The 141283-nt window shown below is 55.3% G+C and overlaps 1 protein-coding gene across 10 annotated transcripts; it reads right to left on the minus strand.

Annotated features, from left to right (window-relative positions):
- Nucleotides 1–14702: 14702 nt before the first annotated feature.
- Nucleotides 14703–98026, minus strand: BCOR (BCL6 corepressor). 10 transcript variants are annotated; one of them, XM_063343904.1, is made up of 15 exons: nucleotides 97821–98026; nucleotides 53796–53925; nucleotides 52179–52257; nucleotides 48434–51265; nucleotides 47650–47703; nucleotides 46983–47166; nucleotides 38592–38873; nucleotides 37840–38193; nucleotides 31977–32305; nucleotides 31346–31615; nucleotides 25472–25638; nucleotides 18606–18751; nucleotides 17332–17409; nucleotides 16970–17120; nucleotides 14703–15792 (listed from the first exon to the last, which is right to left on the minus strand). In XM_063343904.1, exons 2-15 carry the CDS (start codon nucleotides 53879–53881, stop codon nucleotides 15498–15500), a joined length of 5307 nt encoding a protein of 1768 aa, XP_063199974.1. In that variant the 5' UTR covers nucleotides 53882–53925; nucleotides 97821–98026; the 3' UTR covers nucleotides 14703–15497. The 10 variants fall into 10 exon arrangements, with proteins under 10 accessions (XP_063199974.1, XP_063199953.1, XP_063199997.1 ...); XM_063343883.1 differs by lacking the exon at nucleotides 97821–98026 and adding an exon at nucleotides 73786–73892; XM_063343927.1 differs by lacking the exon at nucleotides 97821–98026 and adding an exon at nucleotides 73145–73725 and having other exon boundaries at nucleotides 37840–38091.
- Between the last annotated feature and the right edge of the window lie 43257 nt (nucleotides 98027–141283).

Raw genomic sequence — 141283 nt, forward strand, 5'->3', positions numbered from 1 at the left:
CTTTTGTCAGAGCTTCGAGACGCCTTCCTCTGGACCGGGTCACAGCTCTGAGCTGCAGCAACGTCATCGCGTGTCTTTGTGCATTTCAGTAAAACAAGCAAAAGTTCACATCTTGGTCAAGAAAAGACGGTAGCCATTACACTAAATCAACACGAGCAAATTGCTTCTGTTGCATTGAGAACGGTGTGGCCAGCGTCACTGTTACGCACATGAGTGAAATGTTCAACCACAGGCAGGAAAAATAAAAGTTCAAAAGGAAATGCGAGACATAGGCAGAGCAGGGTCCTCTCTCTCCCTTCCTGTGCAGAAGTGGACAATCAAAGATGGACAGCAGGTGAGGAGCAGGGATGAATCTGTGGGAAGTCCAAGAGCGCGCCGGGTTTAACGTCTCTTTCACTGCAATTGTAATTTGCTTGTGTGACAGATCCCCTGGAGAAGGAGGGGGAAGTGACATTCATTTTCATACGTTGGGGCACTGAAGGGCAGAATCCAAATTTGCAGAGTAGTTGCTGTCTTGCGGTATTTCACAGGGTAGGGGAACCAGTAGGAATTTTTACTCTTTACCATCTCCAACATTAGGCAGACTCACCAGAAAATACTGGGAGTAACATCAGAGGTGGACAAAGTGGTTGCATTTTAGAAAACAGGTCTTCTTTGTGCTGCCGTGTACCTTGTCTGTAATCAATCAGAGAGTTTGAGACGCAGAGATGTACACGAATACCCTTGGCTAGAGGATTGGTTCTGGACATAGACTTCTGTCCGTGTTTGTGACACAGGCTCACCGCTCCGCCTACGAGCAAGCTCTGCATGCCTCCTGCCGGGTCAGTCTCACACTGGGCAACTGAACACTGACAGGTGAATTTTGGTCCTCAGACAGGGCAAGTTCCTAAATCACTGGCCTGTCTTCAAGACCTCTCTTACCAAGACCCACATTTCAGGCAGCAAGCGAAGCAAAATGTTTTGACACAGAGTGCACGTACAGTTCAGCTTTGCTTGTCGGACGATTGTGGCTATCTTAAACAATGCAATCACAGTCCCACTAGCAGCATTAATGGGAAAACATTCTTGCAATCAGCTTTCTGAAGCTTACACTGGTAATTTTCCATCTTCTACACAGCCTTAGGTAAGCCATGAGAGGGTGGGGGTCTATGTGCGCTGTGTGTATCCGCACACAGGGACAGGGCTTTGCTTTAGCTTTTCTTCCCCAAGTATCGCCATTCGGACATGAAGAATGTAACCTGCAGTAACAATTTTTCCAGAGAAAAATTGTACTTATTTTTGGTGTCATAATAAAGTCAGGAGGGAAAGTGTCTTCACCCCCACCTTGTAGCACAGACAACACTCACAGATTACTAGAAATAGCAATCCCTCCAATAAACCCTGCTGTTAAAATGTTACATAAAGCACAATGATTGCCGGGATCCTCTCTTTGTCTTCCCCTTCTGCCTTTTCTTCCTGGTCTTCAGTTTCAGCTCTATCTCCGTAGTGCTGCTCCAGCCCTTTCTGATTTTATTTTATCCTCTTTGCACAAAGACTGTTTTCTTTTAGGACTTGTCCCTGTTCCCCAAACTATTTTTACCAGTTCCACCTCCGTCTCTTCCCCCTCTGACTCACTGCTGGGAATCCTCTCTTGGATCATTCCTCCTTGCCTCATCCCCACAGTGTGACTCCTCCTCTGCTAGAGGTCAGAGCACACTTCTCGATTCCTGGCTGTAAAAAAAGGGACATCTTGGAAATCCAATGCCTGGGGGAGTGGGTCGGCAGCTGCTCCTTCCAAAATCAGAGCAAACAGGCTTCCCTGCCTTTCACAGGGCTTAGTCAAAGTTCCCATCACTTGTGAGGTGTCTACATTGAAAGGGGAAGTGTCCTCAATGTTTCTGCTTGGTCCCTCTGCTTTGTCCTTTGGACGGTAGGCATCTGCCAAAGGGGGCTGGGCACTGGGTGGGAGCTGGCGTGCTATTGACCCCCTGCATGGTCAGAGACAGCTTCTCCCTGGAGCCGACCACCTTCAAAGACAAAACTCTGTTTCTCGCCCCTGCCTCCTGACATTGCTCACGCAGAGTTGTTCTCCTTGTCCTGTTAATAAATCTTTTAAAGGCAATAAATCTCCACTCCTTTTAATAATTCATTTTCATGCGACCAGATTCCAGGTAGGTGTTTAGGCTCGCACTTTTCTCCTGGGACTTTGTGGATGGCAAGGAGCCTGTAAACCGCACCATTTAAAAATACCCGTGCTCACACACCTGCCCTCAGCCTCCCTCACTGCCCCAGAATTGCTCCAGCGTCTCGGTGAAGCTGTGTCTTTAAGAGCTGCATCCTTTCCCAATGCCATGCCTTTGGGGTTGTGCTCTCCCTCCCCCAGACCTTAGATTCCCTCTCTGCAGGATGTCAGCTGTCCTCCTTGTCTCCTCCCTTCAGTGGGATGGCTTCCTCTGCTCTTACTGCGATAAGAGTTTGTTTTCTTCTCCAACATACCCTGGGCTACTGCCGCTCTCTGCATTTTTCTGCTTTGATACCTGCATTTATGTTCTGATTTCTCTCCCTCTCCTGGGGCCATACTGCTTTTCTTTTCTCACCCAAAGCCGCTCTGCCGTAAAGACAGGTATAACTAATAGGACTGGGCTCCGTCAATGAAGCAGAGTTCAATTTACCCTTTGCAGAGATCATACGGAATTGGGCACAGACAAGAAACGTCGAGCTAAGATTTATGTGGGACTGTTTGTCTAAATGGGTTCCCTACTTCCTTATTTCCATGGAGCGAGGAAGCTGCCAGCATCTGCTCTGTGCCTGATACCGCCTCCGATTCCACCAGTAGAAACTTTTCCCAAGAGACAGGAGCAGGTAATTTCCCAGGCTGGCGGGCGTTTTTGTATCAAGGGCTCCGTTTCCACCAGGGAGATAGATAGGTGCAGGGTGTGGGTTTGCTCTGCAGCTCCTGGCTGTGCGCAGCCTACGTGAGCAGTGGAAATCCTTTGCTCCGGGCAGCTTGTGCGCCACTTGGGAAGGGGAGGCACAGAGCCTCAAGTCAGCCCTCTCAGAGGCTGCTCGTGGTGGGCACAAGGACAGAGGAGCTCTTGCTTTGCTCAGACGCCATGCGTTTCAGCATCCCCCCATCCTCTCCAGAGTGAAACCTCACTGTTGTTCCCGTTGCTTCTGCTGTGCGGGTCTGATGTGAGATCTGATGCTTCTCCTGCCCGAGCTGCGGCAGCCCTGTCTCCTGCGGGACAGCGTGCAGCTACTGGAGAGCAGGCAGCAGGTCCAGGGCAGGCTGCCCACCACTGGGCGCTCCCTGGATTTGGGGCTGAAGGAAGACTCCGGCGAGCCACAGAGACTCTTCTATACCCAGGCTTCAACTAGAGAGAAATTCTTTTTTTATGCCTAAAAGTTATGTGGTTTATGGCTTTTTTGAAATGTGCACTAAAGCTCTTGCTTGTCACATGCGGCCCCCTGCATGGCTGTGCAAGCATCCCGGGATTTTACTGTGCAGATACTCCTGCCTTCAGATGGAAGGGAGCGTTGAAACTAACGAAAAATAGGCTGACTTTATACTAGCCCTGTAACAAAATAAATTGAGGGGAATGTGTTAACTTTTGTTTTATTTAACGTCGCCAACTTTCAAGTCAGCTCTCAAGCACCCAGAAGGTTTTAGAAAATGTTTAATCTAGCTCAGACAATTTCCTGAACTCCCTAACTGGACCACCCCATTTTCTGAAACACTGCCAGAAGGCCTCAGTTACTCGCAGGCTCCGGCGTGCTGCTCTTTCACAACTTCTTGCTGTCCTCTCACCCCCCCACCCTCAAGCCGTTGTGCGCGCCTTAATATAGTCCAGAAAGAGGAACCTCCTAGACCTCGCTGCCAGTGCCTGATGAAGCAAGCCCTGCTGATAGCCACCGACATGACTGGCAAACGGTTGCCCTAGCACGCTTCGAGGCACGAGCACGAGCACGAGCACGCAGCCTGCCTGCACTAGCCTGCCTGCTCCAGGTGTGCCTTGCCCACCCTCCCAGCTCCCCCTGCCCACAGCCTGAGCATCTGAGCTCCGTGTCTGCCCCTAGAGAGCCCGGGGATGCTCCCTGTCACTGGAGTATGGTACAGTGGTGTAGTCTTTCTTCACCCTGGCTCATACGACAGGTTTGCTGTGCTGGCACCCCTGATGCCCCGTCCTGCATTCGGCACAAAGGAGCAGGGGCTGTATCTCAGGGTCATGGGACAGATAAGATGGTGAGCATCACCTCTCTCCTGTCACCTCCCTCACCACTGCATTCTGTCTATGCAGCTGTCGCAGGGCAGGGAGCATCCATCACACACGAGGGTGCTATGCTGACGCCAGACCCCTCAAAGATGCAGCTTTCAGACCTTAAAAATTATTTCTTTTTGCACCACAGCATAGCACAGTTGTAACAGAGTCTGCAGCTCACTGGGGTTTTAGACATTCCCCCACGGAGCGATGCTTGATGTTTGGGGGCTTATCACCATGTGATAAAAGTTTCCTCCTGAAACTTAGTTTCCTGCTCTTCTCCTGTGCTTCCCTCTGTTGTCCACCCACGCCATTGGCTCCAAATAAGGGCAGCGAGCTCCCTAGAGCTCTCCACCACCTACTCATCACCCTGCTGTCCTTCCTCCCCTGCCCGCTTGCCCTGTCCCCTCTTGGTCACAGAGGAAGCAGGAGGACAGAAAAAACTGGCTGGGCTTTTCCAGGGATTTCTGGAGGGATTTGCTCTCTTTCTCTCCCCAGACCCTACTGGCCCCATCTTTAGGATTTTTACTGGAAGAGATGTCATTCAGCCACAAACACAAATGAAATAAGAAGTCTGGGGGAAGAGGATAAAGGCAGCAGCAAGAAAAGTGATGAATTAAACTGCTAGGATCACGCGTCTGTCTGCAGCTTCTTGCTGGCTAAAACTGACAGAGCTCATCAGAAGTCATCCAAAGCCCATGGGGTCAGAGCTAGCCCCACAGCACAGCCCCTGCTGTGGGATGCTCAGTCCCAGCATGTGCAGGAAGGGGGGTGGCATTCCCAGCTCCCCAGCCAAGGTTGGGGGGAACGCTGAAACATCCAGGGCGCTGGGCTTTCCTCCCCTCTCCCCGAGGGAAGCAGCTCTGCAGCAGGGGGGACACTGCCAGTAGGGAACAGCAATTTTCTCGAGGTAAACTTTTGCCAGGGGCAAGGGCTTTCCTGGGGGTAGAGCCATTCGGGACTGGCAGGGCTGGGTTTCACCTACTCAAGATGGCTGGCTTTCCTTGGGTCCCGTAGGTGTCATGCAGCTCTTAGGAGGCTAAGCCTCCTACTTCCACGTGCTGGAAGTCGCTGCTCTGAGCGCGATGGCACACAGGGTCTTCCACAGCTTCAGAGTCATAGAGTTATTGCTCAGATATAATTTCCCTGTCCTTCACAGAATTATTGCAGGAGGGAGAGGATTAGCAGGTATGCAAATCACAGTGGGTGGGGGAGGGAGAGAGGGCTATACTAAAAAATTAATAAATGCCACGGCGGTTTTGCTGTTCAAGCTCTCTGGTGCCTTTTTAGGAAAACTAATTTGTTTGCAGGGTGACTGCAGCTCTGATGGGAAGAGGGAGCCAACCTTCCCCCTCCTGGCTCCTGCACTGCGTCAGGTAACAGGATGTCCCCCACAGCTGGGGCTAGGGACAAGCAGCCAGCACCCCCCTACACACACACACACACACACACACACAGTGCAGAACTGCAGCATCGGATGCTCAGGGCTGCTGCACGCTGAGGAGAGGAGATGGCAGATGATGGCAGGAGCACAGCAAAGGCTCTGAGGGAGGGAAGGGACTCCCCAGTGTCTCCATCCCCGCTGGGGTCGACTGCGGTCCCTGACACGCTGGGCTGCGTTGAGACCTCATGGCATGCTGCAGCCGCACCGCACGCCTGCTCCTCTTCTCTGGTTGTCATCTGTCAGTGGCCAGCGCCAGGCAGCAGCCCGGGAGAGCTGGGCAGCTGAGTCCTTCCTTCACCCTGGGTACTTCCCCAGTCTCCCTGTCCCAGCTCCCAGCTCCTTGCCCCAGTCTGATTTAGACATGAGGCAGCGCATCTGCACCCCCACCTCACCTAACCCAAGAGAGTACGCACTGCTGCAGGGGGGCTAATGGCAAGCTAGAGTGACTTGAGTAAGCCCCTTAGTGCCCGATCTCCATTTCTAAATAAATCTGCTTTAAATTACATTGATTTACGATTCACGTATTTTTATGTGATCAGTCAGCAGTGCTGCAAAACCTTCAGGCGCTTAAGGTGTTTCTAATCTCCCCATCCTGTCGGATGGAGGCACCACTTGCAAAAGGCTTGGGTTTAACCCCTGAATCCACCAGCCACTCAGCCAGACTGTCAGACCGGCCAGAAGCCTGTCTCCTCTCCTATTACTGGGGCTGACTCTTTTCCCGGCTCTTGTACATCATGGTGGCCCGGTGTGATCATTGTGTAGATTATCCGGCATCTCTGGGGTCCCCTGCTGTCACCCCGGGACACTTAACGTGAAACTGGGGTGAGGATATTTTGGACACTGGCTGTGACAGTACACATCTCTGGGAGTTTACATTTTAACATTTGTACCAGGAAATCAGCTCTCTCGGTGTCACAGGGTTAGACAAATACCTGATAAAGAAATAAACCTGTCAAATAAATTTACTTTACAAAAAGACCGCTCCGTGCAGAAGTCTCCATTGTGTATTTTAAAAAAAATGCCTTACGCCTTCACAAACAGACTGCCTGGGATACCACATTCCTCCGTGCTCGGGAGCCGCCGGCAGCGGGAGAGAGACCGTCGTCCTTGGGGCTATTTTGCTGCGATTCAGCACCAGCTGCCGAGCAGACCCGCTCTCCTCCTCCTCCTCCGCCTCCTCCTCCTCCTCCTCCTCCTCCTCCAGCGAGGGACAGGGCTGGCTCACCTTGCTCTGCCTCCAAAGCCACACCGAGGGTCCCACTGAGCGCTGAGCATTACCACTCAGTGAAGTTAAGCCAAACACTGCGCAGGAAAGACTGTAACGTTGTTAGAAAGTTAGCCGGATGTTTGAAGCCCTGGCAAGTCAAAGATGGGCTGAGCACAAGGCTGGTTTTCCAAGATAGTATGTAGCCATAGAAATAAGCCTGGGAAGGGGCTTTCTGGATTTCTCCAGCCTGCGCTGCCCCTGCCACCGCTCCCACTGCGCTCACAAAATAGCCCAAGGCTGAGCGCTGGGGCAGCAGTTGGGTGCTTTCCTCCTGACGGCACTTGTTTACTATTAAATAACCTTGAAGACAGAGACGCTGCTTTGTGTCCACAGAGCCCTGAGCTGGTCTGAGCCACTGGTTTCTCCAGAATAACACACCCTCCCTTCTCTAATGTTTCCCAACAGCAGGAGCTGTTGCTTGCCGCTACCCAGGGCATTGCCTCCCAGACTAACAAGGCACCTTTCTACTGCAGTGTATTTGCATCTCTTTGTTGACTTTGCTAATCAAGCTCACTCCAGAGCCTTTGAAAACAGTGGTAATCAAAGGCACGGTTGGCTCTTGGGGCATGGCAGCCATTTCAGGAGAGGTAACCCCTTGGGGACCAGGTACTTTTGGTCACTGGACTGTTAACAGCTGCTTGGGGAGATGGTGGATGGGCTGAGCATCCAGGCTCCCGAGGCTCAACCATCTTTCTGAGCCAAGGTAATGCCACACTGCCACCAAAAGGGCAACGCTTCGTTGCCCGTCCCTGACCCCTTGCCCTGCTCCCACAGACAGGCAGCACTGCCTCCTCCCCTTGCATGGAGCTGGGGTGCTCTCCCACCCTATACTCCCCCACCCCGAGGGTCTCCTGGGTCTGGATTTAGCTGAGTCAGTGAGTGCAACCAGCTCATGGGGGTCCCAGCCAGGACCACCCCATCCAGTAATAGTGATCGCTGAGACGGACCCCACACTGTCACGTAGCAGTCACAATCACTGGCCCTGTGGCAAAGCACCCCAAATCCCCAGGTGCTTGCACAGGTAGGGTCCCCAGGCTGGGGAAGCCAAGTCGGCCAGGGCAGCCGGGCAGCTACAAAGCCACCCTCGTGACACGGAGCTACAGGGCAAAAGGATGAACTCCTCACTCTGCGTCTGCTCCCATCCCATGCTTCCCTCTGCAGGGAAACCCAGAGCAGAGCCCAGCTTAACTCTGCCTGTGGGTTGTCCCAATTCAGAAAGGGGATTTTTTTTTTTTTTTTTGTGTAGACTGACGTCTCGCAAAGATACTCAAAACTGATATTTCTCCTAAGGTGCCACGGAGGGGGGAGATAAGATATCCAGCTTCAAACTACTAGTTTCAGTTCCCTCAGTGCTTTATGCTACCGGTTTCAGCATCTCAGCAAGGGAGCCCGAGCCTGGCCCCACCGAGCGGTCAGACACCAAACGCCCATTAGATTCCTGTGGTGGTGGAGGAACTTCTCCTAAACAAGCACCCGCAGACCACTGACCTAACACGTGGCAGTGGCAGCCCAGGTCTCCCCACTCCCAGCGCTGGGCTCTGTCATTAACGGCGGCGGTTTCACAGCAGCCAGGACAGGCTGCTGGAGAAGAGTCCCTTCGGTGCGTCTTGGCTCCAGTGCTAAATTTGCATACTGTATTTGCCAAGGGTTATTAGTGTTGATCAGCTGTTAAATAATCTGCCCTTTTCATTTCAGGAGGCCTGTCAGGACTTGCCTTCGCGTAGGCTTTACTTAAACAGGAGTTTCATGGCATATTGGAAAAGGGGTTTCATTAGAGAGCCTTTTCCTTGAGATTTTGACAGCTACAAATACTAAGCACTGTCTCTGGCATCACGATCGCCTGCCACATGTGTTGCCTAACCCTCTACATCCTCAGCGCACGAAGATGGCTGCAGCCACGGAGCAGTGGACATCAGGCCAGGGCCCCGGCGGGCACCCCTCATTGTGCCAGGCAACGACCTAAGAGAGGAGGTGAAGGACAGATCCCACCATGTCAGAAAATTAAATTATCCCCTGTCGGAGCAGGGCATGGGGAAGTTGCTGTATGCAGGTTTTAAAAACAGCCTCACCCTGCTCTGCACCTGCGGGGATACAGTCTTTGGAGTGGCTTACGGCTGCGTTTCACCATCCTCCGTTTTAGCTGTGTCTCTTCAGGGCCGTACGCCCTTTGCAATCAGCCAGGAACAGGAGCTCCCGAGCCTGGGGAGGCTGGGAGCACGGGCCAGCGGTTCAAAGAAGGGTGGCTTGTGACTCATAAGGAAGCAGCAGGATGGGGTAAGAACCGCATTTGGCCTCATGGTTAGGTAACGCCGTCAAAGGCCTCTGGAAAGTCAAGCCAGGAAAAAAAAATAACTTGAGGACTGAGGGGAACTTTGCAATATCCATCTGGTTCCCACACATGTAATTATGCCCAATACCCTATAAATCGTTAAAAGAGCCAGAAAGGAATGAAAAAATATGGATGCAGCAAGGAGCTGAAGAGGGTTTTGATATGCATGCTGACTAGTCTTGAATAGCCCGGCAGAAAAAAGTTGTGCTGCTTTGTGGGCAAAGGACCTTCGCTCTTACCAGCAAGGGAGCTAAAATACCTGCTTGCAGGATGTCAACTGGTGTCAAGGCAGTATCCATGGGGAGCACCAGCTGGTGGAGATAAGGGGGAATGGGGGGGGGCCTGTGGAGCTGTGATGGCCACTTTTCCCCCAGCCGTGCTGGAGAGGTGTCCGTAAGATAAGGGGAGTGTAATGATAGGACGAGGAGTAACCGTTTCAAGCTGAAAGAGGGGAGATTTAGATTAGATATTAGGAAGAAATTCTTTCCTGTGAGGGTGGTGAGGCACTGGAACAGGTTGCCCGGGGAAGCTGTGGATGCCCCATCCCTGGAAGTGTTCAAGGCCAGGCTGGATGGGGCTTTGAGCAGCCTGGTCTAGTGGGAGGTGTCCCTGCCCAGGGCAGGGGGGTTGGGACTAGATGATCTTCCAACCCAAACCATTCTGTGATCCTGTGATTCTATTATTCTAAGATGGCAGCGGGTATCACACCGGGCACAGACTTCACTTTCTCTCCCACCACTCTTCTAAGGGGGGAAGAAATAAAAGCACCCATGAAAACCAAACAATTTGACTGTAACGAACCATAAAACACAGGATCAGCTGTCTGCCCCTCGCTCACCTCGCTGGTGCAGTGACTCGGTTGTGCCTTGCTCGTACTGCCTGAGTTATGGTCATCAGGCGTCAAAGCCAGCAGTTAGAATTGATTAATTGATTTGTCCATTAAATAGGTATTCCTGCTCAATTATTGGCAGGTCTGTTAATGGATTACTATTTAAACGATTCTGATATTTTAAATTACATATTATTTTATAGATGCACATTTACTTAAAAAAAGAGCACCCCTTGCATCTATTAACATATTAAAGAGAAAATAAAACATCCAGGATGATATAATGCACAAGGTGGCATTACTCTGGGTGCTTCCTAAGCTAGGGAAATCTTATTTGTTTAATAATAAGTTGGTCATGAATATGCAAATCTGCATCAATGCAGTACCTCACTGCTGTCACTATTAATGAGTTGCAAATTAATGTGACAACAAAAGGAAAATCTATTTAGTGGCAGAACTGTGGTTCATACCTGGCTCAAGAGAGCAGCCGACTACAGTCACGTCGATCCGCTGGAGCAAAATGTGCACATGGCGTGGACAAGGTTTGCTTCGGGTCTGGCAATCCAGAAATAAGTAACCCACTGCCTGCACCGCCAAGGGTAGAAGGCAGCGTTTCTCCGAATGATCCATCACGCTTAACTTTCAGGAAAATACAATTTCTTCATTCTGCAATCACGGTGAATCTGTGCAAAGCCCACTAACGGGTGAAATGCAAGACTGATGTAGGTGGGAAGACGGCGTGGACATCTAGACGCAGTACTTAAACAGAACTTCTTCAGATCTGTTTGGGGATTTTTTTCCCTCTGCCAATGCTACAAGCTCACAAAGTGAAACTTGTTGGATTCCAGTCACTTTCTTCTCCTGCCCCTCCTTCTAGCAGAAATGCAACGGTGACTAAACACATTGAGAAAAGACCTAATGTATGTCTTCATGAGTGTGGCATTCAACTCTTCTGTCCTGTGTAGTGGCGCCAAGCCCTCTCCTACCAACACTGGACCCACACTGAAATGAAAATACAATGTTCTGCAAACAATTTTAAACAGATACAATACTATTTTTTTCAGTTAGCTTGCATCTGTATAAGTTTAAAGTAGCAATGTGTGCCTTTTTCCTGTACGAACTGAAGAAACGATGCTGAATGTTTACCAGCAGCCCCGCAGAGCCTGGGAATGGCAGCTGGCTGGATTTACCACTCCCTGACACCTTGTTCGTATTAATGCACAAACGATGGGTCTCATCTATAGTTTTGTTATTTAGCACAGAAATGAAGGGAGGAGTCAGCTTCAAACTCTTTTGATTCACGGAGTGAGCTTGGTCCTGGGAGCAGTTCTGAAGACAATTTCCATTCTGCTCCTGTGGTCCTGCAAACTGGAAGCTGGGCTTCCAGCAGGCATCTGGGCTCTCCCTTTAGCATATTGCTCCCCAAAGAGCACAAACAAGGACGAAACGCCTCTGGCCCTTGCTTGCCACTCACCGTATCAGTGTCTTTGGCGCAAGTCTCCAGCTAGGCCACCAAAGGGGGAGACAACAGTAAAGCAGAAGAAACAAGAAGAGTGTCTGGTGTGAGAAATAACCCAAATGGGAAACACCCGGGCCGACCCCACTGTGCAGAACCCAGTCCTCTCGGGTAAGGCAAGAAAGCGAAGGAGGAGTTCAATATTTTATGGTCCTCAGCAGCATGGCTTATCTTGGGGGAAAAACCTCCCAGCACTGCCTGTGCTGCGGTTTCCCCCCCACCTTAGACAGACAGCCTGGAGCCAGGCATTTCCTGGGATTTCCCAGCCAGCACCAAGTAAAAGTTTGACAAAGGGAACTCCCTTCAGTGAGGCTCATCTGCTTCCTCTATTTGGAGATGGGACTTATTGCACCAGGGGTTCTCCAGCACCTCCCTGGGGCAGCACAACTGGGAAATTCGAGGAAAACACCCTGGCTTGGGCACCAACAGCATCAACGCTGCACTTTCACCTTGCAGAAGGCAGGACGCAGGATCGGCAGGGTTTTACCATCCCCAAAGGCTGTGTTTCTCTTTCCTTATTTTTTAATAACCTGGAGTGATGCCAGCGGCATGAAGCGAGTATCTTTGGCCCAAGGAGGATGCACAGAAAGGAGAGCGGCGTCAGCCCAGAAGCTGAAATACTGAACATCAGCCCCCTCCCAGCCCTGCCCTGCCGTGCTGGTTGGAGCTGGCTCAGTCCCCGGCTCTGCCCCGCGCACGATTCAGCCCGTCCCAGAGCTGGCAAGGCAGACAGCATTTCACTCCCCCGCCTAGGCTTGCTGTCACCGAGTTTGTTCCTTGTCGGCATGCTGCCATCCCCAGGGTAACTATCCCCTGGGCCTGCCTCCTGTAAAACCTCGAGGGTTTATCAGGGAGTAGAGCGATAGGACGAGGGGTAACGGCTTCAAACTGAAAGAGGGGAGATTTAGATTAGATATTAGGAAGAAATTCTTTCCTGTGAGGGTGGTGAGGCACTGGAACAGGTTGCCCAGAGAAGCTGTGGATGCCCCATCCCTGGAAGTGTTCAAGGCCAGGCTGGATGGGGCTTTGAGCAGCTTGGTCTAGTGGGAGGTGTCCTTGGCCACGGCATGGGTGTTGGAGCTAGATGGTCTTTAAGATCCCTTCTAACCCAAACCATTCTATGAGACTACGGAACTACATGTGCAGCCAGCCTCTCCTGTGACAATTTCTCCCAAACCGCCCAGAAAATGGTTGGCCAAGCCAGCCGATGCTGCCCTCCTCCTTCGCTGAACCCTGCGTGCTCTCTCTCAAGCACCCTTGCACAGCAAAGTCTCTTTAAAAAAGTACATCCCAGAGATAAAATGGTTGCGTTATGTCAAGGGACAGCACTCCGATCAGGTGTTCCCGCCATGGCCCTATGTTTAGAGCTCAAGCCCCAGGGCAGGCAGACGCTTGCATTACAACAGCATGAGGCTGTTACTGTATTTGAGCACGGGTGCAAGCGCCAGCATGGAGAAGGCCCAACTGTACTCGGTGGAGCCAGTGGAAAGCTGACTAAGCGGAGACGTGTGGAGAGCACATGCTCAAGATCATTTGAGGAGGAGCCGGCCAAAAGAGGAAGCCGCGTCAACCTTCTGCTTGCCTGCAGGGCACGGCAAGAAGCGAGGTGTCTGCCATGCACCCCTGGAGGTGGCACGAAGCTGATTTATGCTCAGCTCAAACCATCCAAGCACATTACGCAGCTGATCAGATAAAGGCGTCTGTAACAATTGCTTTGAATGTTCTCCCTTGCTTTAGTTTTTTGGGCCCACCTCTGTTTTCAGGATAAAACCAGGCGTTAAAAACAGCCGGCACTGGAGAGCAGGGACGTCTGTTTCAGTTCCTTGCAGAGCTGGAGGCTGGCATAAAATGAAACCCAGGGTGTGCATGTAAGCCGCACAGAAGACACCATCATCATCCTTATCCAAAGTCTGGTGAAAGATGTCGGTTGTTGTCTTAAGACTAAAATTTCCCTGTCCAGTGGGGAGACGGGACTTCAGCTGCCAGCAGCAGACAGCTGTCGGAGCTCTCTCTCGTCTCTTGGCTCAGCCACAAAACCACCTTAACCCCCAGAAGCAGTCCCACTGCAAGCCACACACTACAAACATTTGTCAAAAGACTCGATGGCAACACACCACAAGAAGCTCTACGTCTTTCCCTCTGGGACACCTTCAGGAATGTGGCGTCATTCTCTTGCCTTCAGGATGAGGGTAATCTGCGCTGTTTCTTAAGCCCCCCCAAGAGCAAAGATTTAACCTGCAGTACGCTGTTTGTTAATCAAAGCCTCTCAGCCTCACTGCTCCAGATGGAGAAACTTTTTTCCAGATGCTTTTCTCAGATGGACCAGGTGCTCTGCTGGAGACACTTTTGGTGGATGTCCTAGCCCTCATCAGAAGAGCAGCGCGATTTAAACATCTCAGCTGAAGCGTTTGGCGATCACAGGACAAACTAGCGTTAAAAACAGACCCAAAGCAAAACTCAAAGAGTTTTGGTTCCCAGCAAGAACTTCCTTCCACAAGGGGAAGGGCAGAGCCAGACCCTCAAGAGAAGGCTTGCCCAAGCCCAGGGAGCCCAGTCTCTTAGATGCAAGGTCCCAAGCTGTGTAGAAGTGACATTCTGGTCACTGTGTCTTTAGATCCCCCTAAAGCCTGCTTATAGCTTTAATGCTCCAAATTAAAACTAAAGCATTTTCCCTGGTACTATCTTCCTCCCCTCTGCAGACACCACTGAAAAGAGAATTCAGTCGATTCAACTTAAAATGATGACAAAGGAGGGAAAATAATTGAACCTATTCACAATTCTTTAACTAAAAGGCGGCGCAGAAAGAATTGTGAATACCGCTTTTAAACCTCTGTCCCACAAAAGGCACCCGCTCGATGTTTTCTTGTAACCTTGAATTCAGAAAGCCGATGCAGATTCTACCTCAGATTTCATCAGCTGCTCGCCGGCACCTGTGCCAGCTCCGCTCCGCTTCGGGAACCGCACGCGGAGCCTCCTTTCATAAACATTAATGAGTCGGAGCTTATTTCGCAACCAGGCACGGAATTAATGGGAGTCACTTTAGCCTCTTCATTTCTCAACAGTTTTATTGCCTTTAAGAAAATTTTTGTAAAATATAAATACAAAGGCAGGAGATTTACTTACAAAGTTAAAACACAGATCTCAAACATAAACACACAATTCAGAAAATTTAGTTTATGTACAGTTTCAAGCAACTTCAACATATGTTAGTTTTTCAATATTTTACAAGGTACAGAAAAAATAGTTCAAAGTCTTCTTTAAATAAAGAGCATAAAATGTTTAAACATATATAAACAATCCGGTTTGATGTGTGAAAACTAAATTTCACAGCTTTTAAATTAGGATATAAAAGTTCTTACAATTAGTTGATGCGTATGGATATGGTTTAATTTATATTACAAACTATTGAATTATATTCAATAGTGCTTACCTGGCCAAAGCAGGTAATTCTGTAAACAAAAAAACAAAAATAATATCACCAAGTGCCTTACCGAATTCTATCTCCCAAACAAGCCACACGACTTTGATCACATCACCTAGAAAAAGTCTGTTCTGTGTAATCAGTGCTTTGTATGAAACAAAGTCAATGTGTGGGTGTGTTCTTTAAAAAAAAAATGTGTTCCGAGTAATAACAAACTTATCCCAAAGCCTGTGTGCATTTAAAGAAACATTATATAACAATTTTGTAAAAACTGATTGAAGTTAAAAAAAAATTCTTCCAAAATCCATCCAACTGGAATTCAGATCTCTTATATAAAGGAAAGATATTTTCATATTTAATAGTGTCCTTTCTTTACAGAAACAATTGCATTTTGAACACATATACATAAAGAAGTAACTGTATAGAGCACTGTACATTAAATGGCCTGATGGTTCACCAGAGGATGTCGAAGGGAGGGTCCTCGTGCGGATGCAACCAGTGAAGCGAGGAGCCCAGCAAAGTCTTGAGTTCGCTTGTAAACTCTACCAAGTCCAACAGCTCTTTGCTCTCCGGGTTAAAAGCTTCAAGGTCCGTAGCGCAAGAGAACAACTGGCTGAGGGAAGTCTGTTTGTAAAACTCTGCCTCCGTGATGGTGACGACTTCCAGATTGGGGAAGTTGCAGCGGAAGATGCGAGATGACATTTTTAGCCTCTTTACCACGTCCGAGAGCAGAAGCCAGTTTCGTGGTCTGTGGAAGCAAAGGAGAAAGAGGCTCCAGCAACCGACATCAAGTCATGGCCGCCTTGACGCTGTGTGACAAACCCTCCCCGACCATCCCCGCGCAAACAACCCCCCTGAAATCAAGACCCAGGAGGTGGAATATAACAGATGCACAGGCGCGTATGCATTTACTCGTAATACTGCTGCCCGCAGCTTTGGGGAAGGAGGGGGATCAGGCACACAGCGGGCACTGGAGCCTATAAACCCCAGGTTTGTAAGCACGCGTGTGGGTCAGCGGCCATCCCGACCGCTGCTCGCACGGTTAAAGGTTCACCAGGCTGAGCCCAACTCCCATTTAGCAAGTTAGGAGATGGCCTAGAGTTATAATCAGAAATCTCAGCACCGCTGACTTCCAGAGATGCCAGTATTAAATACAAGTCAGCAGAGGGGTTTCTTCGCAGATTAAGAATACAACTTTTTAATGCAATCTTTGCATTTGCCCGCTTCAGAGAACTTAAGTTATACCCATCACCCAAATAATAAGAACACGCTAAAACCCACACTCCTGCATGATTAATATTTAATACTATTTTTCCCACAGCTGTCATCAAAACTGATGCAAATGACAAATGGCAGCTGTTTATGAAGCTAATTTATATCTTGAATAGAACAGATAATAAAATTTTCCAGGTCTTTGTTTATTATTAAGTATCATAGTATCTTCTGCAAGATGTTTATTTCTTTGATATGATTCAGGGCTTTAAACCAGTTTTGCTGCAAATTCTAGAAGAGCAGTAACAGTGTCATTTCGTCATCCACAAAAGCGTGTCCACTCAGCAAAACAAAAAAGCCCGTTAAATAAAGAACACCTAGAAACACGATATCCAAATTTAAGCGCTTGAAGCACTTGTATTTTGGGGTGTTAGACCAAGATGCCTGCCTGGGATGAGGGAAGGAATCTATCTACGTCCAAATATCATTCATTCAGCTCAGGAGTACGGCACTCAAAACACAGCCCTGACACGACAGCTTTTCCCCCTCTTTACCTCCCATGAGCTTATTTCTAAAAAGCCCAACAGTTACAAGTACTGCTCTCTCATTTACGTTAGATAAATGCAAACGCATTTCCCCCTAGACACAAACTGCTGCCACCCCAAGCAGATCGTCTCAGCTATTTTTACCCCAAACCCTGTATTTGTTCTTACCCCTGAGAGAGACACACTTGAATGTTGTAACACGGCAAGGGAGGCTCATCCGAAAATTCAAATTCAAACACATCGCTAAAGCCGTCTTCATCTTCATCACCTGGGCCAGGAGGATTTGCCAAGATGTCAAATCCAGACTCATCTTTCGGATCTAAATAAAATTGAATAAAGGTGCCAAGTCAGCATTGAAGAGAGACTGTTGCAGGTCTTGCTTTTTCTTCCAATAACGTGATCTGTAAATAAAATCAGTTCGCTTCCTTCCTCACTTCCTCCACCATAAAAACAAAACAGCCCCCACCCCCACGTGCCGCATGTTTTGAAAGTCTCCGCATACAAAGAAATAAAGGGTAACATTTGCTCACCGCACACAGAGCTGCCATAGAAATCCCAGTACAAACCAGGGTCATCAACACTTCGACCTTGCAGGTCAGTTAAATACTCTGGAGAGGAAAAAACAACAACAAAAACATACTGATGAGAACAAAAAGCTGGCAAGTTTAGCAGACCGTGTGTCATGCAGTCTCACTATGCATCCTCCATACCTTCCATCAAAAAAACCCACACCGAATTCCTGAGGCACCTGCTACAAACAACAGCATATACACACCACTCTCGCAAATATTCCTGGAATTCACTTTTCTCCTGCATTCTTTCTCCCATCACATCAAATAATGACCCGCCACATCAAATAATCACCCAAGGTCTAACAGGGACACAACCTTAAGCTTCAGAAACCGAGAGGGACGTTTTATTTTTGGGAAAGATAGGATGTACCACACTTTTTGGCCCGCACAGTTATTGTGGACGCCAACTTGGGGGTGAAACAGCGGCCCCAAAGAAACCGATGGAAAGGGTTTTTCCACACAGATAACATTCAGAGGGTGCAATTCTTTTCTACAGATATAATTTGGGAGATTTTCTAGTTGAGTTGACGAAAAGATACCGGGGCTCAGGATGATAAGAAGTCCAAGATACTGGACTTTACTGGAGTCCTGGTACACCTATGCGCTTTCTACACTGCACCATTTAAAGAGGTAAGTGGGTGAGTACTTAAACTCATTGACTGTGAACACTGCAAACGTTTTCAGAGGTAAGTTACTAGGGAATGCAAGGCTCTTTATCCAAAACAAACAGGAAAAAACCTAAAACGCTGTTAGAACATGGACATGTTTTAAGACAAGAGCCTTTAATATAGTTTTACAGCATTTCAGATACAAAATGAGGCAGAACTTGCAAAAAGACAAGTACTAGAAGGACAAAAAGTAAGACCATGGGAAAACATGACTCTGTTTAACAAACAGCTATTCCATTTGGCAACTTTCTTATTTTCATTTCAAGCAGAAAACGGAAGGCACCGAAACAGCCTGCTGACCTCCTACCTACCTACCAAATCTGATAGTGGCATAATCCTTATGACTTATTAAGAGTTTCAATTAGAAGGAGCCCCCATGCATGGCTATGCTTCTCAGCTGCAGCCGCTGGGGTTTTTGCGGGCAGAGAGGGAGCTCCTGCCACCTACCCTAACGCTCCTCGGCATGGAGCCATCCCCGGCAGGCAGGGGGGACTTTGGGGGGGCCAGCGAACCTCCCCCCATTTGCCACAACCAGCAAAGCCCCACGCCAACGTGGCTACGGACCTGTGAGGAAGGTCTCCATGAGCTCACTGTGGGTCATTTTCACGATGGTCCTCCCAGAGTAGGTCGCGAGCGTTGGATCAGCACCGTAAGACAGTAACAGGCGGACAATTTCCAAGTGATCGTTTTCGACCGCGTCATGGATTGGTCTAGGGGGAAATAAGAAAACGATCACAGCGTTACACTTTGACTCAACAGTATTATGCAAATGCGTCTGACAAGAAACTTCTGACTTCAGATCGAAGTTATTTATAGCAAATAACGCTATTAATACAGCTGCCAGTCATCTTATTGTCTGTTTTACTTGCGCATCATCCCCTCCCCTCTTGTCTTTTCACAGTCAGACTGCTCGGGGCAGATATTTCTGCTGCGTCTATTCGTTGCCGTACATATTTCAAGGGCCAGTAAAATAATTACACCGCTGTAACAGAAAGCAGGAGTTTGCGTAAAGCCTCACAAACATAATTTTGCTGCAAGTCACTCTACCGTTCCAAATCTCTGCCAATTTAACAGCGTGTTGTGGAGTAAGGGCTCATTCAGCCTGCCTCTGGGCAAGCACGGAAATCAGTTACCCAAAGCTCCTAAATTATGTACACAGACGTAAGTTATGAAAATTTGCTAGGAATTAAACTTCCGCGCGATATCCTCTTTAAACAGTACTTGCGAATATATTTGCAGCACAATACAACCCTTATACTCGGAGAATAGAAAAACATGTTATTTAAGTTTAGTCCACCCAGAAATTAACACATTTTACGCGGCGTGAGCAATCTATACAAGCTCAGACATAGATTTTGTGAGCCTACAGAAGGATTATTCATTAATACACATGCCTGCAATTCCGGGTTTAGAATTCCTCATCGCTAATTACAAATTGCATTAACTTTTGCCTTTAAAATTGATTATACGTAACGGGGAGTTGTCTGGAAGCAGAACATATTACCCTTCAGACTAATGAAGATGTGTTAAAAATCCCATCTTTTCCTTAGAGAGCGATGAGCAGGGAATTGAAAGGGGAGTCAAATTCGAAGGCCAGCGATGGTGGCACTTCAACTCAACTCCACCTACACTCCTCCTCCTTCAGGCTCTCAACACCGCCGCCCCCCAACAAGACTTTCAAGCTCTCAAACAGATATATTAAAAGGTAAGAGAAGTAAGAAAGGACTTTAGCTGAAACTCCCTCCTGCAAGGAAGCCACATCCCAACACTCCTTCTGCCGCACACGGTGATGTCCCCTCTATGCCACCACCACTTTGGTACGGAATGGCATCCACAGGAGCTCAGGGCAGAGGGGAGGATCAAACCAGCCGGAAGAGGAAAGCACACCACTCTTTTCCCATCCATCACATAGCACTGCCGGTGGGAGGAGGACTCTGGTCCCTCTCAATAAGAAATATGTTCCAGGTATGTTTATTCCAAGTCCTTTCCAGTAGGCTGTGATTTAGGGCGATTAACATCTGTCACAAGTGAAGCCCTGTGGCTTGCCCCCATCTTGCTGGAAAGCTGTATGCGGTTTTGGTTTTGACATATGCATGCTACACTGACATGAGAAGATGCACTTGGAGAGTTTGAGGCTCATTCCCTACGGATAGAGGGCTCATCCCGCCCTGCCTGCCTCCTGCACACCCCAGGCCACCAAGACAGCAGTCAAGGAGGTGATCCTCAAGCTGCTGAGCACAGTCCTCAACCCAGCTCCTGCCACCCCTCAGACCCCCAGGCACCAGAGAGCACAACACCTGCAGACCTTCAAAGCCTGATGTGCTGCTCTTTAGAAAGCCACATGCTGATTTTAAGACTAGAGAGGAACCAGCGCATCCAGGATCCGGCCAGTGCTAAGCATCCCAGGCGATACAACGCAAGAGGTAGCAAATAACAGGGGTGCTGAGGGGGAGGCTGAAGAAGTATAGGGTGTTTCTGGCTGTCAGCAAGCATCCAAGGCCCGAGCTGCCGGGTCATGACACCCCGAGCATCTACAGCGGGAAAGGTCAGCCTTACTGCAAACCCTCCTGGCCCCCACGGGGCACGCCGCATCCCTGGCTGCAAGTCTGGCAACAGGCAGCGGGGACAGATGAGAGTTACGGCTGCCGCCAAATGCTGGGGACGCTATTTCTCCCCCACTCCCTCACTTCACCGGAGTCTTTAATTTCGAACTGTTTTCCATTTTATTTCAGAATTAGCATTTTCTGGTTCAGGGGGGTGGGGGGTGGAAAGAGTTGTGGGTTTATTGGTTTGTGGGTTTTCTCATTTGTTTTTTTTTTTGGTTTGTTTTTTTTTTTTTAAGCTGACTTACCTAAGTGGCTTTTGAAGCAGTAATGAATTCAAGATGATCCCTTAACTTATTAAAAACAGCATCTAAATCACCGCCCAGCGTTTCAATCGATTTAACGACACCCGGCCGAGTTTATTAAAGGGCGCCTGGGCATTCCCCGGGAAGGAAAAAAAATCACAGCGCATGGGCTGTAACCCCGGGATGGGACCCCCTCTCCCTTCCTACAGGTCACCCAGCCCAGCGCGGTGGCGCAGAAAGGGGCAGGGGCAGTGGGGCAGGCAGGGGGGGCAGGCAGACTCGTCTTTGTCGCCTGCCAGAGCACAGAGAGGCTGCCCCGGGCACAAGAGGGGACTTTATAGAGGCATGGGGAAGGAAAGACGCAGTAAAGCCATGCGGAAGGAGGAACAATAAATAGAAGGAAGTGAAGGAACGAAAGAAAACACTGGCGGGGGGGGGGGGGGGGGGCGGAGATTCCCCATAGATAAGGCAGGGGGAAAAAGGCAGTAACAGAGCGCTGACAGACTATTATTGGCTAGCACAGCCTCTTGGCAAGCTCACGAGAGGGACCATGCAAAGGCACAGCTACACGTTTGCTTCGCCCACCAGGGCCGGCAGAGGAGGGAGTATTTTTCAGTCTTGGCAGAGCTTAGCCATCTTCTTTGTAGGATGCAGAAGCGACTAGTGGAGACGGCAACTTTTTCAGATGTGAAAAAAAGATCCCTGGGAGTCCTCTCCCGGGCTGCTTTGCCCATATAATCTTTTCCGCCCTGCGCATCGTGGAAATAAATACTCTCTATCCCTAATGGTACAGTTAACAGTGGTACAGCTCATTTCTAAAACAAACCCTTCGAAAGGCCCCAGAAGGATCCGGGGACATTCGAGAGCTGCAATATCCTACAGGAGACACGCATCTCAACCCTCTCTTGTGTACTGTTGAATTCTTCCTACTATTTTTACCGCTACTAGAGTTAGGAAAACATTTCACTGGGGGTTTATCATTCCACCACCAAAATTATAAACTATTTAGACCAGTCAGGGTTTGCTCTCAGCCTTTCAGGCACCATCAGCATTTCCCTCACGGCAATAAGAGGTCTCGTAACTCGCTGAGCAATGCCGTATCTCGGGGTTTTATTTTTGCTTCCATCTACTCCATTATGCAACGCTGCCCCACGGAAGAGGCCAGGCACAAGTTGCAGGAGGGCAGTGATGCCGGCTGCCTCTTCTTTAACGCAATTAGCTGCCGGAGGGTACCGCTCTGCCAAGACCAGCTGAAAGGCCACAGGAAGAGAGCCATCTTGGCATGGTCCTCCCAGGGAAAAAATAAAAAAAAAGGCTGAGCTCATCAGCCGCCAGCGAGAAGGATAAAGCAAAACTGGCTGCGGAGAGCAGATCGGGCGAGCGAACTCTCTGAAGCAACGGAGAGGCCTCGCTAACAGGCGGGAGATGCCTGTATTTTTAGCATGCGGCTTTGTTTTTAAAGCAGCGCCGGGTTCAGCCAGGGCATGCTGCCGAGGTAAGAGGAGAAGAACAAGGAGATAAGGCCAAAGACACCGGCGACCATCCTTGCCAATGTCAAGCGCAGGTCATCAAATGCCCCTTGTCGAGCTACGCGGGTCCTGTCAGGGAAGAAAAGCCCTCACCTCTTAAGTACAGTCTATTATTATTTATAGGTAAGACGATTAAGAGCCCTTAGTGACTGTGGCACCTCTGAGACAGGTCTTAAAGATCTCGCCCCGTTCTACAATAATCTTTGATTAGCCACTAATTCAGCTGCAGAATGCTGTGTATTCAGGGTCTGCAGGCGCTGCATTTGGAGAGCCATCACCAGCATGGAGTTTCAGGGGAAAAACACAGAAGACAGGCCATATTTAGCCTGGCCAGACAGATGTGCTGCGACTAGGGCAGACAGAGGGACATGGCGCGCTGCTGGCAGCAGTAGGTGTGCAGGCAGGGTGAAGGGAAGGACTGCCCCACACCTACACCCCTAAAACGCCGTCACCTCCTCATCCTGCCCCTGCAGTAGGGCACTTCTGATAGTATCAGAAACCAGAGGCTAAAAGCCTACCTCACCTTATCTACTGAACTCAGGACAGACTGGCTGTGTAGGTACATTAAAGGCAACACCAAAGCAAGTGGCTCAGGTCTTTTGCTTCACTTTCAGAACTTAAACGCACGCATGCAAAACCGCCACATCGATCTGAGCACCTGCACTTCTAACAGGACTGAACAGCGAGACGCACCGACCTGGCAGAACTTTCCGACATCCTTCCCGTTCGGATGGACATGTTGTTCAGACTGAAGCCATACCCTCACACTTGCCACAACTTTTCAGAGAGTGTCCTCCCAAAAAAGCTGACCGCAGAGGCGGCAGGCAGCAAGTAACGCAGACTGAAGTGTCAGGCGGCTGGGATCCAAGTGACACCCCAGGCTGCCACGCTGATGAACGCGGCGTACGCGGTTACATCACAGCCTGTGCAGTTACATCACTCCTCTATGTGGATTTACGTTAACTGGCTGTGCAGAACTAAACACTTCCACTGTTATTGTCTGGAGACTTGAGAGCCTCCAGCACAACCAGAAATGTCTTTGGCTACTGGGCTTGTGAGGTGGCAGAGGGGGCTATACAGTGTAGTTTAAAAAGCAAGGAAGGGGGAGAAGTCTTTGATGGTAGATTTGTTTGGTTTTGGTTTAAGATTTTAATATCTTTCCAAAGGGTGACAACGTTCAGGAATTTTAATTTAAAAAGCAACACAGTTTGAAGAAGACTGACACTTCTTTCCTCCTAAAAGCTAAAGGAGAAAAACTTATTGAAGGTTCAGCAAAGAAACAGGATTTGTCTTGTGAATGTCGTGATTTACTCCACAGCGACCAAGAAGTCTGGCCCCACCAAAAGGCCGGTGATAACACCGATCAGAAGTTTCTTACAGAAACTTCTGCTTTCTGTCCTGCCCAACTCAAGGCAGCCTGACCCTCTTTCATCTGTGTATTAAATGCGTTTTGGATTCACGCTGTCTGTTGGGCAGCTTTTCAAATGAAAAACAAGTCTGCCATCAGAAAAGAAAGGGAAACGCAAGCTGAGTTCTGACATTACTGTCTATGATCAGACCACTATCATTTTCATTTCTAAAATGCGTTTTCCCCAAAACAACTTTTCAGGGTACACAAGCCAAGTTTCATCCCTGAAAATCAGCTCCATCTGGGAATCGATATCAAATGTGGACTCTGAACTGGCGGGTGATTAAGACTGGTCAGAAACTTCCTGGGGTTAATTTTCTATAGAGGTTATTCCAGCAAGTGACACAAAAATAATTTAGGATTCTTTTTATGGCGAGTGGCCGCTGTTGCATAGGTCATCTATTAAAGCTGAAGACAGCAGAAAATGCAGGGCTGTTTGTAAGCCTAGAGAGCTCAGACTTCTTACAAAGAAGTGGGAGATGGAGAAGGAATCTGACAATCCAGCCAGAATTTCAATCTTTCTCCAGAAACGTCTCCTTTGGGCCGTGATGGGCCGGTAACAACTGACCATCATGAACCTCTAATGGACCATCCTAACCGGCCCTCTTGGGACTATTGTTTTCCCCGACTCCTCCCTTCCCAAGTTAATAAATAAAGAGCTCAAAAACAAAAGAGGCAGACTCTTAGTTATGGTAATTTTATCTCCCTGGCTATTTGGATGGTGATAGTGAACGCGATAAACCATTTAAGATAACAAGCTGCAGGAGCCTGGCAGAATACAAAGCGACCCATCCCCAAAACGCATAGACTGGATAACGTTCTGCATATGCTGAGGAAAAGTTATCCCAAGGTCAGCCCCGCAGAGGTGGTCAAAGAGGTACTTTAGGAGATGCATAAGAAGTTTAAAAAGGTGTGGAGCAGCATTTCGGGCTCCACAAAGCGAAAAAAAAAAAAAAAAAAGGAAGAAGAAAAGCTACGGGAACTAACACACACCTACTATTTTGTGAAGGAAACTAAAAAAGCCAAATTCGAGATAAACAAAAGTAACTCCGAAATAATCAAATGAGCGGATAGAATTTAACAGTTCAGCAAAACAACATTTTCACGTAGCGTATACAGGACTCGCACACCCAGTCGCCTTGGATGTGCTCTTCCATTAACCCCGCTAACGAGGCAAAGCCCGCTCCAGTGGCACAACCCAAAGGACCCGGAGCGTCCAAGAGCAGGGCTGCAGCTCAGGTACCGCTCCTTCCTGCCCTGCAGCTGGGAATTCCACAAACTCTTTAATAAAAAACAAAACAAACCAAAACAAACGTATTAAAATTCCCAGAGGAAAAAAAAATAATAATAAAATAACGACGGCTGAACTCGAGTCACACCAAAAGCGTACCCCCACCGCTTCATTAACCGGAGAGCGGAGGAGGAGGTCACCCAGTCCTGCATTCTCCTGCCCAAGGACCAGCAATGAGGAGGCCACCATGCGTCACCCACTTTGGGGGTCTCATGCAGGATGGGGGGGGAGGGGGTGGTCCAAGAGGAGGATAAAGAAGCAAGGGATTGCTTTCTCCCGCCACCGTGGCCAAAGAAACCGCTGCCCAGTGGTGGTGACCGCCCCGATGTCGGGCCGGGGGGGGTTGCTGCTAACCTGGTTCCATCCTGAGCGCTGCAGTTGACGTCAGCCCCGTACTCAAGGAGATGCCGCACGATGCTCAGCCAGCCCCTGGCGCACGCCTCGTGCAGGGCACAGTAACCCGCGTTGTCACGATGATTCACATCACACACCTTGTTTTCCAAACAATACAGAACCACTTCCTGGAAGGAGGAGGAAAAACAGATACACCGAGTTATTTCTTGCTGCGGAGACGCACAGATTTCTTCTTCCTTCTTGAAAAGGAAGGGGGAAAAAAGGCAAAAACACAAAATCCCCACGATATGCCCACATTACTCTCTTCGAAATGGGTCAGTCAAAAGGAAAAGAAAAGGGGGAGCCACTGAAAGTCGTGCTTATTCAGGAGACAGAGCAGAGAGCACGACTTCCCACGAGCAGACTAGCTTAGGCGAAGCAGCACCGAGAGCTCCACGTCCCGCAGGGACCTTCCTGCAGCCCCCAACACGCCAGGAATCGTCGCAGCGGGGGAACATGCAACTTTCGCAGACAAAACTCACTGCTTTCCATTTCTCAAAACTTCCACGTGTACAGCTAGCAGGAAGGTTTTTACTCTTACAGCTGCATCTTTTAGCAGAAAATTCTGCAAACACAACAGCAGCACAGCCAACGTCAGTTTGATTTTAGAAAGAAAAAGCGCATGACCCGAAACAAAACACATTTAAGACACACAAAGGACGGTTTGCTACCAGCAAACAACAACAACAACAACAAAAAGCCTGGCTCCATCAAGATCGGGGAAATCCCATTTTCACCCACCCTGGTTTTCTGCATGCAGAACTAAAGCCAGGCGCCAGGTTCCAGTAACGAGCCCGGTGCCGTGGGAAGCCATGTGAATTTAACACAATTCATCTTGCAGTCAAATATACCACGGTCGAGAGCCTAGGCCAGACTCAGCTCTACGCTGCCGTGCGGCCTTGAAACAATGACTGCTCCATCACTCAACCAAAAATTTAGGATGGTGCGAGTCGTTCTCTATTTGTGTCAGATGCAAAAGAAAAAAGAAAAAGAAAACAACACCCAAACACATTTCTAAGTGATGCTGCATGTATAAAATAGCCCCCACGTTCTCAGATTAGCAGCAAGCCATTAATTTTGCATTTGCTCCTCTCAGAAGGCTTGAGCGACATCCTCACAAAGCGGGATGGAGGTGTGGAGGGGGCGAGTGCTTGCTTTGCCAAAAACAAGAGAATAAAACAACCGCCGGGTGCGATGCATTTATTCTTCCCATTTCAAAATCTACCGGAAAGCCCGCAATAATCTGTGCTCTGGGTATTACCTGACCCGAGAGCTGGTATCCAGGATACAGCATGAAGCTGCTCTTTTAGCAGGCCCTCGCTAACCAGGCTAAAGCGAGGGAGCTAATGAGCTGCCCGTCCCAGGCGCCAGAGCACCCCCATCATCTGCTGCCGGGACGGAGCGGTCCGCCACCTACACCTGATGCGCCCACCGCTTTAACCGGGGATCCCCGCAGTCCCGCCTCTCGCCGAACAGGGCCTCTTCATGTGCCTGCTCATCAGCCCAAAGGCCAAAAATCGCTCCCAAACGGCTGCTCTTTACCCTGCGCTCGGCTCCAGCCCTGTCAGAAAGGGCTGTGCAAAATTATACCCTGGAGGTATGAATTTTCCTTCAAAACCAGACCACCCCGCCAGGCAAATTAGCAGATGGATATAGGCAGCAGAAGCAGCTGCCGTTCTCGGCTCCACTTTTAGCATGCAGTTACCATTTAAAATAGATTCAGCAACTCAAAATAAAGACCTTTCATCTATTTTTGTAAATAGGAAAGGATCGTCCTAGGGTGGAATACCTGCTACTGGACAAAAAGGCTAATTTTGTCGGGCAATTCTGTGTTAAGAGGCTATAAGAAGAATGTCATTAACCACAAAATGTAACCATAAAGACCATAAAACTCTACATTGTTAATTAATTAAATGCCTCATTAACTTTTTTTAACATGATTTATTCAATTTACAAAAAAATTAGCCATCACTGCCGAATACAGGAACACGTGGTGGCACAAACACACTTTTGGTTTCGTAAGCATCTCTCGCTAACGTTAGAGAAAGGCTGCGAAAGTGCCACCAGGCAATTTAATGTCTGTTCAGGTGCTCTATTCAAACCAGCAATCTGAAAATCACTCGCAGTTAATCCAAAGAGTCAAGCGAGCAGGAAAAGTCCACGATCTGTGCCACCGCTGCTTCTGCTGCCTGCAGTTTGTTACCCCAACTGCGAACAGCCAGCGTTAAAAGGTGCGTGCAAACACGCACACTCCATCCTCGTCTACGAAGAGGTGCCCTTCCCTTTCGTCTCTCCCACCCGTGCTCTGCAGCAGCTCCTGCCCCTTTTCCAAGGGACGGGGTCAGCATCCCCCTGGGCATCCCTCATGCCCTGGGTATCCCCCATGCCCTGGGCACGCGTGCTGCCACCAAGAAGCACTACTTCCCTCCATCCAACCCCGAAACACAGCCCGTAGGCAAGCCCAGTTGTAACGCTTCCCCATAACACCCTGCCAAACCCCACAAGTGATGCTCGTCCCCCGGCGGGGTGCGGGAGCCCCAGGGGAACTGCAGAAGGGCACGATGATGCTCAGGAGCTCCTGCTCCCATGCCACCAGGGACACTGGGCCAGACCTTCATGTGAGGCATCCCCAGGGCAAACCCTCTCCCCCTGCCCGGATAAAGCCTGTCTCCATGAGTGTTTGAAGCCCCTGGAAACAAACACCATCTTTCCCCTACCACACACCGCACATTCCTCTGATTTCACTGCCTTCCCAGGCAGGACTTAATCCCAAATTCACCAGAGAACTTTCCACATCCAGACACACACACCAAAAAGCAACAAGCAGCACAAAGACAGCCAGTGTTTCCTCTCCCATCAAATTCATTACGCAAGCCTTCTGTAATTTTTTTCCCCAAAAGACTTTACGCTCCCTATAATTCCCCCTTCACGAAAAGTAAATTACAGTTTTAAGACTACTATTATCTCAAGTCATTTGTTTCAAATGGGGAAAACAGAATGGATTTGAGAGCGCCCGTACACTGGGATGGGTTGCTAACATCCCGACGAAGCACAGCCTGGCGCAAGAAGCCTGGCGAAGGAAAGGCAGAGCTTCCCACCGGCTTCGGCAGGGTCTTCCTCAGACCATATGGATTTCCAGAGCCAAAGACCATTTGCCGCACTGTCTTTAAGTAGCCTTGCTGGTTGCGGCCCTGCAATTTATCTGGCCAGACACAAGCCGCATTTGTCCTTCCAGACACAAGCCGCATTCGTCCTTCAACATTTCACTCTCACGTCAGCTTTTACACACAAAATCCTAACTCTCTGTGTGTGTGTCCCTCCCTGCAACTATCTGAGGTGCATCCATACTGTGCAATTAAGAGTGGGGCAGAGACACCTGAGCGAGCAGCATCTGGGCTCCCCACGGGTCCAAGAGCGATATATACAGCTCGCCAGCATCTCTGCGTGCCAAAGCAGCTCTGGGTTTGGGGTGGGATCTCTGCACAGCCGCAGGGCATCCCTCCTGCACAGGCAGGCAGGCTGCCAAGGGCAGGCACGAACTCAACTGGCCTCAGGGCAGAGATGCTGGTGCTGCTCTGCCCCATACAGCATCCCTGATGCCATCAGGGCTCGCTGCTGCTCTGCCCCATACAGCATCCCTGCCACCATCAGGGCTCGCCGGTGCCTCACGGCTGCCAGCCACTTCCAGCCCCCAGTCCTGCACCAGCACTCGGCGTCCCTTCGCAAGCCACGGCCCCAGTGGCGCAGACTCATTTGCCTCTTCTGCTGTCGGGCTGGCGAGGGGCCACAGGGCTGCTGGCTGTCACCGCAGCAGCGACAAGAAGCCCCCCATGCGCCCATGAGCATCCAGCGCTGCCACTTCAGCATCGGTCCCTGGCTACCGCGCTGCAGCCATCAAAGCAAACAAAAGAGAATTGCAGCGGCCACAGGTCACAAACCAGCAAATTACCTTGACCCACGGAGATTTTTTTTTTCTTTTCTTAAATAGAGGAACTTGTAACTTCTTGATCACTCTAATTTTTCTGGAGGCAGAGGGAATTCAGCTTTCTAAGAAATGCAGTAGTCTGGTCACTAGCAAGAAAAACAACACAGCTACAGAGCTTCCATGGCTGACCAAACTATCACAGCTCACCACAGGCCAAATGAAGCCCCAACCAGGCGTCGTGGCCACCCACCGCCCCAGTCCTTGAAAAACATGTCCGATGCCGGACCCCAGCGCCAGCTGGGGCACGCAGACCAGGCTCTCACCCTGTCTCACTGGGCTCTCCTGCCCTGCTCTCCACCTCAACACCAGCCAAACCATCAAGTCAAAACATCAGAATATTTAACCCTATTAAAAACGTGGTGTTTGCTTGATCTTTTGGGTGCATTCAAGTCAGAAAATCCCTGATCCGCTGATGATTGGAACATAGGGCTACCCCAGGTCCCCGATGTTGGTGGGCCTGGGCATCCATAGCTTTCTGCAACCAGCCTGCTAAGGGTCAGTGCTGCAGACGGCTCCAGAGAGCCCTTGGCCCCTGCTTGAGCAAGACCCTCAGCCCATCACTGTTTCAGGGATGCTCCCATTGAGAGCACGCAGAGAGCCCAAGCATCCCACAGCAGCCAGCTATGTGCCAGCAGCGCTCGCCCCAACAGACACCGCGCACAAGAGGAAAACACAACACCGACAGCTCGGAGCACATGCTACCACACATTTTGATTTTAGATGCGCAGGAAACCTTAGGTGCGTAGGAAATTAAATCACTTAAATTACGGAGATTACCATAGCAACGTTGTAACAACCACTTCTCCTCCTCCTAGCTAGAGCTGGAGTGCCCTGGGGTTAGAAGAAGCCTTTGTCTAGGGTAAACAAAACCTTTCCAACAAACCCCGCCTTCCAGAGCTGGAGAAGGCCTCTCTCCGCACGAGGTTCCTCAGCTATACAAAGGGAATTTCCAGGTTTCTACAAGCTCCTGAGGCTGGCTGGGCAGGCCCCACCTGGGCCTGGGAAGGGCTGATGCCACCTTCCATCACGGGGCTCGAGCCCAGCTCTGAGGTCCAAGAGGTCCTTTCACCACCAAGGCGAACCCTGCAACCACGGCATAGCCAGCCGTCGCTCGCTGCAACGAAAGCACCTCTTCGCCAGATCTGCAGTTGAGCAACGATGACGCTCAATATACCCCCGTGCCCATATTTCCCCCAATAAAAGCGTGCTTCAAAACAGCAGAGCGAGGGGATTCATCGGTTTCTGATTTTTGTAGCAACAGGGGGGCTGTTTCATTAGACAACATTGTTCCAGCTCCGCCGAGCGGCTCCAGACTCCCGAGCATAAAAGCAGGCAGAGTGCTCCTACGATGCATCTGATCATGCAAGAGGACACTCCAAGCGCTACATCCTGTGTCACATACCAGATACTCCTTGGAGAAAAGAACCAAAAATAAAACCCTTCTCCTAAACTACGCGTTCGTCACAAAATAACAAAAAGCAAAAATCGTACAGCTCGTTAAAGATCACCATAAAGACGACGACTTTAAAAAAAGACATTCATTCTGTTTGCAGATGGCTTGTATTTAAACGGAAGCGAGGGTTACCAATAAAACTCTACCCTCTGCTCATTCCGGCAGGATGCTGCGTGCCCAGCATCCCCGCCAGCTGTGGGGACCCGTTCCCGCAGCGACCTGCCCCCAGACCCCCGCGCCCTGGGGGACAGGAATGCAGCATGGGATCGGGGCCGGGGGGACACCCTGCAAATCTCTCAAAAATTTCCATCTATGAAACTGGAAAGCGGGTTTTAACGTTCGGGAGTAAAACCCCAGCCACCGTCCGTCGCGGGGTGAGGAGGGGAGGGACCCTCACCTCGTAGCCCAGGCGTGCCGCCCGCTGCAGCAGCGTTTCCCCCGCGTTCTTGTTGACGATGAGCCTGCGCGCCTCGGGGGGCATGGGCCGGCTGGGGGTGGTCTCCTGAGGGGGGCTTGCCACCGGCAGCTGGGGGGGCTGCGAGACGGGGAGCGAGGTGGGAGTCTGCTGCAGGCGATCGTACGGCTTCTGCTCGTAGGGCTTGGCTGGCGAGGAGTCGCCGTCCGAAGTAGGCTCTGGTCGCTTCCTGACCTTCCTCGTTACCGTCACCTGTCAAAACCATTGTTGTGGGTTGGTTTGGGGTTGTTTTTTTTCCCCATCCTCCTTTTTACAATACAGCGATGGGACTATATTTTGCCAGCAAAGAATTACGCTTTTTCTACTCTTATTTAATTTTTTAAGGAAGACCTGCTAACAGCTTTTAAATGCAAGATGCCTCCCTCCCCCCCGCCCCCCCCAAGAGCACCTTTAACTCGGATTAGGAAAAGCAAATGCGAAATGTGCAAAGCATCCACGGACGAATTTGAATGCAATTCCCCGCTACCCGGCATGCACGACAGCGCGTTGGTTTTAAGCAGGCTGGCTCTGCCTTCCAAGAGGCTGGTGGACAATTAAGTCTAAATAAAGATACCTTATCTTCAGCATTTTCGATATCTGTGGTGTCATCCCCTGTCAGAGATGACCTCCTTCTCCTCTCCTGCAGTGCCAAGTGTTTTGTTTTACACTGACGTTTCCCTGATGGCTTCTCACACTCGCTGTATTTCTGCAGCAGAGATGCATGTTGGAAATCCTCCTCTTCGTCTGTGTACAGCCCATCTGTCTTCCGGCTTTCTTTAATTTTCTGCTGTTTGGCAGCCAACCTCGAGGCTGGAGTACAGCTTGGCTGAGCCTGCCTTTTGCTGTTTGCATTGCTGGATGAAAGGCTCTTCATGTGCGGAGACACTGGGAATACGGGCAAGCCTAAATGGGAAGGAAAGGCATTACACATCGCATGGTGTGTTAAAAGGAAAACACATTGCTAGCACTTAACACAAGCTCCTCGACTGCTTAAGAGACCTACCAATTACGTTTTCAAATCATTAATATTTCAAGCGTTCCACATTCAAATTGTGAATAGCATCGTGCCAGTTAATGTTACGTTAACAGTTATTAACGCTCCGATAAAAAAAATCCCTACATTAAATGCCCCGTGCCGGGTGCCGGGGCAAGGCAAAGGCTGTGCTATGCCATGCCATGCCATGCCGTGCCGGATGGGTGCTGCTACAGACCCGGCCACCTCCGGCAGAGCAGGAAGCCACCACCACACCCACTTCGCCGGGGGGGGGAAAAAAAAACTCGCCTCCTTACCTGGAACTGCTTTATCTGAAGGGGAACCAACTCCTCCGGCAGCCTGGGCCCAGCCGGGCTTGCCCACCGTGGGCTAGTTGTGGTCGCAGGGCAGACAAATGGATGGCGGAGGGAGGAGGGGGAAAGCAAGAGAGGTGGCAGCACGGATGAGGACAGCGGGACAGCACAGGGGGAATGTTGAGCTTAGGCCCAGGATGGCAGTAAGACTGGGAACATCTCCCTGGCAGCATTTTTACTCGAAAAGCAAAGCAAGAGAGGAAAGGCTACTCAAGGAGCCGTCCCTACAGAAGCCCTGTGCAAACTATCAGAAAGCACAGGGATTTTGCAGGAAAAAGCAGTTGGCTGTGTTTTCCCAAGGACTACGTCCAGAAGCGAGTCTTTCTGCGAGACCGAAAAGCCCTGGGACATCGGGTATCTCAGGGCAGTTCTTGGCCACCAGCAGCGGGATGCTGGCAGGGCTGGGTTTTCTCCAGAGGCTGGCTCTAACAAGCCGGATCCCACAATCTGGGCCACATGCAAAAAGCATGGTTACCTTCTTTTTTTTTTAAAGTCAGAGTGCAGGCAGGTTTACAAGAAAACAAGGACAGGAAAGCTGACTTTTTATAGTCTGAATTTCCCTTGGGAAGAGAATTGAGGTGACCTCAGAACCAACTCCTCTGCAGAAAAATTAAAGGTGGCTGGAAAGGAAGGGACACTTCAGCCAAACAATACCACACCACGGAGGGAAGGTGCGGAAAAAAACCCCTGAGCACTTGAAAGAGGCTCCTTTGCTCCAAGAAGTCTCTGAAGTGATGCTACTTTCAGAAAGGAAGAGATGGCAGGAGCAAATAAGGCAGCCGCTCAGAGAAAAGAGACCTTTATTTAAAGAGACTCGATGCAGAGCCAGCCGGTAAAAAAGAAAATAAAATCCAGAATCCTCTTGGTGGGCAACTTCGCACTTTTGTCTTCCTTTAAATAGATCTGTGAAAGCAACTTGCAGAAGGCTTTCTAGATTAAAGATGAAAACAGAAATCCCTCAGTTCTTTCAAGATGCTTTCTAGAAAAAGATGCATACCGCGGCTTGCCAAGCAGATGTCAAGGAATTTACGGGACACACGATGTGCAGATTGTTCAGCAAAAATCCAGTAAGTTTTTTAGGCTTTGCAATCCTGAAGGAAGGCGCCTAGTCATAGGCTGAGCCTACAGATGCAAGGCTCTTTCCAACTCCGCAGACAGCAGAGGAGGAAAGTAAGGAGTGTTTAATTCTCTTGTTCCCAACTAACCTAATTGGAGTAGCACATGTGAAAAGCCCAATTCCGATACAGGAGTTATCATCATTATCTACTTAATCACTTACTAAAAAAAATTGTGAAGATGGAAAGCAGCAGCGATGAGGTCTGGTGAGGGCAAAGGAAAGCAAGAAACTGCTGCACGGAGAAAAACTAGAATAGAAAGAAAGAAACCTCACAGGTCTGGAGAAGAGCAGAAATACGAAAGAATGGAGGGGAAAAAAAAACACAGGAAGAAAAGCCTATCTCAAAGAACTGCAGGCTTTCCCATGCAGGGATGCCAAAGCATTAAAAGCAGAAGTTTAATCACCACAGAAAAAGCCTACTCCAGCCTGCAAGCTCCACGTAAACTCTGTGCTCCGCTTTGACCCTCCACAGTGGTGTGGTGACAGCAGGCGCCAGGCTAAACATGCGCCGCAGCTAAGAGACGGAGAGTGGCAACGCTATGCCCAGGAGCTTTGGGATCAATAACGTTGCAAGAGGCCAGCGCTATCCAGAAAAAGCCAAGCATCAGCTTGGGAAATGCAAGACACACACAGGCAGCGGGGAAAAAAAAAAAAAAAAAAAAAAAAAACAACGAAAAAAGGCAAGCGATTAATCCTGGAATCCCACCCCTTCACTGTATAACTGAAGGGAGAAGAAAAACAAGAATGAGCAGGAATATCCCCAAATATCCATGAAAAAAAAAAAACAACTAAACCAAAATCCCAAAAAAACCCAAGGCCTCCGACTGATGTGGGTTGTGGCGAGTCTGACTCGGAGCAGGACCTGCCTCCCTTCCCGCGGGAGCGGGCTGCAGAGAGGTCCGCAGGGAAAAGCAGCTGCTGCCGCGTCACCTGAACGCTGGCTTCGTCAGCTCCCACCCCAGCAGCTGCCTCCTCCTGCCTGCCAAGCCAGCCGCCGCCACGCTGCCTGCAGCCCGAGGGGCAGGCAGCGGCTTTCCCGGTGGGAGAGAGCCTCCCGGCTCCTCTCCTCAGGGCTTTCATTTCTGCGTTGCCTGGGTTTTCTCCTCTCTGCAATAATCTCCCGGTGCTGCGACTCCCCGGGGAGACCATCGGAAGAGCTGCCTACTGCAGCGCCGGCAGCGCCGGCAGGTTATTACTCAGCTGGGATCCCAGTGGGGACCATGGCTCCCGCGTCGGCCACGGGTCCGGGCAAGCAGCACGATGCCCCAGGGTTGCCAGCATCCCCGTGCTCACGCACCACCCCAGAGAGCCAGCACAGGCAATGTCACCTCGCGAACGGCATGAGGCAGGGACTGAGATTATTTTGGGCAAGCCGCATCCCAGCTCTCGTGGTTTTGACCCGCAAGTGAGGCGACAGCCAGAAAAATCACCAGGGGAACATTTCCAGCAGCCACCGCCTGGTCACCAGCCAGCAGGCACCGACAGGGGACAGAGGGGTGACAGCAGCCCCGTGCTTGCTTGCAATGCCAACGCATGACTTCTCCCACGCTAAAATCCCAGGCTGAACATGACTGGAACAACAAACCCAGAAGTCAGCACCCTCTGTCTTCCCAGAGATTTGCGGGCACAGGCGGCAAATCGTCCTGCTGTTAGACTAAGGCTTCACGGGCGCAGGGGCAGACCCCGATGTCCTGTTACAGCCCGCTTCTGGGGATACGGCCAGCTGCCCAGCAGCAGAGACCACCATGTTCGCAGGCAGTGCTTGGGCACGGGGAACAGCCATTCCCAGCCCCAGAGCAAAAAAAAGCTGCAAGCGACACGGTATATTCTCATATTCACAATATCTGCTTGTTTAAGAAAAGTTTGAGGACTAGTGCCGGGCAAGAAAGACAAGCTGGAAGTCTCTGTCCCCATGCGACTGTCACGCAGAGGATGCTCTGTCGCACAACGGGAAAAAACGTCCTCCTCCTGGTCAACTGCGAAAAAGGGGATTCAAAGGTTTACACTTCAGTGGGGCTGGAGGAGTGTCAGCAAAATGATCTGAATGATCTCCGGTGCCTTGCACAATGAATGGCAAGGCATAATTCAGTCAGGTTTGTGATTTTACAGCGGCTTCCAAAACCAAGAAGTTTTTCATAGCCATAGGGCGACTGAGTCTGAATGCCTTCGGGAACGGTGCATAAATCAGGAGCCACTCTTTTTCTTTCCCGAGGTCACGCGTTAAGAGAAGCCCGTCACTGCCACGGGAGGCATTGCAGGGGAAAGCGAGAGCATCCTTACACAATGCGGCTTCTTGTTAGTGACCCTCGTTTAATCTCTACAAGGTTTCTCTTTCTGAAAGTACAAAGGGGAGCAGGTGATGGGCAGGGATGTTTGAGCCGATACCACGCTCGCCAAGGCAGCACATAAAGCAAGGGAGTAAGAGTCAAAGCTCCTTTTAAAACTAAGTTTTGATCTCCTGCTCCACAAAACCTGTTGGAGAACCTTCCCCATCAATAAGCATCAAAGTTTGGGGTTTTCTGCCCTCAGATAGTCCTACCAAGGGGAAGGATGGGTGAGGAGCTTTAGGACACAAGGGAAGCCGGTATTTTCGCCTGTGACCATTTTGGAGATGCTACCGAGGAAAACTCTCACCGGTGTGGGATGACTTGAACTCGGTCCTCTCCACGGCATGAGACAAGAGGATCCACTCTCCTCATGCTTCTCCCTTTTGAGGTGATCTCAGCTAAACTATAGGACAGGCCAGCTGGAGGGTGAAATGCTACCAGTTTGATGAAGCTGCCAGGTCTGTGAAAGAGGAAGGAGCCCAAATGTCCAACTCAGAGCTCTCCCTCCCAGGAACAGCCTTTCCTCAAAACAGGCAGGGGACTTGGAGGGGTAAGAAGAGGAGAAGAAGGAAGAAAAGAAAGGTATCTGCAACCTTGTACTTGAAAAAAGTATACGTCTCCCTGCTGTGCCCAGAGGAGATGGGGATTCACGAAGAAGTGCAGGGGATGCAGGAGGGGGACCGGCCACGTGGGCTGCGTGCCACCGTCCCCACCATCCTCCAACCAAACTACAGCAGCAAATGTCACAGGGAAGGGAGAAAGCAGCAGGGGAGACAATCTGCCCACGGGCTGAGGAGAGTGGGGACCAGCGAGTGTCCTGTCCATCCAAAGGAAAAATTGGCGTATTGCCTCCACAGGTTCTCCTCCAGGATAGGGAATGGGCAGAAAAGGGGAAGACGATGGCGAAAAGGAGGAAGCGGAGTGAGGGGGAACAAAGCAGCAAAAAACAAGTCAAGGAAAGCTGATGCGCTTTGAGCAAGCGGCCCCTTAGGACAGAGACACTGGGAAGATCTGCACCAAGGGGCTGGGGAATGGGGCCACAGGGGTTTACAGGACGTGCCCGCGATGAACCAGCACGGCATCCTCTTGGGGAGGAGGATGAGCCTTGCTCTTGCGCGTATACCCTGGGAAAGGCGGGGAACGCAGCAGTGCCGAGGGTGCTGGAGGCGTTGGGTTCCCGAGATCAAGAGCCACTAGCTGAGCTGATGCTCTTTCAGAGGGTCACAGCCCCTCAAATCCTACGTGTGGTTAAACGCCCTTCCACCGCCTACCAGCCTGTTTGCTCCCTCCCTCGCCCAGAAGCATGCCCGCGTTGTACGCCACCCCCCGCCCCAGCTCTCCTCTAGAGACAGAAATTCATCTTCACGTTATCTATGAAAGAGTATTTAAAGCCAAAACACACACACGCACAAACACATAGTTACACACACATACACAAACACATTTTCTTGTCTGCCAAATATCAGCTACAGTGCAATTCTTAAAGAGGAGGTGTCAGTCCTTATACAAATTGACATCTACAGAAAAAAAAATATATATATAATTTAAAAAAAAAAAAAAACTCTCGACAATTCCTTAACATCGGTGGCAGCATGCGTCACTGTAAATGCTAAAGCCGTCTGGTTTCCCTAGTAGTCTCTGCATACCTTGTTCATTGTCACTTGTTTTGAGGGACTCTTCAGACCAACTTCTATTGCTTTTGGCCTCTGACCTTTTCTTGGTGTGCCTTTCTTCTGTGAAGTCTTTGACCTTTGCAGTGGCCTCTGGCTGAACAGCCTCAGCTAAATCTTTCCTGCTTTGCCGGCCCAACTTGCCGGACGGGGATCTCTCTGGTGACACCTGCTGCTCCCATAGTTCCCTAAGATGCTGCAGGTGACGCTGCTTTTTGGGATGGAGCCCTGTTAATTCAATGCACACCTTCAGGTTGGTCACCTCATTACAATTGGGCTCTTCTAAGTGGTTAGAGGAATTGTTTGTCATTTCCCTCTCAGGCCAGTCATCTAATGGAAAAATAACTAAAAATTAATCAAAAAGCCCCCTCAACTTAAAACAAAAGCTACATTTCACTTTCGGGGCATATAGTCTCAGCTTTACCACCACACTATGCATTTTAAAGGTTCGCTCATTAAGGGTTACATGCACTACAGTAACTTGCACCGCTGTGGCTACAGTGTCCAACGACTAGTGCTTTACCCTTATATGCCAAGATTTTTATATATACATATATATATATACACATATATATACATACATATATATACATATATATAATTTTAAGTGAAATGACAGTGCTCACATTAGTAACTATCAAGTTCAAAAATGGAAACACATTAAGCCAAAGGGACGTTCCTTTCACAAGACATTCCTTGAGAGAGACCAAAGCAAAATGCTGCCTTACCTTTGGAGTTCTTCTTCTTTTTTGCTTTTGATATAAGTTCATCCTGCAGTTCATCCACAAAGTTTTCATTTTGGCTGCCATCATTTTGCACTCTCTCACCAGAGTGTTTACGCTTCCTGTCCAGACGTGGACATGGATGTTGGCCAATATCTTCTGTTGGCTGGTCTTCCGCTTTTTCATATATAGAATGCCTCTCTAAATAACATTGCTCATTTGAGAGATCTTTTTCCTCTGGAGTTTCAAGAAAGTGACCTTGGTTGTTTTCTGTACTAGTAAAGTTACCTAAAAATGAAAAAAACAAACACCACAAGACCTAATAAATACAAAACAATTAATTGTGAGAAAGCTACGATCTCTGATCTCTTCAATGTCATCTCCACCATGACTTATGGTTTATGAGGCATGCAAATAAACACAAAACCTTACTTCAGAACAAGCCTCCTCTGGTCAGCCTAAGGCAGGAGTTTCCTCAGTGGCTAAGTACAACCCCCCAAAAGCACAATACTTCGTGTTGTTTTTACATCAATTTAAGAAGCACAACATTCACAATACTTGTAGCCATCGAAACATCACAATATGCTTTTTTAAATACAGAAACATCTTCAGATATCGAAAGCGCAGACCCTTTTCAGAAAGCGACCCTGCCCCCCAAAACCATGATAAGTAATAACCCAAGCTTCACTGTGCAATGACTTTCTTTTCAGAAATACCTTCTGATGATAATAAAGTATCAGTCTTCCGCTGATTCCTAATCCTTCCCTAACTTCTCGCATCGAATTGCAGAGTCTGACTTAAAAGCTTTCGTCCCTTCTTCTGGAGATACAAATGGGATACGGAGCACGCACACACGTACACGGGAATACCACTAAGAATAGCTGTGATATTTTGCAAAAAGCACTACTCGAATCCAAGGTTATAAAAAGGCTTCCTCCTCGCTTCAAGTAACCAGCCAGTCACCGTACATCACATGATCTTTGTCACCTCCTTTTAAAAAAGACCTCGCTTTTTTCAGGCAATATTTCCAGCAGCAGCAACCGGGTGAGCTTTGGAAAGCTTACAAGAAACTAGTCTGACAAACTAGCCCCAAAACACCTACGTTGCCATGCTTGCCCTACGTTCAGCTTCCCCTCTCCAGTACTGTTCCCTCAAATTTAGAGACAGCTTAAGTGATTTTAAATGGATGCTTGCTTAAAACAGCAGTTAATCATCATCTTGAACAGGTATTTTTTCTTGCATTTAAACCGCACTAGCCGAGGCACAGTTAGGCAGACATGGGGCACAGACTGCAACACGGTTAATCAGCTTCCTATTTACAATTCTCACAAACAAGTTGCTTTTCCCAGGCATTTTAGCCCTCCTGGCTGACCAACACTCCTTCTGCACGTCTGCCGCTCTTTGGCAAACTGTCCATATGCTCCGTCCTACTTCCCCACGGCTCACTGCCCCTTTTCCTCTTCCTCGTCCTTGCCTTTCCTCCTTCTCCCACTTCCCTTCCTGCAAACACATTTGGTTTCCTACCTGGACTCCTGACAGTTTCCCTTCCCTCCCCTTCATCCTCCCAGTCCTTACTCAGCTTCCTCCCCAGTACAGCCTGGCCTTCAACTTCTGCTCTTCCTCCTCCACAGCCCCCCTCTCCCCTCTGAGACCCACCACACCAGTGAGACCCACCACACCAGTATCCAGGCCCTGGCAGCCCCTGGATGCAGCCCAGTTCCATCCCGCCTTACCCCAGGAGCACCTTTCTACAGCTCTGCCAACATCTTCTGGCTTGACGACTGTCCTTGAAATCCCTGTTGTCAGCAATGGAAGGCTGAGGCGGAGAAAAAAACCTCTCCGATGAGATTTTTCTTCAACACAATTTGGAAAAGTCTCCAAGTAGCACCTAGGGCTCTGGAGACGTTTGCAAGCACCAGAGCATCATTTTTACACTGCCTGGGAAGCTGCCTGCAGGGCTGCTTTATAAAACGGCAGAAGACATTTGGCCAAGAAAAATCAAAACAAAAGTTGACTTTTTCCAGGCGAGCGGAACGCTCGGGCCATTCTGCTATTTGGCGATGCTCCTCTCCACAAGGCCGTCTGGCCAACACCTGCTCCCTTCAAGACTTTAAAACGCAGTTTGTCACACTTCTTCCAGCCAGCAATGCTGACACGTTCCAGAAAAAAAAGTCTCTCGGCTTACTATGACTGTGCCTCTAAATCGCCAGTGTCACCCCCCGACACCAGAAGGAAACTGGCAATACCCTGTGTCTGCACATCTGGCACAGAGATGCTGCCCAACAGCTGTACCCTACAACCACACCACCCGCACCGGCAGCCCTGTTTCACACAGCGTAAAAGAAGCTGGACCAGCCACGTTCTAAGTAGCACTTTAGAAATGCTTCTATCAGATTTCACTTTACGTCTTTCATGCAACCTGCTACTTTTCCCCCCCGTTCATAAGGAAACATTATACTTATACGCTCGGTTTCCCCGGACAGACCCGGTAAGAGCACTCCTCCACCCCGCTCCCGCTCTTCATAGCCTTCATGTCTCCGGCGGGTACCAGCAGCTACACACTGCGGTTCACACCGCGAGTCGGTAGATCAGGACGGCTTTCCTGCTCCTAACACCGTCTGGCCTGAGAAAAGGCAGGCACATCCTGACCAATTCCCAGAGAAGCTTTCGCAGGGTCAGAGGAAGTATCAGGCTGTAAGGAAGGGTGGGGGGAGGGGGGGAGTGATGGTCTTAATCTTTGGGGCTTGCAGGAAACAGCAAGCTAATTCCAGCCCGCCACCACCAAAAGCGACCCGCTGCAAATTAATTCCTTGTCTTATCTGCAGAGAGGACTTGGCACAGGGATGCCGAGCGCCGCTCGCTCCGACTGTCCGTGCTAAAAAATTAAAAAGAGGGGAGAGACATTTTCTGTAACCTCTCTAACAGCCTTTCTCCGGGGCTCCGCGTGCCACTGAAAACAGCACACACGCATTGAAGTTTATCCAAAAAGCCCTCGCTGCCAGCTGCTCTGCCACACCTTTGCTCTCCGGTCACATCTGAGGGGGACATCCTCCCCCCCCGGCCACTAGAGCTCCGTCTCCTTGGCCGCTGAGCCAGAAATCCCTCTCGAGGACTGCCCGCCGCCGCACACGCGTCCCTGAAATCCGTCCCGCTACGTGCGGTTAAGACCATTAGAGAAGCGACATCTCCGCACATTAATCCGGGCTTGCGTAATCATCCTGCATCCACAGGGCAGAACGGGGACAGCGAAGCCGGGCAGACACGTCCTTGCCGATCCGATCTCCTCTGCTGCTGCCACCGCCGCCGCTCCCCGCCTCTTCCACAGCCGGATTTTCACCGCGAAAGAACAAAGGTCGGCTGCCGTTCGGGACACGGCCATAGCCCAGGGGCTGCCAAGCTCTCCGCGCTCACACGGACACATCGCACGCCCAGAGGGTTTATTTTCCCCTTGGCACAGCGGCGGCAGCCGCCTCACGGGGCACGGGCTCTATTAATATTTTACCACCGGATTCCATCCACTCCGTCCTCACAAACTGTTTTGCAAGCAACCCGGATCAGACACGACGGCTCCCCAAATTAAGATACGCATGTCAACATGAGGCACGGCAACATAAGCATATCTTGCGTGCCCAACAAAGACAAGGAGAATTTGTTTGCTTTTGTTCACCCCACCCCCCCCCCTCCCCCGCCATGTATCTGCAACATCCTTTCCTCGCCCCGAGGAAGAAAACAACAAAATACTTGGGAGTTTTCTTATCCTCATTATTCAAACAGTGACGAGGTAGCCAGAAACACAGGATAAATGCTGAGTTCTCATAGCAACACACCTCTATGAGTAAGGAGATTAAACTCCTAAACGTCTTCCTTCCTCGAGCCACCGGCCTTTGCCAGTCTCACACCAGCTGCCGAGAACCAGCACCAACAACTCAAAACCACTTCTCACTGTCCTACCCAACTAGAAAACAAGGAAGAATGAACCAGATGCTTTTTCCCTATACGGTTTCTGCCTGAAGCGGCGTCTCCTCAGCGCACGGTCTACAAACTCACGAGAAACAGTTACACGCACGCACAAACGCGCTACCCCCAAAAAAAAGCAAAAAACTTTCCTTCATTTTTCCATCTTCCTGTTGCCGTCAGCTGCTTGAGGCCAGGCCCTCCCATGTGATGCAAACAAGGAAACATAGAGTTTAAGCTGCAATTCTTTTGTTCAAATAACATGGCAGCTAAAAACAGCCTTTCCTCTTCCCTGGAGCAACCTTCTCATTGCACTCACTTACGCAAGGCACCCTTTCTTCATCCGAGAATGGTCACGACTATCCAAAGGCTAAACCCCAGCATTCGTCACGGAGATCACAACATCAGTAAGAAATTCCCCCAAGTCACCTTCAGCATCCAATTCCAAGCATCCCACGGGGCAGAGGGAACCCAGCCGATTTCATTTTTCCCCTCCAAGCACCTCTGCTTGGGAACCTTCCACATTTGTTTCCCCCTGCCCAAGCCCTCTGCGCTGCGCAAACAAGCAACGCAACCCCCATTCTCCCCGCGCAGACTTCTGATTTTTTCCTTTTTTTTTTTTTTTTTTTTTTTTATGCACTATGTCCCATCGCAGGAAGGTAATAACTGACCGGGGCAAAGGACATGTTTACTGTCTCCATCTTTCATTTGCTCAGGTATACGCACAGCCCAGCGAGAAAAGCAAAGCAGCGGATTACCATGCAAAGGGACACCGGCACCTCACTCTGACACCAAACATCAGCTCTAAAGGCTCTGGCACGTCACACCATTTACTTTCACCCACAGAAACTGCTTTAACTTTTTCCCCATGACCTCATGCCTTAAGATCAAGTTTTTAACATATCGGGTTTTATTTTTCCCAGCTAAGGCTTAAACGGGCAGTGTCTTCCTCCTATAAAATTAGCTAAACGGTTAATCGCACCCCTCGCTCAAGAAATTCGCAGCTTGTAGAATTTATTCAGTCTTTCACACTTGGGTATGATTTTTTCAACACCGCTAGAAGAGCTTTGTTATGAACCGACATGCGATCATCACATGCCCGTATTGATGCGCGCGTCCGTGCCAATAGCTTAAATCACTTGATCTCTGAACAATCCTATGACTCATGACATATGCATCCCATAATTTATCATGTTTGTGCTATGGAAATGCACCGGAGCAGCATCGCCTCAGCAACATTTACAAGTCACCTTGGCAACACAAAGCAGCTTCGCGGCTGCTCTCAGAACGCCCGGCAGAACCTAAACGAGATGGGAGAGAATTAAAGCACTTCTACTTTACTCCTTAGCTTTAATTGCTCATTAATTAGCTAACGCGGCTACCTCCCTTAAATCAGGCCTTTGGAAAAAAAAAAAAAAAAAAAAACCAAACAGCAAACAAAACCACGTCTTTTACCCTTGTCCAGAAGGCACGATGAAGCTTAAGAAGGCTCTCGGAATGGGAAAACCATGCACCGCCAAATCAGAGGAAAAGTTCAAGGAATTGGATATTGTGCCTTCGCTTGCTTCAAAAAAAGTCGGTACGCGTGCTACAACAGTAGGAAAATGAGTAAGTCCCAGGGCAAGCTAAAAAAAGGAGTTTCCATCCCATCAGATGCCTCTGTAAGCATCACCTGCCTGTGCGTTACTTCGCCTTTTGTTGTTGCCGTGGGGCTGGTGGATTCAGAGGAGCCGAGGGGGCGAGCAGCTGCCGGGGCCCCCATCAGCTCCTTGCGCTCCACCACTGACTGGCGCGGCGGCAGCGGCGCAGCCCTGACAGCCGGCTCCGCGCCGCAATCACAGTTTCAGTTGCGGTTTTCCTCTTCCCTGCCGACACCGGGCAGGTGAAGCGCTCGCAGCGGAGCCGGGGCGGGGGGGGGGGTGGTGTGTCACGCTGTTTTTGCTCCTAAATTCCCCACTCCCGCACAGGACACCAGTTTGTAGCTTTTAGCCAGCGCTGGACGAACGCTCCGTCAAACGTGGTGAAACGTCTTTCCAGCAGCGAGATCGCTTGCAGGGGCCAGAAAGGAAAACGGAAGAGGTTGCAAACCATCAGCTAGCTGCTGTTCGAGAGCTTTAAAGCCAAAGGCACCCTCAGCGTGCTTAGAAATCGGGAGGGCCAGGGAAGGCGAGGGATAAGCAGCCCTGGCTCTCGCCAGGGGAAGAGCGGGCAGAGCCCATCGCCCCTTTGGCCAGTTTCTCGGTGAGAGATGCATCGAGACGGCGGGCGGCTCAAACGCCACCAGAGCACAGGCCACTACACTGGAGGCGTTCAAGAAGTGTGAAACTCGGCTTCCTGATTTATCAGCTGCTATCCTGCGGGGCAGGAGGTGAACCCACCACCATAAAAAAAAATTCTACTGAGAACTGGATCTGTACCAGTTAGTATTTGCTGCCGTGAAGGCAGAAGAGGAGCTCCCTCAGCAGAACAGATCCGTGCTTTTAGGAGTTTAGACGTTCGGCCAGACTCCGAAATAGCCTGTTAAGTCAGAGCTAATTAGGAGAGGAACGAACTAATGTACTAACATACTTTCCCTGCTTCCAGTGGTTATTTAACAGTCTCAAACACATTTTAGCCAGCAGATTCAAGTGCTGGAGACCTCACTAAACGATCAATTTAAGGATGCACCGCATCATCAGCCTTTTGCAAGGATGGGAGGCGGGGTGTTTCAGCCAACGATGCTTTAACGCTCCCCCTCCCCGCAGCACACCCCCCCCAGCAGCATGCCCCACGCCCCCGGCCAGGCTCTCCCTCCCTCCCCTGCACCCATTGCCGACCCCGCAGACCACCGTCCCCCTCTGCATCCCCAGACCCATCTCACCCCGATGCCCCAGACCCACCCTGCTGCTGCTGCTGCTTTCCAGCACACCCAGGGTGGGATTTAACAGAGGACATCACCACGGCACCCTGAGCCTGCTGGGGAGCAAGGGGGTGCTGCAAGGGGAGGAGCCGGGGCAGCAGCTCTCGGCTTTTGCACAGGGACCCTAAAGGCAACGGTGCCTTCCTCCCCCGAAGCTGCCTCCATGCAGCTGGGAGAAGGGAAAGCCCGCTCAGCTTCCAGGGGCTCAGCCTCTCCCCATCCTGGTACCTCCTCCACTTCCACAAGTAAAACTTTCCCTTGCTCTTTTGCCAGGCCGATTCTTGTTGAGGCCGCGATTTCAGTGACAGCCACACCACAGTAACTTGATTTCGGTGAGTAACCGAGCAAGTACGATTGACCAGCATGCTCTCTGCCAAAAGCATTATTTAAAGACCAGAACAATAATTCAAAGTTATTAAATTGCCTGAATGAAATTTTCTACTAGCCCCACTCATGAATCTCCACCTACGGAGGAGCACACTTAACCACCGAGTTACACAATGCGCACGCACACACACGCGCACACACACACACACACACACGATGCGGTCTGCAGTGTGTTTCCTCTTGTTTTGCAATACTTTTCAGCATAGGGTTGGGGTTTTTTTCCCTGAGTTGTTAAAAACAAAGTAGCAGCAGGAAGAACTGATCCATTCCTTAATTATACAGGTAAAAAAAAAAGAAGCTGGGAAATTGATGGAAGCCAGATGCTTACCAAGAGTTTAACACCAAAACAAAAAAAAAGAGGCAATTTTTCTTGCATACAGTAAAAAAAAACAATACCATTTAAGTTTGTCTTGCTTTTAGGACAGTGTTTCTAGCACGCAGCCCTCTTGACACCTTGCCGCAGCCTAGAGGGAAGAGCCAGCCCCACCGACCCCACAGGGAATTTCACAGGCCCCCCCACACACACACATGCCCGCGAGGACCTGTGCTGGCCACCCCCACGCACCCCCCCGGCCTCCGCAGCAAGAAGTCACCCAGGCACACTAGTTTCTCAGAGTTTGGAGTTTTACAGGCAGCCTTTATAGACAAGCCAGCCTGGCAGATGATGTCCTTCCCTGCTCCCCATCACCCTTCTCTCCTCCATCCTTGCTTTGCCTAGAAGCTGCAATAGTGGCATTTCCCAGAGCTGCAGCACCTTCAGGAACCTAAACTCCTTGCTGCCCCTCACTCTGCCCCCATCTCCTTTCTTCATTTAAAACATAACCTTAGACCTCCGCTTTCACTGGCTGATGTGGTACTTCATGGATTGAGCAGAACAGACACGGTAACTTTGGTGACAGTTAACTCTCTCTCCTGAAAAGCGGGTACAACCATAGCCAGGAACTTCCAGACCCCGAAACAAGCACGGAGAGCACCAGCCACGCGTGGCAGCTCCGTACCTGCAGAGCCTGAGGTGACAGTGACTTTAACCAGCGAGACACCAGTGACTTTAACACCCCGAGAACACCAAGACTGCGCTGCCCGCCCAGCTTTGCCGCAAGCTACCGCGGCGCAGAGACACGCGTACGCGCTTCGGAAAGCCATCTAAATTCGCTTACATCTGTCATTGTCATTTTGGTCAGCAATGGCATCTTCCAGAGCGACAGACTTTGGCTTCTTTTCACTGTTTCCTTTCAAGTTTTCCCAGTCTGCCTGGCTGAATCTGCAGACCTCTGAGTCTTTGGTAGCTGTTTGGCCTTCTCTCTCTTTCATCTCCAACTCTGAGAAGCGCATCATTGCACGCTAGAAAGAGAATTGATATGAAAAAAAAAAAAAAAAAAAAGTCTTGCGATAAAAGCTACTTCATTTACCTTACCTTATATGAAAGCATTTCCAAAGGAAAAATCGGCTCAAAACCAAGGTTTGAGATAGATAGCTAGGGTAGCAGTTTTAACACACCTGACTTGTAAAGCAGTGTTCTAGCATCTATATGCAAATAGCCACACAATTCTTTCATATATAAGCATATATATATATATGTAAGATATATATATAAATGTATACTGTATATAAAACAAAAACGTTCTGTTTTGGAGGTAAAAAGAGACAAAAACAATAAGAAAAAGAAAAAACAAAACAAAACCAAAAAGAAAAAAAAAACAAACACAAAACCGTACAATGAATAAAGACGACCATGGCCCACAAACTTCCCTTTGTGTATTTGGAAATGAAATTTAACTCAAAGGTTTATGTAAGAGTCTAGTAATAAAAATTTGAAGAACTGACCTCACAGTAAGCAGCAGGTAGACATAAAATACTGTCCTCTTGTAATCCTTCCATCTATGTAATTAAAATGGGCACTCAATGGATCATTTAGATAATTTCATCCATTTTTATAAGCATAAACCAATTCTTTTCTTAACAATGCAAAAACAATTTGGCTTAACTCATCCCTTCATTAAAAGTAAAATACCTTAAGGATATTCCTACACGGTATCTGTCTGCCATCCCTCGGCATCAACCTCGACACCGCTCCTACTCTTTCCTTTACGCGTTTCGCTTGGCGCAAACGTTGCCTGAGACCCGCTAAATGCATGGCTGCGACTCCTCTCCATCGAGCGGCACGTTTGGCATACTAATCACAACTTCTGGGTACGCTCTGCTAGCTGGCACTACAGGCCAGCCGAGAAATTACAGCCATCGCTAGCGCCAAGGTAACATGCATGCCTGTCCGACTCCCCTCCGCAACTGCACAAACATTTCATACGTACATTAACATTTTTCATCAGGTCTTAGCAAAAGCCCTTTAAAAACCTTACTAGCGCGTGCACACGTAAAAAGCCATACATACTATTCTTTACAGCGCCTGGCTCTCATTAACAAACTTACTTCGGCTACTTAGAACCGTTTCTGGCGAGTACGCCCTAGCGAGAAAAAAAACAAAACAAAACAAAACAAAACAAAACAAATCTGATTTCTTCTCTCAAACTTTAAAACTTGACTGCGACTTGCCACAGAGAAATAACGACAAAAAAAAAAGCGCGGCGGTCGTTGGACCGCGCGGACTCACCTGCAAGGCCCGCTGCTCCCGGCTGAGCTGGCTGGAGTCTGCGTACAGCTCGGTCGTCACACACTTGAATCGATCACCTACGTAACCGGCGGAGTTCGCGATCCTCTTGGCCAACTTGGACGGCTTGGGCTTCAGGATTTTGCCGTCGGCAGACTCCGCGTCGTCGGCTCCGTCTTTGGTATAGCTCTGGTTGGCGTCGATGCCGGGCGGCGCGGTCCCCATGCAGAATGGCTTCGCCTCCTCCTGCACCTTGCCAAAAGCCAGAGCTGGAGCATCGCTCTCGTGAGCGCCTTCCAAGAAAGCGGGCGAAGGCTGGACCGCCACTCTCTCTTTCGGCTGGCTCACAGGCAGGTCTTCTTTCCTTAAGCCGAACACCGACGAACTCTGGGCTTGCTTGAAATTATAGGTTTCGTGAAGATCATTACTTCTTCCAAACTCCTCTCTCATTACAATAAAATCTCTGTGCTGCGACGCCTGCTCTACCTTGTGCTTTGTAGGGTCATTAGCCTGATTACTGCTTTCTGTAGCAAAGTTGGCTTTCGTTACGTTTGCTTCACTTTTAGCCTCTTGCTCGTCGCGCAGAAGATCTGGGAAGAGGTGCTTGTCACTTTTGGCTGAGTTTTTACCGTGGCTGGAGCTCTGGTGCAATTTCAAGCTCTTGTCGCCGGGCACGTCGAAATGCACCTTCCCACCGCTCTCCAGGAGCTCCGGCAACCGGCCCCTCAGAGCCGGGTCCTCGTAGCGGACCCTCTCGTGCGACCGCGACCTCCTTTCCGCCTTCTCCTCCTTAGTGATTTCCAAAGCCGAATGCTGCAGCAGCATGGGGTGCACCATCCCCATCCCCAGGGCATCCTGGTAGGTCATGAACTCCCCGCGCCCCGCCGGCAGGCTGTAGGGGAGGCCAGGTTTGGGAGCCAGGTGGCCAGGGTAGAGACTGCCGTTGGGCAACAAGACGGGGTGCGGATACACGTGTCCTTTCCCGTGGAGGGAGAGGGGACTGATGGCTATCCCCTCCGGCACCGGGTACGGGAGGTAACTCCTGGGGTAGGGCAGCGGTGGGGAGCGGAACGTCTCGTTGTGGGGCAGGAAGATGGGGCTGGAGGCCAGGGCGGTCTCGCTCGCCTTGAAGTTGGCTTCCTGGCCGCAGGACTTGGCCACCTTATTGCTGTGTTTCGCGGGGGTGGCAACAGGCTGCCCGACGTGCTGTATGACTGAGGCGGTGCTCTCCGCGGAGCTCCGGGACGTCTTGGCGCAATCCACGTTGGCGTTGGGAGCTGGCGACGCCGACGCCGGCCGCCCCCCCGCCGACACCGTCCCCGAAACGCTGCCGACGACCGCCTCCGTGCCCCCCATCCTGGGGCAGGAGGAGCTCCGCTGCTGCGGGATCACCCAGTCCAGCGCCTTGTTTTTCAGCTGGACGCTCTTCCCACTCTCCTCGCCGGGGCTGGGACCGGGAACAATCCAGGAGGAAGGCGCTGTGCTGATAATTTCAGGCCTGTAGATGGGGCAGCCGTTCCCAGGAGAAATAGTTTCCTTCTGAACGATGTCGCTGCCGGGCAAGTGCGTCCCCCCTCCCGCCCTGCCGTGCACCAGCACCGTCGGTGTCATTTTCTTACCATGGTCTGACTTGCTGGCGGTTTCCGCGTCGACGACTTTTGCCGACAAATCCAGCGGTTTGTCAGTGACGTCTTTGGTGGGGGTCTGCTTCTCCAGGAGTGGGGGGGACCGGCCGTCTTTCCGCTCGTGGCCAGCTTTCCGCGCATGGGGGGCAGCTGGCGGGGGGGCATCCCCGGCATCGCTGCCCTTGGGGAGCTTCCCGTTGGAGAGGCGGGAGGGTGGGAATTCACCGCCGACGTTGACGTAGGGCTTGGGGAGGGTGACAGCGGAGGAGGGAGAGGTGGTGATCCTGGGGAAGTGTTTGTGGAAGTCGGCGTAGGCATCCCCAACCTGGGCGGGCAGGGGGAGGCGGGGGGATGGCCGGGGCGAGTGGGGCAGCAGGAGCGCAGGGTCAGGCGGGATGTTGGCAGGAGCCGGCTTGGCGGCAGGGACCCGGGGCTGCTTGCTGCTCTGGATGTGGGGGTAGGCATGCGCGTCCACGGGGCCAGTGCCAGGGCTGACACCCATCTTCCACGACAAGCTCTTATCCGGACAGTGCACCAAAGGCGGGATGGCCGGCGATGCCGAAGCCGTCGAGAGCCTCATGGGCGACGCCAGCGACGAGGGGATGTGGGGGGCAACGTAGTGGGAGGGAGGCAGGTATAAAAAACGTTCGCCGTTCGTACACACGGGCGAGTAAGCCAGGTGCTGCGGTAAGCTGTAAGTGGACTGCTGAGGTAGCAATGCCTTGTACATGTTCAACGAATACTTATTTGGTGAGTCAAGGAAAGGGTATATGGTGGGCGTCGCGCCCTCCATATAGGGGTTTACCCAGGGGAGCCTTAGGTAACTAGCACCATTGACACCGAGGGGACTCTGCTTGTCACCCGCAGCTCGGTCCAAACCCAGCGTCTCTCCCGTCGGGACAGAGTTTTTTTGTATTCCAGGTGGCGTTTTGTATATAGCGCTGAAGCCATTCGGGGCTTTTCCAGAGACAGCTGCGTTTTCTACCGCTTCGGGGGGATTAGACTTAAACTGTATCTCTGGATTTCTTTCAGGAGTAAATCCCAGCCCGGCTATCGAACTCGTAGCATCCCGTGATTTTTCTGAGCCGAGTCCGCACAAGCTGGAATAGACAATACTACTGGGGACTCTGAGTCCTTCTCGCATGAGTCCAGACCTGTCCATACTCAGAGCTGTGAGACTGTCAATGCGATGTGCTGTAGTCGCATCCACCTTTACAGAACAAGAAGTATGTTACTTTCACATTTCGCCACAGTGACTACCGCTCAAGCTACAAGACACGTCAGCATTTGGAAGAGAAACGATACCAATGCAAACACCCTGTTTGTTGGGAAAACACACAGAGGCTGATCGCACTGGAGAAGGGGAGAACAGGAACCTACGGAGCAATATTTATCACCACAAACCAATACAACTCTCTCCGCACCCAAAATCCACCAGCCAGAAACAAAGGCGTGAGGACCCGTAGCCCAAGAAGCCACAAGTGGCCCCGAGATGATGCTCGGTGGCGTCACTCCCACGTGGTAACAGGCCCCTCAGCCCCAGCCCCGCCAGAGCACAAGGATGTCAGATGGCGGCGTGGAGAGTGGGAAGGGAAGGATGGAGAGCTTCTCCTCCTCCTCCAGGAGCTCTCCCTCCGCCACAGCTCTGCTCCAGAGCTCGCCACCGCCACACAATTCCCGGGGCAAGGAGGTGCCTGAGGATGCAGCACGAAGAAAAGTCCACTGCTGAATTTTGTCCCCATTTGCTGCTTCCTGCATATGCTCGAAAGAGGAGAAAACCACCAACTCTGCTGAAACTGTGATGCACTTAACACTTACGCGAACTATTCCCATTAGACACGCGGGGATGCTGCACGACATTATTCGTAACAGAGCAGAAGTAAGAACATGATGTCATACGACAATGCACCGCCACAAAGTCAGCGTCAAGAGATTAACGAGATGATAAATAAACTAAGTCCCATCTCACTGTTTCACAGAAACAAATCGTATGTGCCCAAGTCTGGCTAGAGGTAGTTTAATCATTCCTCCAAATGGATCATGTAATAATACCCGGGGGTGGGGGACGGGGTGGGGAGGACAGGCACAGATTTAGCTACAGCATGAAGCTATAAACTTCTTACCACACTGTGATTCAGGTGATTTTCTTCTCTCAACTCCAGTCTGCTTTTCGGCGCATCGCCATCGTTAACGGGAATTTTCCTATTAAGAAACAGAAGCTTACTATTTGAAAACATCCTGTGCATCTCAGATCAGTGAAATATTATATTACCTCCATATTTTGATTCCCCTAGAGAAGTCCCGTATGATACCGTACTTATCCTCCTCCGTACCCCTGCACCGGCAAGGACTTTAGAAAGCAAAGACCATTTGAAAACAAGTATAAAGGGTTTTGACAGCAAGAGCACGCCACGCACACCTCAGAGCAGCCTCTTTCAACGCGAGTGATTTTTGTCAAGGTCTTCTCTTTTGCCCCTTGCCCTTTTCTTTTTGCAACGAGCGAATACCCCATTTTAAACACACCCTGTTCATAAACACTGCCGAGGAGAAAATTAAAACACACACGCTAATATCATACGAACGTCAGCTGTTCCATGCTAAAGAGGGAGCTGCACATCTGTGCCATACCAGTGTTGCAGCACTGGGACTTGTTATCACAGAAAGCGCCGATAAAGAATATACCTTAGTGCCAAATTTCAAATCCCAGGGATAAAAATCGCTGACGTGCAGCAGAAGGAAAGTTTCAGCATTACCCAAAAGAACTCGTTTCAATCAAAATGCTTAAAGGCACATCATCAGCTTAAAGCAGAAATGTGATTTTAAAGTATTTGTGTATTCGTTTTTATAAGAGTCACCTCTCCTGCAAGTGGCACGTAGTACCATTACCCCTGAAAAACGGGGAGGAAAGAGGGGAGGGAGGGTGCAAAGGCAGAGTGAGACGTTTAGCTGGTTTCCTTCAGTTTCCATTTGCAAATAGTTTTTCCCTGCAAAGACCAAAAACCTTCCCCAACTTCTGGGAGGGCTTTTCCCACAACAGTGAGAACACGGGCTCAAAGAGAAGACACAGAAACACTAAAACCGCATGGAACTGGCACAGAGAACCACGGGGTACCCGCACCTTCAGTTCAGCGTCATTTTGCTTTTTAAAAAACTGGGGTTTAAGGGAAGAGGACACCAGCCAATGCCCGCATCACCCCACCAAAAATTACACAAAACTGTCATTTTAATCATCGAATGAATGATATTCAGCAGGAAAAAAAGGTGGGGAGGAAGAGAGATTCACTTGTGGGATATGGGAAGGCCACTGTTCCTATTTCCCGGGACAAGCTGTTGGTCCCCAGGCAGGGAACACCAAGGCGCAGGCGGGAGCCCCTCTGCCGTACAGAGTCACTGCAAGAACGCGCGCACTATTTGGTTTAATTCCCCTTCACGAATACGAAATAATAAATTAATTGTAAAAGCGCGTTTAAAGGCTGCTTTGGGGAGTAATCTCTTTAAAGGGCGTCCCCGCTTCACTGACCCAGGTTGCCTGTTAAATAGTAAATCAGCGGCTGGCTCTACCGCTCTCAGGCACGTCGTGTTTCTCCCCCCCATCCCCCCCAACTCCCCCCTCCAAGCCGGGCTGATCTCGATGCAAGGCGGCAGCTATCTGCTCCGGCATTAGGGAAGCGAGCGAACTCCGAGACCTCACGCTGCAGAATTACAGTGTGGTTTAACTTGCCAGAAGCTTAAATATTTACCTGTCTTCATTAATTCCACACATGCGGACCCTTTCATTGCTCATCCAGCTATGAACATTGCCATACAGGGGAGTTGCAGAAAGCATGACGTCTTCTTAAAAATCGCCGCTTTTCTTCACGGTTTTATATTCTATTAAAAGAAAAAAAAAGAAAAGAAGAAAAAAAAAAAGTTGAGCAGATTTGTCTAGGAGGAAGTGCAAACATCACGGCGGAGCAGCCAGCCTCCCTCCGGGTAATTAATAATGAATGCAGGATTGGTGCGGGGAGTGAGCTGCCTACGTTAACCGCTAAGGGAGATACCCTGCAATAAAGGAGCAAATTGAGGGCATTTATAGGTCAGAGGAGATGGATCTTTTCCCCAGCGCGCATCCAGAAAATTAAGAATCATTCCAGGCTGACGACAAATAAAAAGTTTCCCCGCTGCATTTCATTTGAACAAGAAACGACTCAGCTGGCCCAAGTGCACACCGATCCCCGAACCTTCGTCTCTCCCACAGGCTGAACCACGGAGGGAGATCCCACGGGCTGAGGGGAACACGCGAAACTACCCACAGGCGCTGACGGAAGCCCCAGCCTTAGGAACGCTGAGGAGCAGGGGCGCATCGCAAGGGCAGCCCCATACCGTGTGCGCGTTAGGGACGCCAACTGCTGATAAAAAGCGTTCACGCGAGGACTTAAGAACTGAAGAGACGCTGCTAGAGAAGGGATCTAAATAAAAACCTCCCCTTTAGCGTCTGCACATGACTAACTTGGAGAAAGGGGTTAAAAATAGTAAGTGGGTTGGCGAGCTCCCCACCCCTTGATTTGATTAAGCACCGAGCCCTGGTGGCTTCTGCATCGGAGCCGCCGCTGCTGCTGCTGCTGCTGCGTGTGCTTTCAGTAATTCAATGATGCCTGCTCACTCCAGGGAAAGAAATCATTAGCAAGCTCGCTGGAGAAGTATTAGCAGTCCGCGAGGATCGGCGCTGTGTGCAGCCGGAGAGGCAGGTGAAAGGTAACCGCATTTTCGCGTCCATCCAGCGGCGGAGGGGGAACGGCTTTTTCCTCCCCTCCGCCTCGCCCAACGCCACCTCCGCTCGCATTAAATCCTAGTTTGCTGCATGAGCGAAGTGTCAGGACAAGCTGCGTTTTATTAACAGGATTATCGCGGCGCATGATTTATTCCAGTGCAAGATTTTAATTGCTCTTCGGAGGTTGAGTCGTTTCTTTTGACTGAGCTTCAGCCTGCATCCTGCTGCTAAATGCTGGGTTAATAAGTAGGGGGAGCCTTTAATGCACAGGATATCCCTCAGCTCTTCCTCTCTCTCAAAAATAGAAGCCTTTAAGCGGGAGGCATGATACTCCTTTTACACACACACACACACACACACAAGCCAGTAACGGGCGATTGACCACTGGGAGTTTAATGCCTAACGTCTCCCAAAGCATCCATGCTTCCCCAGCAAACTCATTTCCTTTGTCAGGCTACAAAATATGCAAATGATCACTTTGGCATTTAATGGGGAAGAAGCCCAGATTGGGCCTTTAACACAATACTTCACACACGTTCAGAGAGGTTGAAGAACTGAAACGGCAGGAAAGCCTTGTTCCCCAACACTTTTTTCTCCCCTCAGAGAGGCCTTTTGTGCAAAACTCCACGTCTGGAACAAATGTATATTAATGAAACGGCGTGCTGACCCTCCTCTCTCCAGAACGGTTAGCCTTCCCTAATGAAGTCTGCAAAAATTGCTGCGAGGAAACAAAAATCCACGGAGATTAGATACCGCGCTATCATTCAAAAGGAGTTATTTCACTGGAAAGACGGTTTCTGGACAGATTTACTGGTTTCCAGATGCGCCGCTCGTAATGTTTTCAATAGAGGCAGCAGCAGCACGGAGAGAGTGATTTAGGGTTTTACATAAGGTTAGTAGCCGCCCCGTGCGTGCTGCCTCACCCGTGAGGGACGGAGGCCGGCTCGAAGGAGACGGGACTCCAGTGGCCCACGGTCCCGCTCCCCTCCGGGGGCACGCGAGGCCAACCCACGCCTGCGCCCGCCTGGTTTCCTCGCTGGAAGTGTATCATTAAGATAAGACGCGGTGCCTGAATTAGAGCCCGTCAATCCCCTGACATGTGCAGATAGCGAAATGCTGAAGTTGCACCCGGGGGAGGGGGGAGGCGGGGGGGAGCTTCCCCAGCCGCAGCAGGGAATCTGGAGGCCCCACATCCCACCACCACCGCGGGAGCAGGGCAAAGCCCACCAGGGCGCAGGGACGCGGGGAGGCGGTGGGAATGTCGCAGGGCCCACCCGGGTGGGTCAGAGCCCGCGCCCCGACGGCTGCCAGCCCCTTCCCCAAAGCCACCCCCTCGGCGCTCGCCGCCCCGGGTGCGCGGTTCTAATCGCCGCCCTGATGAACTTCTTGTGAACTGTTTAAAAGTGGAGGTCTGCTGAACGAGCAGCGGCGCCACTGCCAGCCATAATTTCATTGCAATAAGCAGCAGACTTTTAACTCTTCGCACGCCCCTTCCTTCCTTCCTTCCCTCCTTCCCTCGCTCCCTCCCTCCCGCCCCTCTCTCTCCCCGCAAGCGGTCGCCCCCGTCGGGGCCGGCGGCTCGCAGGGAACTCCGGCGGCTCGGCCGAACGCCCCGTCGCTGCGGGGACGGGGGGGACGGGGACGGGAGACCGGGAGGGAGGACACGGGGGGACCGCAGTTATTTATACCCAGCTTCCGCGGGGGCGCAGCCACCCCCCCCCCCGCCAATTATACAACCCCGACGGCGGGCTGCGCGCCCCGAGCGGTAGCCGCAGCGGAGGAAACCGACGACACGTCTCTTTCTCCCTCCCTCCTCCTAATCCTCTCCGCCTGTCACCCGCCGGGCCACCGCGGCTTCCCCCCCCCCCGCCGCTGTCAGCGCGCCCCAGAGCGCCGCAGCCCCCCCGCCTACCCCCCTTTCTCCCCGGGCCGCCCCCGCTGCGCTGCGCGGAGCGGAGCGGGGCTCGGCCGCCGGAGAGCGCACGGCATTTCCTCCGGGAGGTGTCTGGCCGATAAAGCCATTTGCGGCTAAATATAGACGGTGATGCACGGAGGAGGGAGGGAGAAAAGGAGGGGGGGAGCGGAGGGGGGGAGCGGGGGGGTGGGGGGTGGGGGGAGAGAAGCGAGACGCCCAACGCACACGCGGGTTCCGCAGCGATGCCGCCGTGTGAAACCAGTTGTGAAAAGCGCCTGCAAGCACTAACCTGCCTCCCGGCGTGCTGCCGAGCGGGGCCCCGGCGTGCCGGGGCCGTGCCGAGCCCCGCCGAGCGCCCGTCGGTGCCCGCGCCCCGCCGGGGCAGGCGGGGCCCCCGCAGCGCGCCGTGCCGGGCCGTGCCGGTTAAAAAGGGAAACGTTCGGGTCTCCCTCGCAACGTCAACAGACTTTTGGCAGCCATTGACGCCAGCAGCAGCGGCAAAGTTTTTTTTTGTTAACGCGCTCCTGGCGTGGAAAACGAGAAAAACCCGATGCCCGCGGGGAGGGGAGGGGGGAGTGGAAGGAGGAGGAGGAGGAGGAGAAGGAAGACGCCGCTTCTCCGTGCCTCCGGGGGAAAAGAGGAGGGGAGGGCAGCACCGCCCGGGCCGGGGCAGCCTCTTCTCGCCCCCACCCCCGCGACACCTTCCCGGCCCCGGGGTGTGCGAGGTGAAAGTCTCGGCGGGGAAGCAGGAGGAGGAGGGAGAGGAGGGGATACGATGATGATGGAGGAAGCCCGGCTGGCTGCAGCGAGCCAGGAAGCGGGGCGGGAGGAGAATTGCAGCGGCGCACGAGTTCCCTTTTGGCGCCTTTACTCTTTTCCACCTCCGAGCTCCGCCTGGCAGCCCGCCAGTTTCCACTGCACAAGCCACGGAGCCGCCGGCGGCGGCGGCAGCAGCAGCAGCCGGCGGCGGGGAGGGCTCAGAGAGGTAAAAAAATAGAAGTCTGCGAGCCCCGGTGGCACCGACGGAGAGGGCCCGGGCGCTCCGGCAAACAACCACGGCCTTTCGGAAATTAAAAACGATGCAATAAATTACCTGGCTCTGATTTTCCACCCACACCACCACCGCCGCCCCCTCCCGCCACCGCCGTCGCCGCCCGGTTCCAGGCCACTGGAACGATCATTTCCAGATTTGTGAAAATCCCTGCGAGAGGAGGGAAAAGCAATCGGGGACTCGTAGCGATCTACTTCGATTAGCCCTCAGCCCGCTCATCCGGAGTTTGATTTAAAGGGCAGCGCTCGTACGGTATTTATAAGCTTAAATACGGGCAGCTGCTTATGAATGTGTTTAGGTACCTCGTTTATCTTGTTACCTCCGACTTACATATTTACGAGTTATAAAAACAACGACCTGTGCCACCGCTAGAAAGGAGACTTTAAAGACGCTGTATTGCTGCACCGTTTACAATGCGCCGTATAAAACTCTGGCAGCAGCCAGCGATCTAATATTAGACAAGTGTTTAAAGAACAGGGGTGGCTGCGCTTTTTTTTTAAAAAAGAAAAAAAATACCATGGGTTATTTTATGCAACCTCCACACGGCATCACCGCTAGCGACACGTTTTGTAAACCAGTGGAGGAAGCTGCAGACTAAGTAGCCGCCGCACGGATCCGCGGATTAGAGAAGAAGTTTGACCTTTACCCGGGACGTGTGGCATTTCATTTAACCATAAAGCTAAGCACAATGCGCCAGCGAGATCGCTAAACCGATTTAAAATACATATTGAGTCATGCACGACGGTAGTGCATTTCGGTTTAGGCAGCACGCAGGCAGCGCAAAGGGGATCGGCGTCTATTTTAAGGCTCCTGTCGCAGCCACCCCATCCCTGTCCCCGTGTCCCCGTTCCCCCGAGTGTGTCGTGTCGTGTGTGTGTGTGTCCCCGCGGCTCCCACACCGTCACGTGTCGGACGGGACCTGGACATTCTGCGCGGAGGAGCCGTCCGAGGGCAACCGGGGCCACCGAGCCACCACGAGCGCCGTCGGGGCATCCTCGGCCCCGCTGGGCATCGCTGAGGATGCCCCGACGGCGCTAGTGCTGGCACCGACTGGACGGAGACACACACCCCCCCCCCGCTTCTCCTCCGCCCGCAGCGGCCCCCGCGGCCCCCCGTTCCCCGCCCCCCCCCCCCTCCCCCCCGCGCCGTCTGTCACGACTTGGACCCTGCACAGACAGTCGCTGCGCCGTAGCGGCAGCGGCGCTTTCCCCCCTTTCCCATATGCTGCGAGGCGAATCATTGCATCGCTCTCAGCGCCGGCGGCAGCCAAAAAGGGAAAAAGAAAAAAAAAAAAAAAAAGAAAAGAGAAAAAAAAAGTTTCCGATTAATGATAAGCCTAGGAACTGGGGAAGGGGGCGGGGGAGGAGGCCAATAAGGGAAAGTTAAAATGGCTGGCGATCCTTCAAATAACCCTGGCCGCCTTCCCCCGGAGCCCACACGGCGCTGCCTGCCGCGGAGCCCCCCCGGGGAAGCCCCGGACCCTCAGAGAGAGAGAGAGAGAGGGCTACCCCGGCACACGACGATGCCCATACCTGAAGGTTACGGGACGTTTGCAGGGCTGGGGGTCCCCCGCATCCATTCCTCCCCCCCGCCCCGTTAAAACGCATCGAGGGGGTGCGACAGAGAGGCTGCAAAGGCTCACACACGCACACCCCGGGGGGGTGGGGGGGAGGCGAGGCGGCTGGTACCCAACTTTGAGACATCCCCGCATGAAGGATTTCCCGGGGATTCGCGGGAAACACCGACCCCGTCCGCCGCAACGGCAGCCCCGCACCGCCGCTACGGAGCCCGCCCCTCACGGCCCCGTGTGTCGTCCCCCCCCGGCGCGGGTGATGCCTGTGTCCCCCGGCGTACGCCGCGGCGGGCGGGCTGCTCTCTCTCCGGGAGGAGTCGGGGGGGGCTGGGCCTTTCCTCCCCCCACACACACAGGGTTCAGCCTGCCTCCGCTCCGGCCGTGCCGTGCAGAAGGCTGCCGGAGGAGGCGGCGGGTGATGGAGGGGAGCCGCTAACCGGCTCTGCCGCAGAAACCCCCGGGCCCCCGCGCAGACGGGGCCCCCCGGCGAGAGCCCGGCCTCCCTCCCCTCGCCCACCCGCCGCGGCATCTCCCTACCCAGGCCGTCCGCGCCATTTTAGAGAGAGAGAGAGACACACACACACATACGTACACACAGTCACTCACCCACACACAGACACGCACACACACACACACACACACACACACACGCACGGCAGCGAGGTTTCCGCTGCTGCTGCCAGAGACAACAGGCAGCAGCCGAGCTCGGGCTGCGAAGGAGGAGCAGCGGGAGAGGGACGGACACACAGACACACACACACACACACACAGAGAGAGGCATGCACACCCACGCACCGCGGGCCGGGCAGAAATGTGCATTTCAGGTAATTTAAGGCCGCGTTCCCGGCGCGGGGAAGGGAGAAGAGCGCAGGCCTGCGCGCCCCCACCCCATTAACCCGCCGCGCACTCGGCACCCCGGGAGCCCGTCATTGTTGCCTTTATTCCGTGTGGCTTTTGCTTTTCAGGAGGGGGGGATAGAAAGCAAAGAGAGAGGGGAGGGGGGTAAAAAAAAAAAAAAAAAGGAAAAAAAGAAAAAAAGGGAAAAAGAAAAATACCACCAAGCCAGCCCCTTCCCCCCGCCCGTCCCCCATTGTTCGGCCGCGGGAGGCTGGGCGAGCGCAAACGCCACGGGCTCGCCATTCACCGGGCTCCGCCGTGCCCCCCTCCCCTTCCTCTAGGGAAACTGATGGGGCTCCAGGGATCTCCCCCCCCCCAACACTGAATACAAAAGTCCCAGCGCTCCTGCGAGAGAGTTGGGCGAAAGCCTGTGCTGGCTTCCGCAGCGTTATCCTTCCAGAAATACCGGAGCACGGCCCCCGTTTCCTTCCCCCAGCCCCCGCCGCACACCCCCCCCCCCCCCCCCGGGAGGGGGGGGCGGGAGTGATTAATGCGACGTACGCCCTTGGTTTCCCTCCGGCCACCCCGGCGCAGCGCTCCCCGGCGCGGAGCCGCCACGGCACGCCGGGCGGAGGCGGCCCCCCCCCCCCCCCCCCGCATCCGTCGGGGACGTTGGGAGATATTGATCACGGACGACTTCATTTTGCATAATTGCGGCTGACAGGGCCTGTGGTTCCCTCATTTACGGAGCAACAGCTTCGAGGGGCTGATGGATGGGGACCGGCTCCCTCCGCTCCCCTCAACTCACCCCCCCCCCCCGCCCCCCCCCTCCTCCGCGGCAGCCCCGCCGGGGGACGGCGGCTCCCCACCCCATGCAGCAAATGGCCGGCGCACAAGAGCCAAATATTAAAACTTGGGTGCCTCCGTCTCCCGTTTTACAGAGCGTAAAAAAAGCCTCCCGCTCCCCGCAGGGCTTTGTCTGCACAGCGGCGGCGGCGGGGCCGGCTCCCGGTGCACCGGGACCTTCGGCCGCCTCATGGAAGAAAAAGTGCTTGGGAAGTTGAGGCTTTTCCCTCTCTTCCCCCCCCCCCTTCCCTCCCTCGTCCTCCCAACAACAAACAAATAAACATCTCGGTTTCTGCTAAACAATGCATAAAAATCAGCCTCGCCCCAAAGTTTATGTCGGGTTTACGGCGCTACGGTTTCTCCTTGATGGGAAAAACGCTTTTTCCGAGCACTTCTGGAAAGTGCTTGGCAAGGCCTCGGTGAGCAAAGCTGCGTTCCAGGCACCTGGGTGAACGTCTCCACAACTCTTGTGTCCCAGCCCCGCATCGCCTTCTCCAGACCTCTTGAAGAAACCCCCCGTCCAGGGCCGGCACAGCTAGCACCTCACACCACCCGGCTCAGCGTGCGGAAAACACCAGGCGGAGGTGGGGGGGTGGAAAAGGAAACCCAACACCACCACTCGGGTTTTCCGTGAAAAATGAAAATATAAAAATAATAAAAAAAGGAAATAAAGTTGCCGGTGGCGGCGATGCCCCGCCGGAGAGGAGGCCGCCGCCGGCCCTGCCTTCCCATCCCGGCACTCCGCACCGAAACAAAGCAGCCGAATCAACTGGGATGCAGATGGGCGGCTATGAATTTTTTGCTGCTGCTTAGAGCTTTAATTACTCGTTCTTGATCCGTGGGACTACGACACGACACCGCCAAGGTTAAAATGCCCTGAACAGCTCTGAGCAGATGTGAACGAGTTGGCAGACGCGCAAATGAGGTCTGCCTCTAAGCATGATAACAAGTGACTAATACATTGCATATCGCTGAAAGAAAATTATTTTTCTCTAATTTGCATTAGCTTTTTTCCTTTTTTTTTTTTTTTTTAACGCCAGCGACATTCCCTCCTCAGCGGCAGCAGCATAATCCTGAAAATATTAGTCCGTGACTTTAAAAGATTTGGAAGGAGGCAGAGATTGCCAGTGTTTTGGCTATGCAGGCTTGTTTATCTTTCCGCCTTTGCTCCAAGGCGAAACTAGTTTCGCAAGCAGTATTCTTGCAGAAAAATGGCACATGTCATATAAAACACCAGTTTATAGGAATTGATGCTAAAATTGTTGAATGACTACTGGCGCACTTTCGCCACTAATAGCACAGTGTAATCCATAAAGGACCAAGGGGACAGTCAAGGCCAAAAGAGAAAAAAAATAAAATAGATTGACTGCAGAGTAATAGATAAGGGCAACCCATCGACCAAAATTACAAAAAGGGGGGTGGGGGAGGGAATAAGCATCTCCCTACCTGCTTTCCACCCCAGAGCCGCCTGTCAAAAAGACAATAGTACGTGGAGGTCACTTACTATATAAAACATAGCGATTCTCGTAGGTAGGAAAACTATGTCAGGTACAAATATAGGCCGGAACCCAGTTCTCCAAGTTCCCTCGACTTTTCCAGAGGCTCTTCTGAAAGGGGCGGGAGATCACTTTGGGTACCGCAGCAAACTTCAAGAACAGGCAGCATTTTATATCCTACGCTCAAAAGGCGAACCGTGGGGCTTAGATGCAGAGAAGCTTTGAGGAGAAAATAGCCGCTGGGGCTATTTACGCAGGAGGAGTTTTTTCACCGAGGACCTACTCCACGGGTGCCTGGGTGTCCAGGTTATCGGGGGGGAGAAGAACTTCTCCTCTGCCAACATGTGCTGGGGAAGCCAACACGCACTGTGCCCTGCCCGAGGCCACCGGGGCTGCCCCCTCCTCCCGCGGGGCTCCCGAGACGCCTCACCCGCTGCTTCCCGCAACATCACCGGGGGCCACCGCAAACCCGCCGCCGCCGCTTCCCAGGGATTTCCCAGTGCCGAAGGCGGCCGGGGTCGGGCGCGGAGCCGCCCGCTCCTCCCGCAGCCTCCCTGCGCTTGTAAACCAAGCGGAGGAGGAGAAAAAGGCGGGGGGGACGGGGGACGGGACGACGAGGCTTCTCCCCGCCCAGCGCCGTTTGCCCAAGCCGCGCCGCCGCCGCGGCAGGGGAGCGCGGCCGGGCGCCCCGTCGCCGCCGCCCGGGCTGCCCGCCGAGCCCCGGGGCTCCCCGTCGGGCCCCCGGCAAAAGCGGCGGGCGGTGCCCTCCGGGAGCGGCCCCGGGGCTGCTCCGGCCGCAGCCAGAGCTTTTGTGTGCGAGTGCCGGCGAGGCGCGGGCTCTTCGCGCTCCAACAGCTGTCACATTATTTGCGCTGGCTGTAAACAGCCTTCGCCTTCACACACACACCCCACACACACACACACCCCTCATCCCTCCGCTCGCCACAGAGTTAAATCCAGACTAACAATCCCCAGCTAGAGATCAAACCAACAACAGCAGCATTGTGTCTGCCTTCCCTGCTCTACCATCAACTACCGCAGCTGGTTTACTCGAAACAAGGAACACCCTCTCTACCCACCTCCCCCACACCCGGGGCCAGAAACGGGCTCGTTCCCGGCGGCTGGTCAGGCGGAGCCGCGCTGCTCCGCGAGAGGGGGGAGACTTCTTGCGGGGGCGGCGATGGGGTTCTCCGCCAGCCCGATGCCGGCGGGGTGCTCTCTCCCACAGCGGAGAGGGGTTTCCAGCCCGAAGTGGGAGGGAGGGGGAAAGCCTTATCAGAAGTTGAGCTCCGCTCCCGATTCGGGCTTTCGGGCAGGGCGCGGGGGGAGCCCCGCGGCAGCGGGGAATGCCGCGCCCGCAGCTGCGCAGCGGCACACGGCGGGCGCGCCCCCGCGGCGCGGCGCGCCCCCGAGCAGCCCGTCACCCGGGAAGGTCGGGCAAATCCCCCCCTTGGAAGCCACCCCCGGCCCCTGCCGCTTCGCACCGGTCTGTCACCGCAGCGAAACCTCCCGCCGAGGGGCCCCTCCGCCGCCCCCACTCCCGGCGATGACCCCGTCGCTCGCAGAGCCAGCCCGAGGCGCGTTTCCACCCTCAGCCCTTTCCCTCGTAAGGAAAAAACACGTGAAAAAACACCCTAAACAAAACATCTAAAAGACGAGTCCAGTTTCGCTGGCGGTGCAACCACCTGGCCAGCAAAGGAGTGTGCAGCACACTCTCAGCGAGTTTTTTGTTGGGCGCAGCTGGAATTTGAGTGTAAATCCCCATACTTCTTTCCCTGCCTTTACTTATTGTTGTATCGGTGGCAAAGTTGGAGGAGAGGTGGAATATACTGAACAGAAGCGAGAGAAAAATGCATCAGCTGGAAGGAAACCTTTCCTTTGCCCAGTTTGACTCCCAGCACTATCCAAATCGTGCATCTCTAAAGTAAAACCACGACAGGGCGACTTTCTCTAAAATGTGTGTACCGTGTGAACTCTTAAAGAGGCCACAGGAGCTGGAAGCGCACTTTCGAGGGGCTCGTACGCAGTTTGGGAAGCAGCACTAGCAAGGGGAAACAGCCGGTTTTATTGGAAGCGCATCTGCATCTTGGCCTGGCTCTTGCCCTAGGGCAGCACTCCTCGGGCAGGTTAAGGTGCTTCGCACCACCACCGTGTGATACATCTCCAATCGACTTCCGAATCGGATCCACCGACAAATGATGCCAGGACGACGTACTCGCAGGTCAGTATCATCGACTATTCATTGCCGAGACGTAGCTAGAAATCTGCTGGCCTGGTAAAAACCACTGCTAACAAAACAATGTCAGCAAAGGCTGCAACACACTCTTGTGAGAGACCAGCGATTCGTGCCTACTGAGGCTCTTTCAGCACAAAGGCTTTTAGAGGAAGACGAGAGAGAAGTGGGGGGGGGGGGAAAGGAGGGAGGGCTCTCGTGTTTCAGGGCTGCTGTCCCCTGGGAACCAAGAACCAAGTGTAGCTTCAATCAAATGCTGACTTCTCCTCCGGGAGCTCAGTAGGAAACCTGATCTCACTCGCTCATGCCTGCCTCCATGCATATAGGCTGGGTTTTCTTTCATACCAGCAATTTGTATAAAGAGAAGAGAGCCAATGCAGTTTATTGCAAACGAGATCTCGCAGTAACGGATCTAGAGAGATATTTCTGTAGCTAAAATAAGACAACCTTCAGCCGCCTGCTCAGGGCAGGCCGCGCCGCAGCCGCCCCCGGCTCCGCAGGCAGGGCTCCGCCGTGGGCGCCCCTGGCACGGCACGGCACGGCCTCCCACGCATCTTCCGGAGCCCTGCATCCTCCCCAGCTGGCGGCAGCCGCCCTGGGTTGGGTTTTTGTGCAATGCCAGGTTACACTTCCATTAAAAGGTTTTTACCCCGGGAGATCACTTCCTGCTTGCAAGTATTGTTCCGGCTTCCCCTGCCACTCGCAACTTTAGCCAGAGCGATTCCTTCCCCTCACCCACCAGCTGCGTGGAGACCCTGGGAAGCATCCACCCCTGCCCACTGGCCCCAGGCTGCCCTGGCACGGCAAAGCACGTCACGGGAGGTCTGCCGGGGGTGGGGGGTGGGGGGGAAAGGCAGGCGAGTCCTCCAGGCAGAGCTCGGCATAACTTCGCACCGGGCTGCTTAATTCTGCACGGGGCTTCGCTAATCCACTTTGTGCTTGACTACTCAAACGGGAGGAAAGGAAAACACCGCGCGGGGAGCACGGCCAGGCCAGAGCAAGGTGAGCCAGGGGGACCGCAGCCTGTGGGAAGGGCTTCCCCCAACACCCAGCTCAGCCTCCTACTGCTGTGGGCAAGCCGGAGCAGCTTACAGCACATCCCGGGGGCGTGGGAGCAAAGGGGATTGCCCGGGGATCAGGGATCCCTGTAGGATCTCTCCATAGCCAGGAGCTTTCACATGGAGAAAGTTTGGCTCAGGGAAGGAATTTACACTTAGAAAGAAGAGGAGCTCAGCCCACCCCTTCTCTCCTGCCATTAGCGAGTTCCCTGTGAATTTCAAGGAGAGCTGAGAATACGCCCCTCCAAGCTTTGATTTCACTTCTCTGTCCCTCCCTGCCACCACGCGCAAACGCCGTACTCAAGCCGTTGCTAAATGACCCCCGCAAAGCTCTCCCACCCCCTCCAGGAGCCCCCCGGCTGCAATGCCACTCCACTCCTGGGGAGCCGGGGGGGAAACGCGGCAGCGCGTGAGGGACAGGCAGCCCCACGACCCCTGGGCCACACAAGCACAGGGACTGCCATCGGGCTGCTCCAGGCATGGTGTCTGCTGCCTGTGCAAGTATGGGCGGACGTACTTCTCTTTGCTATCAACTGTGCCAGGCGCCGGCTACTCCGATCCTCCTGTGGAGGAGGAGATCTGACTTTTATAACTGAGGACACAGGCACAAATGTTTTATAATATGCAAATACTGAAAGACGTACGAGGCCCCTAGGTGAGGTATCCCCCAGCGTTGAATGAACACCTGGGATAAGAGCTAGAGCTACTCCAACTGAAAAAGAATAAGCAAAACACGCTCTGAGGAGGAACAGGGCAGGCTGGTAGCAATGGCATACTGCAACCCACCCCGGAGCCGTTGGGAAGTGCACAGGGAACGACCCCCATGCAGAGCTGCGCCGGCCGGTAGGAGATGGCTTTGAGAGCAGCGGGAGCCGCGGAAAAAGGAGAGCACTTTTGGCTGGGAGGGATCTCGCCCCTCCTGGCCGAGGAGCGGGGCAGAGGAAGCACAATGCCAGGCTTTCCCAGTGCCGGCTCGGCTGCCGAGCGCAAGCCCCGAAGCCTCTCCCCCTTTCCCCAGCGCTCTATTGAACACACTCAGCTCTTTATACCAGCCATTCCCAGTGTGGCTGGTGGATTCTGCGCTTTCCACTTTAATTGTCTTATCCAAATAAAGCTTTGTTTTCCTTAGCACGACAATCCCAACATTCAGGCCGCGATTTTCATTGGACAGAGGAGATATTTTATTCTCTGATTGTTTAGAGAGTCGGGGCTTACACGGAACAGCCCTGGCTTGTGTGCCTCTGCTCACAATGGGGTCTTTGCAGCCCCTGTCTCCCGTCATGTAGATTCATTTTCCGGAGGAATCGGGATGAGAATCATTTTTCTCTGAATTTCATAGCTTTCCAAGTCTACCCTAGGACTTTAACAAGTCTTTTAGTTCGCACCTAGACAATAAATTTAGTTTAATTTAGCTTCCGGTCTTTAATTTTAGCAGGTCTTCTTTTTGCATGCAAATCAATATGGCAATTACCATCTAAAAGCTCGCCCAGCCCCAGGTCAATGTAAATTGATCATTGTCCGCCTTCTACAAAATAACACCGGGAGTCTGTGGTGCATAATGAGATTATACTGGAAACTGTCTTTCAGATCACAAATTATATTTCATGCTGTCAGGATCTTCTCCAAGCGGACTTCCTTGCATGTCTAATCACACGGCACTGCATCTATTAGCTCACGAGGTAGGTCTGGGGGGCGAGGAGCACTTGCGAGCGGAGGGAGAGTCCCGAATAATTCAGGAAACAGTTTAGGAAAACAGGCAGGCAGGTCCTGAAGCGTGCTCTCACTCGCTAACTTTTCCAGCGGTGGAAGAGAGGAGGGGAAAAAAAAGTCTCCGCTCAGCCAAGAACTGCTGTCCAGCAAACAAGGAAAAATGAATTCCCTGCTGGAAGGCAGCAGAACTTTCCTAAATCCACATTTGCGACGCGTTCTTGGCCTCCTCCTTTCCGTCCCCACCTCGTCTGCTCGTCTGTTCAAAGGCGCCCTGGCTGCCCGCTCCAGAGAAACCCCCAGGAAAGACGTGATCCCCCTCCCCAGGAGAGACACCCCATCCCACCGCCGCAGCCTCGGGACCCGAGCGGCTCAGCTCAGAGGGAAAGGTCGATCCGGAGCAGCCAACCGCCGTAAGCCCCCATTCCCTGAAAGGACAGGAGGATTAACAGGAGCTGCTCACGGCCCCGGGAACTCCCCCTGCCTGCAGCCTCTGCGCTGCCTCCTGCACACACACATACACACACAGAGACAGCGAGCGCTGCTCCTCATAGTCAAAAAGGGGTCCGCCTGGCTCTCCCCAGCCAGTCGGCTCAACTCTGCCACTCGGGTTAGCACGAAACCAAGAAAAAGGGGAGCAGGCCCGCACTGGACATCAATTATTTCTAAAGCGAAACCCAGCCTAAGGAGGAAGTATTAAACTTGGCTTCACGCCGCTCTTTCTAAGCCCGCACTAAAACGTGATCTATTGCAGTGTTCGGGGGAAAAATAGCGTATCACATATCACCTGTGCAACCCAACTACTCTGCAGAGTCCCAGCAATAGCCCACACCTTTGGCAAGATGCGCAAAAATTAAGAGACCGCTTCTCCTCCGTACCGAGCACCAATTTACTCCAAGCCACATTTACTCCAAGGGCAACGTGGCTGTTAAGAGCTAAGACCTGAGCTGGAGCAGGCCTTTTACCCATCTCTGCAGGGGCCACTCACCGGTCAAAGTTGAGAGACCTTTTAAAGGACAGCCACAGATTGCTAAAACTACTTTGGTATGCGCAGCACTCATTATTTTGGGCTGTGGTGGCCTGGGTCCATTTTCTCCGCAAATGGCGACCCGAAAGCACGTCAACAACTTTGTGTGGTCTCACAGCTGCACAGATCCACAAAGTCTGCTTGCCCAGACTGTACAGGAGCCCCTGGTGCTCAGTCACCTTGCCTCTGGCATCCCTTTTAGGGGACCTTGGCTTCTTTATCAACCTTAAAAAAAGTGAATTATCATGGAGTGGGGGGAAGAGGAGGGAAACGGGACGACAATTTCAAACAGCCTGAGAAGCTGCAGGTCTCGGCACATCCTGGTAAAGGCAGATACAGTGCGTGACACGGAGCCTGGATTGTCCACCAGCGCAGGAATAAAGCCAAGGCACCAGTATTGTTTCAAGACCCAGTCCATATTTGGGCATTCAGTTCACACATCCTAAGTATTGCTTTAAATATTAGAATAGAGACATTTGCCAATGTGGTTCATAATGCACTCAAATGGGAGAAGTCGTTTCTGTTTGGCCTCAGATTACTAGCTTGGTCTTGCTAGTCTTTTTTGGGGGGGGGGGGGGCAGTGGTGGAAAAGAGAGGGAAACCCTGCTGAGTCTGTTTGCACTGGTCTCTATTAGATATGCAACAAATCTGCCATTTCCGGTGTTGCTTCTATCTAATTAGAGATGTATTTAGATGTGACGTGTAAATAAGCGCTGAGCTGCCTGCTGCCCTGGCTGCGCGGACTGCTCGGGAGCATTTCCAATAAGGCTGTAGCGCCCGGAACGAGGGCTCAGACAAAGAGGAATGGGAATGGTCTGCGCTGCAGGCGAATCCAACAAAACCAGCTTTTATCTATCGCTCGAAAGCCTTAACTGCTTTTAATCTGTACCGCCCAGGCTTGCACGCCACGATCGCATCTCATCCAGCGAGGACGCCTGGGCACAAAAGGCAGCACACACGCACGCAGGAGCCGCAAAGAACCCCCGGCCCCAACGCAAAACCCCGCTCCCCGCCAGCCCTTGCCCTCCATGGGGCGTGCGTGCCCCCGTGGGCTTCCACGCACCCCCTTCCAGGCAGGTACGCCCGGCTTCTGCCTGCGCAGCGAGAGGAGCCGAGGGCTGCCCCCCACGCCGTGGGCACCCACACACAGGCGGCCCCGTGGGGCGAAGGAGGACGAGGTGCCGGGGGGGGAAGAAGCTGACGGGACCCAACGGCGGCCGCGGAAACTCGCTTTCCCCGCGGGGCCGGGAACCTCCGCCGCGGGGTTTCCACTGCAACCCGCGGAAAGGCGGGGGGGAGGGGGGAGCCGAGGGAGGGAGGCGGAGAGCCACCGGGGACGCCCCGTCGCCCGCGGCTCGCCCGCCCGGCCACCCCACGGGGCCCGGCCGAGCAGGAGGGGCTGCGGAGGCTTCCCCGGCCCCACGGCCGCCCGACCCCAGCTCCAAGCGCTCCTCGGAGTTTCCAAGAGAGAGGAAACTCCTGGGAACGAAATAATCTGGCGCTCGCCTCATGAACTCTTTTCCTGTTGTGGGAAACAGCTTCTTATAAAGCCATTCGACGGACGGGGCAGCGCCGGGGGCCCAAGGAGCGCTGCCCCGTCCCCCCCCGCTCCGCCAGCATCCCTGACACCGCTGCTGCTGCTCCTGCATCCTTCCAGGCTGAAGCAGCCGGCCGCGATCCCCTCTCGGCTTCAAGGGTTAACAACCATCGCCACGAAAAAAAAAAAAAAGAAAAAAAAAGAAAAGAAAGAAAGAAAAAAAGAAAAAAAAATATCGCGGTGACCTTTTCCTCTCCGACTCCCCCACTCTCCCTTTCAGGCTCCGGTTCCTGAGCTCGCAGGGAGCCTGAGCGGCTGTCTAGACCGATCTATCACAGACGGACAAACAATACCAGGAGAAGCCCCTGCCCGGTCCCTCAGCCTCCGCCACTCACCTTAGAAATGGCGAAGAACAGAAAAGTGACCGCGATACAATCCTCCCCGGTATATTTATAGCCTTCCACACAGCCCACCTTCATGCCTGACAAATGAGATTTTGTCTGCTCTCTCAGCGTACGCTCCAATAAACACACACTTTTTTTTTCCCCCTTTTTTTTTTTTTTTTTTTTTTTTTTTTTTGGTGCCTGTTTGTTTTTGGTAACATTCCGGGCTCGTCCTTCCGACCTCGGGGCGGGCGAGGGCCCTCCACGCCCGTGGCGGGGAGGCAGGTTTGATAGCCGGGGCGGGAGGGGCTGGAGGGCGGGGGGGGGGGGGCGGGGGCGGGAAGCGAGAGGGGAGCCGGCCACTCGTCCACCCGCAGCAACCTCCCAACCTGGAAACTTCAATGTCCGTATTCATCACGCCCCTTCGCACCCAGCCTCCCTCACCCCAAACGCTCCCCGGTCCCGGCCAACCCACCCCCCTCCCGGGTTGCCTACGAAGGAGGTGTAATACGGGGCGAGGAGCCGGAGGTCCAACGCTGCAAAAGGCTGGGGAATAACTAATGAGCTGTGCAGCCCATTGATCCGGTGCATACTTCCTAATTAACTCTGAGTCACCTATTTGTGACAGCAATTCAAAGAACTGCACCAGGGATAAACTGCAACCCCGGCGCGCGAAGGCAACCGCGGGGGGGGGGGGGAAGAGGCGGCGGGGGGGGGGGGGGGAGAGGAATTTGCTCCTAATCCTCCTAAAAGCAATTAGGGTGAGCGCTGCGCTGGCTACCGCTCGGGAAGAAAAAAAAAAAAAAAAAAGGGAAGAAAAGGGGAAAAAAAATAGAAAAAACACCCAGCGGCTCCGACAGCAGAACCGAAAGGAAATGAATCGGTGTGTCGCAAGCGCGACGAGCACCGGGCTCCAGACAGATAGGGAAGCACCGGCCTCTCGGGGAGGAAAAGCAGGCGGGAGCGGCGGCGGGGGGACGCGGTACGGCGGGCAGCGGCGCGCACAAAGCTGCGGAGAAGCGCGGGGGCGGGCGGACGCGGGGGGGGGGGGGGGCAGCAGCGCGGGCGGCGGCGACCCGGGCGCGGCGGAGCCAACGGTGGCGGTGGGAGGGGGGGGTGCCCCGGGGGCCCGGACACCGCACCGCCCGCCCGCTCTCGCCCCCAGCTTTGTTTCCCAAGCGGCCCTGGCGGGGCACGGCTCTCCCCGGCCGCCCCCCGCGGTAGGGCCACGGGGAGGGGGCGGGAAAAAAAAAGGGGGGAGGAAAGTTAATAGAAACCTTTGGAAAATCCGGGCTTTGCTACGAGGCTACGTGGTGCGGGCTGGGCTCCCCCCGCACCCCCCACCCCTTTTAATACAAACACGAATACAAAAGCTGCAGGCTCCAAAGCGCAGATGAAAGCAATGAACGGAGTTTCTGGAAAAGATTCATTAGTGGGAATTAATGCTGCGAGGAGCTCCGAGGCGATACCATTAAAGCCAGTCCTCACACTTTGTCAGCTCTACACCGCTCACTACGGTCGGGGCTTTTTTTTTTTTTTTTTTTGGTCGGGGGAGGTGCTCATCGCCTCCCCCTCGACCCCTCCGCGATCACCCAACCCGGGATCCGACAGACATCGCGGAAACGAGGGAGAGGGAAAAAAGGGGAAAAAGAAAAAAAAAAAACAGAAAAAGAAAAAACACAACACACACACACACACACACATCGAGAAAGAAAAGAGGAACGTGAACGCTCCGCAGCCCTCGCCCCCGGACTCGCTCCGCGAACATCAAATGCATGCCTCATATGCTGCGCAGAGCCGCCCCACTTGGCCCCGGCTTCACAAAGCAGCCTCCGCTGCCTCCCTGCCTGGCCGTCCCCCCCCCCCCCCGCCCCCCCTCCGGCCGGCCCTTTGATGGCAAAAGCCCCCGAGCCTGCCTGCCTCCGGCTCCCTCTCCCAACTCCCAAACTACATTTTAGGGCTGACTAAACTTCCGTGTCACGCCGGACCTCACGCCAGCAAAGCTCCGCGCACGGGAAAGCCCCGGGCCGACCGGCCCCACGTGCGCGGCGGCGCCCGCCCCGCTGGGGCGGAGGGAAAAGGGGGGGAAACGGAGCCCCGGGCTCTCCCGGTGAGGGGAAGGCAGCCCGCAGCGGGCTCTCTCCTCCGCTCACCTGCCCGCCGCGCCCGGACACACACCTCCCCCCTCGGCGCGGGAGCCGTCCCCGCTCGGCGGGTCGCCAGCGCCCGCTCCTCGCTCAGCCCGGGGAGCCCCGCACCGCCGCTGCCCCGATCGCAAAGTGTGAGACGACGGGGAACACCACCGCCACCCCCCCCACACACACACACAGGCGCACCGGAGCCGACACCGTGACCGGCAGCCTCGCCCCCGCCTCTCCCCGCGCCTCTGCTGCCCCAAACAGACATCTTTACAAGCAACTGCCTCCAAACTTCGCCGCCGCCACCGCAGCCCCGCAGGCGCACCGGGAGACTCCTCTCCCCACCGCCCGCCCGCCCGCCACCCCCGCTGCCCCGCGCCGTAACTTTCGGTCGCGGCGCCTCTGCCGCCGCCGCCGGCGGTGCCGTCCCCGCGGCTGGGCGAAGGGAGCCCGGCGGCCGCCCCCCGTGGCGGCGGGACCCGGCAGCGGCGGCGGCGGCGGTTCCCCCCGGGAGCTGTTCGCGGAGCGGAGCACTGACCTTCCTGCCGCGCCGCGGGGCTGCGGCGTGCGCGGCTCCCCGCCGCCGGTCCCCACACCGTCGCCTCGCCCTGCTGCTCTCCCGGGAAGGGCAGCCCCGTCGGAAGCGGAGGGGATGGGAGGGGGGTAGGCGAGAAAAGTTTCCCGATCCCCCTCCCCTTTGCCGTGGGTGCGTGTGCCGCGGCTTGCCCCGGCGCGGGCGGATCGGGGAAGGGGTGCGGGAAGGCAGGGAGCTGCTGGGGGGGGGGGGGGCAGGAGCGCCGCCGCCGCCGCCGCCTGCGCCGACGGGGCAGGTGCCCGCGGGAAGGGCTTTGCTTCCTCGGCTCGGCTTGGGCTCAACGGCGGGAGCGGCAGCGGCAGCCCGCGATGCTCATTCCGTCTGCCGGCTCTGGTTTGGCAGCGCCATGTTGCTGGCTTTGCTCCGGGCGAAGTTCCTGCGCTGGCGAGCGCAGCGCTCCCCACATCTCGCCCGCGCCGCCGTCTCCCGTGCCCTGGCCGCCGCGGCTTTGTGTGTGTGTGGCTGGGGATTTAATTCTCCTCCTCCTCTTCTCCTCCTCTCTCTCTCTCTCTCTTTTTCTTCCTCTTCCCCCCCCCCCCCCCCCCCCCGCTCTTTAGTCCGCCGGGAAAGCCGCTCTTCCTCACCTTGCCGCTGGGAGACCGGGCTCCGTCTGCTGCACGCTGCGCTCCCCTCGCATCCCCCCTCCCTCTCTCCCTCCTCCTCCTCCTCCTCCTCCAGCCGCCGCCTCCCCTCCCTTCCCCTCCCCCCGGGCAGGCGCTGCACCGAGGGAGCCGCCGCCAGCAGCGGCAGCAGCAGCAGCGCCGCCACCGCTTTTTCCCCTCTGCAAGTTTCCCCCTCCCCTGGCTGCGTTTCCCTGCCCAGGCAGGGCTCGCCCGGCCGCTCGCCCGCTCCCCCCCGCCTTGCCCTGACTAATTGATTTGCCCCCCCCTCGTCTCCGCTCGCCGCGCCGCCGGCCCCTCGCCTCGCCTCGCCTCGCCTCGCCCGCTCCCCCCCAGCTGGCACAGGTCACTGCCAAGCTGCGGAGCCCCGGGGGGGGAACTCCGTGCTCCCCGTCCGGCAGGGAGAGGAAAGCCGCCCCCCCCCCCCCCCGCCGATACTCCCCTCGCTCGCTACCCAGAAGGCCAGTGGAGAACCGCAATTACCATAAAGCTCCGCTCACTCCGCTCCGCCAAGCTGTCAAAAACCCGGCGGCGGCGGCGCTGCCAGACATCGCTGCCAGGCTCCGCGGCGGGTCGCGCCGCGATGCCGCCCCCCGCCGCCCCGCTCGCCCCTCGGCCCCTCCGCCGGACGCCCCCGGCCTTCCCGACTCGCTCCCCCTCCGCCGCACCGCGGTGCCCGGGATCCCCCCACCACCACCCCTGGCGGTGCAGCCCGCGCCCCCCCCGACAGAGCCGCCGGCTCCGGGTTCCCCCCGTCGCGCAAGGGCATCCCCGCCGCCCCAGGACTCGCCGAGGGCTCGCAGCCGTCCTGATCCCCCGCACGGGTCACGACGCGCACGGACCTTTTCGCTCGCACCCTCCCACCCGTGGTGGGGGTTCCCCCCCACCCCCCGGGGCTCCTTTCTGGTCCCACCCGCCGCCCCCAACTTCGCGTGGTCCGCGGCTCGGCCGCGCTGATTTGCGCCTTTTTTTCCCGGTCCCCTTCTCCGAGCTTTCAAATCGGGATGGGAAAAAAAAACCCACTCGTTTGTCAACGTCTGCATTGCGCGGCGCGAGGGGAGCCGGGGCGGGGGGGGGGGGGGGGGAACCTTATTAAAGCGCGTTTTCGCCTGATCCGGCTTTGGCAGCCCTTAACGCGGTTTTTACGGCGTGTGAGTGGTGTGGCAACCCGGGGTGGGGTGGCGACTGAAACGCCGTTTCCCTCGCTGGCATTTCTACGGCTGCTTTAAGATTTCTGCCCAGGTTGAGGAGCCCTTTAATCTCCGGGTTGGTAGTTATCGGCTGCATCTATTTACTTTGGCAAGGCAACTTTTGGCTCGGCGAGCTCGACTCGTAAATTTTACGTTCATAACGCCCATCCCCGCCGATACTCCCGGTTTGGTCCCGCGGAGCCCGCGGCGTAGAGGCTCCCGGGGTGGCCCCGGGGCCGCAGGGCCAGGCGCGCCCCGCGGCCCCGCAGCTCCCCCGCAACCGCCCGGCGCCTTCCCGGTGGAGCGGGAGCTTTGCCACCTCAGCGCCGCCGGCGCCGCATCCAGCCCTTCTCGCCGCCGCTCCGTGTGGGAGCGACTGCCAGCCAAACGCCAGGCGATTAACGCGGACAGTTCGCCCCGGGGGGGATTTTTAATCGCCACGTCCAAGACCCTGCGCGAAAAGGCTGCGGAGACGAGAGCTTTTCTCGCCGAGAGCGCACAAGCAGCAGGCAGGGCGAGGAGTATTCAACGCCAGAGAAGCAATGGGGCTGCCTGCCTGCTCTCCGCCGTTGCCGCTTATCCCCGAAGATGGAAAAGCACGAGTTGCCGAAAGTTGTCCCTACCAAAGCAACCCCCCCTCCAAAAAAAAAAAAAAAAATCCAGAAGTCTTTCATCTAGAATCTAAGCCACGTCTGGAAAAAACGCGGGGGACGCCAGATGCTCGGGGAAGGCTACACAGAGTGCACACACACACACGCAGACGGGTCACGGCCAGAGGGTTGGCATTTCGTGAAACTGCCATCACGGGGCTTTGGGTTTGGGTTTTCGCTACGTCTCTCTTAAAAAAAAAAAAAAAAAAACTGGCCCGCCTCAAAGCAGAAGTGAAATATCCACCGTCTGAAACCCGAAACTCCAGCCGCACCGCTCGGCTTCCTCGCAGGGGAGGCCGGGGAGCCGCCGAGCGCGGCGGCCGGGCTGCGGTCCCGGGATGCCGGCCGGCGGGGCGCACGGCCCCGGGCAGCCGCCGGATTTGATCCCGAAGCGGCGGGCCACGCATCTGAAAAGGCTCCCACACGTTTTTTTAATCTCCGATAACAAGCAGAAGGACACCTGGCCTATTACACTGTAAAGCTATTTTTTATAAAGATGTTTTAGGGCTAGGCATTAAAAGTTATTAGACTGAACACACGTGAGTTACAGGCACACAGCTGGAGGAAAGACCTCTGTTGGTGTGGGTTTTTTCCCCTTTCCTAGGGAAAACCTCATTAAAATTGCTTCTTTCGGTAGGAAAGCAGAACTAGTCCGTTTCCCGGCGAGGTGGCCGCAGCCGCGGCTTCCCGGCTGCATTGATCTGGGCTTTGCCTCTCCCCGGCAGGTCTGGACCCGCGGTGCCATCGGCCCGCACTTGCATCACAGAAGTCGCCCGCTTCCCTTCCCCCGGGCTGCAAACTCCGGCTCACATGTGTGTGCCTACAGCGTGGGGCTGGCTGGTTGGGGGGTTTTTGTGGTTGGTTTTTTTTTTTCCTCCTCCTTAACTAATGACTTCAAGTTATCTCGGGGTAAACGCTCTCCACTTTTATTTTTAACCGTAGTTAAACTTTCTTTCTTTGTGAACCCAGTTTCCTCAGTGGCGGGGAGGAACAGACCCGCGCTTGTTCGCCTCTGTGCCTTTTTTGTTCCTCGGGTCCCCGAGCTTTGCAGCGGGAGGCTGGCGGCTCCCGGCGAAGACATTGGGGCTTCAGTTCGCTCCTCCCGAGGCCTGGCTCGGCCCGGCAGCGCTCCGCGCCGCCTTCCGCTGCCGCGGGTGCGGGCACCGCCGAGATAACACCGCAAAATTCAGAGCATGCCCTTGCCTTGCGGATTACCGGGCTCCAACACACACACACACACCCCCGCCTCCGTCTCACACGCCCCGGAGGGAGCTGACCCCCGGGTCAGGCCGCTGCACATTGCTCTCTCCCCAGGAGCGGCGGGGGGGGGGGGGGGGGGCTCCCCGCACAGATGCTCGGGGCTCCGCGCTGCTGCTGCTGCTGCTGCCTGCGGTTGCTGCCGCCGCGGAGCCGGGTGAGGATGCGCTCGCAAAAAAAAAAACGGCTGCTCCGATAATGCTAAGTACTTAACCTCCTCGTAAAGACAAATCCATTGTTAATGGCAGAATGGGCTTCTCGCAGGAGGCTTCCAAGTGGGATGGCTTTACGCCGGCTCTCATTTACCTCCAGCGCCGCCTCTAATTGGAAGCCTTCCCCACACCCCCCTTTCCCCCCGCTCCTCCGCCCCCGGCCCGCGCACCTCTGAAAGTTGGGGGTTAAAGTCCAGGAGCGCAGAGGCCGGGCCCCGGCCCCCTCCGCGCCTCTCTCGCCTGCCCGCCAAACGGCAACCGGAGCACGCGGGTCTCCCGGGCAGGGGAAATGAGAGAGAGGGGAGATGGGCGCTGCGAACGTAAAATGAATTAATGCGAGCGAGGTGCTCAGACAGCCTGGTGATGAGTGCTAGGAAAAGCCTATAAATAACAGATCACTGTCCTAAGCTTTGAATTGCCCTGCTTGAGTGTGTCTTAAATCAGACCTTTATCATTGCTTATTGTAAGGCTGTTTTTAATGGAAGTGTAGAAATCTGAATAACAAAACAAGACAAGCCTCAATTGGCGTTATACAGGGTCTGCAGCGCTTTCAGACCTGACACGGTGCCAGCATATTGTTACACCGCCATGCAAACTCCCCGTGCAATCAAGGGGGTTTTGCGTAGCAGAAGTACTGTAATTTTACTTCGTAGTTCAGGGCTACTCTGTTGACAGGAGATCCATTATTTTCTCTCCCTCTCCCCAGAAGAGCCCGAGACGCGCTCGGTTCACGGACTAAGCGCCCCTATCTTTCTTACAAAGGCGAATGACAAATCTCCCCGGTTGCGTTCGCTTTTGCTCCGCACCCTCTTCCCCGCTGCGCAAAAGAGCGGAGATGCCGGCGGGTCCCGCGGGCCCCGTTTGCCGCTCGGAGCGGCCAGCCCGAGGAGGGACGGGCAGGCAAACACGCACGTCTCGGCCAGCCTCCAGCCGGGAAGCTCGGCCTGCCGCCCGGGGCCGGGGGCCGGCTGCCGCCGGGCCCGGGCAGAGCTCGGTGGGGACGGCGCAGCTCCGAGCCCAGCGGGGCGGCCGCGGGGGGACGGGCTAGAGGCACCGAGCTGGGGAAGGAAGGAGGGGGGGGGCGGCAGCCCCGGCCGCCCCCGCTGCAGGAGGAGGGCAGGCTGGCTGCGAGCTGCCCCCTCCACCTCTCCCACTTGCATACCTCGGCCATTTTGTCTGCTTGCGGAGCGCGTGTGCGTGTGTGTGTGTCTGTGTGTGTGTCCCCGCCTTGCCCCCGCACCGTCCCCTCGGGCAGAGGGGCTGCTGCGGGGCGCTGCCCCGGGCGCAGGGGCCGGGCCCTGCCGGTGGCGGGGTGGTGCGGGCCGGGCGGGCGGGAGGAGGTGAAAGGAGGGCCGGCGGCAGCCCCGGTCGCTCCTGCCAGCGGGGAGATGCAGCCGCTAGGCAAGGCCCTGCAGGGGAGGGGGCGTGCGCCGCACAAGTCTGGAGAGGAGTAAAAATAGCGCCGGAGAGGTTGTCGCTCTCCTCGTCTTTCCCCCCACCCCCTTCCCCAGCCCGGCGGGGGGCAGCGGGCGGCGCGGCGGGGGTCGGCGGGCTGGCGGTGAAGGGGGGGCAGGACCCGAAGGCAGACAAAACGCCGGCCCCGGCCGGAGAGCGGTGCGGGCGAGGTTGAGCCTTCGCCTTTGAAGGCGATGCGCGGGAGACCGGGGCCTGCACCCCCTTTTCCCGGTGGGGTCCCTCATCTCTGGGGTGCGCGGGCTGCGCCCTGGTCCCGGTCCCGGTCCCGTCCCTCGGCGGCCCGGGAGGCGCGGCAGCGAGCGGCAGCTCGGCGGAGGCACGGCAGCCACCGCGCTCCCGAGTTTAAATATAATACGGCGGCCGGGGGAACCGCCATGGTTTGAAGGTGTGTTTGTGCAGACTACAGCTTGTATGTTAATAATTGGATACAGTCGATGAATCACCTCCGTCCTCCTTCTGGTTTTGTTTTTGTGTTGTGTTTTGTTTCGGAGGGGGTGGGGAGAGAAAGCGAGGAGACGATGCCGTGGCTCGGCGCTGAATACCAATTCCCCGCCTGGGTTCATAAACACTGGGGTTATTCACTCCGCCCCAGAGGTGACAGCGGAGGCCTCCGCCGCCCTCCGCGCCCGCGCCCCGCGGCGCAGCCCCCGGGCTCACCGGCGTGAGGAGCGGGATTTGCGCCCCGGCTGGAAGCCCGGCAGCGGCGGGTGGCTCGCCGGGGTGCATACATATGAAATGAGAGCCTGCAACATCAAAGCGGCAGCGGAGCGGGGGCAGGGAGGGGCTCTCGGTGTGTACACGTGTGTACTTTTCCAGAGAAAAGCCCCTAATTTTTCAAATCGTATCCTTCCTCCCCCCTTTCACTCGCATGGCAGACACGCGGAGAGATTCTTTAGTCCTGTACTTAACACTTCACAGTGTTTTTAGCAATTAAGGCGAGAGGGGGGTGGGTATAAAGATAAGCCACTTTTTCGCCCTGCAAGTGTGAAAGATAAGATAACAGTAAGCTGGGGCAAAACGTCTGCTTACAACCTCCCCCCAGCGATTCTGATCGGTCACCTCTTATCGCAGAAAATGTTCATTTCGAAAGCAGCTTCAAAAAAACAAGGGAAAATAAAAGTATTTTCCGTTCAGAAATGCCATTTAAAACCCCATCCTCACTTCATCTCCCTACGTTCCGCCTTCCCCCCCCCCTCCCCCCCGCCCTCCCGCCGCCGCGGTACCCAAACCGGGGCAGCAGCCGCTTCCTTAGCGCGCCTCTCGGAAGCCAAATCACGCAGGTAATCAGACGACTGAAACCTGCCCGGCGCCGAGATTAGCAACGCGACCCGCTCCCCGGCGCGCCCCGGCCTTGCCCGCCCGCCGCCCCCGTCGCCGGCGGGTGAAGCGGCCCGCCTTACCGGCCCCTCACTGCCCGTAAAGGGGAGAGCCCCACGCCAGCACCACAGGCAAGAGCGAGAGTGGGGCTGCCTTTTCCAGGTCGTTTCGCTGCGGCACGCCCGACGGCATCGGGGCGGCGATGCTCCCCTCCGTCCTGCCCCTAGCCAAGCTGCAGGATCCTCTGTTGACGGCCGCCCTCGGCATCGAGTCGCTTCTGCTTCCTTCTCTCTCCCCCCCCCTCGCCCGGAGAGCCCCCCCGCGGCCGCTTCCTACCCCGCGACCGCCCCCGCGCCCCGCCGCCCGGCAGGCACAGGCGGAGGCCGCGGACGGGCACGGCGCCCGACGCACACGGCGGCGGCCCTGCCCTCCGCCGCACAGGGCAAGGCCCCGCCGCGCCCGCACCCGCCCCGGGGCCGGCGGGCAGGATGCGGGCGCCGCTCCTCCCCCCCCCCGCCAGGCAGCGGGGCTCCGTCGCGCCCACGCCGGCCACGGCCGGGGCTACATCGCGCTTGCCCGTCCCCGAGGCCTCCCCCCCCGGGTCCGGAGTTTCCCCTCCCGTCCTTGAGCCGTCGCCACCTGCGATAAGCCGAGATGCCGAGTCGAAAAGGTTTCCCGACACCTCCCCGAGGGCAAGGCGCGGCCGCGCCGTGTCCTCGCTGCCCTGGGAAACCTCCCCAGGGGCCTCCACGCGAGGCAGCGGAGCGCGCGTGGCGTGGGCGTGCGTGCCTCCCCTCCGTCCCACGGCAAAGCCACATCCAACGCCCCGCACGGGAGCCGGGATACGCGGGGACCCCGCGCAGCCCCGACCTGCTCGGGGCCGGAGCGGAGCCGGCGGGGAGCCGAGACGGGGAGGAGGGGGCTTCCCTGGGCTCGCCGCATGTCCCCGTCTCCTCCCGCCGCCCTTCTCAGAAACCCGTCGGTGCCGTGCTCTCGAAGTGAGTGGGTCAGCAGCTGATGACAAGGGGAAAAAAAGAAGAAGAGAGCGAACGAGCGAAAAAAAAAAAAAAAACCCCAAAAAAAAACCACCACCACCCTCCCAAACCCCAGCCTGGCGCGATTACTCATCCCGAGTTCCCCTAAGTCAGAGAAACTTGGCGAAGTCCCAAGGCCGAGCCGTTAGCACGGTCTGAGGCTCCCCGGGCACCTTCCGCCGTGGGGCCGGGGCCGAGGGCACGGCGGGGGCGGAGGGACGGGGCACCGGGAGCGGGGGCCGGGGCCGGCGGGGAGTGCGCGTCCCCATCCCCGGCGCTCTTCGCGCTCGAGTTATTGTGGAGCGTTTTATCTTCACAGTCACATCGTCAGCTAACGAAGCTCGGCGGCTGCAGCCCACACGACTTTGGTTCTCTGCATTTATCCTTCAATAAAAGCCGATTCCTTTATTAGAAACAGGAGACGTGTCTCCTACCGCCCCTATCAAATCCCAACTGGCAAGGCGCAGCCGACACCTCCCCCTCAGCCCCCCCCTGCCCGAAAGGGGCAGGCGGCACCACCCCACGGCCTACGCCTCCCCCCCCTCCGGACCCCCCACCGCGAGCATCCCGCTCTCCCCCTCTCCAGCCCCCCCACGAACAGGGGCAGCCCCTCGCCCCCTTCCACCGGGGCAGCCAACGCCCCCTCCCCGCGATCCCCCCCCCCGGGCAGGAGCAGCCGAGGCCAGCCGGCCCCTCGCTGCTGCGCGCCCCCCCCCCCGCCCCAAACACCCCGCGCCGGCACGGGCAGCCGCCTCCCACCCCCCCCCTTCTCCGCCAAATCAATCGCCCCCACCAGGCGCACCCACACGACTTTCGTTCCCCTGCATTTATCGTTCAATAAAAGTCGTTTCCTTTATTAGAAACAGAGGAGACGCTTCTCCCACCGCTCTCACCTCATGCCCCCTCCGCGAGCGCAGCCGGCGGCCCCCCCCTTCCACATCGCCCCCCGCTGAGCGTGGCCCGCCCCACCCCCCCACCCTCCCGCTCCCACCACCGCCGCCGCCCCCTAAAAATAACAATAACAGTAATAACAATAATAACAGCCGCCGTCCCCAGCAGTCGCGGCAGCCAGCCCCCCCCCTCCACCGAGCCCAGCCACCCCCCTCCCCTTCCCTCTCAAATCCCCCATCGCTAGGCGCAGCCAAACCTCCCCCCCCCCCGCTCCCCGCCCGCCTTTCCCCAGGCGCAGCCAACGACCCAGCAAATCCCTTCGCCAGGCACGGCTCGGCCCCCGCCCGCCTCGCAATCCTCCCCCCCCCCCCCGCTCCCCGCTCCCCGGGCACCGAGCAGGTCTGCGCGGCGGCTGCTTGTGCGACTCCGATCGGAGCTGCCGCCGCCGCTACGGGGCGGGGAAGGTTTCCTCGGGGCGCCGCCGGGAGAGCCGGTGCTCGGAGGATGCCAGCCCGCCTCGCCGTACCGTGCCGTGCCCTGCCGTGCCCCGGGGAGAGCGCCCGGCGGAGATCTCGCCGCCGAGGCGAGGGCCGGGACGGAGCGCGCTCTGTATCGCATTAAATTAATCGCCCGGCTCCGGAGGAGGCAGGTGATTCTGCCAAACACAATGAGGGGTTTGAGCGCTGCGGAATAAAGCGCCGTTCATGGGGGGCCGTGGGCGGTGGTGCCCGGCTCCGCCGCGGGAATCGCCGCGTCCCGGGGGATCCCGACGCTGCTCCCCCGCCGCCGGCCCCAAAGCGGGGAGCTCCCGCTCGGCGCACCCCACCCTCGGAATGGATAAAGGGAGGGCATGGGGGCAGGGGGGGAAGCAGCGAATAGCCGCCCCGGCACCGGGGGAGCAGCAGCCTCCGGGAATGGGAGATGGGGGGGGGCCTGCAGCCAGGTGCCCCCCCCGGCAGCGGCCCCCTGGGATGGGGGTTGAGCATCAACCCCCCCACGGGGAGGCAGGGGCCAAGTGATGGGGACAGCGCAGCCCACCGGGCAGGGCAGGGCGGCGGGGAACGCGGGGCCCCCGGGGCGGGCGGTCCCCGGGGCGGGCGATGCGGGGCGGGCGGCGATGCCCGGGTTCAGGCGGTGGCAGGCGTTGTTTTTCCTCGGAGAGCGGAGGAGGAAATCTCCGGGTTTTTAATGAGGGGGTGCAGCAGGGCTGAGCGCTGGGATTACACGGCGCGGAGACGGAGCTGCGGGCTGTGTGTGCGCGCAGGGCTGGTAGTCTCCGCCCGTCTGCCTGCTAATCGCACGTTTTCCGCTGTTAAAAAGAAACCGAGACGCTGTGGCCGAGCCCAGCGCTGTCTCTGTGACTGTGACATGAAAAGATGGCGCTCTCTCCCCTCCCCCAGCCTCCCTCTCGGCTTACACTTCCTCCCCAACAGCTTTTGCCTTCCAGTTTTTTAAAGCCCTCTTTTCTCCTTTCCTTCCCCCCCGCTCCCCCGGCCGGATGCCACCAGCTTCCCAGCCGATCGGTGGGTCCCTCGGTTGCGACGATTTTTTTTTTTTTTTTTATCTCTACCTCCCTATTTTCGCCTCTCCCTTTTCTCGGAAACCTCGATCTCCCTCTCTTTATGCCTCGCTCTCTTGTGAACTTCTGCTGCTAATGGGAGGCAGTTTGCAGGAGACGGGGGGGGGGGGGAGGAAAAGCGGGGAAGGGGTTACCCCGCCGCTTCTCCCCCCGCATCTATTTCCTCCTTCTCCCCCGAGGCAGCGGGGGCAGGAAAGCGATCCGGATCGAGGTGTATGCCTGTCGGGGGGAGGGGGGGGCAGGAAGGAGGCTCCGGGAGGTGCCTGCCCGCGCCGGCGACCCGGTCGCGCTGCGGCTGTCCCCGCAGCCGCGGGAGCGCCCGCGGGGAGGGGAGACGACGGCGGCGGGAGGCATCCCCGTCGGAGGAGTTTACCTGCCTAGAAATGTTTTACGGTGCTGCGTGCACTAAGGTGGTCCCGGCTCCTGCAGCAGCTCCGCGGGACCGGCCGCGGTCCCTCTCGGAAGCAGGAGGGCTGCTTTCCGCCTCACTCCCCGCGTTCATCACCAGACCGATCCAAGTGCTAAATTGTTTTTTTTTTTTTTTACCCTTTCTTTTTTTTTTTTTTTTAAAGCCTGCAAATTAAATTCAGCGCCGCTCTCTCCTCTTTTAGTGTCTGTTATGTTAATTGCACTTAGCGCTGGGGCGCTGCTCGCCAGGGATGCACGAAGGCCTCGGAGATTAACCGCAGGCTCCGGCTCGGACTTTTCTCAGCTAACGGCGAGTTGCGAGTGGCTGCCGAGGAGTTCGCACGATCCCGTGTGATTTCGGGCCGTGCTGATGCTGAATCCAGGGCCAGCCGCTCTTGGCTGGGAGGTCAGGGTGGCAGCGGCTCCCTGTGTGCCCGCAGATCTATTTGCGTAAGGATTTGCATTGCGGGAGGACGGGTATTTTTCCTCCCCGTGGATGGTAAAAATGCAAAATTAAGTGCGACAGTTTCTAGGCAGAAGACGCCACGATTACGTGATCTCGTAGAACCTGTCGGTTGTGCTTTCTGGAGCAGCAGGGAAACCGGACACCTTTATCAATGACTCCTGGAGCCGTTCTTCTGGCCGTTCGCCGTATTTCTCGCCATCTAACCCCAGGCAGCCCGCAAAGTGTCGTGTCGCAGCCCCTGCCCTGCCCGGGGCTGTCCCTACGGCCGGCTGCGCCCCGCGGAATTACCCGGCCTCGCCGCGAAGGAGCGGGTCATGCGTGGCCTTCCCAGACGCGGCCATTCTCCAGCGCCTACTTCATCTATTCGTTATCAGGGGACGGCGTGTGGAGTGACTGAGCCTAATAAGTTGTCCACTTGTTCATTTCAGGAGCATTGATTTCTGGCTCCAAGGCACTCTGTTCTAGCACTGGCTACAGCTGCGGGGCATTTCGCAGCTGGTCTTTGGCCTAGACAAATATCAGCGAGAATGTGAGCGTTATTAGCCACATAAATAAATCATTAACGTGCACACAAATGTTATTTTAGCGTAACTTCCAAGCAGAAAATATCTCGGCGGGGCAAGACGGAGAGGCGCGTTTGGCACAGACCGGCCTCGGGGCAGCCTGGCCGACAGCGGCGGACGGGGGTCGTCGCCCCCCGGGGCGCGGTACCGGGAGGAGAAGCACGGCTCCCTCGCTCCCGATTGAACATTACACAGGGCCGGCCCGCCGTGGCACGGCCGCGGGGCCATGCCTCACAGACCTTTGTCTGCTCTCCCGAGGCCGGGCGGGGACGGCGGCCGCTTTTCTCCCCAAACGCGACGGCACTAATGAGATTACCGGCCGGCTGGCCGCAGCTGATGCCGCGACGCTGCCGAACCCGCCGGCAGAGCCCGGCCCCGGCCCCTGCGCCTCGTTAACGCGGAACCCCGGCAGAAACGACGTTTTGCTTTTCGGCCTCCCGCGAAGGGCTGCCGGCTCTCCCCCCCACTCTCCCCCGTGTCCGGGGAGCGGCGGCAGCCGCCGCCGCCGCCGCCGCCCGGGCCGCGCTCGCCCTGCCCCGCGGAATCCCGCGGGTGCCAGTAAAGCCCTGCCTGGGAGCCCTGCCAAGGCGGTCTCCCTTTGATATTCCGCACCACGGCCGCTCCTCCGCCCGCTCCTAATCACGCAAATGCGAGCCTGCGCCGGCACTCTCCCTAATAAACACCGAGACGCGTTTCGCCGGGCTCCCAAAGTAAATATTGTATGGGAGAAGCGGGGCTGCGCTGGAAAGCTGAAATCTTCCACTTTTTCGCCCTTAGCAACCGACTGAAGCGTTATGCGTTCCCTCTCCGAGCCAAGGCTCGGTGTGATTTACTTTCTGGTTGCGATGCAGATATTCACTTGTCAGTTCAAGGGCAGGACAGAAACTGTGCAAGCGGAGTCTTGTGAACGGAAATCTCCCATTTACGAGGTTCTGCTCCACCACCAACAGCCACCCTCCAGCACCTTTGTTCTGCATGCAGCTGCTTTTATCTCCCCCCCCCCACCACCACCGCCGCCCCAACCACATCTCCATCCGACCCTTCTTCCCACGTCTCACTCCTCAGATGGATTCCCAGTCTTTTCCCGACTGACCCTGGGGGAGGCGGCGGGGGGGGGGGGGGGGGAGCAAGGGGGAGGGAGGGAGACCGGGAGAGGTTGATGATGAATGACAAGGCAAATGATAAGAGCCGAAGCGACAGCAAAAGCAAACAGAAGTGGTCTCTGCTCTCTCGCAGGGCCCAGCCCCGTCCGCAGCCAGGGGGACTTGTGCCTATGCTCATGAAAGCATCGTTGGCCCCCGCAGGCAGCCCGGCTTCTCCGGGGCGAGATAAACACATTTCGGTCACGTGGCGAGCCTATACGGTGCCATGCTCCTATTTGCTTTCCCCGCTCGCTTTTCACAATAACATGCCATCCGCCAGCCAGCTCCGAGGCTAACCTCACCTCCCTGGCCCCCAGCCAGCCCGCCCGGGCCCGGCCATGCGGGGGAGAAGCCTCCCTGAGGGAGGCTGCACCCCGGCCCGGGGCTTGGGGTAGGGTCCTGCTGCATCCCAGCTTGGGGCTGGGGCAGGGGCTGGCCGCATCCCCGGGACAGGGCTGGGGCGAACACGGTGTCCCCGCGGAGCGGCGGGGTGGGGTTTCGCCCGGGGACCACAGGTGCGGGGCGTGTGCGGGCGGTGTCGGCTACGGGGCGGCGGGGGGTGGGGGGGGAGCCCCGCATCACCGGGAGCCACGTCCCGGGCGCGGGATGGGTTCGGCGGAGAGGGGGGAGGAGCGGGTCACCCACGGCGAGACGCCAGCTTTGCCGCTTTAAAATGGCTGCGAAAGGGTGTCCCCGGGCATCCCCTCCCCGCTAGTAGCAGCGGCGGCGAGCCCCGGTCGCCCCGAGCACCGCGGCCGCCTGCGGCAGCCCCGGCTGGTTACGGGAACAATGAGCCACCGCGGGCGCGCCCGGTGCCTCCCCGCTGCCGGGGCCGGGGGCAGCGCCGCGGGGCCGAGGGTGCAGGCGGCGGGGGAGGCGTGCGGGGGGAGCGGGAGGCTGGAGCCGGCCAAGTGCCCCCCCCCCCCCCCCCCCCTTCCCCCTCCCCTTTCCTCCGCCCGGCGGAGCGAGCGTGCCGTTTAATCCCTTTATCCCCGCTCGCTGGTGGCGGTGCGAGCCGCCGGGCCGGGAGCCACCCGCCAGCCGCCCGGGGAGGCGACGTGCTGGCTCCGCGGCGCAGATGTCGCCGGGTGGGAGCAGGGAGCCGATCCCCACCGGCACCACCTTCACAACGGCAGCAGCGGGGGCGGGAGGGGTCGACCCCCGGGGACCCGGGCACGGCTTGGCCGCGCACCGCGGGGTTCTCGCTCTTCGGAGCCCCCTCCCCCCTCCGCGAGTTGCCTGCCGTCGGGCACCGGAGCCGTGCCCCAGCGTCCCGCCCGGCGCCCCGCGGCCTCCGTATCCCCGCTGCCGGGGCAGGCCTCGCTGTCTCCCCGCGGGGACAGGCTCTGCAGCCTCCCCTCTCTCCGGGCCTCCCCGGGCGAGGCGAGGAGCAGCCCCCGGTGCGGTGCCCAGGTTGGCCAGCCGCCACTCGTCTGCCCCGTGCTCCGAAATCCGGCAATTATGCAAATGCCCGGGATGCTCTCCCCTTTGATCTGAACTTCCTCGGAATGATCCCTTCTCATTACGAAGCATGAAAATGCCTCTCGGACGTGTAAAGTGAACTACAGAGCTCCTTTCATCCCCTTTTGTTACCCGCACCGGGCTCGCCTCTCCAGCCCCGCATTCCCCAAACGCCGGGAAAGGGGGACGGAAAAGGGGCTCCCGGGGCGAAGGCGGCGGGACGTGGGAGCAGCCCGGGCCGCCGGTTGTCATGGCGAGGCCGAGCGTCTTCCCGAGTTATGTGCGACTAATGGGTTTGTGCCCCGCTCGGCTCTGGGTTCACCTTCCCCCCCGCCCCCCACCTTTCCCTCGCTGCTCGGCTCCCCGCCGACCTCCCCGCCCGCTCCCCGGGAGGCAGCGGCATCCCCCGCCCCGGCCGCCCCGCCGAGCAGCTCGCCCGGCCCCGCTGCCTCGTCCCGCTGATTCACTGCCTGCATATCAAACGCGGCGGGGTTCAGAAGCGGAGGCGGAGGGAGGGAAGGAGGGAGAGGGGGTGAGGATTCCCGCCGACGGGAGGGCAGCCCCCCGAGCGACTTTAAACTGCATCTTTTGTTGCGCTCCTCGCCACCTTCTTGTCTCAGGTTTGATAACTGAGACTAACGAGGCACCGAATGTATCATAGATTTAGTGTGGCCGCGCAACCGTGGATATGATTTTTCAAGACTTCCGAGAGCCATGAATGGAATTTTTGTTATCTTTTTTTTTTTTTTAAATTTTTTCTCCCCTATTCGAAGAGATATTAACAAAGTTTGTGCTGTCTTGAAAACTACTCCGGTGTAAGAAAAACATTCTGACCATTCGCTGGAGGCCATTTTAAGAAACCTCAAGGAGGTTAGTAGCTTGCATAATTTCAGGAATACCAGGTGTCTCTCTCCTTAATACCTTTTCCCTTTCCGATTCAGACAAGCCGGGAGCTCTGTAGGCCAAGTGCTCCTGTGACAGACAATGGATTCCCACCTATCACAGGGGCCTGGGCTAGAAAACGGATGGACTTCTTCCCTGCTCTGCTTATGTACAGTGCAGAGAGAAAGCCTGCTACGTCTCTGTGGGACGAAGGAATGCAGGTGAAGGAGGGCATGGAGTAAAGGAGCTACCCTAAGTATGTAGGTTGCTTATTATATTTTGCTAGAATTTGCAATTTCATCTAGAGAAGCACTGGTAGGTGCAGCATTAATGAAATTGTGCCGCTGCAAAACAAAGCTGAGCAAACGGAAGAAGGCAAATTATTTGAACTGTTTTAAAAATGTTGTCATGTTTGTTAACGGATGCTTAATTCTAGTGCCTAACAAGCTCTTGGAAAAGAAGTTTTATTAATGAAAAAAAAAAAGGCAGCAATCCCCCTCCTTGCTTACTATTAAATTATGACAGGTTATAATGCATTCCTTCAAGACCTCCAGTAATATCGGGGCTCAGGGGACTTGAAATACCTAATTCATAGATTTTTTTAAAGCAAGAACGGACCATTGTGATCAGCTGGTGTGACCTGCTACATATCATGGGCCAGTGAATTTCAGCCAGACGTTCTTGTATCAGACTCATAAATTCTGGCTGAGCTTTTAGCCTGGCATCCAATCTTGCTCCGAAGACTTTTAAGTAACAGAAAACCCACTGTTGCCTCAGTTGTTCCAGTGGTTATGTCCCCTCACCAGTTTGAAAAAAATGCACCTATTTCTGCTCAGAATTCATACAGCTTCATTTTCCAACATAGGATCTCATTATGCCTTTGTCTGCCACATTAAAGAGATCTCCACTATCAGAAATCTCCCCATAGAGACACTTAGGGCACTTAAAGACTATGATCAAACCAAGTCATAGCCTCCTCTTGGATAAATTAATAGATGGGATTTCTTTAGTCTTTTGCAATAAGATGTGATTCCCAGACCTTGAATCACTCTTGCGCCTCTTTTCTAATCCTGTATTAATTTGCCAATGCACTTTTAACGTGCAAACACCACAACAGAGCCGGACACAGTATTCCAGCAATGGTCTCATTCATGTCGGAAGCGTTAATGGCGTCATTAAGTTTACTTGTTTAAAATCCTATGCAGATTACCTTTATAGATAGCCTTAGCAATACTGACTTTATTAAAACACCATTTAAAAAGTCGCCTGTCTTCATGCAGACTAGTGTTGTTCATCAAATTCACAACGCTGAGCATGGCTTGACCAAACTGCAGAGCTAGCTTAGTTTTTCTAGCTGGGGCTTTTTCAGTGCTCCACCAGCCCTAGCCTTCCGTAGGGCTTCCTATTTTTTTTTTCTTTTGTCTGTAAGAAGCAACTGCTGCATATTCTCACAATGGCAGTAGCCCTGGCTGTGCACTAACAGAGAAGTGCATACACAGAGCTCCACTGCACCATTCCCTCTTCCTCTCCTGCAATGCCGAAGCCCCCAGTTAAGTCCCGGCAAGACTCAGACTAGTTCAGTCAGTGGCCATGGCGGGGCTCAGTTTTGAGACGCTCCTCCCCAGATAGTTCACAGGCAGCTTCCACGAGGGATTCTTCAACCATGGCAAACGGTCTGCTTTCACACCTGAGCCCATTCCCCATCCACCTTCATATGAACCTCTGCTCCAAAAGATGGACAGTAAGCAGGGTAGAGCTGTCCCACTAGGTACCAGATGAAAAGTATCTGACAAAAAATAGGAGCTACCCTTCCTCTGCCCATCCTGGTGATGCCCATCCATTTTTCAGTCTGTCTCAGCTTCTGAGAGAGCCTTGCTGTGCAAAGGAGTGTGGAACTGCAGGATCTCTGGGGATCAAGGTCCATGTGTTACAGAAGCACTAACTGCATTGCTCCAGTACCTTCCCAACCTCTGATCTTCTCGAGCTACACCAGGAATCACTGCATGCAGTGAGTGCCATTGCACTGGGTGCTGCAAGCCTGAACTCTGCTCTGCGTGAAAGGTGGCCTGAGTTGTAGCTGAAATGCCCTGGATTATTTGGGTGAGACTGGCTCCCTAAAGCCTCCGCTGTAGCTAGGACTGTGTTGTGCTGGGACTTGTATAAGGATGGTGAAACAGTCTGTGCCTCAAAGATCTCTTTCCATATCATTTGTGTCCTCAAAAGCAGAAAATCACATAGGACAGACACCGTCTTGGAAATGGCTGGGCCTCGGCTTCATATACAATCCCTGTGCTTCCTAGCAGGACTCATACCTGAGCAACACTCCCTTACTTATTTTCCTCCCAAATGAGAGGTCATTTTCCATAGTCCTAGTTGGAGATTCGCATTAATCATCATGTCGTGGTCATGCATCAGACCAAAGGTGCTTTTCCCATCAATGGCAAACAGACTGCCCCATGGCATCTTCTAGCTTGCTCAGTTCCCCAGGCTGTTCCCACTGACATCTCTGCCCTAGCAGAGGTCGTGGCACAGGCTGGAGACCGGGTGAGCATAGTGGGCACCTTCTAGTGGGAAAGCAGCTACAACCTGCCTGAGAAAGGTGTTCCCCATGTAGGGGTGATTCTCCATCTGCGCAGAGCTGATTACGGGACTCGTACTTCTTCTGCCACTGCCCCCAGGGACATGGTGCCAATACAGCGTAAAGCCTGTGTAGCTACGCTTTTTACCCTGGGGTGAGCTATAATGTAGTTCACATTACGTTAGAGGACCTTGAAGCTGCTACTCCTACACCCAGGGAGGCCCAGCCTGCGTAAACCAGGACCAAGAGGAGGGCAGCGCAAGATTAAGGGTTAAGTTGCTTTTGGGTATATTCCCCACCTCACAGTTGTGTGCCAGCAGTCGCACCCCAACTGCCCTTTTAAGCTTAAATTACCCACAATGACACATGACACAGCCTTCACGTCCTCCTAGTAGCGGCCCTCCCTTCATTTATACTTACCATGTGCCCTCATTTTACTATGAGTCAGACGCACTTGCCCTCTCTTCCTATGACTTACACTTTCCTACCTCAGAGGACACGTATATCAAAAGATCTATCTGATGGCCCAGTTATGGATATCTTCTCGTACAATTGGCATCACTCCTTTCCAAAACCACCGCTAGATAGCCATCGGGTTCAAATCAAATTCTCCGTTAGCCTCGACCGTGAAAAAGCGAGCGCAGAGAAGTCACCTTTGTTGTAACAAAACACCCTTGAGTTGCACTTAATTCTAGTAAGCAGCACATTAGCCTCTCTCGCTGTACCAAAATGCAATTTATAATTTTAAAAAGCAATAATCATTCAAACCATCAGACCTGCAGCTTTGAGGCACTGCGTACCGCAGGATGGGATTGCCTCTCTTCTTTCTAATTTACCCGCGAGCGCGCGTCGCCCAGCCGCTCATGACAACCTGCTCTTTCTTCCTTCCAGGCTGCTGCACCTAACTGTATCTGGGGCCTCAGCGACTTGTTTTGGGGTCTGCTCTCCTCCGAGAACTCTCCGAGGGGTCTGTCATTAGTTTTCATGGAGAGCAGAACGAGGCTGTATGTGGAAAACCAATATTGACATTTCCTTGTTTAAATATCATACATCAGAGGGGGGTCACGGGAGCCAAGGCCACCAGAAAGGGTTGCCCCACAAGCTATTATTTCCTTTTAAAAAGCACCAGGGACCCAGCGGTCTCTGCTGGGCCTCACACCCGCATGTCTGCTCTCCTCTGCGAGCTGGCTGACTGCTGCCGGTGCCACTTAGCAAATACAGATGTTCAGGTCTTTTTCTTTCACCGCGGGTCTCACTCATCGCTGTGCAGAGGCCTGGTACTAAACGAACGCCTCATTTAAGCCCTCTTTTCAAGGCTGTTGCGAAATACACACCCCGTTCACGCTCACCTCAGTCTTTGCTTGCAAAAATCTACAGCACTTTCCTATCAAGTTTGAAACAAATGGCACTCGAACTTATTTTAAAAATTAATTGAACCAATACATCAACAACTTTCATGTTTTCAGAGCCTGCGCGGCCCTCGCCTGGGAAATTAGAACTGCGGGAGGATAATTTTGCATTTAAATCAATGGAGCTCTCTTTCCCGATGAGGTTGCCTTTACACTTTGCAAAGCCAAGCAGTCCTACCGGGGTTCAGAAGAAGAGAGACCATTAGGTGTCCCGCACCTACAGCACACCAGATCTCCCTGCCAGGGGGGCTTCCTGGGGGGTTGTGGGGGTGTAACCCCCCGTGCTAGCACCAGCCAGTGCAATGCCATTGGGGAGTACTTCTACGCCCTACACCCCAGTTCCCTTCTCCTCCCAGTCATCCAAGCAGCACCTCGCCTGCTGTGCCTCATTCCTTATGTTTTCCCAGTTCCCCGTGTGTGTGAGCGCTCTTTGCCCTGAGGGTGGGCAGGCTCCCAAGGCAAGACTGGATGCTGAGCTAGGAAAAAGGGCATTTGGGGACTGCTCAGAAAAAGGACCAGAGAAAGCGACAGAAGACATGCCCCTTCCCAGGGAGGGAACGGCTGCAGGATTTCTCTTTTTTATCTAAACCCCTGAACGGATTTGCCGCTAAAAGAAAGATAATCCACATTATGTAGAAACAAAATTACATTCACATGAACACACGCATACAAACGTACACTGTTCTCTTCTAACTGCAGGACACTGGCTTTAGGAGCGGTGGCCTGGGAGAGCCATGGCAAAGGAGCCCACGGCTGAAGCTGGGAGCTTGCCTGTCTCCCAGTACCACTGGCATCGCTCTCCTGGTCATCTGCTGTTGTAGTTTTTACAGTTTTGCTTCCCTTTTTTGGGCAGGCAGGAACAATCTGCCTTCTGTGCACACAGAATGCCCAGCACGCTAAAGCTGCTGTCAGGTAACGCAATACTTTGGAACCTGGAAACATAAAATACCACTGAAATTTAGCATGCATCGATCCCCCCGTTTATCTCTACACATCCTGAGCCTTATCCTAATCCAAAACTTCTCCCCGCTGTTTTGTGTTTAGGTGATAGCCACAGTACATGAGATGATGCCAGGCAGAGTCATACCCCAAAGACCAGAGCCCAGACAGGCAGCACAAACAGGGGCTACAAGAATACAAAGACATCATTTAGGTGGTCATGTAGACAGGTCTTTAAGAGGTCTCAGCGACAGGACTTTTGAAATCATTTTTCCCCTTCTCAGGAGCGTTCTGGAGGCAGCGAGATGTTACGAAGTGGTGACAAAGAGAGATGTTGCGACTTGACAAATGGTTACTGGGCGAATGTCAAACGTGTAAGCCCGGCTGCAAGAAGGGCTGTGGGCTGGTGGGGATGGGGTGCCTGCAGCTGGCTACTGCTGGCAGGAAAGGGCCGGGGCTATGGAGGGAGCCTGGGGTGCGCCTGTGTTCCACACTGAAGCAGCTTTCATACCTTTTGGTGTCCCTGCCGACTACTCCAAGCCATCAGGGTTTGCCAGTTCTGCTTTAGTAGTGTTCTCCACCTCTTTGTTTCTGAGGCTTAGCCACTGCCGTGTAAGAGCACTTCCAAGGAGATTTTAAAATGCCTTCGGGGCAGCAAGGGACAGCAGCGGGAGGACTATCTGAACCACTTTGGTCAGAGACATTTGGACTTAGATGCATCCAGGCGTTAATTCAGTGAAAGCCAGACAGGATCAGGCTGAAACTGGCATTATGCGCTGTTGGAAGCAAATCCAATTCACATAGTTTTAAGCACACGCAAACCATTTTCTATGGGGACCTGGAGTGCTTTACAAGAGCGCTCGAGGGACCAGGTGACTTTTAGCGTGGGGAACTTCAGTAGCATAAGCAAGGCTTAACGTTGTGGTCATAGCCCTCCCTGAAGTAGGGATGACTGCAAAAGCCAAGCCAACAAGTTGGAAAGGGTTTTTTCCCTTTTCCATTGCCACTGTCTTTTTTTTCCAGCTTCTTGTAACTGCTTGAAGAGAAAAGCGCTGTATCTTATCCTCATGACACAAGCCTGTGTTTTTCTCTCCCTGCAAACATGCTGGAGGTACCTAGTGAGAGAACAGCTTTGTGCAGGACCCAGAGGGAGGGCCCATTTTTGCCTACTGCTCTTCAGGTGGCTCAAAAGTTTCAGTCCTACCTTCAGACAGTGAACGACAAGGCCCAGGGCTGGAAACAGTAGTGGTGGTGTGTAATACCTATGCAATCTCTCTCCTGTCACAAGGCAGGGACCTGTCAACTACACCCAAACCCCATCAGGCCCCTGGGAAATGGGTTCCAGCATTGGTTTGCCACAAACCTTGCCCCAAATACGGAAGAAGGACCTTGTCTCAAGCCAACCTGAAACAGTTGTGTAGACGCACACATATCCGCTGTTGTCTCGTTCTTGCACTCTTCCTTCAGGTGCTTCCTTGCCGTGGGAGGGGATGTCCCCAAGCCCTCACTCACATGTATCTACAGGACTGTTTCCCAGACACAGCTTATACTCAGCTTTCCCCAGACAAGAGTTACTCTGACATCTTCATGCATGCACACACATAGGGATCCTTCTGAATGCCTTGTACGTGTTCTTTTGCTCTCCCGCTCCCCGGCAGACTGGGGCTCAGCCTGCCCAGACATGTGCCACTGCACACCTCATCCCCGTGCTCTGCCCAGGGTCTGTCCCCATCTCCTGCTCCTTTCACAGCTCCGACACCAGCCACGTCTGCAGCACCAGAGCAACCGCTTGAGGTGCAACAAGGGCACGAGTCATTTTCCTCCTAGCCAGCCCCGTCCGCTGTGTTCTGGCTAGAGTGACACGGTACTCTTGCTCCTGGTTCTTAAGCGGCGCTCAGAGGCCCAGGCCGGGTTATAGATTTTTTTGCCTCTCTCTGGCTTTTGGGCTTCAGAGCGGCGCTTTGTACTCATCAGGCCTCGCTGTCTGCTCCGCTGCACGGGCTGCTGGCTCGCTGCTTTCCCCCTTCGCTTCCCCCGCCGTCCTCAATGCGTTAAAAGCTCCTCCTGGCCAAGGAAGAAGGGGAGGACGCAGAAGGAGCAGGCGGGCTCTGTGGGGCACTGGGGCTGGGATTTGCCCCAGGGTGCTGGTGACAAGCATGAAAGTAGCTGGCCTGCTCTGCAAACCCAGGGCACTCGGGAGCAGGGGATCGCAGACAGGGAGGTGTCACTTGCATGACCCGGGGCCGGGGCCACCACCGGGTCGGGGGGCAAACCACCCCGGCTGGCTGCCGTCGGGCTCCCCCGGGGCCGGGGCACGGCTCGCTGCGGGGCCAGACATCGCTCCTTGCCCCAGGCCGTGCTTCACAGCGTCCTCGGAGACTCTCGGCTCCGCAGTCCTCCCGGCGAGGTGGCCCCGTGGGACACCCGGGGCAGCCCGGCCCCGCAGCTGCCGACCCCGACCCCGGCGGCACGGCCGGGGCGGCCCCGGCCCCCTTCCCCCAGGGCTGCGAAGTGGTGCTGGCCCCGAGCAGCGGGTGTTCCCTAGGCTGCGGGACGTGGCCTAAACCGGCCCGAGTCACAACCCCGGCGGTGCACGTCAGTCCTGTCGTGGGGAGAGCCCGCGGTGTCCCGCCTGGCTGAGGGGGAGCTCTAGAAAATACCGAGTGCGTGCTTGGACTGCATCGAAGGTATTTATTTTGATTGTCCTTGGCTATAACTTCCATCGTTCCCCTTTGTTTTATAGCTGCTCAAGTTTACTTGCAGAATTAAGACAGATTTGGGGGGGAGGGGGAGGAAGGGGGTAGGAAGCCTTTGTTCTCCGGAGTGTGCTTGTCTTACTTTTGCATCATGTGGCCTGAGCGGCACCCCCTCTGCCCCCCCGCCCCGATCGTATTTACTCTATCTTGAGTGAGTCCTTTGAAGGAGAGGGCAGAGTCGTCGTTAACCCTCTGCGTGCCTGCTGGGCCCTCCGCCGACAGAGCCCGCCTTCCGCGGGGCCGCAGCCGGTCCCGAATCCCACAGCCGAGGGTTGTCGCTTCGACGGAGGGCATCGGTTTCCCCTCCAAAAAATAAACACCACAGCGTCCATCCCGCGGCCGGTCTCCACGCCAGCCGTGCGCACCGGGAGCCGGCGGCGGTGGGCCTCTCGGAGAGAGCCCGGGGATACCCCCTTGATCACTAGCAGGCTCGCCTGCTTAACACGAGGTTGGAGATGCCTACAAACTCGAAACAGCTGCCGGGCTTTGCTCTGGCCTGCCTGCTAAAATACGCCGATCTCCTTTTAATCTGTTTCATATTCACAAATTAAGCACTTAGCCTAGGTAATAAATCATGAGGCAGTTTACGAGGCTAGCAGGAGACAAACAAGTGGAAAGGGAAAACAATCGCCTAAAAGTGCATTCAATGTAACTGGAAAGACGCGCTCGGAAAACCCAGCCCGCGCTCCCCGGCGCGGCGGCAGCACCCCACGGCCCCGGCCGAGCCCGGCCGCCGGCGGGGGGTGGGGGCCGAGCCCAGCCTGGCAGCCCCCGCACTTGCCCGGTCGCAGCCCGGGCTCCCGCCTTTGTCTCCCCGGGTACCGGCCGCCCGCACCGGCTCCACCTGGGAGAGACTCTCCCGGCAACCGGCCTGGAAATAATGACTCGGGCTGGCGATAACCTCCCCTCGCATATACACACCGGCTCGGCCCCGACTGGGGCGGGGGGGTGAGGAAAGGGATGCTGGAAAAAATAAAGTGCGGGCTCGCCTCACGCCGGAGCCGCTCGCAGTGCCCGCGGGGGACGTGGCGCTGCCCGGTGTCCCGGGGGAAGGCAGCCCGGAGAGGTGCCAGGGGCTCCGGAGCGCACATGCCTGGCTGCTTCGTCCCGGTGCTACCGCGCGCGGGGAGGGGACAGCTGAAAGTAGCTCTTTGGCTACCGGAGTTGCCCCCCGGCCCCTATTCCGGGATGGCCGGTGGAGGGGAGCACCCCGGCTGGCGAGGGACACCCCCCCCTCGGGCCACTGTCACGCTCACCAGGCGAAGGGGCGGCGCGGGCAGGAGAGGGCTCCGGAGGGCAGGGTTCACCCCGAGCCCTTCGGCTCCTGCGGCGGGAGAGGGGAACCGGGAGGCGAGGGAGCCTGCAGCAGTGCCGGCCGGGCGCTGGTAGCGGGGGGGGCCGGAGCACTGCTGCCTGCGGCGGCAGCCCGGGACTCCCCGGCGCTGTTCCCGGAGGATCTTCCCGGGAGAGCCGCCAGCCACCCCGGGGGACGCAGGCGAAGGCCCCAAGACAAAAGGCCCGGAGCTAAGACCCTTCCTGGCAAAGGCGCAGCCCGCCCAAAGTATTTCAGCAGAGACTTTTCTCCCCTCCGGCGGGGCTCCGCGCCGTGCCGAACCGTGGCAGCGGGGGCCGCAGCCTGCTGCGGGGGGGGAGCGCACAAGGGAGGACGTGTGGAGCCGGGGAGGGGGGGGGAAGGTCGGCAGCATCCCCCGGGAGAGGTGAGGCGGGCGGGGGGGAGGGGGGGGAGCGGTGGTTTAAAGGGACTCCCGCGAAAGGGAGCGACACAGACCTGCGGCCGTCCGCCGAGTGCAATCTGCCGAGCGGTGGGTGCGAAGAGGCGCTGTCAGGGGCTATTTATCTCTCGCCGGAGCGGCGGCTCCGGTTCCCCGCATCGCCCGCCGGTAACAATGGCAGCGGCCGGCGGTTCCCCACGCGCCTGGGCGGTGGAACGGATGGCGGAAGATGCCGCCGCGCTCCGCTCAGGCGGGCTCCCTCATGCATCCCTCTTGGCCAGAGCCTCTCGCTACTGCCGCTCCGCCGAGAGCTCTGGCCCGCTCCCCCCTTCTCCCCCCCGCCCCATCCACCGCCCGCCCTTCCCCAATTTTCCATTTTCAGGACTTTGGCGCGGAGCCAGAAATGTCAGGAGGGGATGAAACTTGACACAGAGATCTCAACCCAGAGCGATTTCCTCCCGCCTTCCCCCCCCACCCCCCCCCAACCTCCCCCGCCTCCGTCCCCAGCCCCTAAGTTAACTTGAAGATAGTTTGGCCATATTTCAGTTTGAAAAGAAGGGGAAATTGCAGGTCACTGGTGCATGGTCGGGCCGGGTGCATTTTTTTAATTTAAAACGGTAGACACAGAGGCCTGAAAAGCATATGCAGCCCGTGCACTTTAACTGCTCCTCCCGGCCGCGGCGCCGTTAACCCCTGTGTGCCTCGGCCGCTAGCCCAGCCCCGGCGACATCCCCTGCCCGGGGGGACTTCGGCCCCGTCCGGGCAGCGAGCCCGGCGCAGGGCCGCGGAGAGGAGCCGGGGCGGCAGAGCCGAGCACTGCACCCGCCCGCTCTGCCCCCCCCGCCCCTTCCCCGGCTTCGCCACCAAACTTCGGGGCTGGGTCGTACCCGCCAGCAGGATGAGGCCCTCGGTGCGGAAGGGCGGCCAAGCGACAAGCCGCTCGTTGAGGGAGGGCTGCCCCCCAGCGCTCCCCGCTCCCGCCGTTTCGGCCCGGCGCTGCGCTCCCCGCTGAGCCCCCCCCCGCGCCAGCAGGGCAGCCCCAGGGACCCGGGCAGCGGGAAGGATGCTCGTCTGCTCCCTCCGGCCCCCGTGGTTCGGGACCCCCCGGAGGGCTCTCTTTGCTCCTGGCCAGCTGGACGTGCTGATAAGGGCGGGCGATGGGCGGAGGGGGGGACAGGGGGAGGGAGCCGGGGTGCGGGAGGGAAAGCTCCCGAAACGAGGAGCGCAGGGAGCGGAGCCCGAGCTAACTCCGGGGAGGATGCCTCAGCACTTTCTCTATTATGCATTTCCAGCACAAGGAAAGCTAATTCCTCCGCTGAGGGCCTCAATCAGGCATTTATTTGACACTCATGATGCATGAACGGCTAAACACTAGTCTAAGCGGAGGATCAGCCGCTAGTTTATAGCTCGCGAGGTTTTTTTTGATGCAGGTGAATTATGTTGATCTCTGAATGCCTCGTATTCCTGGGGGGTTGGGAAGGAGAGAAGGAGAAGGGGGGGAGAGAGAAAAAGAAAACAAGCGGGGGGGAGACGAACTTCTTCAAGCTCTTCTCCCTCACACCCGGGAAACTGTCTGGCTGGGGTTTTGGCTGGCACACCTCTCCACGGCCCTCTCCTGAACCCCAGCCTTCCCCTCCCCGTCCCCTCGCCCCTCCGCCCTAGGTGCTGGCCCGGCTGAGCCCCTCGGGCATCCCGGCCGGGCCGGGCCGCGCTGCGGGGCCTCTCCGCGCCGCGGCGGGGAAACGCTCCCCCGGGGGCCGGAGGCGTAACATGGAGCGGGGAGAGTCACGGAGACAACATGGAGGGGGGAGAAGAGGAGGAGGAGGAGGTGGGGAGAAACCATATGGAGCAGGAGGGAGGGAAACGACGCGGAGCGAGCGAGCCGAGAGAGCAGGGGAAGGAGCCGGGAGCCCGGCGGCCCGGGGCGCTGGGGCGGGCGGGGGTGGCCCCAGCGGGGCCAGCGGAGAAGGGGGGCACGGAGAAGTGGCGGGGGGGGGCGGCCGAGCCCTGCTGCCCGCGCTGTCGAGGGGCTGTGCTTTCTCCCCATCTTCCCCGCACTTTCCCGGTCACTGCCCTTTATTCCCCCCGTGGTGAATTTATTTTTAATTTTTCCCCCCCCGCTTCTGCTGGCCTCTTTCCAACTGTTGTTCTAGGACCGAAAAAAATAACAATTAAGTAGGAGTCATGTCTTGTGACTTGCACAATCTCTTCTAACGCCTGAGTTCAATTTTACACAACATTTAATACAAATATTAAAAATCAATATATCAAGGGGGTTGTTAATGAAATGTTACAGTGAGTGTGTGTCACCAGATAGAATTTCGGTGGGAAACGTGTCTGATTTAGCAAAAGCTGAATGCGGTTGTATTCTTTATCGTCCTGCTAAAAACAAAAGATAAAGGTGTTCATTAAATCATATCAAATCGAATTAAACTCTATTGGCGGGTCCCTCCAGCAGAACAGAAGTCTGAAAAGCAGGGGATGGAAAATGAATCTCAATGCATCTCTTGACAACGGAACAGGAATCGGAACGCATTAAAAATAAATCAGAGCGCTGCTGTAGGTCACAACACAAGGATTAGACTGTGCTGGAATAATGGGACGGGAGACAGAAAAGCAGAGACTACCCTGCAGGTACACCCTGGCATTAGAAGGGGAAGCCAGATTTTTTTTAAGCGGTAGGTCACGCCGGGTCTGTAAGAGTCAGCCTTTGCCCCTACGCTTCTCCATCGCCCCTTGCCTGGCTCTCGGGACTGCAGTGCGCCCCAGCTCCTCGGCGTGCTGCCAACTCAGCATTTTGCAGGCTGGTGGCTTTGCCTGTCGTCGTGTCGTCGTTCGTCCCCCCCGCCCCCCCGGGCTCTTTACACCTCTCCTTTTCCTCCACCCTGGTCGGTCCCCGCTCTCCCTGGCTCGTCTCCGCTAGCCCGGCCTCTCGCACTATTCAGCTATTCCCCGTGACCCCTCTCAGCCCTTGCAGGAGTCCTTGGGAGACGTCTGCAGAGCGACCTGCCAAAAAGCTGGCAGCTGCCCGGGCGGCGAGGAGCAGGAGTCGCCGCTGACAGCCGCTGCCGCCGCCGCCCTGCCCGGCGCCCGTCCCGCTCGCAGCCCCCCCTCGTCTCCGCGCTCAGCTGCGAGCCCTGTGCTGGGGGGAGCAGCCCCGGGAGGGGGATATGGGACCGGGGGGGGAGCTCTGCCCTCTGCCACGGTGTGGCCAGGAGAGATGATGGTGACAGTGGAACAGCGCTGGGAGCCCAGGCCGCGGCCCCGTGGGAACTTGGGGTGCGCGGCTGCCCACCGTGCCTCCTCCTGGCGTACCGGGGCCCCAGCCCGGGCCGTGCTCCGGTGGGAGCCGAGGGCAGCGGCGAAAGGTGCCCCCCTGCCCCCGCTGCGCCCGGAAAGGGCTATGACCGCCGGGGCGGGGGTTGCCGTCCTCTCCCCGAGCCAGCTTCCCCAGGCTTGGACTTCGCTCTCGGCTCTCCGGCCCCGGCTCCCGCCGCCCTCCTCTCCGGAGGGCACGCCGGGCCAGTCCCTCCTTCCTATCGCGGGCGGCGGGGCTTCTCCGGCCCGGTTTAGCGGGGGGGTGCTGTGCCCGGCGAGCCCTCCCCGGGCAGAGGGGCTGCACAGCCCCTGCTCAGGTGGGGGCCGCCCCTCGCCCTGCGTGGGCCTGCAGGGAGCGGGTTGCAAAGAGGCTCGGGAAGGGACCTGGGGGGGGCTGGCGAGTGGCGGAACGGACCCCCCAGGGTCGTGGCCCCCTCCCCGAGGATGCAAGGGCGCAAGTCTGCGGCCAGTGCCGCTGGGGAGACCGCGGGATCCGCGCTGCCCTGCCTCCTGCGGAGCCGGGAGTGAGCGTGGCGGCGGCGGGAGGCTGATGCGCGGCAGCAGCCGGGAGTGCTCGGGCACCGAGCCCGGAACGCGCGGCGAGAGCGGGAGCGCGGCGCCCCCGCGGTGCGGCCAACGGGGCCGGCAGCCGCCCAGCCCCGCCGACCTGGCGGCGGGAGCCCCGGGAGCCCCGCGGGCAACGCTAGAAACCCTCCGGGCAGATGCTGTCCCGCCGCTTCGCGATCGGGCGGCTCTGCTTCCCCCTCCCTCCATCTCTCTCTCTCCTCCCTCGCCTCCCCGGGGCCGGCCGTGCCGCACGGCAGCGGTTCGGCGTGCAGCAGCGCCGGAGAGCGATGAACAAGAGCGGCCGGCAACCCTCCGCCCGCTGCCAGTCCGGCGGCACCGCGCCCGGCCGCGCAGGGCGGCGGCTTACCCCCGGCCCGCTCCCCTCCCGGGGGCCGCGGGAAGCCGGCGCGCCTCTCCCGCAGCCGCGGAGCGGGGCGAGGTGGGGGGGAGGGGGTCAGAGGTGACTGGGGGGGGTCCGGAGATGCTCGCCGCCGCGGCTCCCTGCGCGGCTGCATGCTCGCCCCGCGGACCGTGCCGCGGGCTCCTCTCTCCGGGAGCGCAACTTCTGCTCCGACCTGGAGTCGCAGCTCCTCTGTTTGTTTATTTCCCCGGCCGCGGTGGCCGGCTGCCAAGCACGCCGACCTTGCCTATTAAAAACCCATTTTTCTTGCCCTGCGCGGAGCAGCAGTTTGCTCGCCGCGCTCCGTTGTTCCGTTAAAATAAAGCGCTGCAAAGTCTGCTCGGGGGTGCCGGGGGGGGTGATGGGGGTGGCGGTGGAGCTGCGCCCGCCTCCCGCCCCCCGCCCGGGGCCAGTGCGGTCTCCCGGGGCGCCTCCCGGCGCAGCCCGATCCCGCGCTGGCCGCCGCCGTGCCGTGCCCCGGGATGGCGGCGGGGCGGGGTGACCGCCCCGGCTCCCCGGCCAAGCCATTTCCTGCCCTCCGGAGCCGCGGGCCCCTCGCCGGCGGCCAAGCGGTAGCTGGGTCTGGCCGGGGGACGGCGGGCAGCGGGGCCGGGCGGAGAGGCGGCGGCGGGCTGGAAAAATCAACACGCGGCGGCGGTGGCGAGGGCAGCGGCTGATCCCATTAGCCGCGACGAGCCGGAGCCAGGCTGAGCGGGAACAGCGGGGCCACCGCTGCCCGGGGGCGCCCTGGCCCGCCGGCCGGAGCGGCGGGATGGCGACGCTCGTCCCCCTCTCCCCCCACAGCCGGTGTCCGCCCCGGGGCCCCCCCTCGGCCTTATTGGCGGCGGAGGCGACGTCGCTGCCCACCCTCGGGGGCGGGAGCCCGACGGCTTTGTGCCGCTGGGCGCGGGGGGCCGTTTCGCCTCGCCGCTTTGTTCGGCGGCGGCGGCGGCGTTGGCCGCCGGGATGCGCTCCGGTAAGCCCGCCCTGGCCGGGCCCCGGCTCGCAGCTCCCTCACCCTTGGCACTGCCCCTCGGCTCCGAGCCTCCTCCGGCACCCGAGGGACGCGTCTCTCCTCTTCTTCTCTAGGACGATCTAAAAGTCGTCCGAAGCAAGCTGCTTTTAGAGCAGATACAACAATAAAGTATATTGAAATAAGTCTGCGGTTGGTGAGTTTCCAGCGATACTTAATGGCACTCGCGGTAAACAGTCCCTCTCTGTGCTAGCGGGGAAAATCATCCAGACACAAGCACATTCCACCCTCTTTAGGGCTCCCTGGCTGTTATTATAGTTATTGCATTACTCTGGTGTAAGCCTTTTGTAACTAAGCTTCTATAAAGCCCCGCTTACAAGCACCCTGATTAGAATTTTCCTTGCCAGTAACCAAAGGCCACCCGCTTTCCAGTGCTATACAGAGGGAGCCGTCAACAGCCACCCCTCTGAATGTACGCTTTGTTCCTGGCAACAAGGAAACGAGTGGGCTTCTATTGGGGAGAATGCAACCCTTCTTTTAAATATCACTCAGCGAAAGCTGATGGGGCACCGGGCTCCGTAGGGGCCGCGATAGAGGGAGAGAGACGCGGCGGGGTCAGGGGAGCGCGGAGTGGCCGAGCCCTAACGCTACCCTCGAAGCGTCTGCCACTCAGCCGACGGCCGGGGGATCATCTGGCTGATCCCGGCTCAGGGGCGGGCGGGGACGGAGCCGGGGCCTGGATGGAGAAGAAAACGAGGACGCCGGATAATGGTTTCCCAGCGGCTCACACCGCTCCGGCACCCTGGCTTACAGCTCCTCAGGCGCGGGGCGGGCAGCGGCCGGCAGGCCCGCGGTGGGGTGGGGGACTCGGGCGCAGGGGACGGACGCGGTCCTCTGGAGAGCCCTCCCGGCACATCAGCATCCCCTCTTTCCCCCGTCCCGACGCCGCTCCGGGGATGCTGGGTGCCCTGGGAAAGCAAACGCCGGGGGGGCGGGTTGGGACATCGCCGTTTCTGCAAACACGGCTTGGCTGCCGGGCACCCCCGTCTCCAGGGGCGAGGAATCCCCCGGCGGCGGGGACGGAGTCCGGCTCCCCCGGGGCGGTCCTCCCCCCGCGGGCAGCTGCAGCGCGGCAGCCGGCCGGCCTCCCCCCGGCGGGCTCCACAGCCGGGAGTCCGGCTATTGTGAGCGCCCGAGAGCCCGTCTCGCCGGGTGTAAGTAATTACTGTGATATGTCCAACATGTATGTTAGTGACATTACTAAGGAGGTGAGAGCTTGGCGCTCAGAGGGCCGAAACGCTGGGCTTTCGCTTTCATTCAGGATGTGTGTAACACAGAGTCTTTTCTCAGCTCGCCTGATTTTTAACTTCCTCTAAACCTCTCTCTCTTTTTTTTTCTTTGCTCGGAGAGCGGCAACGAGAGACCGAGAGGAAACACGCTGCTGCTGTTCAAAATGTGGACCATGTGTGGGAACTATTTACTCAGAGTGCAACTGCAGGCACCAGGCGAGGGGCTGGCAGAGCCGGGGGGCGGTGGAGAGAGAGGCTACGTCTCTCGCTCGCTTTTTTTCCCCTTCGTCTTCCCTAAAGCCAAACCACATCGCTGTGTGTGTAACGGTGCGTTTTACTGACTTCTCGCTGAGCGCGTGTTGGGTGTTTTGTTGTTTTTTTTTTTTCCTTTTTTCCAGTCCAAGGCTTTCGCGATCTGCTTTTGTGCTCACCCACCTCAAGTCTCCGCGGGCAAAGGGTTAAATCTTCGGAGCCCTGCAAGGAAGCAGCTGAGTTTCAAAAAAAAAAAAAAAAAGAAAAAAGAAAAAAGAAAGAAACGGGGGGGGAGAAAAAGGAGTGGGAGCGTGAAGAAGCGAGCAGAGAGGGCTGCACGGTCCCCTGATCGTCCCTCTGGCTGCTGTAGAATAATAAAAATAATTAATAACAATAATAATCCCCAGCCTTTCTTTTTCTATTTGGCTGTATCAGGAAGTGCCTCTGGCCTTGAAGCTCCCTATTACCTCTGTTCCTCCCCCCCCCCGTCCTTTCCCTGGGAAGTGAGAAGAAAAAGGTCTGCAGCTGACAAATATTATCCATCCTTTTCATCGATCGGAGCATATACAGATGTGATAGCTTGATGTACACTGCAAACCGGCTGATCCATCGCTTTCTCCCTCTCTCGCTGGCTCTGGTTCGGCCCCCTCCTCCTCCTCCCCCTTTGTTCTCCCCCCCCCCCCCTTTCCCTCTCTTTAAATAGATTTCAAGGCGCTGCCTGTTGGAGAGCAGCTCTCCAGAGAGAGCGAGCTATTGCTTCCCTGCCGATAGCCTCCCCCCTTCTCTGGTTTCCAAACAGAAAACAATCCCCGGCCCGAGGAACCTGTGCTGGGGCTGCAGGAAGGAGTTAAACCGGCAGCGAAGAGTGCGATAAGGAGGCAGCTCCCTGCACCATCTCTTTCAAGCCCTGTGTTAAAAAAAAAAAAAAAAAGGGGAAAAAAAAGAGACAAAAATAAAAAGAAAAATAAAGAAAAATGCAAATCGGGGCTCCCCATGGCGCACAGTCACATGGGGAAGGGGCAGTTTGTCCCGGGACAGGGCCGAACCTGGCTCCTGGCCTCGGCGGGAGATGCCCCGAGCCCCGGGCTAGCCAGCGCGGCTCGGAGCGGGCAGGCGAGCGGCTGGGAGGCGGCTGGCGGCGCGGAGGGAAAGGGTTAAGCCTCCCCTCCACCGCCCTCCTCTCTCGCCAGAGAATAAGCGCTCGCACGAAGCGTTTGTGGGGAGGCAGGCTGCGAGCAGGGCCTTTCGCCGGGGATCCATGGCTACCTCGCTGTCTGTCACTGAAATGATGACCCTCCCCTGGTGCCCCGTGCGGTCGGTCCAGGCTGTTAACAGGCACTTGCAATCAGTTTTTCAAAAGGTTAGCCAAGGTCCCCGGTTCTTGCAGACGGGAGGCATTACGAAACCGCCTTTGTATCTGCATATACTTATATTAAAAAAAAAAAAAAAAAAAGCAAGGAGGAGGCGAGGGAAAGAGAACACCCCTCCCTAGGAGGGCAGCGAGCTGGGGGCGATGGGGGCTCTCCCCGGGCGGGCGTGGGGACACCCACGGGCATCTCCCTCCGCCGAGGCACCGCGCCGCCCGGCAGGCAGCTCGCCCGCGGAAGAGCTGGGGTTGCCCTCGCCGCAAGCCCCCTCCCAGCCCTGCCCGGTGCTCGCCCGGTGCTGGAGAGAGCCAGCCGGCGGCGGGTCTGCCGAGGCGAAAATGGAGTGGGAGGAGGGAAAAGTGCTACCCGGAGAGCTGTTGTGACAGATGCTAAGCTTTGCCCTACGCGTGCTGGTGAGAGAAGGAGTTAAAAGCAAGCTGCTTTTTCGATCGAGCTGCTTCCCCGAGCGTCGGAAGGAGCGGCTTGCTAGAAAGCCGTCCATCAGCAACCAGTCCAACCTGCCCGTGATAATATGCGATCAACACCAAATCACCCCCGCTAGGCACGATCCATCATCGCTACGATGCAATGGGCCCTTGTATGGATGTGTCTACACGGGGGGCGGGCGGGGAGAGAAGGGGAGGGAGCGGAAAAGAGAGAGGGAGAGCGTGTGTGGATGTGTGTGCGGGGGGGGGTGTGTGTGTGTAAAGGAGGGGGGGAGAAGCATCATCCACCGGAATGGGAATCGCCGCCTCCCCCGGCTCTCGGAGCTGCCCGAGCCAGCGGAGCCGAAAGTTGCTGGGCCGGGGCTGAGCGGGGAGCCTGGCACACGGCCCCGCCGCCGCCTCCGACTGACATCAGCCTCCCCTCCCCCCCCGCCTCGCTCCTCCTGGGCAAGCTTGACTGGCGTAAAATTAATAATTAATAGGGTGAAATTGATTAAAGGGCTGGGCGCGCGATGGGGGCGCTCGGAGAGCCCTTCCCCTTCCCGGCCGCTCCGCATCCGCCTCCCCGCCGGCAGCGGCCCGGGAGCGGGGACTGGCCGCCGCCGCCGAGCCGGGGGAGCTGCGGGGCAGCCCAGGCCGAGCAGGAAGGAAAAGGGCGGCGGGGACCGGGGAGGGGGAGGAAGGCGGCGGCTGCAGCAGCAAACCCCGCTGGGTGGCTGCCTGTAACCCAGACCGGCCGCGCTAACAGCGGCGGCAGCAGGCAGGGGCTGGCCCCGGGGCTGGCTCGGCTCGTCTCGGCGCAGCTGGGTGTGTGTGTGTACAAAGCCGGGTCCCGGGAGCTGCCCGAGGGCGGTGCTCGGCACCACAAGGCCAGCCTCCCCCCCGCCCCCCCATCCCCCCCATTTTTCCCCTACCGCGATCGTTCTCTGCCACGGAGGGAGTGGGGAATCGCAGGGGACGCGGCCGGGCCAGCGCACGCCTCAGCCTCCAGCCCCGTGGAGGTGGGAAAGGGTTAAACGTTGGAGGGGATCTCGGAGCAGGGGGGGGAGGACGGGGGATGGGGAGCGAGGGGAGGGGGGCTGCCGAGCACAGCGCTAAGCGCAGGGAAACCACAGCGCACCTGGGCTCGGCTCGGGAGCCGGAACGAGCCGCCGCCGCCGCCTCCTCCTCCCTCTTTCCCTCCCTCCCTCCCGCCCTTCCTCCAGCTCGGTGCCTGCCTGGCCCGTATCGCGGCTCTATCTCTGCAGCAGCGGGAGCTCAGCTCCTCTGTTCCTATCAGCTGCTCCCTCTAACCCCAGTGACCCAGATAAGCGCGGCGGCCCTCCCCCCCCCGCATCGCCACCCCCGCCCGCCAGCCCGCCGGGGGCCCCGGCCCGGCTTCCCACCAGCTTTCCGCGCCCGCCTCCCGCTGCCTCCCCGCGGGGCTGCGGGGCCGCCTCCCGGCTCGGCTCGCCGCCTGCAGCCCCAGCGGGCTCCTCCTGGCCCCGCGGCCCCGGCCCCGACCTCCGGCGGGGGCAGCAAACCTGGTCCCCCGCCCGCCCCCCGTTGGGCTCTGTCCGCCCCCCGGCTGGGGCGGCGCTGCCCCCCCCCCCGGTGCCCCTCTCGGACGTCTCGCGGACATTGTTTGCCTGCGCTGCGCCAGCCCGCCGTCAAAATAATAATTAAAAGCAAAACAAACACCCCGATCCGGTCTTTCCTGGACACGCGGGTCGGAGCCACCGCAGCCCAAGTGTTGTTATTCCCGGGCTGGAAATAGCCCTGGCTCCGCCCTGGACAATCGCCTGTCAGAGGCCTCTTCTCTCCCCTCCCCGGAGGCCCTTCCCTGCCCTGCTTTATTTACTTTTGAAGTGTCTGGATTGATGGAGAACTGCGGACGGCACTTTCTTCCCCCGACTCCCTCCTGCACCGGGGCTCCGCCGGAGCCTCGTACCGCACCCGCCGCTCCGCATGACCCAAGATAACCCAGCCCCGGGGAGGCCGGGGCGAGCGGGGGAGGGCGCTTAACCAAACCAAACAGATCGATCCGTCCCCAGCCGGGGCCGCGGGAGCCGGGGGCGAGGCGGGGGGTCGGGGGAGGTCGGGGGCACCCCTCCCAGCGGCGCCCGGGGCGGGCGGGGGGGGTGGGATGCGGAGGGAGCTGCGGTCCCCCCGCTCGCCCTTCGCGGGGGGAGGGGGAGGCGGAAGGGAGATCGCGGTCGGGCCCGTAACGACACAAGGGATAAACACCAAAGTTATCACCAGCCGTGACCAAAATAAATGCCTGTGATAAAAAAGCACTGACAGGATGATCCATTACGCGGGTGTCACTGCCTACAACGAGGTTCAATCAGATACGCCGGTTGCCGTGGACAACGGGGGAAGCGGCGGTACCGGGCTGACGACTTTTCTGGAGAGGCGGGTGGTGGTTGCCATCAGGGAGGTGACACGGCGCGATCCGCACGAGGGTGGCCCGGCGTCGCGGGAAGGGACAGACCGCGGCGATCTCCCGGCCGCTTCTCTCGCTCGCCCCCCGGCCCCTCCGACCGGCTGCCCGCCCGGGAGGCGACCCCGAGTCACCGGCACGTCTTTGGGGAGAAGGGCGTCCTCCCCACAGGGTGCCCCGGGGACGTGCGCTGTGCGGCTGGGGGGGGACACACCCTCCCTTCTGGGAAGCTGTCCGGTACCTTGCCCGGTTCGTGTCCCGTCCCGTCCCCCCCCCCCCCCCCGTCACGGTGCGGGACCAGGAGTACGGCTCGTCTCTCCGCGGCTGCCCTCTCCCCGGGCGCTCCGCGTCCCTCCGCAGCCCGGCGATGGAAATCAATGAGTGTTTGTTTCGTGCAGCGCGGCCGTCTTCTGAGCGATGCCCTGTTATTAGCGGGGGAAGGGGCGGGGGGAGGGAAGAACGTCTCTCTGCGGGCTCGGTGCTGCACGTCCTCACCTCCGGCGGAGCCGCCTGCAGGTGCGGGAGCGGGGGACAGCGGGGGCCGGGCTGGCTGGCAGCGCCGCCGGGGAGAGCCCGTACCCCGGGGCGTCGGGCTAATCGCATGGCAGGTCAGCTCGGCGGGACGCCCGGGCCCCGGGCGGTGCGATTAATGAAGGCTTAGCGGCAGCGGGGACGGGCTGCCGGCCGGTCCCCCTTGTGCCACATTCCTCCAGATCGGGCCGGGCCGGGACTCGCCCCTCCCCGGAGAGGGGGTGGCGGGGACAAGGTCCCCGGGGGAGTCAGGCGGAGGAGTGGCCCCTCTCCCCCGCCCCGGGAGCAATCAGCCTTTGGTGACGGCCGTGACCGAGGTGGGGGATGGCGGGGCACAAGGGACGGCGCGCCCCCCCCACCCGCGGGAGGAGCGATGCCGGGGCCGTCCCCGCCGGTGCCCCGGTGCGTGACACGCCAGCCCCGTGCCTCTTTCGGTGTAGAGAAACTTCCCGGCTGCTAGCGACGGGTGGCTGCGCCGCCGCAACGCATCCTCCGGTCCCGAGCTTACCCCCCCCCCCCCCCCCCCCCGAGCGTAAACGCATCCTCCCCCCCGCGCTGCCGCCCCCTTCCCGTCACGATTTAATGCTTTTCATGTTCTTCGGCAACTGCGTTTCCGCAGAGAAACCCCGGCGCGCTCCCAGCTCGGCGGCTCAGCTGTATTGTGGCGAGCTCAGGCACAGCCGGAGTGAATCCATTACGCCTGGATCCTACAATACAGGTTTATGCGGATACCCTCTGATTTACATTTAAAACAGCGCACGGGCATTGTCTGCTAGCCTGAAAAGAAAACACAGCCCTGTAACTTCAAATGACCTTCAAAGCAATGCAATTAACTCTCGTAATTATCAGTACACGCCTTTTAGAAAAAGACACAGGTGCTCGCCTCGGTGCTGTTCCACCTGGTTAAGCAGCCTCGTCCTACCAGGGAATGACCCTCCTCGCCACACACACCCACCCACCCCTTTGCAATCCCCAAATCTGGGACTCGCTCCGCCGTTTCCTACATTTCGAAATCTCCCTTCATCCTCCCCTTCCCCCGCCCGCCGCCCGGGCTGAGGGACAGCTTGCTCAGCGCGGCGAGGCTTTGTCACACCGCCACACACACACACCACCACGTCGCTGGCTGGTGCCGGCGGCGGGCGGCGTGTTTGCTTTCCCGGCTCCCACAAAGCGCTCCCCTCCCGCCGGCCCCCGGACCGCAGGCCACGCAGAGCCGAAATTTAGGTTAATAGGATGGGCTTTGATCCGTGGTCCCCTTCGCCCTCCCCTCACCCCGAACGACATCGATCCGCTGCATTTACTCCCGCGCCGGGCGGCCCCCGGCGCTCCCGCAGTCACGCTCGGCGCGACCGGAGAGAAGAAATAAATGTCCCCGAAATACCCGGCCGGTGACGGCCCACGGCCCTGCCTCCCCACGGCCCCGGAGGTGCGGACGAGTGGCCGGTCGCCTGAATGTGCAGTGTCATGATGGCTCCCACGGCCCGCGGGCAGCGGCGGGGGCGGCGGGGACGCGGGCAGCTCGGGGAGGCGGGGGGGGGGCTGCACGAACCGCTGCCCCCCCCCCTTCTCCCCTCTTTTGCACACACACATACACAAAATAAATAAATAACGAGGCGGCTGGAGCCATCTGGGGTTGGATGGCTTCTCATCTCATTACAGAGCATTAGGAGAAACAGGCAAATATACAGCTATTAAAATTAATCGCCTCGCGCTGTCAGCTGAACATAATGGAAATTATTTATAGGCTGCCTACGATGCCTTTCTCGTCACGGAGGCTTGGTGCGGAGAGGCGCACTCGCGGCTCCCAGCACGGAGAGGCGTGCGGGGGGCGCCGGGCTCGGCTCGGCCCCGGCCAGCGAAGTTTGGGAGCTCGGGGGGGGAGGGAGGGGGAAAAGGGAAAGGGAAAGCAAGCGGCGGAGGCGCCGCGTGTAGCGAGCGAAGGCGGCCGAGGCGCAAATAGGGCAAACCGCGATGCTGGGGGCCTCTCCGGGCTGCTCTGGCGGAGCGTCCCCGGGGCGGTGCGAGGCAGGGTCGGGGGCAACCGGCGGGCTCCTCCAGAGAGAATAACCCCCCCTCGGAAAAGGGCGCTGAGTGCTTAGCAGCCGCCGTGCGATGCGGCGAGGGCACGCCGCGGGAGGGGGGCGATGCGCTTCCCGAGCGATCTGCCTGCAGATCTCCGCTACCAGATGAAATGTTAATTGTCAGCCCTTCCGCTTCTGCCTCGGGAGCCGGCTTTCGGAGCGGTTTGCTTCTGCTCCGGGGGACACGGGGATCTCTTCCGCTGGGGGGGGGAACCCAACCTAAACGCAATCGGCGATGCCAAGCAGAGCTGGCCTGTTCTTCTGACCGACAAAGAGATCGCGTTTGGGAAGCGGGAAACCGCTGCCCGTGCGTTTCCCCGCTCCGGCCGGGGCTGTTTTGGCCAAGGCAGCCGTTCCCGGCTCGGCCGGGGCGATCCGCCTTCCCCCCGCAGCCGTGAGGCTCACGGCCGTGCTTTGCTGGCCCTGAGGACTGGAAGCCTCCTTCGCAGGGGCCGGAGGAGGCCAAGTACGGCTGCCAGAGGCAGCGGGAGCCACCGGAGCAGCCCGGGTGGCACCGGCTGGGGTGGTGGGGGGCGAAGGTGCGAGAAGGTTTCCAGCGAGAGGCTGGAAACGCTGCTCCGCCAGGCTTGAGAGGTTAATAAATACACCCGTCCCCTCTCCCCAGCCCGCCTGAGGCTACGACTCGCAGCTCAGCGGGTAATTGACAGTCTCAATCCAAAATTGAAACATGTGTTAACAACAACGCCACGCATCCTAGGAGCTACCCGGGAGATCGCCACCTCACGGTCTTTATATATTATTTGAATCCACCGGAGGAAAGTGTCACGAGGTTTTCCGAGCATGTTTCACCCCTACCTGTAAATCAGTTCTTATCACTGCTGGCTGCTCAGACAGAACCAGCCTCTGCTTTATAGCGCAGGAGGAGGAGAGCCATTGCTCCCTCGCAGCGCCGTTTCCGTGCTGCCTCCAGGCGAAGCCCGCCGACACCCCCCTCCCGACCGGGCTGCCTCCCGAGGGACCCCCCGTCCCCCGCAGGGGCTCGCCCGTGTCCGGGAGCGGGCGAAGATGGGCGGATCCAAGATCCGGAGGCCGCCGGGGCTGCGCGGCTCCTCGACGCTTCCGCACGCCGCAGGGGCGTCCGGGACGTGGCACTCGGGGGGAGCACTGCCGCATCCCGCATCTGCCTCCCCTAGGCATCCCCCCTCCCTGCCAGGGCAAGCAGGACCCGTGTTCGTGCCGTGTATCCCTAGCCCCCCCGCCACCTCTCTCGAGCACGGGTCACACAGCCGCAAGCGGGAACCGGTGCCCGCGCCGATGCAGCATCTTTCCCATGGAGAAGCCCGTGTATCTGGGATCCAGTGGAGCTGCAGCCGCCCCCTGCGCCGAGCTGAAGACCTTTACCGGCAGTGCTCCAACAGCCGCAGCGGCATCGCCTACCGCCTGCAGAGCAGGGAAGCTGGGGATCCCCCCCCGCCCCAATCCCCTTTAGCTGAAATCCCTTTAAGGGCCTATGCTGTCGCCGGCAGGAGGGATCGGGCCGGGGCAGGGAAAGAGCAAACTTGTGCCGAAGCAGTTGGACGTGCAGAGGCAGGACAACACTGGCAGAGTTCCCCGCGAAGGGCAGGTCTCCAGGGCCTCCCACCGCCAGCTCCATCCCTTCCCCCCACCGTTGCCATCGTCCCCTCCGCACACCGGCAGCCCGTGCGAGAGGCAGCCTGCGTCCTCCGCCGGGGAGGCGGCGGCAGCTCCCGCTGCCCCTGCAGCCCGACCTCCGCTTAGTGCCTGCGAGCCCTGCGCGGAGGTCACGACCAGCGGAGCCGGCAGATGGAAAATCCCAGTTCCTGCCGCGCATAAACAAGGTGGGGACGGGCAGAGCGGCCCTCGGCGCTGCGCGGGAGGGGAAGGGCGTGGGGTCCCTCCTCCATGGCCCGCTGCCCGGCTAGCTCTTGCCCCGGGAGCTCCCTCCCTCGGCGGGCGCCGGCCGCGCTGCGCGGAGGCGGAGGGGCCCGGGGCGGGGGGGGCGGGGGGCTCCGTCCGGCGAAGGGACGGGGCCGCCGGCGGGAAGCGACCTCCGCGGGCGGTGCCGAGAGCGGGGGCCGCCCGGGCCGGGCAGGATGCCGGTAGGGCAGCGGGGCAGAGTTTCTGCCCGGCGTCCCGGCCCCGCGGCGCGCCCGTCCCCCCCCCCCCCCCCCCCCCCCCCGCGCCACTCGGCAGCTCTCGCCCACGCGTGCACTCACACGCACGCAGGCTGAGTCACACCGGCACGCCGCCTCTCGCGCACCGTGACACGCACACGCTCCGTGTGGCACACACGGCCCCTTGTTGCGCGCGGCGTGCCACACGCACCGCCGATTCCCACGCACGCTCGCTGCTCCTCTCCCACGGGCACTGCCTCCCCCGGGGAAGCACGCCATCCCCCGCACCCACTCGGGACACAGGCCCAGGAGCTCGCACCCACAGCCACGCGTTCCCTCTCTCACACCCGGGCTCTGCCACGCAGCCACACGCACTGCCGCTGACCACGCACACGCCACCGCACACGCTCAGGGTTTTCCCACGCAGGCACACGCACACGCACGCCGCCTCTCTCGCAGCACGCTGCCGGTCCCCCCACGGACATCGTCTCGCAGGCGCTCGCCGCCGCAAACTTCTACACAGGGAGCCGCACGCCGTCCCCGCCTGCTCCCCGGGCACGTCGCCACCCGCACACGCCCACACACACACACACGCAGCCTCCGCCGCTCACTCTCGGGGCAGCGGGCGGCCCCACGGGGGCCGTGGCCGGCCGGCCGGCCGTGTTGCGCTTGCGGGAAACCCGAGGACCTCGCCTGCGGCCCCGTTGGCAGCGCTCCGCCGCCACCGCCGGGCCAGCTGCGCGGCCCCGGTCCCGAACAGCTTGTGTTTGTTCCCACCAGACGGCCGGGCGGGCGGGGGGAGGAAGGGTCAGCCCCCACCCCCCCTCCCCCCCCCGCGCCGTGCAGCCCGGGGCAGGGGGCACCGCGGGGCAGCGGCGGGGGCTCCACCTGCCGCCGGGCATCCCCGCCGCGGAGGCACCCCCGCCCCGCTCCTCCGTGGCCGCCACGCTTTATCCACCCCGTCCCCCCCGTCCCAGGCTGATGCTGCGGCCCCCGGGCGGGGTGGCCCCGGCGGAGGCAGCGCCGTGCGCTCGGCGGCTGCGATGTGCGGCGCTGCCAGAGCCAGCCGGGGAAAGGCCAACAGCGCCCGAGGCGCGGGCAGAGGTAGCGCTAGGCTGATCTCTTGGCAGATCTGAGAGCGATTTGGCCGCCGCAGCCGGGAGGCCGGCCCGGATTATTCATCACGGGCGGACGAACACAATCCCTCTCCCCCCCTCTTCCCCCCGCTTCGCTCCCCCTCCGTCAGCCCTGGATATTTTGTCCCGGCCGTGCAAACAATATTCAACTTGTATCCTCTTCCGTGAAGGCACCGGGAAGCCGGCGGCTGCCAGGAACAGGCTCCCGTGCAGCGCACGGCAGCGGGATCCTGTTTCCCTCGCAGCCGGCGGAGAGCGGCAGCTCCGCGGGGAAGCGGGCGCTTCCCGCCCCCTCCCGGCGCACGGCGGCGGCCCCCGGGCCCTGCCAGCCGTCCCCGGGGGGGGGTGGGGGGGGGTGGGAAGGGGGGCAGGGGGGCGGTGGTATTGGCCGCCGCCCGGGCTCCCGGCTCCCGCCCGAGGGCCCCCGGCGTGCAGCCGCTGCTTTGCAAACCGCACGATCGCAGCTCTGGGCGGGCGGCGCGGCGCTGGCAGCCAGCCCTGCCTGCCCCTTGCCAAGCCGCGGGCACAGCGGGGCTCGGCGGCCCCGGGCGCAGCGCTCCGGCTCGCCAGCTAAAGCCGAAATAAAAGCCAGCTCCGCAAACGTCCCCGGGGTTTGCCGGTTTCCCCTTTTCCTTCCCGCAGCCGCCGGGGAAGGGCGGGCCTCTCCCCAGCGGGAGCCGCCGGCGCCGCGGGGGGGGGAGGACCCCCGTTAGGCGAGCTCCCCCCGGGCCCCCTCGCCGACCCCGCTCCCGCGGGGGCTCCCGGCGCGGCGGCGGAGCCGGGCAGCAGCCGGGCTTCCCTCGCCCCCTGTTGGGAACTGGGGCGCAGTGCGGGGCCGCGGCGGCGGGGGGGTCCCCTACCCCCCCATCCCTCAAGCGGGCCGCCGCCTCCGGGCGCAGGAAACGTCCCCGCCGCGCTCAACGGCGAGCGGGGGGGACGGCGGGGCCCGGGGGCCGCGGGCGTCCTTCCCCTTCCTTTCCTCTTCCTTCCCCCTTTCCATCCCCTCACGTTTCCTTTTCCCCTTCCCTTCCCCGACCGCGCCCCCCCCCCCGGGGGCCACCCCGAGAGTGCACTGAGCCGAGTGCATCTTGCTCTTAAATCAAGCCTGGATATTTAAAGCTTAACTCCCAGTTTATTTTCGTCCTAGACCAAAGGCGCTCGCTACTTATTCGGGAAGCTATTTAAATACCTCCCCCGACCTCCCCTCGAGGTTATGAACGTTTGCTGCCGGAGAATTTCACAAGGGTATTTGGTCCCGTCGCCCCGTCTCACCAGGACACGCCGCGGGAGCCCGGCAGCATTGCCGAGGGCGAGGCGGGGGGATGTGTTTGGGGGCGCCGAAGGGAAAAGACCTCTTTTCAGCCAGGGAATCGCGGTACTTCACACGCACTTCGTGGTTTTATTACTACAGGAGGAATCTGTTTATAGTCAAACCGTATTACATTGGGCCGTATCGATTTTCCGGCAGTACTCCCCACCGATTTAATTGTTTTTAGGAATGTCAATTGCAGCTCTCGTGTTCCCTGAATTCATCAGCGTTCAAATGATAAACCTCATCATCGCTCTAAATCATACGGCAATCTGCTCGTTACTTGCTGCGTGTGTCGTGTGTCCGTCCGGTCCCCCCCGCGCTCCCCCCGCGGCCCAGCCCCACACACTGACCGGACTGAACGTGTCTCAGGGTGTATTACACTTCACGCAGAGCCCTGGCTGTCTGCTCCCACCTCTCTCAGAGGATTCAGTGTGTCGTGTCCCCCCCCCCAACCGTTTAAGTTTTACCGTATTCAAATGATGCGCTGAAGAAATACACCCCTAAATTAGTCACGGTTCCTGGTTTCGGGTTCTACAGCTCAAAATCCCCATTGCAGCGCAGAGCAGACAAAACCAGAAAAAAACCCAACCAAACAACAACAACAACAAAAACAAAAGCCCAAACCCAACAAAAACCACACAGAGAAGTCATCGAGTCTTTAAAAAATAATTAGGAAGAAAAACAAGCTGAAACTGCGGACAAGGCGCTGGAAACTCCACGCTGGTGCTGCTGCTGCTCGTGGCTGCGCTAATCCCCGCGGGCCAGCGCAAATCGATGCCTTGCCCGCCGCCCTGCCCTCCGCCTCCCCACCCGCCCGACACGCCTGACGGCGCGCACACGCGTGGGCAGCCGCGGGGGAGCCCGCCAGCCCCCGGCCAAGGTCACCGGGCTCTCAGCGGCGCTGCGGTTGCCCAAGGGACACCGGATGGCGTGGGGGGGGGCGACACACGGGACACGCGGTGTGACCCGCTCGCGGCAGGGACGGGTTCCTGAGGGCCAGCGTGGGGACCGTCCCGGGAGGGCGAGCGCAACCAGCGGAAGGCGTGGGTCGCGGCCGGTCCCCCGCGGGAGGGGACGGGTGTCGCCGAGCGCCGCGTAGCCCAGTTATTTCGGCATTTTTCCCTGCTGCTGCTGTGGCTGCTCGGGAATCCACTTTTCCCCGTCACAGCGTGCCATGCCCGCGGGCAAGCTCAGCCCCCACGGCGGTTTCCCTCCGCGGCTACCTTTAAGCGGGCTCCTTCCCTAATCCACTCGGCGGGTTAGTTTTCCAGAAAGACAGCCAAGCGCCTTAATGGCGAGCGGTTTAATTTGGGCTACAAAGTTAGCTGCTATCGCTCGGGGCGGCGGCGGGCGGGGGTGTCGTTGCACGGGGGTAGGAAATGAGGTGGCGGGGGGGTGCGAGGCCGGCTGCGGTCCCGCGTTTTAGAGGATTTGCGGCTTAGCGGGCGACGCCGCGGGTGACTTTGGCATCCTCTAGGATGTGTAAAGGCGACGGCAGCGACCGCCCTGAAGGCAAGAGTTACCCTGCAAACTCGGGGAGGACACCCCCACCTCCCCAAGATATGGGGCACCCCCCCAGGAGAAAGGGCAGGGAAACCCTTGCTACCGGCTCCGCACGGTTTCGCACGGCTTCCCCCCTTCGGGCTACAGCCCGCCGGGAGGGCTGCGAAGCCGTGCGGAGCCAAGAGCAACTTGGAAGCGGGGTACCGGGATGCACAGGGGTATTTTGCACCTCGCCCCCCCCTCCCCCTCCCCCATCCCTCCCGGTCCCGGAGGGCGGCGAGCGGGGAAAGTCGCCATGGGCTGCACGACGGGCATCCATCACTTCGCTCTGCCGTCTCCCGCGGGCAGCTCTCGGCTGCTGTTTATTTTGTTATCAAATCAATTAAGCTGCCGCTCTCGTATAAAACGGGGGCGGGAGGGGAAGGAGGAGGAGGGGGTTTGGAGTAAAACTGTGGCCACTCCTTTGACATCGTCTCACCAAAGCAAAGAGCTCCTCCTGTTGGAAAAATGTTTTCTTGCTGGATGAGAAAACCCCCAACACGCAAGCGATTTCATTTTATTATTTTATTTTGTGTTATGTAGCTTTATGTTATACTATGTTATATTTTTATTTTACTTCATCTGCCGGCGGTCCCTGCACCAGCAACCACGCCAGGCGCCTCATTCAAATGCTCTCGTGTGGTCTGCTTCTCTGTCAGCATCACGTCTGGCCACCGATGCAATGGGGAGGCCTGGTCAAACACTGTCCCCAAATCCGTGGAGCCTTCCTGTGCTGTGCTCCGGTAACACCAACAGTGCCCTGACAATACTTGGCACCTTGTAAGTAACATTTGGCAGATGCAGGATTTCTTGGCTTGATCCAAAGTTTCCCGCAATCTGCAGAAATCAGCATCCTGGGCACCGGAAGGATTCACGTTGGCTCTTGGAGGCTATCACATCAACTCATACACAGGGTGGTTTCTAACCTGTGCACTACTAAGTTCATGTCCAGGATTACTTTAAAGTTTTTTTAAACTTTGTGGTTTCTGTTAAATGAGTTAAGCTGAACTGGGTAGCCAGTATAATCACAACTGATACCTTTTGGGGAAACCTTAGCAGAAAAAGCCAAGTATTTGATGAGCAGAGATTCTCTTGGAGCCTCGTGATTTGCTGGGAAGTGCTCCTCTGAAGGCGGGGTCTGGCTGGAAGTGTTATCTGGCTACCGGAGGAGAGTCCCTGGCCAGCCCGCCCTGCAAAAAGCGGGGCTGCTGGATTTCGAGCAGGGGCTTTTGCTCCTTCTGTTTAAATGAGCTCTGCTCCTTACCACTCAAGTTGCTACCGAGGATTTAAGACCGTATCCTACTAAATAGTGATGTATCATATAATTTGATTCTTTTATAGTAGTGCAAAGAGGACCATGAACTCCCCACTCACAGAAGGCTATGGGTGGAAGAGGACGTATTTATCCATTTCGCTCTCTCCTAGCTGATGTGATCTCACTGGGGGACCAAGCCCTGTAACTGGGCTACTTTAATCCCAAGGTATATTGCAAGATGGACCTAGACTTCTTGTCCTACCCTGCCTTTCCTCAAGTAATAGGACTGCTTACCCCAGCAACCTCCCCCCACTTCTTTCACTCATTCGCTTCCTGGGAGACACAGATACTGAGGCTCTGGGATCCCTTCTGCTTTGGCATGACACCGGGGGAAGGAAGAGTTCTATGGAGGGTGCAGAGCTCCTGCAGCTCCCCACTACTCAGATGGGAAATGTATCCTGCAGCTCTGAGCAAGAGTGCGACCACGATGTGGGGAGTTTGAGGAAGGCAGAGGGGAGGTGGAGGTGCAGCAAGGCTGGGCATTGCAGAGCAAGGTGAGGTGACGGGGCAGCTCCCAGCGGGCATAAGACGGGTATCGCTCATGCTTGTATTGCACCAACTGGCTCCTAGTCATCAGGGGTCATGCACATTTTGAACCGTGGTACCACGGGGATAGCAATGCTCATTACAGACACTGACATCAGGAGAAAAATGGTGCTCTTGCTCCCTCCTCGTGTTGTAAGTAGTCTGAAGAAAGAGTTTGGTGCACTGGGTCGGTATCTTATGGAAGGTGCTTTCACAAATAGCCACTGATTATGAAAGCCTTCATTTTTGGGGCACTCAGCTACACCCTGTATGCAAAAGCGGGTCCACTCACAATCAGTAGCTTCTTAAAAAAAAATACCCTAGCTTAATTTTGGTCACCCATAAATAGATAAAAATACTAAGACATGCAGGGTAGGTGTGGTAGTGTTGGAGGATGGTGAAAACTGCGAGCAGTGGGTGCACACTAAGATATTTCCTACTGCTTCTGCACGATGAGTTTACCCATTTTAGAAGAATTTACTTTGCTACCTTTGCAAAGTACAGTTGATTTCTGTTGTTTAACCAACAACTGCACTCTCTCAGGCCATCTGCTTCTCCTACACGGTCCTGTGGCAGCCCAGAGCTTTGTGAGGTGCTGTGGCCATGGCCTAGCCAACACACAGCGTAATGGCAAAAAAGCACTTTGATGTATTTGCACTGACATGGGGAGAGAAGTGGGAGGGGGAAAAACTTTGTGAAGCCAATAGTTGTGACCTTAAGGTGTCAACGAAACAACAATTTGGAAAGAATGACAACAAAACATTATTTTGTTATGTTTTCATTGTCAGTCCTTACTGCCACTCTTGTCTTCTCTCAAAATTGACTGAAAAGAGAAGAAAAAAGTCTCCCTTATACCAGGCGCTACCGGAGCCGTATAAAAAAATCAATGACATTGCCCGTGTAGTCCTCAGCCAGCTCTCGCAATCTGCGAGCATGATTTCACCTTCTCCACATTACGTCAGCCACATCCACCACCCACAACCCACACGCCTCCTCCCTCCCTCCCCACACGAGCTGCGTAACCGTCAGCTCAAACCCCGCGGCGTGGTTTGCGAGAGGAGCGGTTGTTCGGATCGACGGCGTCCCGTGAGGCAGCCGGGGTCCAGGCTGTATGACATTAGCAGCTGGCGGAAGGGTTCTGTTGTAAGAGTATCATGGATGGTGCAGGCCGTTTGTTTGCTTGCAAGTGGGAATCGGTCGTAGGAAGTTCATGGTTTTGAGAAGTTCTCACCTGCCCGCGGTGCTGGTGTGCGAGTTAGGCGGTGCACCGAGGAAGCACGGTGCTGCATTTTGTTTTCTCGGCTGGGGAGGTTTTGCTCGCAGGGTTCAGGTTAAAGGTTTCGAGTGGGAAGGGAGGGAGGAAGCCTGCGGGTTCTAGAAGCTGGTGGGGTGATGTGCCGACGGTGAAACTGCGGTTAAGGGCTTCAAAAGCCAAGGGAAGGCTTGGCTAGGGACTTCATGGCTTTCTAATGTTTTTGTTGGTGGGATGTGCCATGAGCAACTTCAACGGATTTTTAACAATATTTTTGGTTTGGTGGGATTTCTGTGCAAACATTGACAGATGGCATGGGTAGCTCATGTATTTTCATCTCTGTTCCTCCTGTAGTGTCTTGCAAAGCCCTAAATCTTCACTTATCACCTTGCTTTCTGTATGACCTCTTTACTTGACTCCCCTTCTCTGTCTCCTTTTCCAGACCATGTCCTGGATTAATTCTATATTCTGTTGTTCCTAGAGTCCAGACTAACCCTTCTCTTCTCTTTTCTGACTCTTTGGTCAGATCTTTCACTGCTCTTTTATACAGAATCACTGGAGATACCCACACGAGTTGATATATATGGGCACCAAGATGAAAGTAAAGGTGCCAAGGGAGCAGGGAAGGAGAAAGGGGATATGTATGGGGTAGTAGGGAGGGACAGCCAGCATGACGAGGGGTGGTAAAGATACTGAAATGGAGGTATGGGCTTGTCTATAGTGTACCATGGGGGCCTGCAGGACTCACAAGCTCCAAGGGGGTGGGAGATGAGAGAAAACTGTCTCTGTAGCCAGTCTGGACCTGAACAGGAAGAAACAGAGGAACTGCATGCTGACAAAGCCTGGGCAGCCCTTCTCCCCTGAACATCTCTCATTTAAGCTCTCCCTTCCCTTCCGTGATGCCCCACACAACCCCACCGCTGCGGCTGCATCCCCTCTGCCCCTGCCAGCCCAGCTGACTATGGTGCAGCTCACCAATATGTTGGGGGATGAGACAGAGGGAGCAGAAACAGGGTTGGGTTCCTGGGGGGGTGTGATTTTTAAAACCCAGGAGCCTGTATCCCCACGGGGGCAGCCCTCAGAGGGAGTCCCTCGCTCTTGCCTGAGCTTTGTGGTGCAGTCAGGGCTGGTGGGCACCGGCACAGCGATGCAGCTCACTTGGCACGAGCGGAGTGCGGAAGAGTGGAAGGTGACACGCGCGAGGCATCCGCAAAGAAGAGCTGCTCAGGCGCTGCTGCCGCGGTGCAGTACCTCAGGGCCCGGGGCCAGGCTTAGTCCTTTCCTCCTCTGCTGCAGAGACAGGCTGGAGCACTCGGGGCTTAGCAGGGCTTAACCGCTTACACACAGCCAGCGCTCAGCCACTTGCTCGTCGCATCGTGTGTGCACGCACACACGCATATCCCGCTCATCTCACTCCCCCTGTTACCTTGAAAATCCGCCTCCATAATTTCTGTTATCAGGTGGGCAACGCAAGAGGCGGAAGGGTTTTAAACCCCCCCCTTGCTGGCAAACCCAACCAGTCCTGTCGGCTCGGATCTGCCACCCGGAGCAGGAGGAATGATTTGCTGTGCCCAAAATTTCTAAGAGACAAAGCAGCAAAAGCCTTGGGGTGCCATCAGATCTTCCATCTGTAAACACTGGTATTTACAATTACTGAGAAATAAATGTGAAAGGAAATGAGCATCATTTAGAAATGGTAGATATGCTAGAAAACAATGCGTTAACCCCTCTCTGGTTTATGCAAGAGCTAGTCTCTAAAATCTGGAGATTAAATTAAATCATGAAAGTTTGATATGGAGGCATTTGATTCCTGTTTTGGCTGCAAATTCCAAACCAGCTTTAACTATGGCCTCAATACTGACATCCTCCCTTTTATTTGATTTAGCACAGCTTATTTTAGCTAGTGTGCACACCAGCTTCCCCTAATATGAATCCCTGCCATAAGAAATCACTGACATCCCTTCAAAATGCAACAGAAAGTGTTTGGTCACCGCTTGAGAGCAGAGAAGGTATTTCAAAGGGAGAACACGACTGAAAGCTGGATGTGGAAAAGGAAGGATCTAATATTTAAACCGGGCTCTGAATTGCCCTGGTTACAAAGGCACTGGGAGCGAGATTTGGCCCTTGCTTTGCACTGTCATATGCACCTCTGCAATTACCGTGCCTTGGTCTGTGGTGCAAGCCAGAAGAGGAACTGATCCAAGCTTTCAAGCAACAGGCTACACACTATCAGCATCACAGGGTGGCCGGTTTGTTTATACAGCTCCTAATGGAGGTGATGGATTAGCCACTCCTTTTGCACCAGAGAGATTGACGCTAAAAATGTTTCTGGCCTCACCTTAAAGGAAGAAACTATATATTTGCCTCCATCTTCAGTGTTTTGAATCACATGGCCAGAGCCAGACAAAACACAGGTGTAAGCCAAATTACAGTCATGTAAATATTTATGGCAAATCATTGGGGTAACCTTTTTGCTTCTGGTTTGACAGTTTAATGTTGCTATAGACCTTAGCCTGTATGGGACAGGTAAGAAGGCTGGCAGAGCTTAGTTAAGCATCATTTTAAAAGCCAGATTTAAAAAAAAATGTGAAATTTCACCAGGTTGTGGATTATTGTGCTCTCCTTTGTCAGCAATTCTTACTGAAGACAAATTTTAATGGTATTCATGTCTAAAAATACTTTAAAACCTGCTTCTTGGGGAAGAATATAGACTCCAGGTGCCCGACCACAACAGCAAATTGCTGTCAGTGACACAGCCTATGCATATCTAGGGGGCCCAGCTTTGCCCTCTCCTTGACAGGATAGTGGGTTGCCTTGGGGTTCATCTGCTCATATCACTGTCATCTGTCATGACATATTCATATGGGACCCAGCTGCTGAAGCTTACACTAAGAAAGAAAAAACATAAAAATAATTGGTTGATGTTCATGTGGTTCCTTAGGCTACACCTGCACAGTCCTTTTCAGGGCTCGCTATTTGAAGAATCATTAACCTTACATATATATGCTGTCCTATATCTTAAGTAATATGCCCTTCTACTGTTAACCTGTAAATGCAAGTGTAGAAAAAGCCTCGTCACTACTGAGCACCTCCCAGTAATGTCTGGCTGCAGTTTAATGTCAACACTAAAAGCATCATAACATTTTAGTAAACCTCTTTCTGAGGTGAGATTGATTCTTTTACATTTGCTGGGAGATTAAGCATCTTTTCAGCTCGAGAGTTTTAGAAATGCTCCTTGCTGGAGCCAGCAGTCTGAAGATGATGAAGGCTTTTGTGCCGGGGCTGAGCTTGTTCTGGGCCTGCCGCAAACTAGCCAAGAAAAAAGAAAGTCAAATTGTGTCCCACCACAGGCATCTGCCTCAGACTCACTCCCTGCAACAGGGGCATCTGGGATCTCCTGGGAATGCAGTCGTCGTTGTGGTCCCTGCCTCCTCCAGTGCTGGGGCTGGAGATGATACCCTGGTCTTGCCATGGCTCCCCATGAAGGAGCAGTCTGAGGGCTCAGACCTCAGCAAGGAGCAGTGAGGCTGTTGGTGCTGCACCGCCTACAGGAGTCATCCTGGAGAAGAGAGGGGAGCCCAGACTGGGTAAAGCGTACGGCAGTGGCTGCTTCCCTCTGAAGTGGTCTCCCAAAAGGATTTGGTCTGAACGATGCCGGATCATCACGGTAACAGCAATAACAAAGCAATGATCTGGGTATCCCCATCACAGCACTGGGTCTTAGATATTATCATTAACCTGGCTGATACAGTTATAGGGAAAATGAAGTGACCTTCATTTACAAGATCAATTAAACTGAAATGGGTAGCTATGGAAATAAGTAGAAGAGGATGCCCGTGTGTATGGTAGGTAAGGGAAACCACATAGACAGCCACAGGAAAGCTGGCAAGCAAGCAGAAAGCATAGCACCACTCATAGTGGGACTGAGAAAGTGCTCAGAGAAAGTGCTCTGGGGTTAAAGTGCTTCCAGAAAAAAAAAAAAGTTGAAGCTGTAGGCAAAGAAATTGCCTCCTCTTGCTTGATTCCTTCTGCATTCTAGGAATCAAGCGGTTGCAAATAAACAGGGCTGCACCAAAGAAATAACTCACTGTTTCCGATTGCTAATAGATCCGAATGCTACATTTTAGCCATGCCGCCCGCCAAAATGGGGCAACTATGCATTGAAAAAGATGCAAAAATGTAGACACATTTTCAAGGAATGAGAATTGCCCATGTTCCTTTTTGAGAACTCCCAAGCTGCGTTTTCTATGATAATACCTCGCCTCCGGTTCTGCGAGGAAAGCGCAGCAGGAAAATCTGGCAGGTTAGCCATCGAGCAAAACGCCCTTGTTTACGGCCTTTGAGGCTCGCAAACGCCGAGCCCCTGCCTATTCTAGAGAAGCGGCCTCAGGGTGCTGCTGCCACCAGGTCACTCTGAGCCAGCGTAAGCTGCCCTGCGTGCAGGGCTCTGGCTGTGCCCGGCTCTGCCTTGGCTCCCGTTGCTCCCGGTGGAGTCAGCACCGTCAGAAGCGTTGGCAGAGCCTCAGCTTGGGTTATGTGCTTAGGCGGTATGCCCTGTGTACAGCAATATGCTATATGTGGATGGTATTTGCTTAGGCGGCATGTTACTAGCATTGGGAAAGGTTTAAGGTGGGGGGGAGGGAAAAAGCATGGCCCCTTAACGTAGAGACGCACACGGCAAAGGCTCTATAAAGGAAAGCCCCGTATCCTCCCAAACACAATTTCAGATCTATTATTAGAGACTAAAAAGGCAGTAATTATGATTGGAGGCCAATTGCGCTCTATTGCCAGGGAAGATAATTCTCACCGCAGATACACAGCTAGCTCTATTTTTATTCTATCATTTCTTTTTTCAGCATGCTGAAAACCTCAGAGAAGAGCAAGCGACAAACAGAATTCAGAGGTGTCCACGTAAAGTTACTTTTGAGCAGAATGTAATCCATCAGGATACCATTTGCAGTGTCTATTCTAGTAAAAGTCCCCAAACTACTGTTTTTTGAAATTAAAATAAATATTGATATAATGTGTAATATAGGCAGCCGGTTTCTGGATTGTACTGTGCTCTCATCTATCACCGTAAGTAGTTTTTAACGTAAAAATGAAATATACATTCTGCTGCAGCTACTTATGTTTTGTACTGGGTTGTTTGTTTGTTTTTAACCATCTTGTGTTAGATGGGGAACACGAATTGACTGTCAAAGGGCGATGTCGTATATACATCTTTTACAACCACTCGCCTGAGCGGCTCCTTGTGCGAAGTTGTGCTAGATCAGACCATGTTGTGTTTGGTGCATGTCATCAGCGCCTACAGGACCAAGGCAGGCCGTGGCCAGGCACTGGGACTTGCTGGAGCGTGGTGCCAGAGCCTGCCAGGGGCGACAGGGCCACCGGGGAGTCCTGACCCATTTGTTGCCGCGCATTGACCAGGCAGCTCCAGCCCAGCGCTGCCTGACTGCCACACCAGTTCAGTGACCTTCTCGAGTTCCCCTTGTTACCCCAGCTCCGGCATTAGTGAGCTCTCGGATTTACCTCAGCAAACTTAGATTGAAACAAAATGCAGAATAGGCTCACCCTAAACATACCCAAACATTATTTTTGGCCCAAGTGAAAATGCTCGAGTGTACAAAAAAGAAGCATCACAATGCAGAAAAGCTTAAGATGAGCTAGAAATATACTTGTTGTGTGAGCTGGAACTTGTGTTTGTGTCATCTGAGCTATCATTTGTTTTAGAATGTAATAACCCATGATCCCAGCCCAGAAATAAAGAACATCAAAGTTTGTGCTCTCCACAAGTATATTTCTGTACATCCTGGATGCTGCCTGTAGCTTCCTATGGTGGAGCAGAGAAGACAAAAGACATATTCAGAGGGAGCCATGGTTTCCTCCAGTGTCTGGAGGGTCCAGCAAGAGCAAGCCACATCAGGACCAGCATTGGTGAGGCCAGTGACATCTTCAGAGAGATAGGGGAGCAGCTTCAGAGAGCTGCACAATCAGCAGGACACATACAGAAAACTTTCCAAAACTGCAGATGAGAAACGCTGGAGGCAGGTTTAGGTGCCTGGGGATACCCAGGATCTGACAAGCATCTTAAAGGAGTCGTCTGTGTCACGCTGCACATTTGTGAAACAAGCTTTCTTCAGCGCTTAGGACAATAACTGCAAGGACACCTTCACAAACCTTCACAGAGCGCTGAAGACTGCTTTGCTTCTCTGGGTTAGAGAAATAACACCACTCTTATTTCACTGGAGACTTTTTTTTTTTTTGAGACAAGTGGAACATGTTTCTCCCTTTCCTGACTGGTGCAAAAAGACTGTTTTCTCTTCTAATCGCCATTTGACAAAAGAATGGTAGAGCAAACGTCCTACGTTTTTCCACTGTGACGTTCCTTGCTTCCTTTTATACCTTTCTCTCTGAAAAGCCTTCATATCCCTCTGCCCCCTGTTTCCCAAGGTTTTCCTGGTGATCGTGTGTTATTGCGGGGATTAATGCAGGGGAAACTTGAAAGCAGCAAGAGGAGCCTGCAGGCTCTGTCGGGTATGAGGGATGGGCTGTTATCCCTCACACCTCCTTGTTGCAAATCCCATTTGCCGGTGTGTTAGTGAAAAGAAAACCTGCCCCTTTGGATCAGCCAGGGGAGAAAAGAGCCTGTGACAGGGTTGGTTTTAGCAACAGAAGGGACTGACTTGTCTCCCACACCGGGCAGCCTCTTCCTCTGGCCGGTGAGAGCCTTCCTGAGAGCCCTTGCTGCCACTTTGCCCCGCTCTGGGCTTGTCTTTCCTATCCACAGCATCTTCCCTGCCAGGGAAAGGGCTTGGGCCAGGCACCCTGCTCCCACCCCTCGGTCCTGCTGCCTGGTGAGGTGGGAGCTGCGGGAGAGCAAGGTCTCAGCGGAGGCAGTGGGACCTGGGCTGGAAACCTGAATGCTGTGGAGAAGGAAACAGGCATCTGTCCTCTGCTGTGGAAAATCTGCCTGTTGTGTCCCATCCTGCCTCTGCCCACATCAGCAGGAGCTTGGCCTTTGATTTGGACGAGCCTACTGTTTTCTGAGCTCCTTCCATTAAGTTCAGGCTAGTTAGGAATAGTCCAATCCATTGTAATAGTCCATCCCTGCTCACAGACTACGCAGGAGCAGGTTTCCCTTTGTACGGGCTTGTGATTTACAGCTCTTCAAGTACCAATGCTCTTTAGCAAATTAATTTTTCTCCACAAGCCAGTCGCTGAGGGCATTTACTACATGCTGTTCATGCAGTACGGTTGGTCGCTGTATCCCAAGGTATTGTCCTTGTTCCCAGGACTGGCCCCACCTCAGCTCTATAAACCGGAACCCCCTCTCCGCTCACAGATTGTCCACAAGCATATTGAATAATTGTTCCTTGGATCCATTGTGCTCACCGGGGACAAAAAAAAAAAAAAAAAAAAAGAAAAAAAGGCAGATTTCCAAAACAGCTGCAGAGCTGCTTCCGATACAGAGCCTCTCGCAGGCACAGGGTCATGCCAGTGCATTTTATTTCCTACAAGCACTCTGGGGAATAAAAAACCGATGTACCTGGGCACTGGTGAATAATATATCTAAATCACTGATAAATATAATAATATAATATAATATAATATATAATATTATATATATTAATATATATAAAAATAATATATAATATTATATATTATATAATATAATAAATAATATATAATATATAAAAAAATATATAAAAATAATATAATAATAATATAAAATAATTAAATATAAAAAAAGAGATGGCAAATGGCAGCAAAACTAATGAGGAGGCTGATTCCTGGGACTGAAGTGAAAGCTTTTCGGTAGCGTTCACCTTGCTGACATAGATAGGACTGGAGAGTAACGCTAGAAACCAAACCTCCTTCCCAGCCGGCACAAGCTGTTTAATAGTACGTTACGTAGACTTCCTGAAATAGCTGCCCCCTGATTCCTCAGCGGCGCTCGGGGAGGGGGTGGGAGGGAGTATATACGGATGGTAAATGCCACCGCAGGCTCCCCTACGCAGGCACCCCCTTCGATGCCAATTTTTGATCCGGCAGCACAGGCCGGATTAGCAGTGGAAGATTAATTCCTTCCTGTCATCTCCCCGGGGAGGTTAAATGATCTCAGGAGCAATTTCTCTTGCTAGGAACACTGTAATCCTGAAGCAGACTGCTAACTGTTACGGTTTATGTGGGGCTGTAATGATGGCAAGGAGGTTCCAAGTTTGGAGAAGGGTCATCGGCCAAAGAGATGTTTATTTAATTAAATGGTGATTTCTCGCAACCCTTCTCTCGTGTGAAACCTGCAGCTCGGAGGAACCGTTTGAGTCATTTACAAAATGTCTGAAGGAGAAAAACCTTAATTAATTAAAAAGGGAGCCCTACCGAGTATGAGCAGTTGAATGTGGGCCACGGACTTGGCCTTAGCGACGCACGCTAGCCATCTGCGTCCTTGCCCCACTTACCCAGCACAACTACTTGAAAACGAAACTCTGGTTTATGCTTCTTTGGCTCGGTCATACAGCCTCTCTGCACCCACAGCTTCCCGTCAGCGTGCTCCCCTGCAGCCTGCCACACCAAACTGCGCGGAGCCTGGTCTCCAACCCCTGCTAGAAGATGGCCCAGAGGAAAGCAGATCAGCTGAGGCTTGCAGTGCGGCACCTCTGCTCCTGTTCTCCCTTGCTCTCGATGCAGGAGGCACCGATGGGAAGAAGACACGGGAGTATTCCCCACCGCAGAATCGGGGATAATAGTTAAAAATTTGTCACGGCGCTGTTCCGTCTGCCTTCAGAGGACGAGGCGGCCTTTTCTCCTGGCCACTTCTGCACGGCGAGGAGTGTGCCGTCACATCACTCCTGCAGCACAGTGAGCACACGTGGGGCTTCCCTGCCCCAGAGCGCGCGCTCGCAGGCAAAAATAAAACGCGGGCCAAGAAGCGAGTAGTAGGGAAGAGCTGAAGAGAAGAGGAGATGAGAGGAAGGCTTCTGGTAATCGTGGGTTTGAAAGGGAGTCTCAAATAGAGACGGTTCTTGGCAGCGGGAAACTGGAGACAGCTCTAAGTGGGGAGGGCGGCGTGAGTGACATACAAATGGGAGCGTGGGAGCAGCCAGCCCCTGTGGCTGGAGCAGCCGCGGGAAGGGGAGAGGGAGGCGCAGGAAGGATGAGCGGAGCCGTCAGTGGACTTTGGACACGCCTGGCGCTGGGGGAAAGAAAGAAGAAGGTGGCCTGGGGTCTGTGGGCGTTTTTGTCATGAGATGTACCAGCGTGTGGATCTGCAGCACATCAGCCAGCCTAGTACGATGCCAGCGTTCCTGCACTCGCCCTGGAGGTGTGCGAGGCAGGGCTGGCAGGGGCACGGGGAGCATGGCAGTCAGCGCAGGCACCACCGCACCACCGGCTTAAGGGGATTTGCAACCAGGGAAATTACCCTGACGTAGCTCGTTACCCCCCAGCAGCCTCTTCCTCTGTTGGAGTTCTTATTCGAGGGCCCAGCTTCAATTTAAGCCTGGCTTGTAGGGGTTTAATGTGCACCTGCAAATTACTGGCTATTTAAGACCTGTCCCTACACAGAATTTGTATCACTAATTTAAATCAGATTAAAAACCCCACCTCTGTGGAGGCCTCTCTGTAGGTACGGCGTTCAAGTAGATCCCAGGGGTTTATTTTGCCCTGTGTGTTTTCAGCTGTAGCGTAAACTCACATACGTACTTCAACCCGCACGGGCCTATTTGTGGAAATGGACTGTTCTAACTCGACCGCCTCGCCACCCTGCCTTTGGAGAAATAGTGGCAGGGAACATCAGGGCAATAAGGATGGAGGAGGGGGAGGCAGGCAAGGATATTTTAAAGTGAAAAGCAGAATGAGAGGTGGGATGGGGATTACAGAGATGAAAAGCAGACCACTAAAACCAAGGGTCTGATCCTGTCCCCTGCTAGGAATTAATAGCAATAGTTATATGTATCTGGTGCGTGGGTATGGGATTGAGTCTGCGTTGCAAGGCATGAACTTGGGGCAGCAGCAAAGACAACAGCTCGGAGGGCGCCTTTGCTGACCACGTCTTCGCTGACCACGTCTTCAGTTGCAGTCACTTTATGCACTAATCCAACAAAGCAGTCAAATATATGATTAGTTGTAAGCGTGTGAGTAGTTTCACTGGTTGCTCAGTTGTTTTAAAGGTAAGCGTTAAGTGCGAGTGCTTTGCTTGCTTCATCAGGCTTTATAAGAGCTGGATACACAGCCTCTAAATCAGCATCTTAAGTGATGCCCCAGCACTGAAGTACAGTCACTGAGAATTAGAACAGAGGAAAATCAGAGATGTGCAGGATGGATGTTTTTAAAATAAACTATGTATTAACAGTTTTATGGTTTACGCGTGGATTGCTCCCATAAAGTTGCAAGATTGCTGCTATTCTGTTAACCTAAAAAATCACTAGTGGCACCCAGTGGCTAGAAGGGTTAATCAAAAATTTACCTTTGTCCCTCATGATTCCCCTTGCACAAAAGTTATCATTTAAATGCAAACAGCACTGTCTCGGTATTACACGTATTAAATCCAGACATAGCTATTCTTGAGTGAGGTTTCGGCTGGAAGGTATATGCTGAGTAATGATTGCAATTTCTGTTCACGGAGGCATTTAGACTGCAAGGTAAAATGCTTAGGCTTCTAGTACAGCACACGGCAGGCTACAAACCCACTGCATTTTGGCACGGTTGTGGGATAGTTAATGCTTATTTATTCTGTGAGAGCGCTAAACCTGCACAAATGAAAATTATGCCTGTTGTACGAGTTCCAGGACTTTCCTCCAGAGAACACTTTCCAAAATTTGCTGACTTTCAGTACTTATGGAATTTCAAGAGCCAAGTGATCCATAGGAAAGTTAAAACCCAGCTAGTAAATGAAACGAGCAATTAACCAAACTGATGAGAGGGAACGCCAAAACTCCATAGCCGGAGTTTCTGGATCTTTAGCCTCTACTTGGTGCATATATAATGAAAAAATGTGTCTTCTAAAAGACAGGTAAAAACGACCCGGTTTATCACTAAATGATACATTAAATGGGCTTAAAGTACATGCCGGATCCTGCAGGCAGCGGTAGGTGATTTCAGTAGGACAAATCGTGTGGCTGGAGTTTGTAGGGTTTTATGAGTTACAAGGTTAGGGCGCAGGCAGAGGCGGTGATTTGTTACCTGCGTTCTCCCTGCGGGCTGTGCCCAGGTAGAGCCCCCTCACACTGCGTCGTGCTCCTCTGCCACCCTCTCCTCTGGCCGGTGGCCTGCAGCAGGTCAGAGCCACCTTGTCGCCGCCTGACGCTTCTGCTCTCAGGCTGATGGCAATTTCTATCAAAAGTCACAGCTCTAGCCGTACACCATTTTCCACTCCCCCATCTCCCCGGCTATCAAAAGCTGGCGTAGCAAGAGAGGGAGAAGATGCTGATCTCATCCCTGCTCCGTTTTAGAGGCAGGAATCCTGTGTGTGGTAGGACGATAATGCCAGGGGCCTCAATTACTGGGTTTGCTGTGGCTCCCTGCAGTGCTGCATGAGCAGAGTGGGGCAGCAAAGCCATTTCTCCTGGGTCTTGAGGAACGGAGCGGCTGAGCAGGAACCACATGCTCATACTCTGGCAAGTCACCCTGTGGCATCCGAACAAGGGCCATGGTGGGGAATAACAGCCTATGGCCAGAAGGTTGCTGCAGCCCTGTTATTCCCAGCCACCAGAGCAGCCTTTCGGGGCCGAGAGACAGTCGCACCGAAGTGTGAGTGGTCCTGTCGCAGCCACTTTTCAGAAGTCTACTACCAAACAGGAGGTGGAGAGCAATGCTCCCTTCCTCCTGACACCAGACAGCTGGTTTCTGCTGGGCCAGTAACAGCCAGTTTTGCCTACCACATGTTGTGTGGGCTGCTATGGCTTCAGGGAAGCACGGATTTCATTCCACATGGTCTCCATTCAGGATACCTCCAGAAAGCTTTACTTGTGGCGACTCAGTCCTTGCTGGACCAGGACTAAGAGGGAAGTAGCAGTCTTCATAACTGTTTCAGCTATTTGGTACATTCCCTGCCATCACAAGGACCTAGACCACCCTTCCAACTCCTTTTTATGGAATACAACACTTGTGGCTGCAGGTCATTTACTACAGTTTGCGATGGGTTGCAGGGAAGAGTTGGTGACCCTAGTGCATGGGGTGGATGTTTTGCAGATCCTTCATCTGCCTCTAATTCTTGTCTTTTCCAATACTGCAAATAAGTAGAAATGTAAGTCCTTGGGCAAGAACCTTCTGACCATCAGCGTCATATCTCTGCAATCACAGGTGTCATCTATCTTTCCCTAATGTAAGTAGATTTCTCCTTGCAGAAACTGGATAACCTCTCTGTGCCTCAGTGTCCCTGCCCATAAAATGGGTACATCATCAGGCAGGAGTTTGGTAGCAGGAGGGCTGTGCTGTGGGATTACATTTCTTGCCAAGCACTTCACGATCCTACCCTGGGGCCTACCAGGGAAGTGAGCATTATCTTTTAAAACTTACACAGCCTTCCAAACAGTCTCCTTGAAAAGTTTTTACATAACCATCATCGCTCTCATCTCTCAGCACATTCCTCAACCGGACTGCGTGGCATTGCCTTCATTCATCGCCTTGTCCCCCTGCCCTTCCCTGCCTTCTGCCAGGGCGGGTGTGAAGTGTGTGCGCAGCAGAGTGCTCTACCATGGGTCATTGCTTTCTCTTGTTGGTTGCTTTCTTTTCTTTGGTTGCTTTCTTTTCTTTCTCCCCAAAGAAAGAAGTGAGTGGGAATGTAATAGGTGATGTAAAATTTGCAAGCCAAAGAGCGCATACGTTCATTCCCGTGTGCGCTGCTTAACAGGAAGCTGAAAACTCCTGACTGCTCTTGTCTGTGCAAGAAGAGCTCCTCATCCCGCTGGTGAGTATGGAGTTTAACCCATGTGGGCATACTGGTATAACAGGGTTCAGATGTCCTTTCTGGCATGTCAGCACATCCCGCCTCAGCCTCAATTACATACTTTCCAGCTTTTCATTAAGAAGTCACAGTTCTGTGTGATGTCTTGCGTTTGGAGGTGGCTACAAAAAGCTGTCGGGCGCTGGCTGTTTTCTTAATACAGTAATCAAACACAGAAGAGCTAAGCCATTAATTCTAGAGAGAATTGGTTGGGTTTTTTTTGTTTTTTTTTTTTTTAAACCCCAAGAGTATGAAATCCAAAGAAGACTTAATACAATTATTCCTAGGGGATGGTATTCGTAAGTGTTGTGACCATCTGGGCATACAGCTGGCTAAACATAGCCTCTGCTGCCATCTCCTCCAGGAGGGATCCTTGGAAGGGGCAAAAAAGGGCTAAAACATGACAAAAGCTGACCTCCTTTCAGTAAGAGCATCCTCCCTGTTTTGGAAGTGTTGATTATTTGGCCTCCCCCAGCCACTGAGGCTGCTTTATTGTGTATTTATTACTCAGATGAAGGCTGGAGCCAGGGTTCCTTGGCCCATTTATAAAGCAATTTAAATGAGATGGCTGCTCTGGGCGTCAGTGCTGGGGACCAGGCTGAGCCGCCGCAGCAGGCGTGCCAGCAGGAACTGCCCTCAGCCTTAGGAGTGGGGATTTACGGTTCACGTGCAGTTCAAGCATGGCTCCCGCCCTGGGATTATGTATGTGGCCAGCGCCGGGGCATGTGAGACGGGCTGCTGGGTAGTCCCAAATCCCGCAGCCGGGGCGGGGGGCAGCTGCTGGCACCAGGTTCCTGCGTGCCCAGGGACCTTGCTGCCAGCGCTGCCTGGCTCTGGGGCAGCAGGGAGCCCCGGCACCTGGGAGGTACCACTCCATCTCCTTGATCCTCGGCTCTCCCTGATCCATCCCTGTGTGCTGCCCGGGCTGGCAGGGCTGACTGACCCCCTGCAGCTCCAGTGGGGAGGGAGTGCCATTCGGAAGAGGTTCGTTAGCTGAGCAGCGTGAAGGGACTTGCACGCTCCTCGATGATGCTGCTCTCGTGCCAGAGTGGGCCATGCCGGCTTTTTGGGCAGCTGCCTCTAACCCTGGGGTTTCACCATGGCAGTGCATCGCGGGGGTGGGGCAGAAGCCCCGGTGGGACCGGTGCTGGCCCTCCTGCCCGGATGCCCACCACCCCAGCCCAGAACCAGGCGGCAGCTCCATCCCACCCACCCCTGCCAAACTGCACCATTGCCGCACCTTGGCTACGGTGTTTCAGTGCAGGGCCTTTGGGCTGCAGCTGCGCGAGAAATGGCTGTATTCCAGCAAATCCCACAGCCTGCCGGGCCTCACCGCGAGCTCAACATGGCCCTGGGGGGGAAGTATAACTTGAGCCATAAACACGTTAGTAAGGAAGAAAAGGATATGTGAACGAACCAACGGTGGGTCTAAATCGTCAGCTGAGACTAATTTACACCGCAGAAAGACTGACATATATATTCAAGCCGGGAAAGCCCAATCATTTAAAAAAAAAAAAATCCGATCTGTTCCTGCTTACAGGAACACCTTTCTTATCAGGGCAATCCTTCAAAATCTAGCAATCGGCAGCAAAGCCTGAATTCACTATCGATCCACCTTTAGCTCTCACGTGCCTTCTACACCGACATCATGCTGCCTTCAAAGCCCCCAGACCTCCTCTTCCCCAGCCTTGCTTCCAGCATTGCAGCCTGGCATGAAGCCCGGGCACTCTGATCTCCACTGGCACACGGGGTTGCAGCGGTGCCATCACCATGTTTTTCCCAGGTAGGACCTTAGGAAATGTCCTAAGCTTTCCAATGCAATTAAAAAGCACCAGGCAGGCACCTCGTGTGTATGCCTAAATAGAGAGGGACTAGGTTTTACAGATAACCTATCAGAAATAAGACCCGCCGTGTCAGGTCAGATCAAAGATCCATTTAACCCACCATCTTGTCTCCAACAGCAGCTGGCCACAGCTGCACAGTGGGGGAGTACAAGCACAGGACACACACACTCAGCAATCCCACTTTCAGAAATGTCCTCTCAGCCTCAGCAAACTTTGGCTCAACGGCTCCTGCCCTACAGTATTGTCTTGGCATATTTGACTTTCGGCTCCAGAAGAGAGGGGTGTTGCGGATAACCGAGGATGAGGATCAGGGACTGTTACAGAACAAAAAGGTCAGATCTGTCTTAAACAAAAGGAGCCCGATGGTAGCCAACTTCACCTCCACCACAGAGGCCACTGCTGAGGATGCCAGCCCCACGGTGCTGCCAGAGCACAGTGGGCCATGGTTACACATCAGAGGAGTCCTGCTTTCCTGGCCGTGCTGCCACACCCACGGTTTTGGGGCATTTAGGCCAAGATCGGTTTCAGAAGCACTCCACACCTTGTCTCTATGTGCAGGAGATGGCTTTCATATCCTTTCATAATGAAGCCTGGTTAGTCTCACCATTCATTAGAGCCCAATTTTCTCCTTCCTCTTTCTTCTTCCTTTTCCCTTCTTCTTCCCTTCTTCTTCCCTTCCCTTCCCTTCCCTTCCCTTCCCTTCCCTTCCCTTCCCTTCCCTTCCCTTCCCTTCCCTTCCCTTCCCTTCCCTTCCCTTCCCTTCCCTTCCCTTCCCTTCCCTTCCCTTCCCTTCCCTTCCCTGGCAAACACTATGTCAATAGAGTCATTAGGCCCACACAATTAACTTGGAAACTTTAAGCCAGGAAGTGCAAGAGTTAAGGCTCTAGGACAATGTTATCTTGGCACACCTGTAGTGCTTTCCACTTTGGATCTGAAGCTCTCCAGCCCAGCCAGCCTGCTGGCGCATCCACCCAAGCTCCCCCCACAAGGCAGGGCAGAGGGCAGCACCCCACAGCTGCTGTTTGCCTTTAGGAGCGCTCCTCCTTCCACACATTTCTGTTGATACCGGTAACAGGAAAGAAATACAACACCCACATCAACCTTTCTTTCATTTTACAGGTAGCCTAACCTTTTAAAGCTATGCAATCTCAAAATTTCTGTTTAGTGCCTGTATTTTCTTGCTTGTTAGTGCCAGGGGGAGAGAAGAAGGGCAAAAATCCCGTTTATTTCTTGAGGACAGCTACTGTGGGAGCAGCTAGATGCTACTGTGTGGGTCCTACCCGGCAGGCAGTGGCCTGGAAAAGTGTCCCTGTCCCCCTCACACCTCTCCCGTTTATCCGGCAACACCGCTCTGCAGCACTGGATTAGCAGGGCAATGGCATCCCCGACTGCAATGAAGCAGCTCAGTTCCTCTCATGGAACAATACAAAACCCCTCCCCACTTTTTTTGTCCTTTTTTTTTTTCTTAATTAAAAAGAAGGAAGGAAAAAGCTTCCAGCTCGGAGAATATTTATAAATAGTGCTGACAGATCCACACATAAAGTTGTTTCTTTTTTTTTTTCTTCTGCATACATTTGTATTTTTCCTTTCCCGGGAAGGAAATAGTCCTATTTGCTTTTTTCCCCCTTCCCTTCCCTTCCCTTCCCCTGAGGCAGCGAGGACCAGGGAGAGTTACAGAAGTTTCTTGCTTTGTTTTGCTGAGAGAATTGCAATGCCTCCCAGGTAAATTGTCTCATCATCAGTCAGGCTGAGCCGAGGAGTTTGTTATTAACACAAAAATGCGGGGAAAGTAATTTTTCATTTTTACTGAACCTAGAAGTGGTTGAACAAGATCCCTTCATATTTTTCCTTTCAAACTTTGCTGAAATACAATGTTTAAATGCCAGCATAAAAGTGCCATGCTGAAGAAAGTTAGGCACGCTGGAAAAGAATAGCTATAATGGAAATGGCAGTCTGAGCAGTCGTGACAAGTAGGATAAATCTTCCAGTCCGTGGATGATTTGTTAAGCATTTTGCAAATATATATACATATTGCAGATATATGTTGTGTGTGTGTGTGGGTATAATCAATAAAGTGTGTATACGACAGATGGATGGATTAGACAGATAATTATATGATTGCGGGTCTCCCGTTATATTTATGTCCCCCCATTAAAGCCGCTTGTGAGTTATCCCTCCCCTCCTCGCTCCTGGAGATAAAGGTCATTAATGCCATCAGCCGTCAGGTACGCTTCACAGAGAGGCAGCCAGGCGGAGATCCTGACGCCTGCTTCGGCAGCACGGCGCAACTCAGTCCCCTTAATTTTTGAGGAAAATGTAAGCTGGGACAAAAAAAAGCTCAATTTTTTCACTGCCCGCTGCAGCAGGCTGAAGGTGGGATATTTATTAGTTATGCTAGCTGAGGAAGCAGAAAGGTGTCTGCATCAATGTCTTGGTTTGAGCAACACAGGATTCCTTTCTCTTTCAGTAATTTTACTTTTTGGTAAAGTCTCTTCTAATGGTAGGAAAAATTGCATTTTTAGAAGACTCTAGTATCTGAATTTGTGAAAATATTTACTTTATAGCCAGCTAGGCTATGTGGGATTCAAGGTCTCAGTGTTTTCGAGCCTTGCCAGGTGCAGGGATGAGGAGGAGCGAGACCCAGGCACCTGACCCATACCGTGAATGTCACATTCGATATAAATCAGAAAGTTTGCTGAGGATATTTCCTCTTCTATGATGGCGGCGGTCCTGAGAACTCCTTGCCCCAATGCCGGACCCCTGAGCCCTTCCCTTCCTCCCGAAACTGTAGCGCTCGCAGTGTCTGACATTTGCTGTCCACTGCCGGGAGTGCACAGCTTCCTGCTGATAGAACTAGCTGGGTATAATCCTTGTATATCTTATACTGGTATCGGGATCAATATTGTTTTTTCAGTATTGTTAGTGTTATTATCCTATTAAATCAGTTTATATTTCAGCCCTCAGGTTTCCTTGCTTTTCCTGATTCCCCTTCCCGGGTGGAGAGGGGTCATCGGGTGATAGAATAATTGTCTAAACAGCAATAAATTGTTGTAGGTTCTTCAGAACATAACAATCAACCAGAGGGTGCGGGTGTATGAAGGGACAGGATGCACGCCCGCACGGCTGGGCTGTGCCGGTGGGTGCGGAGCCGGTCCCAGGGCTGCACCATCGGAGGAGCTGACAGCCTGAGGCCAAGCCAGGAGCTGCTCTGCCTCTGCTGGTGGCCTCAGCCCAGCAAACGCTGGGGGGTCCTAGCTGAACTCGGCTGGAAAGCCTGGAGAAGGCACAAGAAACCTCCCCGCGATACGTCAGCCGGCTGCCCACCGCCTGGCAGGGTCCGGCTGCCTTACACCCTCCCGGCCACACGCCAGCCGCCTCAGAGCCCAGCCGACTCACCGGGAAGAGGATTTCGGTCCACACCCATTGAGTCACGGGCGTCTGAGTTGGAAGTCTCTTACTGTAATTAAGGGTTGGATGTAATGTAACCCAGAAAGGTTGCATTCCTGCCACCTCAGCCTTCCCTACACAAATACCTCAAGTCCACGCAGCAGGCTGAGGATCCAGCCAGCGATGGGGACAACCCACTGCTGGGTCTAAGCCAGGACGGCAGATGATATCCTGGCCCCTGCCTACACCAGCCAGCCACGCTGCTCCAGCTGCCTTCCCCTCCACAGCTCACCTGGGACTGAGGGGGTGGAGGGGAAGCCATCCCTGTCTCCAGGGCCGGTGTCACCAGCTCCCTGCCACCAGCCCCTTGCCCCTGGCAGTACAGGCCTTTCTGGGCAAGCACAGGGCTCTAAGAAAGAGTGGAGAGGGAGCAGCAAGCCTCAGCGGTGCACTGATCCCTTGGTGGGCACACTAAACTTGTCCCATCTAACGCTTCTATTTGACTCTTTTAAGCCATTTCTGGATCTGGCTGAGCCCCTGCCTGACTTCAGGTTAAGGGAAGCAGAAATGGGGCAGCACAGAGAAATGTTTGCTGAATTCTGGAGAGGACCTTACTTCTGGAAAAAAAAAAATAAAAAAAAAATCATGGACCATCTTGTTTCCTATATAGCACACAGTGAAAGTGAGGAGGATAACTCCAGTACTCAGCACTGTGGTGAATAAACTGGTGAGGTGGGTCCTGTCCGCTTGCCTCCAACCCAGAGTCTCCAGTGGACTCGCCTTGCTAGAATACAAGTCTACCTTTTAGATGTAGACTAGAATTTAGACTTCTAATTAACGGGTTTTGAGTTCAAATATTGAAAATAAAATACGTGACCTCAGGCTCACATCCTGCTACACCACCAGCGGGAAGAGATGAATTTGGGAACCAGCAGTTGTTTTGCTGCCCATGGTCTTATGAATCCGTGTGCAACAGATGAAACAACGTCGGTCAAAGTCATTTTACCTCCTGCCTCTCTGCAAGCTGCAGCTCAGCTGGGCCCACGGGTATACCCCCCTGCATCCCGTCCCCCAAAGAAAATACAGAGATTGGTGATCTCTCTGCCCCTGGTCTATTGATGGACACAAATGACCAGTTTAGCACTTTCATTTCCGCACTGGGAATAGGGGGATTAAAATGCCACTATCTCCTGATTGTAATGCTTTTTATGCAGGCCCTAGGTAAACACTACACTAGTCAACAAACCACTGTTAATAAAAATTGCTAATTAAATGAGGGCCAGTGGTTTGCTTTATTGACATAAGTATTTATAGGCTTTTTCTGCTTTCTTGTATTTTCCAAGCCTCTGTATGGTTTGCATTTGCTTTTGCTCTCTGCTCCTGCTTGTCCTTCTAATTATTGCTTTATAGGGGTTTTTTGTTGTTGTTTTAACCACCCTGAGTCAGACATAAGGATCTGCCTTATATTAAGCTTGTTCTTTTCTTGAAAGAACTTCTCTAACGCAACACAACACAAGGCAATGCAACGCAACGCAACGCAATGCAACACAACACAACGCAACACAACACGGTATTTTGGAGTTTGTAAGGAACACCATACGTTTCTTAAATCTAGCTTTTGCAGTGTATTACTAGCCAAGATAGCTTATACTTTGGGATAAGCTTTCTTTGGGATAACTTTGGCTTTTTAGTACACATTTGTCTAGCTCCTCAAGAAACGGGGCCTTAAATCCTGTGTGAAAGGAGTTTTTATTCAGCTGAGCTTATCTGTGTTAATTCAGGATATGCAGTTGACTACCAGATAAAGAAAGGCACCCAAACTGCAGCTCAGCAAGGGACTCCAATGTATTCAGTCATCGTCCTGCAGAACACGCAGACCATCATCCTTTAATGAGATGTTTCCACAGAATTAAGTGGAATTAAGTACTATTAATTCTGTGGAAACCCACACTGGACACAGCACACAGGAATGAAATGGCACACAAAAGCAGAAGGATGACGATGTCAGCTGGAGTGCCACACTGCTTTATCCCTCAGAAGACGCTGGTGTGATAGTGAGGTCTGAGATCATGCCAGCGGAAGAAGTTTCCTTGGCAGAACACACCCCAGGGACCTGACACTGCTGCTGGTTGCTGTGGAAGCTAGACTTGAACTAAATCAACTTTTCCAGGTCTCCCATATGCTGTGTACTATCCAGACTGCCTTTCTGCTCAGATACGCTGAGAGGTTGACACCTCTGCCAGCGCAAGGTTTTATTCTAGAAGGCACCAAAGAGAGTTACCACCTTCACATCGTGGCCTTTTATGGACTACAAATGGGAAACCCAAGTTGTCATCAGAAGATGTGGTTTGCAGATTGATCCTGAGTAAGCTCTGGATGGGAATACAGGGATATCATTGGGCCAACACCGTTGAGAACGTAAACAAAATTGAATGGAAGTGAATATGATGTAGAGCTTGCGTCCTTGGAAGCTAATTTAAGCTCTCTTGGCTCTGGTTAAGTTTTAAACATTTCTGGTGGG

Source organism: Chroicocephalus ridibundus, chromosome 1, assembly GCF_963924245.1.
Source record: "Chroicocephalus ridibundus chromosome 1, bChrRid1.1, whole genome shotgun sequence".
Lineage (NCBI taxonomy): Eukaryota > Metazoa > Chordata > Aves > Charadriiformes > Laridae > Chroicocephalus > Chroicocephalus ridibundus.

Excerpts from the sequence above, each read along its gene's own strand:
- BCOR (XM_063343904.1), bottom strand. The coding sequence starts at position 53,881 with ATGCTTTCTGCAACTCCCCTGTATGGCAATGTTCATAGCTGGATGAGC. Across the intron at positions 31,616-31,976 it reads TCGAAAATGCTGAAGATAAG|GTGACGGTAACGAGGAAGGT; the intron begins GTATCTTTATTT and ends TGGTTTTGACAG. Across the intron at positions 18,752-25,471 it reads AGCGCTCAGGATGGAACCAG|ACCAATCCATGACGCGGTCG; the intron begins GTTAGCAGCAAC and ends ATTTCCCCCTAG.